Here is a 144179-nt window from a genome sequence, read left to right on the forward strand (position 1 = left end):
AGTTGTGCAAATAGTAAAATTACTGAGCAATGAAGCTTCCGATCTGTGTTCTGTGCCTACATATGCTAGTAGAGATTGGGACCCCATAATCCACTGTTCTCGGAAGTACGGCTGCAGAGTTCAGCAGACTTTGCTGGTGTAAAGTTGGGTGGTGTTTGGAAATTTCCGAAGACTCCAATTCGGAACAGCTTGGGAAGACCAGGGGCTGTTAGATGGGTGTTGTACTGGGCGAGCAGCATTCTCACTGATGCTTAAACACCTCTCACCTATTTAACTTGACCTGGATAGTAATGGGGGGGGGCCACATGAGTACCTCCTTTGCATTATGGTCTGCACTGTAAGCTAAGGCATGTATCAGTATGAATGGAGCTAAACTATGAGAACATTGAACTACAGCGGAGCTTTCAGAGGGCAACAGGTTATTTGCTGACTTTGTTAATCTTCTATCTGTTAGACATTTTAGAATGCGGAACCTTGGGTCTTGCTATGAGCATAGTTTTTGGGTTGGTAGAGCGGGAGACGCTTGCATATTTAGTCTGCAGTTTTTTATTTAATTTCCTTGCCCCCCTAGTCTGCTTGTGTCCCGCGCTATCTACATGGTCAGTCAGGACAGCACGGTGGTGCAGTGGGTTAGCCCTGTTGCCTCACGGCGCTGGGGTCCCAGGTTCGATTCCGGCTCTGGGTCACTGTCTGTGTGGAGTTTGCACATTCTCCCCGTGTTTGCGTGGGTTTCACCCCCACAACCCAAAGATGTACAGGATAGGTGGATTGGCCACGCTAAATTGCCCCTTAATTGGAAAAACTGAATTGGGTACTCTAAATTTAAAAAAAGAAGAAACAAAATGGTCAGCCAACTCCCACGCAAGCTCCAGTGCTGCCCCTGACCATAGTTCATGGCAGCTCTGGGGTAGAGCGAGCATTAAGTTGATCCCTAGTCTAGTTCATAATGTGGGTCGTTACTTTGGTGCAGTACTAAGGGAGTGCTGCATTTTCAGAGATGCAGCTGTTTAATGTGTGGCATTAAACAGCGGGCATGCCAGCCTATCCAGATAGATGTTTGTTGACCCCATGGTTCTAACTGAAGAGGAACGGGGAATTACCCCAGTGTTTTAGCCAATATTATTCTCTTGACTATTGCCACCAAAATCTGATTAACTGGCTATTCGTCTGACATTGTAAAGGATGTAACTGGTAGAGAATGGCGGCCATGTCACAGCATCTGAAAAGTTGTCTGAACTACCTCGAGTCGTGTTGGTGGTGATAAATATGCGAGTATCTCCTCTTTTTCTGCTTTACTTTGTGTACATTTTGCTAGTTTAGAGAATACTGCAATGGCTGTAAAATACTCGGGTGCGATATTCCTGTATAAATATTCCATCTCGTATAAAAGGATATAGAAGCACTGGACAAAGTGTAATAATAAAAAATAAAAAAATTCACAGCTGAGATTGTAACTCGGGAGAAACTGAACAGTCTGGGGCTCTTTCCTGTAAAAGCAGCAGCGAGGGTTCCCCATGATTCCTGTTGACATCTCCTTGATGCCACACTTGCTCCAATGCTGCTTTGATGTCGAGGGCAGTCGCTCCCAGCTTGGTGGTGGTGGGGGAATTGCCGACAGAACCCAAATTAAGCATCAGTGAATTGCTGAGTATGTGCTGCTGGATAGCGCTGTTGGTGACACTTTCCATCACTTCACTGATGATCAAGAATAGGCTGGCGGAGGTAATGATTGGTCCCATTGGATTTGTCTTGCTTTTTTCACCAGGACATAGGGCAACTTTCCACATTTCTGGGTAGATGCCAGTGTTGTAGCTGTACTGGGACAGCTTGGCTAGGAGCGTGGCTAGTTCTGGAGCACAAGTCTTCAGTACTACTGCTGAAATGTTGCCAGGGCCCAAAGCCTTTGCAGGATCCAGTGCCTCCAGCCATTTCTTGATATGAGTGAATCCAGCTCGCTGAAGACTCTAATCTGGAGGAAGGTGAGATGGATCATCCACTCGGCACCCGGCTGAAGATTGTAGCAAATGCTTCAGCCTTGACCATTGCACTGGTGCGCTGCCTCCCCATTGTTAAGGATAATATTTGTGCAGACTTCTCTAGTAAGTTTCAATTGTCCACCTATCAGCCGCAAACACAGGAGAGGAAAGGACTGTGATTGGAGGAGTTGCAGCGTCTTCCCCAACACTTGCACCAGGGGTGATAATAGAGAGTTTTATTTGGGCAGGATGCAGCCCCCAGGACATTGATTGGATGAGCCTGAACTAGATCCCTGCTGATCATCTACCTCAATGGCACTTTCCTGCGCTAACCCCAGATACTTTGGTGTTATTAGTGTATATATAAATATCATCAATATCTGCCTTGAATATAACTGACGTTCCAAAGTCCTCAGATAAAGAATGCCAAAGATTCACTCCCCTCTGAAGAAATTACTCCTCAACGCAACCTTAACGGGGTTTGCCCTTTATTCTGAGTTTGGCTTCCCTGGTTCTAGAACCGCCAACCTGAGCAAACATACTTTCTGCATCTGCCAGGTATATCCTTTAACAAATTTGTGTCAGTGAGAGCATTCTCATTCCTCTAAGCTCTCGAATACATCCCAGTCTCCTCAATCTCTCCTCATAGACTAGTAAGAAGTCTTACAACGCCAGATTAAAGTCCAACAGGTTTGTTTCAAATCACTAGCTTTCGGAGCACTGCTCCTTCCTCGGGTGAATGAGACCTCATAGACCACTCTGGCTATCCTCGGTGTTCGTCTGGTGAACTGCTGTGCATTCCCTCGATGGTAAGTATACACTTCCTTAGATAAGCGAACAAAAATTGCGCGCAACTCCAGGTGTGGTCTAACCATAGTTCTGTACAATTGAAACCAGGCATTTTTACCCTTCTGCTCAAATAATAATTGTTGTTCTTTATTAGTGTCACAAGTCGGCTAACATTAATATCGCAATGCAATTACTGTGAAAATTCCCTAGTCACCACACTCGGGCGCCTGTTTGTGTACACTGGGGGAGAATTCAGAATGTCCAATTCACCTAACAAGCACATCTTTAGGTAGCACAGTTGCTGCAGGGTCCCAGGTTCGATTCCTGCCTTGGGTCACTGCGGAGTCTGTACATTCTCCCCGTGTCTGTGTGGGTTTCCTCCGGGTGCTCTGGTTTCCTCCCACAGTCCAAAGATGTGCAGGTTAGGTGGATTGGCCATGCTAAATTGCCCTTAGCATCCAAAAAGGGTAGGTGGGGTTACGGAGATGGGGTGGGCTTAAATAGGGTGCTCTTTCCAACAGCCAGTGCAGATTCGATGGGCTGAATGACCTCCTTCTGCACTGTAAATTCTATGATCTTTCAGGACTTGTGGGAGGAAACCGGAGCACCCGGAAAAAAACCCAAATTTTGATTTGCGCGTCCAAAAGAAAGGGAGACATGTCTCCGGCTCATCCATTCCCATAGTCACAGCAGGAAAACAGGCCCTTCGGCCCAACTTGTCTCTGCCACCCAGTTTCTACCACTAAGCTAGGCCCAATTGCCCGCCTTTGGCCCATATCCCTCTATACCCACCCTGCCCATATAACTGTCAAAATGCTTTTTAAAATACAAAATTGTACCCATCTCTACTACTGTCTCTGGCAGCTTGTTCCAGACACTCCCCGCCCTCTGTGTGAAAAAATTGCCCCTCTGGACCCTTCAGTATCTCCCCTCTCACCTTAAACATATGCTCTCTAGTTTTGGACTCCCCTACCTTTGGGAAAAGATGATGACTATACCTTCTCTATGCACCTCATTATTTTATGGAACTCTTTGCCGCAGAAGGCTGTGGAGGCCAAATCACTGAGTGTCTTTAAGACAGAGATAGATAGGTTCTTGATTAAGAAGGGGATCAGGGGTTATGGGTCGAAGGCAGGAGAATGGGGATGAGAAACATATCCGCCATGATCGAATGGCGGAGCAGACTCAATGGGCCGAGTGGCCTAATACTACTCCTATGTCTTATGGTCTATCCAGCCTCTCCTTATAACTAGCATCCTGGTAAATCTTTTCCGCATTCTTTCTCGTTTAATAATATCCTTTCTATAATAGGGTGATCAAAACTGTACACAGTATCCCAAGTGTGGCCTTACTAATGTCTTGAACAACTTCAGCAAGACGTCCCAATTCCTGTATTCAATGTTCTGACCAATGAAACCAACCCTGCCGAGTGCCTTCTCTGGAGTTGGTGGGTGGTTGTTGCCAGGAGCAGGGAAAGGGTTGGAGAGCAGTGAAACTGGTTTTGAGCAACCGGATGAAATAGGAAATTGTGGATAAGCTTTCCATTTTTGACCCTGCCCATAGGTATGTATCACTGCGTAAGTGCTCGCTGAGGTGGGAAATAGTCCTGGATCCTGTTTGAGACTTTGCAGATCAGGTCTTGGGCAATCACTCGCGCAAGGTTGAGAAAGACCCTTAAATGAGTCTAAAGAACTAATCCAACTCCTGAAGGGAAGGAACTCATTGACTAGAGAATCTAACGAGCGCTGGCTAGATTATAACAACCTGGATGTTGAGAGAATCCTCAAATAATGTACCCCTCCATTGAGGAGTGTATGGGTTTGAGAGTTTGGATGCAGAAAGGTATATGAGGCGATATACTTTCTACTTTCTAAATTATATATGTCAAGAACAGAAACGTATAATTCAATTTGATAATTCAATCACAAAATTGTCAGTTCCAAGAAAAATATGTATAACCTTGTTTCGATTAGAGAACCTAGTTTTTTTTTTTTTTTTAATTTTGAGTACCCAATTCATTTTTTTCTAATTAAGGGGCAATTTAGTGTGGCCAATCTACCTACCCTGCACATCTTTGGGTTGTGCGGGTGAAACCTACGCAAACACGGGAAGAATGTGCAGACTCCACACGGACAGGGAGCCGGGATTAGGCAGAACACGGTCCTTGGCCAACCCACCAGTTGCCAGTTGGCCAATTGAACTGACTTCCTCCAAAACCGGGTCCTAAGATTCACTTGGCGCCAAAGAGCCTGGTCTCCTCCAAGCTGGGAACACAATGCCCTGACGAGCGGGTTGCTTCAGTTTGAGGGTTCTCCTTTAATGGCCCATTCTAATCATGGGTCCACAGAACAAAAATAATTAAGGAAAAGAAATGGGAACAAAGGAAATAAAACAGGAAGGACTCTTATAAACGCCTAATTCTTGTTGTTTCCGAACTGCCATGTGCTGGAGGATATGCCACCGAGTGCTGTTTTCCTTGAGCACACTATGTCGAGGCTTTCAACTTGCTTTGTCCAGCAGATGAACTGCTTTTAATTTTTAATCCCTACGTCATAGGAGAATCACTTTTTTGATATGAAGACTCACTTTTAGGTGGATTCCCTTATGATTTCATATTTATAGCTGTATTGATTCACAACGCTGCTCTCTGCAGATACCCTTCCCATGCATACACAACTGCCAATGGATACACCTTGCCACATTGGTACACCAGATTCCAGCCATTGAAGTCAATGGAAATGATAGCTGGGCAGTCCATTCACTGTTGCCTGCTCCACACTTTCACTGAAGATTTAATTGGTTCCAAACAACAGTTTAAAATCAAAGGGCCCAACCTCTACAGATTCTCTAACGCTAGGCCCTTGTGTGCATGGCTAGGGGAACACACTCCAGCTCGATAGCTGGATAAATTAGATTTGTTAGTAGGGGAGCATTTTGGAGATAGTGACCACAATTCTGTGACTTTCACTTTAGTAATGGAGAGGGATAGGTACGTGCAACAGGGCAAGGTTTACAATTAGGGGAAGGGTAAATACGATGTCAGACAAGAATTGAAGTGCATAAGTTGGGAACATAGGCTGTCAGGGAAGGACACATGTGGAACTTGTTCAAGGAACAGGTGCTACGTGTCCTTGATATGTATGTCCCTGTCAGGCAGGGAAGAGATGGTCGAGTGAGGGAACCATGGTTGACAAGAGAGGTTGAATGTCTTGTTAAGAGGAAAAAGGAGACTTATGTAAGGCTGAGGAAACAAGGTTCAGACAGGGCATTGGAGGGATACAAGATAGCCAGGAGGGAACTGAAGGAAGGGATTAGGAGAGCTAAGAGAGGGCATGAAAAATCTTTGGCGGGTAGGATCAAGGAAAGCCCCAAGGCCTTTTACACATATGTGAGAAATATGAGAATGACTAGAGCGAGGGTAGGTCCGATCAAGGACAGTCGCGGTAGATTGTGTATTGAGTCTGAAGAAATAGGAGAGGTCTTGAACGAGTACTTTTCTTCTGTATTTACAAATGAGAGGGGCGATATTGTTGGAGAGGACAGTGTGAAACAGATCGGTAAGCTCGAGGAAATACTTGTTAGGAAGGAAGATGTGTTGGGCATTTTGAAAAACTTGAGGATAGACAAGTCCCCCGGGCCTGACGGGATATATCCAAGGATTCTATGGGAAGCAAGAGATGAAATTGCAGAGCCGTTGGCAATGATCTTTTCGTCCTCGCTGTCAACAGGGGTGGTACCAGGGGATTGGAGAGTGGCGAATGTCGTGCCCCTGTTCAAAAAAGGGACTAGGGATAACCCTGGGAATTACAGGCCAGTTAGTCTTACTTCGGTGGTAGGCAAAGTAATGGAAAGGGTACTGAAGGATAGGATTCCTGAGCATCCGAAAGACACTGCTTGATTAGGGATAGTCAGCACGGATTTGTGAGGGGTACGTCTTGCCTTACAAGTCTTATTGAATTCTTTGAGGTGACCAAGCACGTGGATGAAGGTAAAGCAGTGGATGTAGTGTACATGGATTTTAGTAAGGCATTTGATAAGGTTCCCCATGGTAGGCTTATGCAGAAAGTAAGGAGGCATGGGATAGTGGGAAATTTGGCCAGTTGGATAACGAACTGGCTAACCGATAGAAGTCAGAGAGTGGTGGTGGATGGTAAATATTCAGCCTGGATCCCAGTTACCAGTGGCGCACCGCAGGGATCAGTTCTGGGTCCTCTGCTGTTTGTGATTTTCATTAATGACTTGGATGAGGGAGTTGAAGGGTGGGTCAGTAAATTTGCAGACGATACGAAGATTGGTGGAGTTGTGGATAGTGAGGAGGGCTGTTGTCGGCTGCAAAGAGACATAGATAGGATGGGCTGAGAAGTGGCAGATGGAGTTTAACTCTGAAAAGTGTGAGGTTGTTCATTTTGGAAGGACAAATATGAATGCGGAATACAGGGTTAACGGTAGAGTTCTTGGCAATGTGGAGGAGCAGAGAGATCTTGGGGTCTATGTTCATACATCTTTGAAAGTTGCCACTCAAGTGGATAGAGCTGTGAAGAAGGCCTATGGTGTGCTCGCGTTCATTAACAGGGATTGAATTTAAGAGCCGTGAGGTGATGATGCAGCTGTACAAAACTTTGGTAAGGCCACATTTGGAGTACTGTGTACAGTTCTGGTCGCCTCATTTTAGGAAGGATGTGGAAGCTTTGGAAAAGGTGCAAAGAAGATTTACCAGGATGTTGCCTGGAATGGAGAGTAGGTCTTACGAGGAAAGGTTGAGGGTGCTAGGCCTTTTCTCATTAGAACGGAGAAGGATGAGGGGCGACTTGATAGAGGTTTATAAGATGATAAGGGGAATAGATAGAGTAGACAGAGACTTTTTCCCCGGGTGGAACAAACCATTACAAGGGGACATAAATTTAAGGTGAAAGGTGGAAGATATAGGAGGGATAGCAGAGGTAGGTTCTTTACCCAGAGAGTAGTGGGGGCATGGAATGCACTGCCTGTGGAAGTAGTTGAGTCGGAAACATTAGGGACCTTCAAGCAGCTATTGGATAGGTACATGGATTACGGTAAAATGATATAGTGTAGATTTATTTGTTCTTAAGGGCAGCACGGTAGCATTGTGGATAGCGCACTGCTTCACAGTTCCAGGGTCCCAGGTTCGATTCCGGCTTGGGTCACTGTCTGTGCGGAGTCTGCACGTCCTCCCCGTGTCTGCGTGGGTTTCCTCCGGGTGCTCCGGTTTCCTCCCACAGTCCAAAGATGTGCAGGTTAGGTGAATTGGCCAATGATAAATTGCCCTTAATGTCCAAAATTGCCCTTGGTGTTGGGTGGAGGTGTTGAGTTTGGGTAGGGTGCTCTTTCCAGGAGCCGGTGCAGACTCAAAGGGCCGAATGGCCTCCTTCTGCACTGTAAATTCAATGATAATCTATGATTAATCTAGGACAAAGGTTCGGCACAACATCGTGGGCCGAGGGGCCTGTTCTGTGCTGTATTTTCTATGTTCTATAGATGATCTGGGGCTGGATGTGATGAGGATAGGGGGCATGGTAAACACTGGTGTTATGGACTTCACTCCGAAACAGTGGGGTAGGGTGGTGCAGTGGTTAGCACTGCTGCCTCACTGCACTGAAGACCCAGGTTCGATCCCGGCCCCAGGTCACTGTCTGTGTGGAGTTTCCACATTCTCCCCGTGTCTGCATGGGTCTCACCCCCACACACCAAAGATGTACAGCGTCGGTGGATTGGCGACACATTCCCCTTAATTAGGCAGCACGGTAGCTGGATTCACAGCGCCAGGGTCCCAGGTTCGATTCCCGGCTTGGGTCACTGTCCGTGCGGAGTCTGCACGTTCTCCCCGTGTCTGCGTGGGTTTCCTCCGGTTGCCTCCCACAAGTCCTGAAAGACGTGCTGTTAGATGAATTGGACATTCTGAATTCTCCCTCTGTGTACCCGAACAGGCGCCGGAATGTGGCGACTAGGGGATTTTCACAGTTACTTCATTGCAGTATTAATGTAAGCGAACTTGTGACACTAATAAAGATTATTATTATTAATTGGGGGGAAAAAATAATCGGGTACTCAAGTTTTTTTTTAAATGAAACACTGGGGTGGCTGGGTGAGGGAGGTGGATATTTCTGAATTGCCTCTTGGGTTCACTGAACCAATCGATATCTTTAGTATTCAAGCTTGGACTAGTCGGTGGTTCAGGGTTGAAATGTGTCAAAGTGGAGAAACAGTACTGCCCTCATGATGTAAGTGACACATGACCAGGAGTCAAGGAAGAGAAGGTTTATGACTTGGACTGATATCTCATCATGTACATGATGTGGAGATGCCGGCGTTGGACTGGGGTGAGCACAGTATGAAGTCTTACAACACCAGGTTAAAGTCCAACAGGTTTGTTTCGATGTCACTAGCTTTCGGAGCGCTGCTCCTTCCTCAGGTGAATGAAGAGGCCTGTTCCAGAAACACATATATAGACAAATTCAAAGATGCCAAACAATGCTAGGCATGTGACCATTAGCAGGTGATTAAATCTTTGCAGATCCAGAGATGGGGTAACCCCAGGTTAAAGAGGTGTGAATTGTCTCAAGCCAGGACAGTTGGTAGGATTTCGCAGGCCAGATGGTGGGGGATGAATGTAATGTGACATGAATCCCAGGTCCCGGTTGAGGCCGCACTCATGTGTGCGGAACTTGGCTATAAGTTTCTGCTTGGCGATTCTGCGTTGTCGCGGGTCCTGAAGGCCGCCTTGGAGAACGCTTACCCGGAGATCAGGGGCTGAATGCCCTTGACTGAATGTTCCCCGACTGGAAGGGAACATTCCTGCCTGGTGATTGTTGCGCGATGTCCGTTCATTCGTTGTCGCAGCGTCTGCATGGTCTCGCCAATGTACCACGCTTCGGGACATCCTTTCCTGCAGCGTATGAGGTAGACAACGTTGGCCGAGTTGCACGAGTATGTACCGCGTACCTGGTGGGTGGTGTTCTCACGTGTAATAGTGGTATCCATGTCGATGATCTGGCACGTCTTGCAGAGATTGCCATGACAGGGTTGTGTGGTGTCGTGGTCGCTGTTCTGAAGACTGGGTAGTTTGCTGCAAACAATGGTTCGTTTGAGGTTGCGCAGTTGTTTGAAGGCAAGTAGTGGGGGTGTGGGGATGACCTTGGCAAGATGTTCATCGTCATCAATGACGTGTTGAAGGCTGTGAAGAAGATGATGTAGTTTCTCCGCTCCGGGGAAGTACTGGACGACGAAGGGTATTCTGTCGGTTGTGTCCCATGTTTGTCTTCTGAGGAGGTCGGTCCGGTTTTTCGCTGTGGCGCGTTGGAACTGTCGATCGATGAGTCGAGTGCCATATCCCATTCGTATGAGGGCATCTTTCAACGTCTGTAGATGCAGAATCGCCGAGCAGAAACTTATAGCCAAGTTCTGCACACATGAGTGCGGCCTCAACCGAGACCTGGGATTCATGTCACATTACATTCATCCCCCACTATCTGGCCTGCAAAATCCTACCAACTGTCCTGGCTTGGTACAATTCACACCTCTTTAACCTGGGGTTACCCCATCTCTGGATCTGTAAAGATTTAATCACCTGCTAATGCTCGCATTCCTAGCATTGTTTGGCATCTTTGAATTTGTCTATATATGTGGTTCTGGAACAGACCTCTTCATTCACCTGAGGAAGGAGCAGCGCTCCGAAAGCTAGTGACATCGAAACAAACCTGTTGGACTTTAACCTGGTGTTGTAAGACTTCGTACTGTCATCATGTACAGATTTACACTTACATTTATGCAATAAACCATTTCTAGTTCAGATGTACCTATCTCAACAATTGTTTCTAGAGCCAGTCACAACCAACATTCAACACGGGAGCTCAGTGGTTAGCACTGCTGCCTCACAGCGCCACGGTCCCAGGTTCGATCCCGGCTCTGGGTCACTGTCCGTGTGGAGTTTGCACGTTCTCCCCATGTTTGCATAGGTTTCGCCCCCACAACCCAAAAGATGTGCTGGGTAGGCGGATTGGTCACGCTAAATTGCCCCTTAATTGGAAAAAATGAATTAGGTACTCTAAAAAAAATTTTTTTTTTTTTAAAGTTTGTTCTCCTTGGTGGCCAATAAAAGACACAGAGCAAAGTGTATATGAAGCATTTGCTTTTTCCAAAAAGAATTACAGTGAACCTCTGCTAACGGTGACTGGTGATAAAGGATTATTGGAATTACAGTTTGGAAAAGAGACTTAAACTTCGATCTCCGGGGAGGGAGGTACCCCAGAACATGCACTGTGGGACCTTCTAGAAATCCCCACGTACGAGAATTGCCTGGGAAATTCAAACATCCCTGGGAACCATCCGAAACTCCGATTTAAAACTTGGGATGGTTCCAATCTTACCAGAATAGTTACCGGGTGTGGTAAAATGGCAATGGTCTGAATTGTAGGCCCAAAATACAATTGGGCACTAAAAATTAAAACCACAGGCAGGCCTGATGGGAAGTCAAACAGCCAAGTTCGAATACACTGGACAGGGACAGACAGACGGGGCAAGTATGGGCCTGTCTTGTTAACAGGCCATCAGAGGGTAATCAGCCCCATTCAAATGGCTCAATTGTGGATTGCCCAGATTAAGCCAGACTCTGGCATCTTGTGTGGGATACGGTTAGGTGCAGACAATGCACCTAAAAATGGACTGGGTGGGGGGGGGGTTTCCACAGAGTTGCAATCAGCAACTCCATTGGGTGTTCTGGCCCCCACCCACCGACCTCATTGGCTGAGGTCCAGAGAAGCTTCTGGAAGGATGTAAAGAGGAGGCGGAGGCATCTGGAGACCCTCCCCAGCTAAGACTCAACGCAGAGAAGATGGCAGTTCAGAGGACAGAAGGAAGCAGCGAATGAGACCCACCGCGGTCAAAGGCCCTAAGACGAGCGCGACTGCGAGGATTGGACCCGCAGCTCGGTCCCGTTCATCGGCACGGGTAGCGATAGAATCTTGGGCACATTACAGCTGGGATAATTTGGGTGGGATAACTGTTTCATTGTGTTTGAAAATAAACCTTGGTTGAATTGTGAACCTGTGTCTGTCCTTTGGTCATCTCACAAATAAGGGTACCTGGGTAAAACGTTTGAATAATAAACTGGTTGAAGTATCTGAATTTTACAGACAATACTGGGAAATTCGAAGAATTACAATCCTGGGTAGCTATGATAATGGCTCCATCCTACTCAGCTCCCCCACTAATGACTACCGACCCGCATTGGCTTCACCTCCCCTGACACGGAAGGACTCCGGAGGCTGGGCAAGGACTGTAGCTCCCAGCGTAGGTATGTAAAAAACACTGTGGGAATCCAACTGTGATTGCTGCTTCTGGGAAATTCTAGGCTACAAGATCCGCCTGTAACTGTGTGTGGTACAATGTTGTGGACTATTCACAGGGATCGATTCCTCATCAATCTGTCCACCACAGAGAGGTGAGGAAAACCCCCTCTGTGATGGAGAGCTGAGGGAACCATCAGTGTCTCATAGGCTGCAATACCAGCTTCTTCCAACAGATGTCCTCATCTAGCATCACTGCCAAAATTCAAGCAAGGCAGAAACTTGAGGTCAAATCTTGTAAGATTGATCATGTGACCTCCTGCCTACGCTTGACCTTGGTGTCCTCAGTGCAGAGGGCAAAAGCCGAGCAGAGCCTAAAATCCACGTGTCCGACCTCCCAAGTGGAGACAAGGGGGCAGCCATGTTGACTAGGCCACTCTCCTGAGGACTTGGCAGTGATGTTTGGACCCCCCGCATCCTTCTAAATTCCAACGAGTACAGTCCCAGTCTACTCAACCTCTCCTCGTAATCCAACCCCTTCAGGTCTGGGATCAACCTAGTGAATCTCCTCTGCACACCCTCCAGTGCCAGTACGTCCTTTCTCAGGTAAGGAGACCAAAACTGAACACAATTCTCCAGGTGTGGCCTCACTGACACCTTATACAATTGCAGCAGAACCTCCCTAGTCTTAAACTCCATCCCTCTAGCAATGAAGGACAAAATTCCATTTGCCTTCCTAATCACCTGTTGCACTTGTAAACCAACTTTTTGCGACTCATGCACTAGCACACCCAGGTCTCTGCACAGCGGCAGGTTTTAATATTTTATCATTTAAATAATCCCTTTTGCTGTTGTTTACCAAAATGGATAACCTCACATTTGTCAACATTGCATTCCATCTGCCAGACCCTAGCCCATTCGCTTAACCTATCCAAATCCCTCTGCAGACTTCCGGTATCCTCCGCACTTTTTGCTTTACCCCTCATCTTAGTGTCGTCTGCAAACTTGGACACATTGCCCTTGGTCCCCAACTCCAAATCATCTATGTAAATTGTGAACAGTTGTGGGCCCAACACTGATCCCTGAGGGACAGCACAATTCGAAAACCAACAGCCCCCTCACTATCTGATTGGAGCTTCGATCTGTCAAACAGTCTCTGTTTCCCTAATCCCCCATATTTTAAAAAAATTAACTAAATGAAAAAGGTGCAAGAAAATAAAATGGATGTGATTTTTATTTATGCCCCTGTACCTTTTCTCCTGGTTTCTTGCAGCAGTGTTCTTGGAATTAATGTTCAGATCTTGGGCACTGCTTCCTGCTCGTTATCAGGGTTTTGGAGTTCAGCCAGTGCACCCCTGTCTATTCATCCCCGACAGGCCACACCAGCAAGCCCAATGCCCAGCTCTACTTGAAGCCGCTCTGCTCTTCTTGAAGGGGGTGTAGATTATGGCTGGAATAGGTGCTGATGTCACTGGCGCTGGCAGGGTGGAACAGAGGTGTGGAGGCCCATAGCTGTGCTCAGGAGGCAATGGGAAGAGGTGGCCAAGGAGACAAGATTATCACCTCCAAGGAGCTGCACACTATGAAACCAGAAGGTTCAAGATGTTGCTCTTTCCAAGAGCCGGTGCAGACTCGATGGGCCGAATGGCCTCCTTCTGCACTGTAAATTCTATGAAAAAAAAGATCTCCACAAAATGGGAGAGAGGTAGGGAGGGAATGCTAGAGCTTCAGGCCAGGGTATCTGAAAATCTTTCAGAGAGTCATTAGTGCAGGGAATTCGCTTCCGCAGGGAGTAACGGAGGTAGGGGTCGTTGAATATTTTAATGGCAGACTCCGCTAGATTTTTGACTGATAAGGGGGTGAGAGGGTATAAGGGGGTAGTCAGGAAAGATAGAGGCCACAATCAGCACTGGACGTCTGCCCCGCCGTGAATCACAGAATCCGATTCAGCGGCATGGTAGCACAGTGGTTAGTACTGCGGCCTCGCAGCGCCAGGGTTCCAGGTTCTATTTCCGGCTTGGGTCACTGTCTGTGCGGAATCTGCACATTCTCCCCGTGTCTGCGTGGGTTTCCTCCGGGTGCTCCGGTTTCCTCCCACAGTCCCAAAAGACGTGCCAGTAGGTGAATTGGACATTTTGAATTCTCCCTTTGTGTACACGAACAGGCGCCAGAGTGTGGTGACTAGGGGCTTTTCACAGTAACGTCATAGCAGTGTTAATGTAAGCGAACTTGTGACAATAAAGATTGTTATAATAATACAGCATAGAAGAGGCCCGTCAGCCCATCGAGTCTGCATCAATGCATGAAAACCACCTGACCTGCCGACCTAATCCCATTGGCCAACACTTGGCCCACAGCCTGGAATGTTGTGACGTGCCAAGTGCTCATCCAGGTGGCCTGGCCCGTGATCGGGGCCCACCAATCCATGGGCGGGCCTGTGCCATGGGGGCACTCTTTTCCTTCCGCCTTCGCCATGGTCTCCACCATGGCGGAGGCGGAAGAGACCCCCTCCACTGCGCATGCGCGGGGATACCGTGAGCGGCCGCTAACGCTCCTGCGTATGCGCCGCCCGGCAATGTCATTTCCGCGCCAGCTGGTGGGGCACCAAAAGCCTTTCCTGCCAGCTGACGGGGCGGAAATCAGTACGGCGCGGGCATAGCCCCTCAAGGTTAGGGCTCGGCCACTCAAGATGCGTAGGATTCCGCACCTTTGGGGCGGCGCGATGCCGGACTGATTTGCGCCGTTTTTGGCGCCGGTCGGCGGACATCGCGCCGATTACGGAGAATTTCGCCCAAGATTTCCCTATGAATTACTCTCTCCGAGGTTGATTTTTAAAAAAATTTAGAGTCCCCAGTTCATTTTTTCCAATTAAGGGTCAATTTAGCGTGGCCAATCCATCTACTCTACACATCTTCGGGTTGTGGGGGTGAAACCCACGCAAACACGGGGAGAATGTGCAAACTACACACGGACAGTGACCCAGAGCTGGGATCGAATACGGGTCCTCGGCGCCGTGAGGCAGCAGGGCTAACCCACTGTGCCACCGTGCTGCCCACCCGAGGTTGATTTTTGAATTGGATCCTAAATCTTGCTGACAACCGTTTCCAGTCCTGGCCCCTTTTTGGCTTCTCCCATTCTCCACGATGATTTAGATCGCTGTTACTATGTTGAATGTTGCTGCGAGCAGATTATGCACATCTGCTTCGCTGCCACCACGTTGTGTTATTTGCTCCTAACGGGAACATGGGAGCAGGAGCAGTCCATTTGGCCCATCGAGTCACTCAGTTTAGATCATCGTTGATCATCCACCTCAATGCCACTTTCCTGCTGTAGTCCTGTTTTCCTGGATGCTATTAGTATCCAGAAATCCATCGATTTAGAACATAGAACATACAATGCAGAAGGAGGCCATTCGGCCCATCAAGTCTGCACTGACCCACTTAAGCCCTCACTTCCACCCTATCCCCAAAACTCAATAACCCTTCCTTAACCGTTTTGGACACTAATGCACACTTTGATGGGCCGAATGGCCTTACTTCCGCTCCTATGCCTTATGGTCTTGTCAAATCCCAAATTTCTTTACCCGTCAGTCTGGCCTCAATAAAAGTCGAGATGGATTTGCAGGTACAGCATTAGTTATTTTATTTAGCTTGCAAGCTTTCCTCAGTTCTCAGGAACACAAAGCACATCCTGCTTCATACACTTCTGGAATCAAGTGAGGCTGTAGAACAAAGGAGTCTGTACTGATACATTCAAATGGCATCAAGTTTCACATACACGATTCCCATAGGTCATCCTATATCCCTCCTGACCTGTTGATATATTCTGATTGGCTCACTTCCAATCCCTTCCTCTGGCCCCTATTACCCAGCATCCTTTTCTCCTCCTTTGGTGGACACACCTCTTCCTTTGCTTTGCCATGCGGTCTGAAACCCTTTGTCTGTGAACTCACCAGAATGAGACTGGCCTACCTCTACATTACATTAACTAATATCTCTAAAGTAACTATTTCATATCACATTCGTCATTCCCTCCTTTTATCATTCCATGATAACCGAACTATCCAATCCATAGCTACGGTTCCTCATCTAAAAAGATCCGTCGCTGCATTTCCAATTCCTGGCTTAGCCCCCCTTCATCTGCTGCACCCTCATGGATTTTAACAGTTAAGATTTTAGGGGCGTTGATCTGTTCCAGTGTACCCCGCATTCTACCCATCACACATTTAAGGATGGCTGGGCCCACAAAGATGCAGCCGACAGCCACCACTAAATACATGACCATATTTATCAACCAGTCCTTCCAACCTCCAAATCCCCAGTTACCCCAAGCGCCAGGATCCTGCATTCCGTCCAGGTGATCCCGTATGTGATCCATAATTTTAGTGATGTTAGCGGTCAAGTCCTGAACTCCCATGATACACTTGCCCTGCACTATGGCGCATACCCCACCCTCACGGGCCAGAAGATAGTCAAGAGCATACCGGTTCTGCATTGCAAACAACCGTAGCTGAGACAATTCCTTGGTTATTGCCCCGAGGGCTCCCAAGGTTTCATTTCCCAAGATGGTAAGGCCCCAAATAAAATAATTCCTATTGCTGACAGCCAAGGAACCCCCCACACCTCCCAGTTTAGCTAGCTTCGAAACGCCCATTCGGGCCGCCCAGCAATGCGGAAAGCCCTTGTCCCAACAGTGATATGAGAGACATTCCCCCAGCCACAAAGGAGCTGGAGGCCGGTGTTCAATGGAACGCAAGTGGTGTTGTAACAAACGCATTGGCCAGACGCATGGGTGATATGGCACCTCCTGTCTGTACAGGTGGGGAACAGACATGTTATATTTGTTTCCACCTCTACCAGCAAACAGCTGTATCCTTCACTGCTGAAACAATTCTCGTACGACCGGGAATCCCTATTGGGAGTGAAGTGGCTAGGTATATGTGCCCTCCACCGTTGCAGCCTATCATACTGTGAGTGGGAATTATCCCGAGGAAGGGGAAGGCAAATAGCCGGTGGTGCTGAATCCGGATCGTAAGGAAGAGTGACTTGCTCGGGCAGTGGCTCGGAACGCTGACAATGAACCACCGTTTGGGGAGTGCCCCAAAGCGGTGAAACAGAAAATAACCTAGACACCGCTGCGGGGTTCGGATAGCAGACAACCCGTCCCTGGCCATACAAGCGGTGGTAAATCTGGTAGAAGTGATTCATACTACCCGGGTTTTCCTCAGTTTGGCCTTTAACTAAATTAAGTGTATCTCCCGATAGCCTACGTTCTAGCTGTACTTCCCTTCTCACACGCCCCGTCCTTTCTCTCGTCCCTCTCTCTCTCACAATCTCTTCCTACGCTCTCCTGACGGCCTGATGTTACCTTTATCGCACCAATCTTAACACATCCAAAATCAAATTTACATGTACTCCAAAAACAAGGCAATGTCCATGTAATGTTCCCTTCCCATCGCCGGGACCGGTGCAATTGCTTCATGAGTCCTGCATTCTCCTTAACTTTGACGACCTTCCATGAGTCGATACCATGTCCTCGTATATGGGGGCAGCGAAGAACATCACCTTTGCATAGGTGATGTATCCTTGTAGTTTGGTTGGGGTTACAAATATAAATAATATTCCCCTTTTCCATGTCCCCGTCGCCAATAACACTCCAAGCGAAGTGAGGCCAAATATCACACAGACGGTGTGTAGCCACCCCATCATGCTCCACACCTGTAAAATAGCACTGGGGAAGGGAGGCAGGTTAATCTGCCCAAGAAAATGAGGCCCGTTATCAGAACTCAACTGAGCTGGTCTACTGTACCGGGGAATGATTTCCCGCATCAGAACTTTAACCACAGTAGCAGTTTTATTATCGATAGTCAGATACGCCTCAACCCATCTGCTGAACACATCCACAATGACCAAAACATATTTATAACATTGACACCTTTCCGACTCAATGTAATCCATTTGGAGCGTCTCAAAGGGACCACTGGGCAACGGGGTTTGCCCCATCCCACAAGGGATACCTTTTCCGGTGTTATATTGCTGACAAATCAAACACCGATTACTGATACTCTGGGCCAACCCCTGCATTTTAGGGTGCCACCAAGTGTCCAGCAACAAATCACTAGTCCCTCGAGCCCCACAATGAGTTGCAAAGTGTACACATTCGATGACCCATAAAGCCAGTACACCAGACATACAAGTCTGATGTGCTGGCGTGGTCCATAAAGAGGAAACAGAATCATATGTACAACCTAACCGTTTCCACATTTGTTTATCATTCTCAGGAGCGTCCTCCTGTAACCTTATGACGTCTTGGATGGTTGGCATTGGCTTGTCAGAAGCAGACATATTTATAGTAGATCGTTTAGTCTGACTTAACATTTTAGGCACCATCACTTGCTGAATTTGCACAATCTGCTTGTTCATTACCAACGTCAACTGGGGTCTTACCATTTGTGTGGGCAGCGCATTTCATAACGGAAATCTGCCGCTACAATGCGGGTCCTATAGACCTATTTCCCTCCTAAATGTAGATGCCAAGATTCTGGCCAAGGTAATGGCAATGAGAATAGAGGAATGTGTCCCGGGGGTGGTCCACGAGGACCAAACTGGGTTTGTGAAGGGGAGACAGCTGAACACGAATATACGGAGGCTGTTAGGGGTAATGATGATGCCCCCACCAGAGGGGGAAACGGAGATAGTAGTGGCGATGGATGCCGAGAAAGCATTTGATAGAGTGGAGTGGGATTATTTGTGGGAGGTGTTGAGGAGATTTGGTTTTGGAGAGGGGTATGTTAGATGGGTGCAGCTGTTGTATAGGGCCCCGATGGCGAGCGTGGTCACGAATGGACGGGGATCTGCATATTTTTGGCTCCATAGAGGGACAAGGCAGGGATGCCCTCTGTCCCCATTATTGTTTGCACTGGCGATTGAGCCCCTGGCGATAGCGTTGAGGGGTTCCAAGAAGTGGAGGGGAGTACTTAGAGGAGGAGAAGAACACCGGGTATCTTTGTATGCGGACGATTTGTTACTATATGTAGCAGACCCGGCGGAGGGGATGCCAGAAATAATGTGGATACTTGGGGAGTTTGGGGATTTTTCAGGGTATAAATTGAACATGGGGAAAAGTGAGTTGTTTGTGGTGCATCCAGGGGAGCAGAGTAGAGAAATAGAGGACCTACCGTTGAGGAAGGTAACAAGGGACTTTCGTTACCTGGGGATCCAGATAGCCAAGAATTGGGGCACATTGCATAGGTAGAATTTAACGCGGTTGGTGGAACAAATGGAGGAGGATTTCAAGAGATGGGATATGGTATCCCTGTCACTGGCAGGGAGGGTGCAGGCGGTTAAGATGGTGGTCCTCCCGAGATTCCTCTTTGTGTTTCAGTGCCTCCCGGTGGTGATCACGAAGGCTTTTTTAAAAAGGATTGAAAAGAGCATCATGGGTTTTGTGTGGGCCGGGAAGACCCCGAGAGTGAGGAAGGGATTCTTACAGCGTAGCAGGGATAGGGGGGGGCTGGCACTACCGAGCCCAAGTGAGTATTATTGGGCCGCTAATATTTCAATGGTGAGTAAGTGGATGGGAGAGGAGGAGGGAGCGGCGTGGAAGAGATTAGAGAGGGCGTCCTGTAGGGGGACTAGCCTACAGTCAAAGAGATCTAGGAGTACAGGTCGACAGGTCATTGAAAGGGGCAACACAGGTGGAGGAGGTAGTCAAGAAGGCATACGGCATGCTTGCCTTCATTGGCCGGGGCATTGAGTATAAGAATTGGCAAGTCATGTTGCAGCTGTATAGAACCTTAGTTAGGCCACACTTGGAGTATAGTGTTCAATTCTGGTCGCCACACAACCAGAAGGATGTGGAGGCTTTAGAGAGGGTGCAGAAGAGATTTACCAGAATGTTGCCTGGTATGGAGGGCATTAGCTATGAGGAGCGATTGAATAAACTCGGTTTGTTCTCACTGGAACGAAGGAGGTTGAGGGGAGACCTGATAGAGGTATACAAAATTATGAGGGGCATAGACAGAGTGGATAGTCAGAGGCTTTTCCCCAGGGTAGAGGAGGAACCTGAAGGACTCTCAGGGTTGTTAATATATACTGTATAATATGTATCGGTTGTTGCGACAGATAATTATATATTGGACTGTTAAATTATATTTTTGGAGAGTGTTACTTGTGATAAGGCAGTTGCCAATTAGGGTTAGTTTTCATTTTTGTTATTTATTATTTATTCATTTTCTGCTTATAAAATAGGTCATTGTTATTTGTGTTGTTATAATATTGTGTAAAGGATGCACAATGTACTGTGTTGGTTGACCAAAAATTTTCAATAAAATATTTTATATAAAAAAAAAATAACGGAAATCTGCGCGGGCATAAGAAGGGCCTGCAGTAGGTCATTAACTAAACCCCGGTGGGATATTTGACCACACATAATCATGTCAGGTTGTTCTGACGAAATGTCACTCAAATCGTCCCTTATTGTGGTAGTTTCCTGAATCAAGGCTAAACAGTCGTGGCCAGGTGCGTCTTCATGGACAGGGGGACCACTAAGAAAACAGGCTGGATTGATAGTGGTACAGTGGTTAAATGTCAGACGTGGATTGTTCAAAAGGTATACCTCATACCTACTCTGACGAGCTGCGGTAAGATGCTGAGTCTGCAGTTGCCTCAGTAGTGCGATGACCGAGTGGGAGCTATACACCGTAATATCCTGTTGGAGGGTGAGAGCGTGTAACGGCTATGCGATGGCATTGATTGAACGTAAATCCTGTACTAATCGGTACTGGTCTGGCTTGGCTGGTTTAGGCACAGCAAGTATGGGGGTGTTACATTCTGATTGGCAAGGGACCAAAATACCCTGTTGCAACAGCTCTTGAATTAATTTGTCTATAGACGGAGCAGCTTGGGATTTCAGGGGGTATTGCCGAATGGAAGGTAGCTTTACATGATCCTTAATCATCACCTTAATAGGTGTAACATTTGTCTTTCCCACTTGTGATGGGTATTCCGCCCAGACCTGTGGATTGACATATTCCAACACATCATGTCCCCAGTGATGCTGCAGTCGAGTGTTAATTGTTTCAGGGACCTCAAAATATTTTATGGCAGTGCCGTCCGGCATGACTTGAAGTGTGTACTCTGTTGGATCCGAATGATCCACTGCCCTCCTTACCATTTACCCCAGATCCCTGGCATGGTACTGGTCGTGGACCTGACGTGTAATATGAGGGCTTACCGAAGCTGACTGTGGCCATAAATGTGGTGGTATTGTAACAAAATCGGCTGTAACTTCTTTTCCCGTGACTGTGGCTGTAACCTTGACTGGCCATTCGGTCCCAATTAATGGCCGGTATTTGGCCTCCAACTCCCTGTTTTGTCCGGTTCTGTCATAGGCCAGGGTAACGTGATGCAGTGAATGTTCAATGTCTAACGTCCACCACTGGGGGTGATAGAAATATAGCACTGTTGTCTCATCCTCCATTATTGAACCGTTACCCCTTCGTCTCCGCACTCTAGCTGTAGCTGGAAGATACACAGTAAATCTCGGGTCAACAAATTACAGTCCAATCCAGTAGCCACTACAAACTGATGATCTGCAGACTTATTCTCGTAAGTGACTGTCACAGGTTCAGAAATAGGATACTCACACACCTGTCCTTAGAACCCCGACAATTGCTGCGTGTGGTCGGATAATGGTAGTCGAAGTTCTGATTGCACAGAAGACATGGCTGCTCCAGTGTCGTTTACAAATGAGTGATGTTAATCTCCTATCTGCAGAGAGATAATAGGTTCCCTGTCCGATTGGAGAGTCCTTATGACTAAATTACTAAATTCGGATCCAACAGGTACGGCCGCATTTGGAGTATTGCGTACAGTTCTGGTCACCGCATTATAGGAAGGACGTGGAGGCTTTGGAGCGGGTGCAGAGGAGATTTACCAGGATGTTGCCTGGTATGGAGGGAAAATCTTATGAGGAAAGGCTGATGGACTTGAGGTTGTTTTCGTTGGAGAGAAGAAGTTTAAGAGGAGACTTAATAGAGGCATACAAAATGATCAGGGGGTTGGATAGGATGGACAGTGAGAGCCTTCTCCCGCGGATGGAAATGGCTGGCACGAGGGGACATAACTTTAAACTGAGGGGTAATAGATATAGGACAGAGGTCAGAGGTAGGTTCTTTACGCAAAGAGTAGTGAGGCCGTGGAATGCCCTACCTGCTACAGTAGTGAACTCGCCAACATTGAGGGCATTTAAAAGTTTATTGGATAAACATATGGATGATAATGGCATAGTGTAGGTTAGATGGCTTTTGTTTCGGTGCAACATCGTGGGCCGAAGGGCCTGTACTGCGCTGTATTGTTAAAAAAAAAAAGAAATTAGCTAGTCAATCCTGTGTTGGGAAAGGGTTTGCCTGGGAGAAGTCAGTGTATCTCGTCTGTCCTCCCCTTGGTGGGTACCCCCTCCTTTGGGTCGGATAATCTCCTTCTGCTGCCTGTCTTTTAAAGGGGCATTCCTGTTGCCAGTGATCTGCACGGCCGCAATTAAAACATGCATTGGTCCCTCTATATCTGCCCCGTCCTCTTCTCCCAGTAGACCAATGGCCCCTCAGAGGGGGCGGCGGTTGTAAAGCTGTTGATGCAATCGGTGGGCCATAAAAAGGAGCTGAGGGTCCCTTTGGGTGGGTTTGGTATCCTCCCCCTCGCTGATCCACCCACCCAAAGTCACAATATTGGGGCTCCTGCTGGTAAACTACCATTTCTGCCGCTTGTTGGGGTCGCAGATCATCCTTTTTCATTACATACTCAGTCTTAACCTTTGTAACTGAGCCTCCTTCCTGGCCTACACCCTCCTTCCAATAAAATCTGACTGCCCTTGCCATCTGGGAAGGGTCGTTCTCTGTCCAATTCATGCTATTACATTTCACAGCAGTAGCCACAGAAGGTGGTAGGCAATGCATTAACATAGCACAATATTGAGGGGAATTCTGACCATTTTGATATGGCAAGTCGCCTGACTGCCCACGGTAGATTTCATTAAAACGCTCCAGAAAATCCTCTGGCTCTTCAATCTTCTTAGGTTTTAGGTCTAAGATAACAGAAAGATTTATGGGCTTTTGAAATGTGCTATTCAACGCATTCAGGATCTGTGTCCTTCTATCGTCGTCTAACGCATAGGCTTGCTGAAGTGCGGCATGGCTAGCATAATTCAAGTGATTGGTATCTTCCTAATCGGCAACTGTCTCCAAGTCTCACCAGAGGGCACTCTAGCTATTTCCTCTGGTTTGTCCAAGATTTCGACGTCCCTCCCTGTCACTAGAGGGAGTTCTTTCTCTTCAAAATCATCTGTTGCAGCTCCCTTTGTTCTGAAATTTGCGGTTTCCCCTTGGTTTGGAGGGATTTAGGTGGTATGCTTAATTGTTTCTGGTTAGGATCAAGCCCTTCGGGAACTACAGGCCGGTGAGCCTTACTTCAGTGGTAGGGAAATTACTGGAGAGAATTCTTCGAGACAGGATCTACTCCCATTTGGAAGCAAATGGACGTATTAGTGAGAGGCAGCACGGTTTTGTGAAGGGGAGGTCGTGTCTCACTAACTTGATAGAGTTTTTCGAGGAGGTCACTAAGATGATTGATGCAGGTAGGGCAGTAGATGTTGTCTATATGGACTTCAGTAAGGCCTTTGACAAGGTCCCTCATGGTAGACTAGTACAAAAGGTGAAGTCACACGGGATCAGGGGTGAACTGGCAAGGTGGATACAGAACTGGCTAGGCCATAGAAGGCAGAGGGTAGCAATGGAGGGATGCTTTTCTAATTGGAGGGCTGTGACCAGTGGTGTTCCACAGGGATCAGTGCTGGGACCTTTGCTCTTTGTAGTATATATAAATGATTTGGAGGAAAATGTAACTGGTCTGATTAGTAAGTTTGCAGACGACACAAAGGTTGGTGGAATTGCGGATAGCGATGAGGACTGTCTGAGGATACAGCAGGATTTAGATTGTCTGGAGACTTGGGCGGAGAGATGGCAGATGGAGTTTAATCCGAACAAATGTGAGGTAATGCATTTTGGAAGGGCTAATGCAGGTAGGGAATATACAGTGAATGGTAGAACCCTCAAGAGTATTGAAAGTCAAAGAGATCTAGGAGTACAGGTCCACAGGTCATTGAAAGGGGCAACACAGGTGGAGAAGGTAGTCAAGAAGGCATACGGCATGCTTGCCTTCATTGGCCGGGGCATTGAGTATAAGAATTGGCAAGTCATGTTGCAGCTGTATAGAACCTTAGTTAGACCACACTTGGAGTATAGTGTTCAATTCTGGTCGCCACACTACCAGAAGGATGTGGAGGCTTTAGAGAGGGTGCAGAAGAGATTTACCAGAATGTTGCCTGGTATGGAGGGCATAAGCTATGAGGAGCGATTGAATAAACTCGGTTTGTTCTCACTGGAACGAAGGAGGTTGAGGGGCGACCTGATAGAGGTTTACAAAATTATGAGGGGCATAGACAGAGTGGATAGTCAGAGGCTTTTCCCCAGGGTAGAGGGGTCAATTACTAGGGGGCATAGGTTTAAGGTGAGAGGGGCAAGGTTTAGAGTAGATGTACAAGGCAAGTTTTTTACGCAGAGGGTAGTGGGTGCCTGGAATTCACTACCGGAGGAGGTAGTGGAAGCAGGGACGATAGGGACATTTAAGGGGCATCTTGACAAATATATGAATAGGATGGGAATAGAAGGATACGGACCCAGGAAGTGTAGAAGATTGTAGTTTAGTCGGGCAGTATGGTCGGCACGGGCTTGGAGGGCCGAAGGGCCTGTTCCTGTGCTGTACATTTCTTTGTTCTTTGTTGTTCTCTTGCTGTCCGAGATCTGGTCCTAGAGCTAACTGGGCTTGCGGAACAGAGTTCCTCTTTCTCTACTGATCGTGAAGATGGTAAATCAGGACCCACACTATCACCTAAAAGGGCTTGAGTTACTGGCATGATTGGAATCTGGGGAGCAGTGACTGGATATAAATTATTATACTCTGGTGGTTCTGGAATTAGTGCAGACAATGCTACAGGTGCAGTCGGAACTTTTAGTGACATTTCTAAATTATTGAATTTATCATTTTCTGTCAATTCAAGGCCAGCCATTGAACTACGTAGCTCATCTTTTGTTTGACCCGAGACTTTCCTGTCTCTACTTGCGCGTTTTTTTTTGTTTTTTTTCTTGGCAAAACGATTGAAAAGGTACTAACTGTGTTCTTTTAAAACTTAAAAATGTTTGAAAATTCAAATTGAATTAATGCAACTTGCAAGCTTAGCTCTGATCTCAACTCAGAACTAAATTTACGATTTGCTTAACACAACTTGTATAACATTTACAACTTAATTAATTCTTTATCTTAACAATTTTTCTTTTAACAAGTTTTTCTTACATTCACAAAAATGTTGGCAAAGTCAACTATCATCTCCAGATTTACACTTTTTAAAAATGGTGTCAGTGATCTTCTTTAAGGTTCTATTAATTCACAAATAAAATGAGATAAGCATTATTTCAAGTAAGTAAAACTTAAGATTCTGGCAATTTCAATCAATTGCTTTCGAAAATAATAACTTTTATCAAAGAGGTGGAGAAACCCACTGGTTTCCTTTAATTAATTCAAAACGTAACTTTGCTGGAGTTCACTGACTCAAAGGAAAGGTATCCGATTACACTACAGGCTGCTGCTGTTATCTCAAGGCCTGAGTGAGAAGCACTGTCTGTCGTCTTTAACTTTGGCTGCTGCTGTTAACCCTTTGAGAGACTTCTGCTTCAACCAATATGCAGCATCCAGCTTTCAAGACAGGATGTTCTTGTCTTGAAATTTATCCAAGCAATTCCCCACAATCTCAACTAGTCCTCAGAACTGCGTTTTTCGCCACTACAGTCCAAGGGTACAATTTTTTTTTAGCTTAATCAACTATAGATTTAAAACACTCACACATGGAATTGAATCATCTTCAGATTTAAAAACACTTATACTGGACTGAAACTTCACTACTGAAGTCCCATCAGCCATCAAAACACTTATACTGGACTGAACCTTCACTACTGAAGTCCCATCAGCCCTAAAAACACTTATACTTGGAATTGAATCATCATTTTAGATGTCCCATCAACCCAAATCCTAACCCAAGCCGAATGAACAATATGAAATCCCATCAATTAAATTTCTAATCCCCAGACTGACCTTTGATTTCGTCGAGATGATCTTTCCGTACCAACTGCGAGTGACCAGACTAATCAGACGATAAGAAGAGGGGAAAAATCAATGCGCGGTCATTTTCCAGCTGTACATTGTGGGCCCTTTTTCCCCATCCTCCTGTTCATAATCAGTCTAATTCTGATTTCGCAGTTGGTCAGAACCGTCTTGAGAAATCCCGGGTTTCGGCACCAATTGTCAAATCCCAAATTTCTTTACCCGTCAGTCTGGCCTCAATAAAAGTCGAGATGGATTTGCAGGTACAGCATTAGTTATTTTATTTAGCTTGCAAGCTTTCCTCAATTCTCAGGAGCACGAAGCACATCCTGCTTCATACACTTCTGGAATCAAGTGAGGCTGTAGAACAAAGGAGTCTGTACTGATACATTCAAATGGCATCAAGTTTCACATACACGATTCCCATAGGTCATCCTATATCCCTCCTGACCTGTTGATATATTCTGATTGGCTCACTTCCAATCCCTTCCTCTGGCCCCTATTACCCAGCATCCTTTTCTCCTCCTTTGGTGGACACACCTCCTCCTTGCTTTGCCATGCGGTCTGAAATCCAAGGTAGGGGAACTGGCAGCATGGGTTGGTACCTGGGACTTTGATGTTGTGGCCATTTCGGAGACATGGATAGAGCAGGGACAGGAATGGATGTTGCAGGTTCCGGGGTTTAGGTGTTTTAGTAAGCTCAGAGAAGGAGGCAAAAGAGGGGGAGGTGTGGCGCTGCTAGTCAAGAGCAGTATTACGGTGGCGGAGAGGATGCTAGATGGGGACTCTTCTTCCGAGGTAGTATGGGCTGAAGTTAGAAACAGGAAAGGAGAGGTCACCCTGTTGGGAGTTTTTTATAGGCCTCCTAATAGTTCTAGGGATGTAGAGGAAAGGATGGCGAAGATGATTCTGGATAAGAGCGAAAGTAACAGGGTAGTTATTATGGGAGACTTTAACTTTCCAAATATTGACTGGAAAAGATATAGTTCGAGTACAATAGATGGGTCGTTTTTTGTACAGTGTGTGCAGGAGGGTTTCCTGAAACAATATGTTGACAGGCAAACAAGAGGCGAGGCCACGTTGGATTTGGTTTTGGGTAATGAACCAGGCCAGGTGTTGGATTTGGAGGTAGGAGAGCACTTTGGGGACAGTGACCACAATTCGGTGACATTTACGTTAATGATGGAAAGGGATAAGTATACACCGCAGGGCAAGAGTTATAGCTGGGGGAAGGGCAATTATGATGCCATTAGACCTGACTTGGGGGGGATAAGGTGGAGAAGTAGGCTGCAAGTGTTGGGCACACTGGATAAGTGGGGTTTGTTCAAGGATCAGCTACTGCGTGTTCTTGATAAGTATGTACCGGTCAGACAGGGAGGAAGGCGTCGAGCGAGGGAACCGTGGTTTACCAAGGAAGTGGAATCTCTTGTTAAGAGGAAGAAGGAGGCCTATGTGAAGATGAGGCGTGAAGTTTCGGTTGGGGCGATGGATAGTTACAAGGTAGCGAGGAAGGATCTAAAGAGAGAGCTAAGACGAGCAAGGAGGGGACATGAGAAGTATTTGGCAGGAAGGATCAAGGAAAACCCAAAAGCTTTCTATAGGTATGTCAGGAATAAGCGAATGACTAGGGAAAGAGTAGGACCAGTCAAGGACAGGGATGGGAAATTGTGTGTGGAGTCTGAAGAGATAGGCGAGATACTAAATGAATATTTTTCGTTCAGTATTCACTCAGGAAAAAGATAATGTTGTGGAGGAGAATGCTGAGCCCCAGGCTAATAGAATAGATGGCATTGAGGTACGTAGGGAAGAGGTGTTGGCAATTCTGGACAGGCTGAAAATAGATAAGTCCCCGGGACCTGATGGGATTTATCCTAGGATTCTCTGGGAGGCCAGGGAAGAGATTGCTGGACCTTTGGCTTTGATTTTTATGTCATCATTGGCTACAGGAATAGTGCCAGAGGACTGGAGGACAGCAAATGTGGTCCCTTTGTTCAAAAAGGGGAGCAGAGACAACCCCGGCAACTATAGACTGGTGAGCCTCACGTCTGTAGTGGGTAAAGTCTTGGAGGGGATTATAAGAGACAAGATTTATAATCATCCAGATAGGAATAATATGATCAGGGATAGTCAGCATGGCTTTGTGAAGGGTAGGTCATGCCTCACAAACCTTATTGAGTTCTTTGAGAAGGTGACTGAACAGGTAGACGAGGGTAGAGCAGTTGATGTGGTGTATATGGATTTCAGCAAAGCGTTTGATAAGGTTCCCCACGGTAGGCTATTGCAAAAAATACGGAGGCTGGGGATTGAGAGTGATTTAGAGATGTGGATCATAAATTGGCTAGCTGAAAGAAGACAGAGGGTGGTGGTTGATGGGAAATGTTCAGAATGGAGTACAGTCACAAGTGGAGTACCACAAGGATCTGTTCTGGGGCCGTTGCTGTTTGTCATTTTTATCAATGACCTAGAGGAAGGCGCAGAAGGATGGGTGAGTAAATTTGCAGACGATACTAAAGTCGGTGGTGTTGTCGATCGTGTGGAAGGATGTAGCAGGTTACAGAGGGATATAGATAAGCTGCAGAGCTGGGCTGAGAGGTGGCAAATGGAGTTTAATGTAGAGAAGTGTGAGGTGATTCACTTTGGAAGGAATAACAGGAATGCGGAATATTTGGCTAATGGTAAAGTTCTTGAAAGTGTGGATGAGCAGAGGGATCTAGGTGTCCATGTACATAGATCCCTGAAAGTTGCCACCCAGGTTGATAGGGTTGTGAAGAAGGCCTATGGAGTGTTGGCCTTTATTGGTAGAGGGATTGAGTTCCGGAGTCATGAGGTCATGTTGCAGCTGTACAGAACTCTGGTACGGCCGCATTTGGAGTATTGCGTACAGTTCTGGTCACCGCATTATAGGAAGGACGTGGAGGCTTTGGAGCGGGTGCAGAGGAGATTTACCAGGATGTTGCCTGGTATGGAGGGAAAATCTTATGAGGAAAGGCTGATGGACTTGAGGTTGTTTTCGTTGGAGAGAAGAAGGTTAAGAGGAGACTTAATAGAGGCATACAAAATGATCAGGGGGTTGGATAGGGTGGACAGTGAGAGCCTTCTCCCACGGATGGAAATGGCTGGCACGAGGGGACATAACTTTAAACTGAGGGGTAATAGATATAGGACAGAGGTCAGAGGTAGGTTCTTTACGCAAAGAGTAGTGAGGCCGTGGAATGCCCTACCTGCTACAGTAGTGAACTCGCCAACATTGAGGGCATTTAAAAGTTTATTGGATAAACATATGGATGATAATAGCATAGTGTAGGTTAGGTGGCTTTTGTTTCGGTGCAACATCGTGGGCCGAAGGGCCTGTACTGCGCTGTATTGTTCTATGTTCTATGTTCGTGAACTCACCAGAATGAGACTGGCCTATCTCTACATTACAGTAACTAATATCTTTAAAGTAACTATTTTATATCACATTCGTCAGTCTTATTAAATTCTTGATTTTTCGAGGAATTAAGGGCTATGGAGAGAGAGCGGGTAAATGGAGTTGAAATCAGCCATGATGGAATGGCGGAGTGGACTCGATGGGCCGAATGGCCTTACTTCCGCTCCTATGTCTTATGGTCTTAAGGCCAATTTAGCATGGCCAATCCACCTAACCTGCACACCTCTGGACTGTGGGAGGAAAACCCGGAGGAAACCCACGCAGACACGGGGAGAACGTGCAGACTCCGCACAGTGACCCAGTGGGGAATCGAACCTGGGACCCTAGCGCTGTGAAGCCACAGTGCTAATCACTTGTGCTACCGTGCTGCCCTAAATTTCAAGATTTCTGTCTTGCAAATTTCCACAGCTCTCTGAGGTCGAGTATTCCCAAGTCCATCACCCTCTGAGTGAAGAAATTCCCCCTCATCCCAGTCCTAAATGACCTGCCCATTATTCTGAGATTGTGTTCTCTCGTTCCAGACTCACCAGCCAGGGGCAACATCCCTTCTACATCCATATGGTCATGCCCTGTAAGAATTTTATATGTTTCAATTAGACAGCTTTCATTCTTGCCAACTCCAGCGAATACAGGCCTTGTTTTCCCAACCTCTCCTTGGACGACAAAGCTGCCATTCTTCCCTCTTACTGACGCCAAACTAACAGGTCTGTAGCTCTCTGTTTTCTTTCCCTCTTCCTTCTTAGACAAGTGGGGTCACATTTGCTACTTTCCAGTCTGCAGGAACCTTTCCAGAATCTATAGGAATTTGAAAGATAGCCACCAAGGCAGCCACCATCTCTTTTCTTTAAAATAAGTTTAGAGTACCCAATTTTTTTTTTTCCAATTAAGGAGCAATTTAGCGTGACTCCACCCGGACAGTGATAATCCACTTCCGTTGATCCAATGCAATATTTAACGTCTTTCGTTAACCATGTTTGATTCATCTTTGCCACTGGGATTTTGTGCCTTCGAGGAACGTGAACATAGCAATCATTGTGGCACTGATTGATAAACTAAAAAAAGTTGTTTATTAAAGAATAGCAAGATTCGGGCAGTACGGAGGCGCAGGGGGTTAGCGCTGCTGCCTCAAGGTGCCGAGGTCCCAGGTTCGATCCCGGCTCTGGGTCACTGTCTGTGTTGAATTTGCCCAATCCCCCCGTGTCCCCGTGGGTTTCGCCCCCACAACCCAAAGATGTGCAGGGTAGGTGGATTGGCCACGCTAAATTGCCCTTTAATTGGAAAAAATGAATTGGGTGCTCTAAACTTAAAAAAAAAAGAATAGCAAGACTCATGAGGGCAGTGAAGGTAGGGCCATTGCATATTTTTAAGGTGGACTTAGGTAGCTTCTTGATTGACGAGGGTATTGGGGCTAGACTGGAGCAGAGAGTTGAGGCCACAATCATATCAGTCATGATCTTATCAAATGGCCTACTCCTGCTCCTAGTTCATATGTTTGAACGTGTGTATGTTTTTATGTTGTCAGATGCAACGAGTGGAGTGCTAGAAGGCTCAGTGCTGGTGCCTCAATTATTTATCACCTAGATTAATGATTTCTCAAACTGTTTTCCAACAAGACCTCACTTTAACACTTGAAAATTTATGTTCTCCCCGTGTGTGCGTGGGTTTCCTCCGGGTGCTCCGGTTTCCTCCCACAGTCCAAAGATGTGCAGGTTAAGTGGATTGGCCATGCTAAATTGCTGCTTGGTGTCCTAAAGGTTAGGTGGGGTTGTGGGGATAGAGTGGGGCGTGGGCCTAGCTCTGGTGCTCTTTCCGAGGGTCAGTGCAGACTCGATGGGCTGAATGGCCTCCTTTTGCACTGTAGGGGTTCAATGATTCTCGGGATAAGGGATCAGCCATTTAGGAACAAGATGAGGAGGAATTTCTTCATCCAGATGGATGTGAATGCTTGGAATTCTCTACCCCAGAGGGTTGTGGGTGCTCCATCATCGAATTCTAGGCTGCGATTGAATGATTTTTGATCTTTTAGGAGGGGGCAGCATGGTAGCACAGTGGGTAGCACTATTGCTTCACAGCTCCAGGGTCACAGGTTCAATTCCCGGCTTGGGTCACTGTCTGTGCGGAATCTGCACATTCTCTCCGTGTCTGTGTGGGTTTCCTCCGGGTGCTCCGGTTTCCTCCCACGAGTCCTGAAAGACGTGCTGTTCGGTAATTTGGACATTCTGAATTTTCCAGCCGTGTACCCGAACAGGCGCCGGAGTGTGCTGACTAGGGGATTTTCACAGTAACATTGCAGTGTTAATGAAAGACTACTTGTAACAATATTATTATTAAAAAGGGAGAGGGTGGGAAATTGGATATTAACCATGATCATATTTTTTAAAACTTTGAAGTACCCAATTTTTGTTTTCCCAATTAAGGGACAATTTAGCGCGGCCAAACCACCTGACCTGCATATCTTTGGGTTGTGGGGGTGAATCCCACGCAAACATGGGGAGAATGTGCAAACTCCACATGGACAGTGACCCAGAGCCGGGATCGAACCCGGGTCCTCAGCGCCGTGAGGCAGCAGTGCTAACCACTGCGCCACCTTGCTGCTCCTGATTTGCCATGATCATATTGAGCAGTGGAGTATGTTCGAGGGGCCAAATGGTCTACTGCTCCTATTTCTTGTGTTCTGAATATCTAGGAATATTAAGGCATTAATTTGCCTCTTTCTTGATGTTGAGTCTGGAGAAGGGTGTGTAGATAGCCTGGGTCACATTGAGATCCAAAAAGACGAGGTGTTGGGTGTCTTAAAAAATATCAAGGTAGATAAGTCCCCAGGGCCTGATGGGATCTACCCCAGAATACTGAAGGAGGCTGGAGAGGAAATTGCTGAGGCCTTGACAGAAATCTTTGGATCCTCACTGTCTTCAGGGGATGTCCCGGAGGACTGGAGAATAGCCAATGTTGTTCCTCTGTTTAAGAAGGGTAGCAAGGATAATCCAGGGAACTACAGGCCGGTGAGCCTTACTTCAGTGGTAGGGAAATTACTGGAGAGAATTCTTCGAGACAGGATCTACTCCCATTTGGAAGCAAATGGACGTATTAGTGAGAGGCAGCATGGTTTTGTGAAGGGGAGGTTGTGTCTCACTAACTTGATAGAGTTTTTCGAGGAGGTCACTAAGATAATTGATGCAGGTAGGGCAGTGGATGTTGTCTATATGGACTTCAGTAAGGCCTTTGACAAGGTCCCTCATGGTAGACTAGTACAAAAGGTGAAGTCACCCGGGATCAGGGGTGAGCTGGCAAGGTGGATACAGAACTGGCTAGGTCATAGAAGGCAGAGAGTAGCAATGGAAGGATGCTTTTCTAATTGGAGGGCTGTGACCAGTGGTGTTCCACCGGGATCAGTGCTGGGACCTTTGCTCTTTGTAGTATATATAAATGATTTGGAGGAAAATGTAACTGGTCTGATTAGTAAGTTTGCAGACGACACAAAGGTTGGTGGAATTGTGGATAGCGATGAGGACTGTCAGAGGATACAGCAGGATTTAGATTGTTTGGAGACTTGGGCGGAGAAATGGCAGATGGAGTTTAATCCGGACAAATGTGAGGTAATGCATTTTGGAAGGTCTAATGCAGGTAGGGAATATACAGTGAATGGTAGAACCCTCAAGAGTATTGAAAGTCAAAGAGATCTAGGTGTACAGGTCCACAGGTCACTGAAAGGGGCAACACAGGTAGAGAAGGTAGTCAAGAAGGCATACGGCATGCTTGCCTTCATTGGCCGGGGCATTGAGTATAAGAATTGGCAAGTCATGTTGCAGCTGTATAGAACCTTAGTTCAGCCACACTTGTAGTATAGTGTTCAATTCTGGTTGCCACACTACCAGAAGGATGTGGAGGCTTTAGAGAGGGTGCAGAAGAGATTTACCAGAATGTTGCCTGGTATGGAGGGCATTAGCTATGAGGAGCGGTTGAATAAACTCGGTTTGTTCTCACTGGAACGACGGAGGTTGAGGGGCGACCTGATAGAGGTCTACAAAATTATGAGGGGCATAGACAGAGTGGATAGTCAGAGGCTTTTCCCCGGGGTAGAGGGGTCAATTACTAGGGGGCATAGGTTTAAGATGAGAGGGGCAAGGTTTAGAGTAGATGTACGAGGCAAGTTTTTTACGCAGAGGGTAGTGGGTGCCTGGAACTCGCTACCGGAGGAGGTGGTGGAAGCAGGGACGATAGTGACATTTAAGGGGTATCTTGACAAATACATGAATAGGATGGGAATAGAGGGATACGGACCCAGGAAGTGTAGAAGATTGTAGTTTAGTCGGGCAGCATGGTCGGCACGGGCTTGGAGGGCCGAAGGGCCTGTTCCTGTGCTGTACATTTCTTTGAGCCAGGTTTCTGTCCTTGCTGCTATCTTATGTGGTGACTGCGCTAATTGTTCATCGATGATGTCAAGGTGGAGATGGTTGACAGCTTCAAATTCCTAGGTGTGGACATCACCAACAATCTGTCCACCCACGTTGATGCTCCGACCAAGAAAGCACAACAGCGCCTTTACTTCCTCAGGAAACGAAAGAAATTCGGCATAAAAGCAAATTACTGCGGATGCTGGAATCTGAAACCAAAGATAAAATGCTGGAAAATCTCAGCAGGTCCGGCAGCATCTGTAAGGAGAGAAAAGAGCCGACGTTTCGAGTCTGAGGACTCTTTGTCAAATCTCACAGGCAGAGAAAGTGGGGAATATTTATACTGTGGAGTGAGAAGGAAAGATGAGTCATAGCCACAGAAACCCAGGGAAAGAGTGCGAGGGGCTGGTTTAGCACAGTGGGCTAAACAGCTGGCTTGTAATGCAGAACAATGCCAGCAGCACGGGTTCAATTCCCGTACCGGCCTCCCCGAACAGGCGCCGGAATGTGGCGACTAGGGGCTTTTCACAACTTCATTGAAGCCGACTTGTGACAATAACCGATTATTAATTAATTATTAATGGCAGTCCCCAGAGAGAACTAAAGGTGTGAAAGGCCAAACTGCAGAGAAACTAACATCAGAGGGTAAACTGTGACGAGGGGGGGGAAGGTGGATAAGATGAGGGGGTAAATATATATAAAGAAAGAAATGGTAAAAGGCAGTTAAAATGAAATGGGATGAAAACAAAGGGGTCGAGGTGGGGTTGAGCTAATCATCTGAAGTTGTTGAGACTGGATGGCTGTAGCGTGACGAACTGGAAGATGAGATGTTGTTCCTCCCAGTTTGCGTTGAGCTTCACTGGAACATTGCAGCAGGCCGAGGACAGACATGTGGGCATGGGAGCAGGGTCTTGTGTTAAACTGGCAAGCAACGGGAAGGTCAGGGTCCTGAATGCACACAGACCGAAGGTGCTCAGCAAAGCGATCACCCAGTCTGCGTTTGGTCTCTCTGATATAGATAAGACACATTGGGAGCAGCGAATGCAATAGACCAAATTGGAAGAGGTGCAAGTGAAACGCTGCTTAACCTGGGATGAGTGTTTTGGGCCTGGGATGTGAAGCATGGAAGAGGTAAAGGGGCAGGTGTTACACCTTCTGCGATTGCATGGGAAGGTGCCATGGGTGATGGGAGAGGTACTGGGTATGGTGGAGGAGTGGACTAGATTGTCTCGGAGGGAACGGTCTCTGCGGAACGCTGACAGAGGGAGTGATGGGAAGACGTGTTTGGTGGCGCCATCACGCTGGAGTTGGCGAAAATGGCGGAGGATTATGCTTTGCATACGGAGGCTGGTGGGATGGAATGTGAGAACGAGGGGGGCTCTATCCTTGTTCTGGGAGGGAGTGGAGGGGGCGAGGGTAGTGGCGCGGGAGATGGACCCTACACTGTTGAGGGCCCTGTCCACAACTGCCGGTGGGAAATCACGGTTGAGGAAGAAGGAACACATTTTCGAAGCACCATTTTGGAAAGTGGCATCATCGGAACAAATGCGACGGAGGCGAAGGAGTTGAGAGAAAGGGATGGAGTCCTTACAGGGTGTAGGGTGCGAAGAACTGTAGGCCAGATAGCTGTGGGAGTCAGTGGGCTTGTAGTGGATCTTAGTAGGTAGTCTATTGCCAGAAATGGAGACAGAAAGATCAAGGAGGTGAAGGGAAGTGCCTGAGATGGACGAGGTGAAAGTGGAGGGGTGGAAACTCGAAGCGAAGTTGATGAATTTTTCCAGGTCCGGACGAGGGCATGAAGCATGTCCACGTTGACTTTAACTTTTACAGGTGCACCATAGAAAGCATCCTATTGGGCTGCATCACAGCCTGGTATGGCATCTGCTCGGCCCAGGACCGCAAGAAACTTCAGAGAGTCGTGAACACCGCCCAGTCCATCACGTGGATCTGCCTCCCATTCCGTTGGTTCCTGTCTATACCTCCCGCTGCCTTGGGAAAGCGGGCAGCATAATCAAAGACCCCTCCCACCGGGTTTTTCTCTCTTCCAACCTCTTTCATCAGGGAGGAGATACAAAAGTCTGAGAACATGCACTAACAGATTCAAAAACAGCTTCTTCCCCGCTGTTACCAGACTCCTGAATGACCCTCTTATGGACTGAACCGATCTATTCACACATCTTCCCTACTGAGTAGTTCTACACTCTGTATGCTTCACCCGATGTCTGTGTTTATGGATTTACATTGTGTATCGATCGTATGTCCAATGTTTTGTCATGTATGGAACGATCTGTCTGGACTGTACACAGAACAATACTTTTCACTGTACCTCGTTACACGTGACAATAAATACAATAAAATAAAATCAAAACTTAATTTACCATTTAACAACCACTTACATACATACACACCAAACTCATCTCCACTACTATGAAAAATGAAATATGAAAATTGCTTATTGTCACAAGTAGGCTTCAATGAAGTTACTGTGAAAAGCCCCTAGTCGCCACATTCCGGCACCTGTTCGGGGAGGCTGATATGGGAATTGAACCGTGCTGCTGGCCTGCCTTGGTCTGCTTTCAAAGCCAGCGATTTAGCCCTGTGCTAAACAGCCCCTATGCTTGCGTACCCTGTCTAATTCCACCGATTTCTGAATTATTCTTCAGATCAAAAGAGTCACAAACCTGAAACATTATCTCTGTTTCTCTCTCCATAGATGTTGCCAGACCTGCTGAGTATTTCCAGTATTTGCTGTTATTATTCCAGATTAATTTCCACATCTGCGGTTTTTCCTCTCAATAGTTTAATTCTGAGGACAGCACGGTGGCGCAGTGGTTAGCACTGCTGCCTCACGGTACCGAAGTCCCAGGTTCGATCCCGGCTCCGGGTCACCATCCGTGTGGAGTTTGCACATTCCCCCCCCCCCCCCCCGTGTTTGCGTGGGTTTCGCTCCCACAACCCAAAGATGTGCAAGGTAGGTGGATTGGCCGCGCTAAACTGCCCCTTAATTGGAAAAAATGAATTGGGTATTAAAATAAAGGGGCTGGTGTAGCACAGGGCTAAATTGCTGGCTTTGAAAGCAGACCGAGGCAGGCCAGCAGCACAGTTCGGTTCCCATAACAGCCTCCCCAAACAGGCGGCGGAATGTGGCGACTAGGGGCTTGTCACAGTAACTTCATTTGAAGCCTACTTGTGACAATAAGCGATTTTCATTTTCAATTTATTTTTTAAAAATAGTTTAATTCTGGTGATCAAATCCCGGACAAATTAGTCTTCAGCACCAGTGAATCTTTCTGTGAGGGTATTGGACCCCACCCGTCCACCTTGAACAGATCCTTTTTGCCCCAGAACAGGTTCCCTTAGCCCAGGAACCTGAATTCCTCCTTGCCACGCCAATTCACCACTCATGAGTGTGTTTCATCCTGCTTTTCTTATGCTCAATGTCACAAGGAACTTGGATTTTATTCCTTCATGGAATCTGGGCACGTCCAGCATTTGAGAACGTCCCCAATTGGCCTTACAAAGGCAGCGGGAAAGCTCCGAGAAATGGGACATAATTAATAGTCACTTGGATAAATGAGGGTTATTATGGAAAGCCAGCATGGATTTGTTAAGGGAATGTTTAACTAACTTGTTTGAGTGTTTTGAGAGGGTTGATGAGGGCAATGCTGTTGATGCAGTGTATGTGGACTTCCAAACGACGTTTAAGAAAGTGCCGCACAAGAGGCTTTTCAACCTCCTGGAATAAAATGAACAGTCTCAACAGGGATACAGAATTGGCTGAGTGAGACGGAGCAGAGAGCAGGGGTTAATTGCTTTTTTTTAGACTGGATAAATGGTGATAGATGAGTTCCCCAGGAGCCAGTGGTGGGACCCTTGCTTTTCCTGATACATATTTCCTGATAGTGGGCAACACGGTAGCATAGTGGTTAGCACAGTCGCTTCACAGCTCCAGGGTCCCAGGTTCGATTCCCGGCTGGGTCACTGTCTGTGCGGAATCTGCACGTTCTCCCCGTGTGCGCGTGGGTTTCCTCCGGGTGCTCCGGTTTCCTCCCACAGTCCAAAGATGTGCGGGTTAGGTGGATTGGCCATGCTAAATTGCCCTTAGTGTCCGAAAAATGTTAAGTGGGGGTTACTGGGTTCCGGGGATAGGGTAGATACATGGGCTTCAGTAGGGTGCTCTTTGTAAGAGCCGGTGCAGACTCGATGGGCCGAATGGCCTCCTTCTGCACTGTAAATTCTATGATTCTATGATATTAATGACCTAGACCTTGGTGCACGAGGCATCAAAATTTGTGGATGAAACAACTTGGAAGTGCTGTGAACTGAGAGGAAGATAGTGTAGAATTTGAAAAGTACATCACTTGGGGAGGGGCAGGGTTCACAGGAGACGATAGATGCTAAATGAAAGAAAAAGGGCAAGGCAATAAATCAGGATAACAATGTCAGGATGATAAACCGAACGTGGCAGGAAGGAACAGGGCAGGCAAACATGGGAGGTGCATCAGCAAGTAAAGCCAGGGTTTTCAAGAACGGTAAAGATACAGAATTAAAAGCTCTTACCTGGATATGTGCAGCATTCACAACAAAAAGGAAGAATTGAAAACACAAATGGAGACAAGCATGTATGGCTTGATCGCTATTTCAGGGATATGGTTGCAAAGTGACCAAGGCAGGGAAACAAGTATTCCAGGGTATTTGACATTTTGGAAGGAAAGGTAGCGAGGAAATGGAGACATTAATTAAGGATAACATTAGTACAATAGCAGGAGATTACCTGGGTTCAGAAGATCCAGATGTAGAATCAGTTTGGTTAAGGTAAGAAATAACGTTTATAAAAAAACATTTGTGGGAGTAGATTATAGCCCTCCTCACAGTAGCTACACTGTAGCGTGGAGTCAGGGAGAAATAATGGGGCTTAAATCAAAATATACTGTAATTATCATGGGTGATTTTAATTTTGTTATGATCCTGGACCAAGGGTGGCATGGTGGCGCAGTGGTTAGCGCTGCTGCCTCACGGCGCCAAGGTCCCAGTTTCGATCCCGGCCCCAGGTCACTGTCCGTGTGGAGTTAGCACATTCTCCCTGCAATAATGTTCTCAACCAAATAATATCTGATAATACAATGACCATTGATATGAATTGAAGGGTTGTTAGGCTTTGGAATATTCCCACCACAAACAGTGCCAGGAATAGAATCCACCCGAGCAGCACGGTGGCGCAGTGGTTAGCTCTGCTGCCTCGCAGCGCCGAGGTCCCAGGTTCGATCCCGGCTCTGGGTCACTGTCCGTGTGGAGTTTGCACATTCTCCCCGTGTTTGCGTGGGTTTCGCCCCCACAACCCAAAGATGTGCAGGGTAGGTGGATTGGCCATGCTAAATTGCCCCTTAATTGGAAAAAAATGAATTGGGTACTCTAAATTTATTTTTAAAAAGTAATACGTTTCCTATCAGAAATCTTCAAAATAGAAAAGTATGGGAAATAGGACGATGTGGAATGTTCTTTCTGAGAGCTGTGACGATGATAGATCAAATAGCTTCCATCCGTGCTGTGAAATTCTACGCTTCCCACGTGGGAATCGGATGTCACCTTCGGGCCACACCTACTGATTCAATCCATTACTTCCTCACGTGAAATTAAAAAAGAAAAGAAAATCGCTTATTGTCACAAGTAGGCTTCAAATGAAGTTACTGTGAAAGGCCCCTAGTCGCCACATTCCGGCGCCTGTTCGGGGAGGCTGTTACGGGAATCGAACCGTGCTGCTGGCCTGCCTTGGTCTGCTTTCAAAGCCAGCTATTTAGCCCTGTGCTAAACAGACCTAATGATGCATAAAGAAACAAAATCTGGCCAACAGCCTCAACCATCTTCTCCCTGCAGTACTATCTATTGAACAGGATAACACACTCTAATTTCTGACCAATTATCATCATCTCATGATATACACAGCAAAGTTTAGGTATTGTGACTATGCTTTAAATAGGATAAATGAAACGATTGATAAAACTTCTGGGGTCTAAATAAGCGTGTATAGTCTCAGTGAATTTGGCTTTACATGATCCAAGTCTTGATCCTTGTAAAATATTTATTCGGCTGGGAAGCCTGGAGAGGTCACAGCCCTGGTGGTGAGTGTCTGTAACAGAGGCCATCGTCTTTATTCGCTCCACCTTGCAATAACACAAAGGAAGAAACAACATTAATCGAAGAGGAGAATACATTGTTCTTGTTGAGGGACTGCAAGTCGAAAGTGGACTGAGGTGACTGAAGTGCTAGGGGGAGGGATTTATCTGCCAAATGTGTGATTCCCTCCTGGTAAACTGGTGTAATCCTGTCCGCCACATCCTACTGCGATGGTGACTGGCCTCTGAATAATTACAGTGGCATCACAAGGGCAGGGAGCACTTCCCCGGGTGGAGACTGAGGTCAGGATTGGCTCATTCCTGAAGTAACCCGGATAGAAATGGGGGGCGAGGGAGGGGGGGTGGTGAGGGAAGCAGAGGTGAGGGGTGGGGGGATGGGGGGTGAGGGGTGGGGAGGTGAGGGACGGGGGGGTGGGGGGTGAGGGATGAGGGATGAGGGGGTGAGGGATGGGGGGATGAGGGATGAGGGGGTGAGGGATGGGGGGGTGAGGGATGGGGGGTGAGGGATGGGGGGTGAGGGATGGGCGTGTGAGGGATGGGGGGTGAGGGATGGGGGGTGAGGGTTGGGGGGTGAGGGATGGGCGTGTGAGGGATGGGGGGGTGAGGGATGGGGGGGTGAGGGATGGGGGTGAGGGATAGGGGTGAGGGATGGGGGTGAGGGATGGGGGGTGAGGGATGGGGGTGAGGGATGGGGGTGAGGGATGGAGGGTGAGGGGTGAGGTGTGATGGAAGGGGGGGTGAGGGATGGGCGTGTGAGGGATGGGCGTGTGAGGGATGGGGGGGTGATGGATGGGCGTGTGAGGGATGGGGGGTGAGGGATGGGGGGTGAGGGATGGGGGGTGAGGGATGGGGGTGAGGGTTGGGGGGTGAGGGATGGGGGGTGAGGGATGGGGGGTGAGGGATGGGGGTGAGGGTTGGGGGGTGAGGGTTGGGGGGTGAGGGATGGGGGTGAGGAATGGGGGGTGAGGGATGGGGGGTGAGGGATGGGGGGTGAGGGATGGGGGTGAGGGATGGGGGTGAGGGATGGGGGGTGAGGGATGGGGGGTGAGGGATGGGGGTGAGGGATGGGGGGGTGAGGGATGGGGGGGTGAGGGATGGGGGTGAGTGATGGGGGGGTGAGGGATGGGGGGTGAGGGATGGGGGTGAGGGATGGGGGTGAGGGATGGGGGGTGAGGGATGGAAAGAGCACCCCACTCAAGCCCACACCTTCACCCTATCCCAATAACCACACCTCACCATTTTTGGACACTAAGGGCAATTTATCATGGCCAATCCACCTAACCTGCACATCTTTGGACTGTGGGAGGAAACCGGAGCCCCCGGAGGAAACCCACGCACACACGGGGAGAACGTGCAGACTCCGCACAGGCAGTGACCCAAACCGGGAATCGAACCTGGGACCCTGGCGCTGTGAAGCAACTGTGCTAACCACTGTGCTACCATGCTGCCTAATTTAGCAAACGTTCTGTGTACAGTCTCTAACAGCCTCCCTTAACAAATACATTTGGAATAGAGAAGGCTGAGGGGTGACCTGGACGTGGTGGACAGGATTATAAGGGTTTTGGACAGGGTGGACAGGATTATGTGGGTTTTAGACTTCCGGGTGCGGCGATGACCAGCTGAGTCGCACGTTTCGTGGGCACCGTGGGCAGCACGGTAGCCTTGTGGATAGCACAAATGCTTCACAGCTCCAGGGTCCCAGGTTCGATTCCGGTTTGGGTCACTGTCTGTGCGGAGTCTGCACATCCTCCCCGTGTGTGCGTGGGTTTCCTCCGGGTGCTCCGGTTTCCTCCCACAGTCCAAAGATGTGCGGGTTAGGTGGATTGGCCATGCTAAATTGCCCATAGTGTCCAAAATTGCCCTTAGTGTAAGGTGGGGTTACTGGGTTATGGGGATAGGGTGGAGGTGTGGACCTTGGGTAGGGTGCTCTTTCCAAGAGCCGGTGCAGACTCGATGGGCCGAATGGCCTCCTTCTGCACTGTAAATTCTATGAAAGCTATGAAAGTTTCGGCAGCTCCCGGTGAAACGGACTTTTGGGCTCTTGATAGGAGCCCCAACGGCAATTTTGACGGCTAAAAACACTGTGCGGTAAACCAGACGGGAATCCCCCCTGGATACGGATGAAAAAAGGAGAAAGTGGCCGGATTGCGGTGGATCCTTTAGAACAGTGGCAAGGAAGGCAAGCAAAAACCAAGATGGCGTCGGAAGGTGGCAGTTTAACATGGGGCCCTGAACAACAAGAGTTCTTGAAATGCTGTGTGGACGAGCTCAAAAAGGAAATGAAGAAAGAGCTGTTGGCCCCGATACTACAGGCGATCGAAGGGCTAAAGGAGGAACAAAAGACCCAGGAGCGGGAGCTTCGGGTCGTGAAGGCAAAGGCAGCCGAGAATGAGGACGACATACAGGGCCTGGTGGTGAAGACGGAGACGCAGGAGGCACATCAGAAACGATGTGTGGAAAGGTTGGAGGCACTGGAGAACAACGCAAGGAGGAACAACCTGAGGATTCTTGGTCTTCCTGAAGGTGCGGAGGGAGCGGACGTCGGGGCATATGTGAGCACGATGCTGCACTCGTTAATGGGAGCGGAGGCCCCGGCGGGTCCGTTGGAGGTGGAGGGAGCATACCGAGTGATGGCGCGAGGACCGAGAGCAGGAGAAATTCCCAGAGCCATAGTGGTGAGATTCCTCCGTTTTAAGGATAGAGAAATGGTCCTTAGATGGGCAAAGACAACTCGGAGCAGTAAATGGGAGAACGCGGTGATCCGCGTTTATCAAGACTGGAGTGCGGAGGTGGCGAGAAGGAGGGCGAGCTTTAATCGGGCCAAGGCGGTGCTTCATAAAAAGAAGATAAAATTTGGAATGCTGCAACCGGCAAGACTGTGGGTCACATATCGAGGGAGGCACCACTACTTTGAGACGGCGGATGAAGCGTGGACTTTTATTGTGGAAGAAAAACTGGAATGAGCGGGTTATTAAAAAGAACGTTTGAACAAAGTGGTTGGGCGAAGAGGGGGGTTAAAAAGGGGGGAAAGAGGAGTTTTATGTACTAATCCTGCGATGTGGTAACTTTTCTCTCTTCCACAGGTGGTGATGGGGGGAGGAGGGGAGGTGGAGGAGATGGGGCATTGGCCATTGGGGGCGGGGCCAAGGGAGAAGCGCGGGCTTGGTTTCCGCGCTATGATAATCATGGCGGGAATAGAGAAGCAGGAAGGAGGGGGCGTCGCACGGTGCGAGCCGAGGTCACGGGGGGAAGCCGAGGTCGGCCAGAGTTTGCTGACTTCTGGGAGCAACATGGGGGGAGTAATTAATCTAGTGGGGGGGGGGAATTACTGGGTTGCTGCTGCTGGGGAGAGGGGGGAGCTGGGATGGGAGGGGATGGGCGGGGGGGCACCGCCTGGGGGAGATACAGCTGCGTGGGAACCGGGTGAGGAGCTGGAAAAAGGGGATGGCTAATCGACAAGGGGGGGGGGGTGGGTAGGAAGCCCCCCCAACTCGGCTGATCACGTGGAACGTGAGAGGGCTGAACGGGCCGATAAAGAGGGCACGGGTACTCGCACACCTTAAGAAACTTAAGGCAGATGTGGTTATGTTACAGGAAACGCACCTGAAACTGATAGACCAGGTTAGGTTACGCAAATGATGGGTGGGGCAGGTGTTCCATTCGGGGCTAGATGCGAAAAACAGGGGGGTGACTATATTAGTGGGGAAGCGGGTAATGTTCGAGGCAAAGACTATAGTGGCGGATAACGGGGGCAGATACGTGATGGTGAGTGGCAAACTACAGGGGGAGACGGTGGTTTTGGTAAACGTATATGCCCCGAACTGGGATGATGCCAATTTTATGAGGCGTATGCTAGGACGCATCCCGGACCTAGAGGTGGGAAAGTTGGTAATGGGGGGAGATTTTAATACGGTGTTGGAACCAGGGCTGGATAGGTCGAAGTCCAGGACTGGAAGGAGGCCGGCAGCAGCCAAGGTACTTAAAGATTTTATGGAGCAGATGGGAGGTGTAGACCCGTGGAGATTTAGCAGACCTAGGAGTAAGGAGTTCTCGTTTTTCTCCTATGTCCATAAAGTCTACTCGCGAATGTGGTGTTGGGTGCTCTGGTGCACAGATGAGCCAACACAGTTGTATGTGGTACAACTCTATTTTATTTTAACTCTTATAATACAGTTCGTTCTGGATACTCTGCACGTGCTGTCTCCCTGAGTGTGTTTGGTGGCAGATGTGTCCTGGTCCTGCTCTGCAGCTAATACTGACCACCGGGGGTCGTGTCTGTGCTTTTATATCTTTCTGTCATTGGTTGTGGTGTTGTGTGTTCTGATTTGTCTGTTGGTGTGTCTATCATGATGTGTATGTTTGAATATCATGACAGCGAATAGACTTTTTTGTGCTGGGAAGGGCGTTGATCCCGAAGGTGAGGGGAACGGAGTATACGGCTATAGCCATTTCGGATCACGCTCCACACTGGGTAGACTTGGAGATAGGGGAGGAAACAGGAGGGCGCCCACCCTGGAGAATGGACATGGGACTAATGGCAGATGAGGGGGTGTGTCTAAGGGTGAGGGGGTGCTTTGAAAAGTACTTGGAACTCAATGATAATGGGGAGGTCCAGGTGGGAGTGGTCTGGGAGGCGTTGAAGGCAGTGGTTAGAGGGGAGCTGATATCAATAAGGGCACATAAAGGGAAGCAGGAGAGCAAGGAACGGGAGCGGTTGCTGCAAGAACTTTTGAGGGTGGACAGACAATATGCGGAAGCACCGGAGGAGGGACTGTACAAGGAAAGGCAAAGGCTACATGTATAATTTGACTTGCTGACTACGGGCACTGCAGAGGCACAATGGAGGAAGGCACAGGGTGTACAGTACGAATATGGGGAGAAGGCGAGCAGGTTGCTGGCACACCAATTGAGGAAAAGGGGAGCAGCGAGGGAAATAGGGGGAGTGAGGGATGAGGAAGGAGAGATGGAGCGGGGAGCGGAGAGAGTGAATGGAGTGTTCAAGACATTTTATAAAAAATTATATGAAGCTCAACCCCCGGATGGGAGGGAGAGAATGATGGGCTTCTTGGATCGGCTGGAATTTCCCAAGGTGGAAGAGCAGGAAAGGGTGGGACTGGGAGCACAGATCGAGGTAGAAGAAGTGATGAAAGGAATTAGGAGCATGCAGGCGGGAAAGGCCCCGGGACCGGATGGATTCCCAGTCGAATTCTATAGAAAATATGTGGACTTGCTCGCCCCGGTATTGACGAGGACCTTTAATGAGGCAAAGGAAAGGGGACAACTGCCCCCGACTATGTCTGAAGCAACGATATCGCTTCTCTTAAAGAAGGAAAAGGACCCGCTACAATGCGGGTCCTATAGACCTATTTCCCTCCTAAATGTAGATGCCAAGATCCTGGCCAAGGTAATGGCAATGAGAATAGAGGAATGTGTCCCGGGGGTGGTCCACGAGGACCAAACTGGGTTTGTGAAGGGGAGACAGCTGAACACGAATATACGGAGGCTGTTAGGGGTAATGATGATGGCCCCACCAGAGGGGGAAACGGAGATAGTAGTGGCGATGGATGCCGAGAAAGCATTTGATAGAGTGGAGTGGGATTATTTGTGGGAGGTGTTGAGGAGATTTGGTTTTGGAGAGGGGTATGTTAGATGGGTGCAGCTATTGTATAGGGCCCCGATGGCGAGCGTGGTCACGAATGGACGGGGATCTGCATATTTTCGGCTCCATAGAGGGACAAGGCAGGGATGCCCTCTGTCCCCATTATTGTTTGCACTGGCGATTGAGCCCCTGGCGATAGCGTTGAGGGGTTCCAAGAAGTGGAGGGGAGTACTTAGAGGAGGAGAAGAACACCGGGTATCTTTGTATGCGGACAATTTGCTACTATATGTGGCAGACCCGGCGGAGGGGATGCCAGAAATAATGCGGATACTTGGGGAGTTTGGGGATTTTTCAGGGTATAAATTGAACATGGGGGAAAGTGAGTTGTTTGTGGTGCATCCAGGGGAGCAGAGTAGAGAAATAGAGGACCTACCGTTGAGGAAGGTAACAAGGGACTTTCGTTACCTGGGGATCCAGATAGCCAAGAATTGGGGCACATTGCATAGGTTAAATTTAACGCGGTTGGTGGAACAAATGGAGGAGGATTTCAAGAGATGGGATATGGTATCCCTGTCACTGGCAGGGAGGGTGCAGGCGGTTAAGATGGTGGTCCTCCCCAGATTCCTCTTTGTGTTTCAGTGCCTCCCGGTGGTAATCACGAAGGCTTTTTTTAAAAGGATTAAAAAGAGCATCATGGGTTTTGTGTGGGCCGGGAAGACCCCGAGAGTGAGGAAGGGATTCTTACAGCGTAGCAGGGATAGGGGGGGGCTGGCACTACCGAGCCTATGTGAGTATTATTGGGCTGCTAATATTTCAATGGTGAGTAAGTGGATGGGAGAGGAGGAGGGAGCGGCGTGGAAGAGATTAGAGAGGGCGTCCTGTAGGGGGACTAGCCTACAGGCTATGGTGACAGCCCCATTGCCGTTCTCACCGAGGAACTACACCACAACCCTGGTGGTGGTGGCTACACTGAAGATTTGGGGACAGTGGAGACGGCATAGGGGAAAGACTGGAGCCTTGGGGGGGGTCCCCGATAAGAAACAACCATAGGTTTGCCCCGGGGGGAATGGATGGGGGATATGGAATGTGGCAAAGAGCAGGAATAACGCAACTGAAAGATCTGTTTGTGGATGGGAAGTTCGCGAGTCTGGGAGCGCTGACCGAGAAATATGGGTTGCCCCAAGGGAATGCATTCAGGTATATGCAACTGAGGGCTTTTGCGAGGCAACAGGTATTACACAGGGCGCATATGACTGGAGCACGGCTCTGCAAATTTTTTGGGGTGGAGGATAGGTGTGCAAGGTGCTCGAGAAGCCCAGCGAATCATACCCATATGTTTTGGTCATGCCCGGCACTACAGGGGTTTTGGATGGGGGTGACAAAGGTGCATTCAAAAGTAGTGGGGGTCCGGGTCGAACCAAGCTGGGGGTTGGTTATATTTGGGGTTGCACAAGAGCCGGGAGTGCAGGAGGCGAGAGAGGCCGATGTTTTGGCCTTTGCGTCCCTAGTAGCCCGGCGCAGGATATTGTTAATGTGGAAAGAAGCCAAGCCCCCCGGGGTGGAGACCTGGATAAATGACATGGCAGGGTTTATAAAGCTAGAGCGGATTAAGTTCGTTCTAAGGGGGTCGGCTCAAGGGTTCACCAGGCGGTGGCAACCGTTCGTCGAATACCTCGCAGAAAGATAGATGGAATGGAAAAAAGAAGGCAGCAGCAGCAGCCCAGGATCGGGGGTGGGGGGGGGGGTGGGGGTGGGGGGGGGGGGGCGGAGGAGGAGGAGGAACCAGAAGGACTCTCAGGGTTGTTAATATACACTGTATAGTATGTATAGGTCGTTGCGACAGATAATTATATATTGGACTGTTAAATTATATTTTTGGAGAGTGTTACTTGTGACAAGGCAGTTGCCAATTAGGGTTAGTTTTCATTTTTGTTATTTATTATTTATTCATTTTTTGTTTATAAAATAGGTCATTGTTATTTGTGTTGTTATAATATTGTGTAAAGGATGCACAATGTACTGTGTTGGTTGACCAAAAAGTTTCAATAAAATATTTATTAAAAAAAAGGATTATGTGGGTTTTGGACAGGGTGGACAGGATTATGAGGGTTTTGGACAGGGTGGACAGGATTATGAGGGTTTTGGACAGGGTGCACAGGATTATGTGGGTTTTGGACAGGGTGGACAGGATTATGAGGGTTTTGGACAGAGTGGACAGGATTATGAGGGTTTTGGACAGGGTGGACAGGATTATGAGGGTTTTGGACAGGGTGGACAGGATTATGAGGGTTTTGGACAGGGTGCACAGGATTATGTGGGTTTTGGACAGGGTGGACAGGATTATGAGGGTTTTGGACAGGGTGGACAGGAAGCAACTGTTCCTCTTTGTTGATGGATCAGTAACGAGGGGGCACATTTTAAGGTGAGAGGCAGGGGGTACAGAGGGGGTTTGAGGATTTTCACCCAGAGTGTGTCGGGAATCTGGAACACACTGCCTGGGACGGTCGTTCAGGCAGGAAACCTCACAACCTTTAATATGTATGTGGATGGGGACGGCACGGTGGTTAGCACTACTGCCTCACGCGCTGGGGACCCAGGTTCGACCCCGGGTCACTGTCCGTGTGGAGTTTGCACCCCCGTGTCTGCGTGGGTCTCACCCCCACAACCCAAAGATGTGCAGGGTGGGTGAATTGGCCACACTGAATTGCCACATTAATTGGGAAAAAATAATTGGGTACTGTAAATTTAAAAATAAAATGCCCGTGGATGTGTCAGAACACTCGGGCAGATGGGCAAGCACTGGAAAACGGGATTAGTGGCCATGTAGTATAGTTTTGTCGATGCACTCAATGGGCTGAAGGGCCTCCTCTGTACTGGATGACTCCACGGGACCAAATCCACCCACCGGATCCAAGATGTGGTCTCACCGATGCCCTGTATCACCGACTGCCGACGGGTGTTTATGATGAGGTGCCACATCAGGCATCGGCTGACTGACAAGCCGATCACAGAATCTCTATGGTGCAGGAGGCCACTCGGTCCATCGGGTCCGCTCCGACCCTCCCGAGAGAGCACTCACCTTGGGCCCAAACCCGCCCCACCTACAACCATAACCCTAATCACGGCCAGCACACCCGATGGGCGGCACACTGGTTAGCGCTGCTGCCTCACAGCTAATTCCGGCCTGGGGTGACTGTGTGGAGCTTGCACGTTCTCCCCTAGTCTGAGTGGGTTTCCTGTGGGTGCGCCTGTTACCTCCCACAGTCCAAAGATAATAATATAATAATCTTTATTGTTGTCACAAGTAGGCTTACATTAACACTGCAATGAAGTTACTGTGAAAGTCCCCTAGTCGCCACACTCCGGCGCCTGTTCGGGTACACAGAGGGAGAATTCAGGATGTCCAATTCACTCAACAAGCACATCTTTCAGGCCTTGTGGGAGGAAACCGGAGCACCCGGAGGAAACCCACACAGACACGGGGAGGATGTGCAGACTCCGCACAGACAGTGACCCAAGCCGGGCATCGAAACTGGGACCCTGGCGCTGTGAAGCAACAATGCTAACCACTGTGCTACCGTGCTACCTCACGGTGCAGGTTAGGCGGATTGGCTATGCTAAATTGCCCTTAGTGTCCAAAAGGTTAGGTGGGGTTACTGTGATAGGGTGGAAATCTGAGTTTAAGTAGAGTGCAGACTCGATGGGCCAAATGGCCTCCTTCTGCACTATAAATTCTTTGACTTTGTCTATATATATATGTTTCTGGAACCCACCTCTTCATTCACCTGAGGAAGGAGCAGTGCTCCGAGAGCTAGTGACATCGAAACAAACCTGTTGGAATTTAACCTGCTGTTGTAAGATGTCTTATTGTACCCACCCCAGTCCAATGCCGGCATCTCCACATTATAAATTCTATGGTCTGCATATTGAATCATAGAATTTACAGTGCAGAAGGAGGCCATTCGGCCCATTGAGTCTGCATCGGCTCTTGGAAAGAGCACCCTACCCAAGCCCAGAACTCCACCCTATCCCCGTAAACCAGTAACCCCAACCCACCTTTTCTGGACACTAAGGGCAATTTATCACGGCCAATCCCCCTAACCTGCACATCTTTGGACTGTGGGAGGAAACCGGAGCACCCGGAGGGAAACCCACCCAGACACGGGGAGAACGTGCAGACTCCGCACACAGACAGTGACCCAAGCCGGGAATCGAACCTGGGACCCTGGAGCTGTGAAGCAACAGTGCTAACCACTGTGCCACCATGCCCCCCCCCCCAATGGCCTGAGGACCCAGGTTCGATCCCGGCCCACCGTCCGTATGGAATTTGCACATTCTCCCCCTGTCTGCGTGGGTCTCACCCCCACAACACAAAGCCAGAGAAGGTGGATTGCCCCCTTAATTGGGGGGGGGGGGGGGAGATAAAATTGGGTACTCTAGATTTTAAGCAAGAAATAAAGCAGAGGGAGGGATAGGAGAACAGCAAAGACCTGCTGCTGCCTTGTAACCATCAGGGGTAGAGTGGAGGGAGGTGGAACTGGATGGCAATTGTCGGTAGCCCTCCCCCTACTGTAGGGGGAGCCGTGCCCACCTCCCCGGCCCAAAAATTACACTGGATACTTACAAATCCAGTGAAGTGAGTCATTGTCCCCGCCCAAGCGGCCAGCCCCCCTGGCGTCCCTCACCACTAACCCCCTTACCCTCACGGTGACCGCAGCCTGAGCAGGCACCCGCACACAACCATGTCACCGCAACCCAATTCCCTTCATGACCCGCCCGATTCCTCATCCCGACTCCAGGTTGACCGGCGTCTCTTCCTGGCGCCAGCAAGCCACGGCACCAGCTCATCTGCATTACAGGCGCCCACCGGCCAATCGCTGGCCGGCGTCGCGTGGCTGATTGGCCCGGCCGCCTGCCAGTCACAGCCGGACCTCGCCTTCTGGTTGGTGGGCGTCGCTGATGGAGGGGGGGGCGGGGCGCCGGAAGGGGGCGGGTCTTCCGCCCTCCCGCTCACTTGTTGGCCAGCCCCGACCTGCGTTCTTGTAGCGCCTGTCCCCTCCGCTGGACGTCCCAGAGGACTTTGCGCCCAACTGGGGTTTTTTTTTTCTGGTGTAAGCGGGGAATGGAGCAGCCAAGAGCTGCACCCGGTGAAGCCCCCACAAACAGGAGTGGGGAGGTTAACTTTGGGGGTGAATGTTGGCCCGGACACCCGGCGGGGGGGGGGGGGGGGGGGGCGCGATCAAACCTCCTGCTCTTGTTTGAGAGAGTTGTTTTCATAAGACATAGGAGCAGAATTAGGCCACTCGGCCCATTGAGTCTGCTCTGCCATTCTATCATGGCTGATATTCTCCCCATAACCCCCGATCCCCTTATTGATCAACAACCTATCTATCTCTGACTTAAAGACACTCAGTGACTTAGCCTCTGCGGCAAAGGTTGAGGAAAGGTTGGACAGTCCAGGGTCTTTCTTACCACAGTTTCTAAAAGAGCAAGGGGCATCTTCATTGTCACACTTACCCATGCCAATCTCTTCAGTACTTGTCTCGCCCGACCTTCCTGACTCAAGCTGGACAAGGTGAAGGCCCAGCTACCACCGAGGCCAGTGTCAAAGTCTAAAAGAATTAGCAAACGAGGAGATGCGTCGCCCTCTTTGTTATCTGATTTGCATATCGGCCACTGGCCAATTGCACGGCGATGGCTGTTCGGCCTAACGTCAAGCCACTGATTGGCTCAATGCATGGCAATCACAAGACAACTCCGCCTACCCGGTTGGTTGTCCCCAAAGCCACTAAATCCGCACTGCGGCCTTGAGATTGGTGAGGTTTGTTGGGGGGGGGGGGGAGGAGTGGGGTTGTCTGAAGCCAGGACAGTTGGTAGGATTTCGCAGGCCAGATGGTGGGGGGCTGAATGTAATGCGACATGAATCCAAGGTCCCGGTTGAGGCCGTTTAGCACAGGGCTAAATCGCTGGCTTTGAAAGCAGGCCAGCAGCACGGTTCGATTCCCGTAACAGCCTCCCCGAACAGGTGCCGGAATGTGGCGACTAGGGGCTTTTCACGGTAACTTCATTTGAAGCCTACTTGTGACAATAAGTGATTTTCATTTCATTCATTTCATCTCTGGATCTGTAAAGACTTAATTACCTGCAAATGCTCGCATTCAAAACATTGTCTGGCATCTTTGACTTTGTCTATATATGTGTTTCTGGAACATACCCCTTCATTCACCTGAGGGAGGAGCAGCGCTCTGAAAGCTAGTGACATCGAAACAAACCTGTTGGACTTTAACCTGGTGTTGTAAGACTTCTTACTGTGCTCACCCCAGTCCAGCGTTGGCATCTCTACATCATGGCAATCATACAAGACCGCACCTGGGGTACTGGGCACAGTTTTGGTCCCCTTATTTGAGGAAAGATGTAGTGGCATTGGAGGCAGTTCAGAGGAGGGTCACTGGATTGATCCCAGAGATGAGGGTTTGTCGTATGAGGAGAGATTGAACAATTTAGGTCGATACTCTCTAGAGTTTAGAAGAGTGAGGGGAGATCTAATTGAGGTATACAAGATGCTGAAAGGTCTGGATAAAGTAGACGGGGAGCTGATGTTTCCTCTTGTGGGGCATTCTAGAACGAGAGGTCATAATCTTAGAATAAGAGGCAGCAAATTTAAAACAGATTTGAGGAAAAACAACTTCTCCCAAAGGGCTGTGAAACTGGAATTCGCTCCCCCAAAGTGCGGTGGATGCTGGGACAGTGAGTAAATTTAAGGAGGAGTTAGACAGATTTTTAATTGGGAATGGGTTGAAGGGTTATGGAGACCGGGCAGGACGGTGGAGTTGAGGCCAGGATGGGATCAGCCAGGATCACATTGAGGGTGTTAGGAGCGGGAGGCTAAATTGCCTTTTCCCGCTTCTAGGTCACGTGTTCTAGGCAGGAGATGTCTGGCTGGTTTCGCAATCCAGCTCTTGGTCTGTAGCATTGTAGGTAGCAGATGAGGAACACATCAGCCATGATAGAATGGCGGAGCAGACTCGATGGGCCGAATGGCCTAATTCTGTTCCTATATCTGATGAACTTATGAAAGGCAGTAGCTCTGACGGTGCCAGCACTCTCTATTGAAAATGAAAAAATAAAAATCACTTATTGTCACAAGTAGACTTCAAATGAAGTTACGGTGAAAAGCCCCTAGTCGCCACATTCCGGCGCCTGTTCGGGGAGGCCGGTACGGGAATTGAACCCACGCTGCTGGCTTTGTTTTGCTTTACAAGCCAGCTGTCTAGCCCACGGTGCTAAACCAGCCCCTAAAATCCCAGCTCCAGGTGAGAATCGAACTCACAACCTCAGCATAGCTCGCTGATTACACTGCTGTATAAGTACTGCGCGTTAACCGTTTGCGCCACTGGAGCAGATAGTGCACTGGATGTCATCCAAGATGTTCATGCTCACGAACTGGGGGTGGGGTGGGGTGGGGTGGGGTGGGGGTTGGGGTGGGGGTGGGGGTGGGGGTGGGGGTGGGGGTGGGGGTGGGGGGGGGGTCCTGAAACCGCAAACACCTGACCCCTCCAGGATTGGCTTGGAGTCTTTGGGAATTGAGGATCCATCTCCAGGACACTGCTGCGGCCAGCTCTGGGAAAATATCCTTGGGATATTAAACTGCTTTGGGTGGTTTAAAATGCTTCAGATGGTGAGTGAGGGAGTTTGGTTAAGTGGGGGAGGAGGTGTTTCTTTTTATTTCTATAAAAGGGGCACGGTAGCACGGGGAGTGCTTAGCGCTGCTGCTACTCAGCGCCAGGGACTCGGGTCCGAACAGGTGCCGGAGTGTGGCGACTAGGGGCTTTTCACAGTAACCTCATTGCAGTGTTAATGTAAGCCTTCTTGTGACACCAATAAAGATTATTATTATAATATTTTTTTCAGCCTCTGGTAGTTGGTGCTTTGGTACAGAGGAAGAAGCTGATTGCTAAGTAACAGGTAAGTTACTCTACTTATCATAATTGTAATAAATAATTTTAAAGTTACAGTACGACTGCTGAACCGAGTGGAATGTACTCCCTGTTGTGCGTGGGAAGTCATGGACCCAGCATGTGTCCGAGACAAACGCCTATGCAGGAAGTGTCCCCAGAGTCGCTGCAGTGAATCCACGAGGCTGAGAACTACACGGACAGTATGTCTAGGGAGGTGGTCACACCTCAGGTTAGGAGTGTGCAGGCAGAGAGGGAATGGGTTACCGCCAGGCAGTCTGAAGAGATGCAAGCGAATGGTGCAGCGGTCCCCTGCATTAATCTTGCTTATGAATCGGTTTTTCACTTTGGATATATTTTGAGGGCAATGTTTCTTCGGCGGGAGTCCAGCCGGAGCCAAGTCCGTGGCACTGCCGATGGCCCAGCTGCACAGGGGGGGGGGAGAAAGGAAGAGGAATGGAAGAGCATTAGTGATAGGGGCCACTCGGCCCCTCGAGCCTGCTCCGCCATTCAATAAGATCCGATTGTAAGATCCGCTTGTAACCCCAACCCCACATTGATACCGACCCCAGATAGCCTTTCACCCCCCCCCCCTTTGTTTATCAAGAATCTACCTATCTCTGCCTTAAAGATATTCAAAGACTCTCTGCTTCCACTGCCTTTTGACGAGGAGAGTTCCAGAGACTCTCGAACCTCTGAGAGAAAAAATTCTCCTCATCTCTGTCTTAAATGAGTGACCCCTTATTTTTAAACGTTGACCCCCCCTTTTCCAAATTCTCTGATAAGGGGAAACATCCTCTCCACACCCATCCTGTCAACACCTCTGAGGATCTTAAAGGTTTCGATCAAGTGGCCTCTCACTCTTCTAAACTCCAGTGGACGCAAACCCAACCTCTCCAACCTTACCTAGCAGCACGGCAGCACAGTGGTTAGCACAATTGCTTCACAGCTCCAGGGTCCCAGGTTCGATTCCCGGCTTGGGGCACTGTCTGTGCGGAGTTTGCACGTTCCCCCCCGTGTCTGCGTGGGTTTCCTCCGGGTGCTCCGGTTTCCTCCCACAGTCCAAAGATGTGCAGGTTAGGTGGATTGGCCATGATAACTTGCCCTTAGTGTCCAAAAAAAAAGGTTAAGTGAGGCTGCTGGGTTAGCTTGGAGGCGTGGGCTCAGGTGGGGTGATCTTTCCAGGGCTGGTGCAGACTCGATGGGCTGAATGGCCTCCTTCTGCACTGTAAATTCTATGATCTTTCTTCATAAGACAACCCACCCATTCCTGGTATTAGTAACAGGCACCGGAATGTGGCGACTAGGGGCTTTTCACAGTAACGTCATTGAAGCCTACTTGTGACAATAAGTGATTATTATTATAGTCTGGTAAACCTTCAAGAACTGCTTCTAACACCTTTCCTTAAATAAGGAGACCAATATTGTACTCAATACTCCAGATATGGTCTCACCAATGCCCTGCACAACTGAAGCATAACCTCCCGACTTTTGTAATCAATCCCCCTCACAATGAACACACATGGTCGGCGCAGGCTTGGAGGGCCAAGGGCCTGTTCCTGTGCTGCATTGTTCTTTGCTCTGAGATAACATTCCATTAGCTTTCCCTAATTACTTCCTGTACCTGCATTCTAATCTTTTGTGATTCATGCACTAGGGCGCCCAGATCCCTCTGCGTCTCAGAGCTCTGCGATCTCCCACCATTTAGTTAGTGAGCTCCTGGTTCTGGGGCAGGTGGGACCTGTACAAGCCGGACAGGCATCAACACCGGGACTAATATTCTTGCAGGAGATTTGTTCGGGGAGAGAGGATTGAAACGAGCTTGTCAGAGGGGGACAAGCCTGAGGGTTGCTCAGATTGGAAGGAGGTCATCAGACAAGAGGACTACGTTGAGGGAGCTCAACCTGAATGTCCACAGCATTCACAACAAGGTAAATGATCTAAAGGCACAAACAGGTGATCTCATTGCCATTACAGACATTGGTCCCAGCTCTGTTGAGGCACTGACTGCCCACCTTTCTGCCCCAGAATATGTTCCATTAGCCCGGGTACCTGAATTCCTCCCTGCCACGCCAATTCACCACTCATTAATGTGTTTGATCCTGCCATTTCTATGCTCATGGAACTTGGAGTTTTGGTATTTCTTCGTGGGATCTGGGCTTCGCTGGCAAGTCCAAAATTTGCAAACATCCCTAATTCCTCCTATAGTAAGGCTCCACCATATTGCCCGGGGTCTGGCGCGGAGACGGGAACCCACGCGCATGCGGGAACTCGCGCGGGCCGCGGCGCGCATGCACGCACTCACACCGGCCGCAGCGCGCATGCGCGAACTCGCGCGGGCCGGCGCGCCAGCTGGAGCAGCGGAGACCACTCCGGTGCCGACCTAGCCCCCCGAGGAAGGGGAGCATACCTGACAATCGAGGACCGTCGACGCCAGAGTGGTTTGCGCCGCCTTTCACGCCGGCGTTAGAGCTTGGCCGCGGGATTGGAGAATCCCGGCCGGTGTATTTGGACTTCCAAAAGACATTTAATAAAGTGCCGCACAACAGGCTTTTCAATCTCTTGGAATAAAATGGACAGCCTCAACATGGACACAGAATTGGCTGAGTGGCAGGAAGCAGAGAGCAGGGGTACATGGTTTTGTTTTGGGCTGGAGGAATGTTTGTAGTGGAGTCCCCCGGGGGTCAGGACCCACAATCTTCCCGATAATCACCTCAACCCTGGTGTACAGGGCACAGTTTCAAATTATGGGGAGGTTACAGAACCTTGGAAGTGCTGGGAACTGTGAGGAGGACAGTGTAAAACTTCAAAAGAACATTGTTGGGGGGAGGGGCAGTGGCGGGGGTGGGCAGGGGGGGCAGGGGGATGGGGAGGGATCCCGTGAGAGGAGAGGTGGTAAATGAAAGAGAAAAAAATTAGGCAATCGAGCAGGGTAACAATAGGGGGTAATGATAACCAGAGTGCAGGGAAGGCCAGAGTTCTCAAGGACGGAAAGACAGAATTAAAGACTTTGGACGGGATTCCCCATCCCGTCAGCCCCGTTTTCTGGCACAGCGCTCCACTGCCAGCAGCGGGATCCTCCGTTCCGGCATCCAGCCATTGGGGTTTCCCCATGTGGCCACCGCATGCCGCTGAGAGGAGCCTGCCAACAGAGAATCACACAGTTTGTATCTGAACATGTGCAGTATTCATAACAAAACGGATGAATTAATAGCACAAATGGAAATAAATACGGGGCAACGCGGTAGCACAGTGGTTAGCACCGCTGCCTCACGGCTCCAGGGTCCCAGGTTCGATTCCGGCTTGGGTCACTGTCTGTGCGGAGTCTGCACCTTCTCCCCGTGTCTGCGTGGGTTTCCTCCGGGTGCTCCGGTTTCCTCCCGCAGTCCAAAGATGTGCAGGTTAGGTGAATTGGCCGTGCTAAATTGCCCCTTAATTGGAAAATTAAAAAAAAACAATCTGGAAGAAGGAACTGAGGGCATTGTTGCTAAGTTTGCAAATGATACAAAGATATGTAGAGTAACTGGTTGTATTGGGGAAGCAAAGGGGGCTGCAGAAGGACTTGGACAGGCGAGGAGAGTGGCCAATGAAATTGTAGATGGGACACAATGTGGAAGAGTGTGAGGATATGCTTTTTGTTTTTGTTTTGTTTTTATTTTGGTTTTTTTCCAATTAAGGGGCAATTTAGCGTGGCCAATCCACCTGCCCTGCTCATCTTTAGGTTGTGGGAGTGAGACCCACGCAGACACGGGGCGAATGTGCAAACTCCACATGGACAAGGTTATGTACTTTGGTACAAATAGATGCATATGCTATTTTCTAAATGGGGAGATGCTTAGGAAATCAGAAACACAAAGGGACTTGGGAGTCCTTGTTCACGATTCTCTGAAGGTTAACGGGCAGGTTCAGTCGGCAGTTAAGAAGGCAAATGCAATGTTAACATTCATGTCGAGAGAGCGAGAATACAAGACCAGGGATGTACTTCTGAGGCTGTATAAGGCTCTGGTCAGACCCCATTTTGAATATTGTGAGCAGTTTTGGGCCCCGTATCTAAGGAAGGATGTGCTGGCCTTGGAAAGGGTCCAGAGGAGGTTCACAAGAATGATCCCTGGAATGAAGAGCTCGTCGTGTGAGGAACGGTTGAGGACTCTGAGTCTGTACTCATTGGAGTTTAGAAGGATGAGGGGGGATCTTATTGAAACTTACAGGATACTGCGAGGCCTGGATAGAGTGGACATGGAGAGGATGTTTCCACTTGTAGGAAAAACTAGAAGCAGAGGACACCATCTCTGACTAAAGGGACGATCCTTTAAAACCGAGATGAGGAGGAATTTCTTCAGCCAGAGGGCGGTGAATCTGTGGAACTCTTTGCCGCAGAAGGCTGTGGAGGCCAAATCACTGAGTGTCTTTAAGACAGAGATAGATGGGTTCTTGATTAATAAGTGGATCAGGGGTTATGGGGAGAAGGCAGGAGAATGGGGATGACAAAATATCAGCCATGATCGAATGAAGCAGATAATAAGATATAGGAGAAGACTCGATAGTTTGAATGGCCTAAATCTGCTCCTATACCCTGGGGATGGTTTAGCACAGTGGGCTAAATAGCAGAATGATGCCAGCAGCGCGGGTTCAATTCCCATACCAGCCTCCCCGAACAGGTGCTGGAATGCCGCAACTAGGGGCTTTTCACAGTAACTTCATTGAAGCCTATTTGTGACAATAAGCGATTAATATTATTATATTTTATGATGTGGAGATGCCGGCATTGGACTGGGGTGAGCACAGTAAGAAGTCTTACAACACCAGGTTAAAGTCCAACAGGTTTGTTTCGAATCACTAGCTTTCGGAGCACTGCTCCTTCCTCAGGTTCCCCCTCCCCCCCCACTGCCCCCTCTCCTCCACACACCTGAGGAAGGAGCCGCGCTCCGAAAGCTAGTGATTCGAAACAAACCTGTTGGACTTTAACCTGGTGTTGTAAGACTTCTTACTGTGCCTATACTTTGTGGTCTTATGAAGTACAAATTTTGCAGGGGAAAGCGTGAGGCGTTGCGACTTAGCTAAGTTGCTCTTGCCTGAGAGCCAGGCTGAACAGAGTGGGCCGAATGGCCTCCTGTACTGTACCCATTCCAGGATTTAGTTAAATGAATCCATCGCTCTGACGTGAAAACCTTCCTCGTGGAGGTGGGTGGGCTGAATGGAATATGTATTCAAAAAGAAAAAGCTTTCAGATCTATCAGGAAAGAGCAGAGCAGTAAGACTGCACATTCTCCCCGTGTCTGCGTGGGTTTCCTCCCACAGTCCAAAGATGTGCAGGTTAGGTGGGGTTGCGAGGGTAGGGTGAGGGATGGACATGGGTAGGGTGGTCTTTCAGAGTGTCGGTGCAGACTCAATGGGCCAATTGGCCTCCTTCTGCACTGTAGGGATTGTATGGAATTCTTTGGATCTTTCCGTGGGGAAAATGGATCAATCCACAGAAAACCAAGGGTGAAACTGTCTAGCGATCCCTATTCTATAATATTTTAATAATTTTTTTAAAAGTATTTTTATTCTCCTTTTTCACATTTTCTCCCAAATTTACACCCAACAATAAACAATAATCAGTAACGAATGCAATGTCAATCCCCATCTCAATAACAATGATCCATCCTCCCACCAAACCCCCAAGCAGCAGCCCGCATGTTAACATAAACAAATAATAAAAAGGAATGAGGAATCACCCATAGTCACCATTAACACAGATAGAGGGCAGCACGGTGACGCAGTGGGTTAGACCTGTGGCCTCACGGCGCCAAGGTCCCAGGTTCGATCCCGGCTCTGGGTCACTGTCCGTGTGAAGTTTGCACATTCTCCCCGTGTTTGGTGGGTTTTGCCCCCACAACCCCAAGATGTGCAGGGTAGGTGGATTGGCCACGCTAAATTGCCCCTTAATTGGAAAAAATTGAATTGGGTAATCTAAATTCAAAAAATGTATTAATTAACACATACAGTCCCTCTCCCCCATAATATTTTATTTATATGTTGTATTAGAAAATGAAATGAAATGAAAATGGCTTATTGTCACAAGTAGGCTTCAAATGAGGTTACTGTGAAAAGCCCCTAGTCGCCACATTCTGGCACCTGTTCGGGGAGGCTGTTACGGGAATTGAACCGTGCTGCTGGCCTGCCTTGGTCTGCTTTCAAAGCCAGCGATTTAGCCCTGTGCTAAACAGCCCCTAGAGATCTTTGTCGCTGTCTTTAGGGAGTTAGTTGCATTAATTTGCTGAAACTGTTTTCCACTGGGTCACCTTCATTAGTCCCAAACCCTTGATAATAACGTTATTTCCCCGCTGGCTTCCTCCGTAGGCATCAGCGTGTTTGGATGAATCGCTGTGAGCACCCCGCCTCCAGACACAGCACGATGTGTCTCAGAGCTCCTGGATCGCTGACGGGGGAAATCACCCGGGGCATTACCCCGCGACTATTACACAATGGGGACCAGGCGAAAGCACAAAGAGGTCCACCTTGGGCATAAACCTGCAAATACTCGATGCCTTGGCTGACAGGGACACTTGGATGAGTTGCTGAAGTGAGTTTGACAAACAAATTCCTCCAATAAGTCAAAACCTTGGGCTTTAAATGTTTAACCACAGTAATTTCCCCCTCAATCATATTTCCCCTGCTTATGGGGAAAGAATCGTCAGACTAATTAGAGGACGTTTAGGGTGGCATGGTGGTTGGCACTGCTGCCTCACAGCGCCAGGGGCCCGGGTTCGATTCCGGCCTTGGGTCACTGTCCATGTGGAGACACTTTCTCCCCGTGTCTGCGTGGGTTTCCACTGGCTGCTCCCGTTGTGTACAGCACTTTGCTTTCTGAAGTCAATGACCAGTTCTATGGGTCTATTTGTAACATTTGTGTTCTGCCACTAGATGGTATTGGCATGCAATAAGCAGATTATGTCAAATGCATTCTTTTCCTTGCCAGCTTGATTCAATAGAATGATTCATAATTTTTAAAAACTTTATAAGCAGAGGTCACATGATTACGGCAAGCTACTTGGGACCTTTAATTATGGTTGCATTTCAACCCAATACTTTCGAGATGTTTATAATTATTTTTTTGGGGGGAGAAAAGTTCCAATCAAGTTAAGTCATGGCTATTCAGCCATGGGAGTATCACATTTGCGGCTGTCCTCCATAATGCTTGGCCTTGAGTAACTGACTTTCTCATCTCACGTACTGAAGCCAGATGTTGGTCTTCTTCCGAGCCAGATGTGCTGAGCCGAATGGATTCCTAGGCACAGCGTTATTCATCTTCCCTCGTTAGGTTTTGGATCGGGAGCAAGGTGCCAGAGGGTGACTATGGATCCAAATCCCGAAGCAGGTCGAGATCTTCAGGAGAGGAAAATGGGAGAAATGATTGTTGGTGGGACCGCTCCCCTTTCCAAACTTACGGCATTGAAACCTTCATTGGCTTTGGTTAATCATAGAATCCCTACAATGCAGGAGGATGCCATTTGGCCCATCGAGTCTGCACCAGCCCTCTGATACAGCACCCCACCCCAGCCTACTCCCCTACCCTTTTCCCACAACAGATTCATTAGCACTGTTGCCCCACAGTGCCAGGGTCCCAGGTTCGATTCCCGGCTTGGGTCACTGTCTGTGCGGAGTCTGCACGTTCTCCCCGTGTCTGCGTGGGTTTTCTCCGGGTGCTCCGGTTTCCTCCCACAGTCCAAAGATGTGCAGGTTAGGTGAATTGGACATTCTGAATTCTCCCTCAGTGTACCCGAACAGGTGCCGGAGTGTGGCGACTAGGGGCTTTTCACAGTCACTTCATACTTTTGACAATAAAAGATTATTATTATTAATGTAAGCCTACTTGTGACAATAATAAAGATTATTATCAACCTGACCTACACATCTTTGGTCACTAAGGGGCAATTTATCATGGCCAATCCACCTAACCTGCAGGTTTGGACATCACAGCCATGGGATACACCATCCCTCTCCATAGCTCCAGATTGCAACACGTATGGAGAGAGTACAGGTTACCACAGCAACCTGGGGTTGCAGCTTTCAATGAGAATTAGAGAGTGTGCTGGTGCGAATGGGACCATTTATATTTCTCCAACGTCCCTTCGCTTTCAAGACACAAGCTTGCTGTCTCGAAACTGTGACTTCCTTTCCCGCCTTGCTCTTGTGAAACTTGGTGTCCTGCGTTCCAGCCCTTCGCTCTTCGCGTTACGGCAAAGGCAACAGGAAGTGTCGCAGGAGATGTGGAAGCGTAGAGGAACAGCAGAAAGGGTTTTGCAGAGAAATTCCAGGAGCCATTATCTCTCAACTATGTTTATTCACAACCCAAATACAAGGAAAGAGCGCTGCCCTGAGGCGAGGCGATACGGCACACAGGAAAGACTCGACAAGCTTCATTGCCACCTGCTTCCTTTGAAAGAAACACAACGCACACAGCAACAGTTCTGCCTAAGGGTCTGCCGATAAGAACAAACAAAGAACAAAGAAATGTACAGCACAGGAACAGGCCCTTCGGCCCTCCAAGCCCGTGCCGACCATACTGCCCGACTAAACTACAATCTTCTACACTTCCTGGGTCCGTATCCTTCTATTCCCATCCTATTCATATATTTGTCAAGATGCCCCTTAAATGTCCCTATCGTCCCTGCCTCCACTACCTCCTCCGGTAGTGAGTTCCAGGCACCCACTACCCTCTGCGTAAAAAACTTGCCTCGTACATCTACTCTAAACTTTGCCCCTCTCACCTTAAACCTATGCCCCCTAGTAATTGACCCCTCTACCCTGGGGAAAAGCCTGTTACTGCGCAGTACTCCTCTTACAGAGGAATATTAACCAAACGATGTTCTGGTTAATATTAAAGCGGTTTCCAGGACCAACTTGTTGAACTAGGTTCTTTGACTGTCACATGGGGCTGGATTCTCCGTTTCAGAGGCTAAGTGGCGGCTCAAACGGAAAATTCCCGGGCGTTTTACGACCCAAAAATTGGCGTCGAACCCTCACCGATTCCGGGAACGGTGGGGCTAGCACCGGCACCGGCTCCCGCACCGAAAACGGCCGGGGAATGGCCGACTCCCTGGCCCGCGCAGGCACACGGCAATGACCACCAGTACCCCCAGCCCTCACGGAAGCCCCCCCCCCCCCCCCCGGCCAGCGGCACGGATCCCGGGCGAGTGTGGCAGGGCTGGACACAGTCCGTAGCCGCCACGCCGGGTTCCCGACCGCTGAGACCGCACGTCTCCCGTGCGGTCGGGAGCTCGGACCATCGGGGGCGGAGCTTCGCGGGAGGGCCCGCCGATTATGCGGCAACGGCGTTTCCACGGCACGCAGCGGCGACGCGATGACGCCATTTCGGAGGGGGCGGATCACGGCTGGCCGGTGTCAAACCGGCGCTGGCCTGATTTGGGGCCCATTCTCCGCCCGATCGCCGATTACAATATCGGTATCGGGCAACGGTGAATCCCGCCCAAGATCTTCCCATTGCAATGATCTTGTGACAAAAGGATTGAAGTTGATTTAGTTACAGTGATACAGTTTAAAAAGTTATTTCTGTGGACAGGCTTGTAATATTCCATCTCCAACAACCTCGAAGGTGGCGATGAACCATCAGGGAAGGAGCAGCTGATATATTTCCAAGTCAGGATGGTGAGTGGCTCGGAGGGAACTTCTGGACGGTGGCGTTCCCAGGCGTCCGCTCCCCTTGGTCCTGCTACGTGGCGGTGGTCGCAGGTTTGGAAGGTGATACCTCAGCAGCCTCGATGAGTTCTTTGCAAGGCATCTGGCGGATCCACTTGCCAGCGGGACAGGGATTGGTGTGCTCATGAGGAGTGCGAAATGTCAGCTGATGGCTATAGCTATCGAATCGTTATCTCGGAAAGGATGCTGCTCACTGTGAACCAACTTTGGCATCAGGCCCAGATGTTAGTGAGGGCCTGTGCATTACCACGATGGCACGGCAGGAGAGCCTGGCAGCCGACCCCAGTGCCTGATTTCCGGCAGCGTCAGGAAGGGACAGGCTCTGTAAGAGGAGTACTGCGCAGTAACGGCGGAAGTGCTGAATTTCTGAAACTTCCCTCGCCAAGTCAGGACATTCCAAAGCTTTTCAGTTTTGAGAAGTTAATGTTATCATACCGGAAACACAGCAGCGAATTTCTACACAGCAAGCTCGCATAAACCGCAATCAAACGATGACAGAATAATCTGTGTTAATAATGGTTCAGGGATGATTATTGGCCAGGAAATTCCAAACGTGAAGGTGTCGGATTTTAAATCCTCCATGTTTAATACCGGTCACGGTGCTGCAGTAACGTATCTCAAAAGATCTTTGCCGGGGGGCGGGGGGGACAATTATTGATCAGTGTGGTATCATCAGAATAAGGTTGGCGATTTCTTCGATCCGCCTTCCAAGTAATGGTGATTCCCCTGCTTAAGGATCAATGCGTAAGTAAATTTATAAATCATTTGGGCAGGTTCATTCATTTTTAGTGATGACGTGAAGGGAATCCGCCGATTGGATTTGGAGATGTTAACTGTTATCTATTTTGAGTTATCGAAGCCATGCACGTTCGAGTCGCTGGTTCGAGGGGGGATATCCAGGCTCCGAGTTCCAGTCGACCTTTGCACGTTGGACCACGTGAAAAAGGTTACACATCGCCCTCGTCAATTATGTTTTCGTAAGCGCCGTTCATTTGATCAAAGTCCATCTTGCTTTGGTCAATTTCGAAATGCTCGACGTAGGTGTTTGCATCCTCATCGTAGTGTCTCTGGAAGCCGGTGTGGCTTGACCTGAACTTGAAGACAACGATTAAAGCAGCGCCAATTAATAGGATCATGACCACAGCGATCCCTGTCCCGAGCGCATACTGCCCCTTCCTGCTCTCAGACTGGACGGGCTCCGTGTTGCCTGGAAGACCCAGGGTATGTGCCACTGTGCATTGATTATCGGAAGGCCTCGTGCATTTAGCAATCATGCTGCTCTGGGGAACGACACAGATTTTGTAAACGGCCCCAGTGTTGAGCTCACTCAGTTCCATCTCTTGGACGCCACCAATCACCCGCAAGCCTTGCCTCTCTGCGCCGGTGCTGTACCAAAGCTCGTATTCGTCGCCCAGATCTTCCAGAATGTTCCAGTTCAGCAGCAAGGAGCTGGTGGTGATTTCGCTCACAATGACCTCTGTGATCCTTTCAGAGAGACAGGGGTCGGGGTTCGTCGGGGTGGCATTTTCTGAAGTGGTTGCCCTCGGCGTCGCCAGTCTGCCCCGCGCGCTTGCTGGGGTGGCACGGGCGGTACTTTGAGGAGTTGAACTGTAGCTCTTGGAGGTTCGAGACGGTGTGGCAGGGGCGTTCAGTTTATCAGGCGGACAAGTCAGATATTGCAGCTGAGGAGAGAGCACAGTTATTAAAGGAGATACATACATTGAATTTAGACAAAGAAACAAATATTCTGCCTAACTGGCATGTGCTAGTGTGAAGCTTTACACAAGGCTCCTCAAATCCCACTCCATCAAAGAACAAAGAACGGTACAGCACAGGAACAGGCCCTTCGGCCCTCAAAGCCTGCGCTGACCATGCTGCCCGTCTAACCTAAAACCTTCCGCACTTCTGGGGTCCATATCCCTCTATTCCCATCCTATTCACATATTTCTCAAGTCGCCCCTTAAACGTCGCCATCGTCCCTGCTTCCACCACCTCCTCCGGCAGCGAGTTCCAGGCACCCACTACCCTCTGTGTAAAAAACTTGCCTTGTACATCTACTCTAAACCTTGCCCCTCGCACCTTAAACCTATGTCCCCTAGTAATTGACTCTTCCACCCTGGGAAAAAGCCTCTGACTATCCACTCTGTCTTTGCCCTTCATACTGTTATAGACTTCAATCAAGGTGCCCCTCAACCTCCGTCGTTCCAGTGAGAACAAACCAAGTTTATCCAACTTCTCCTTATAGTTAATGTCCTCCGTAACAGGCAACATCCTGGTAAATCTCTTCTGTACCCTCTCCAAAACCTCCACATCCTTCTGGTAGTGTGGCAACCAGAATTGAACACTATACTCCAAGTGTGGCCTAACTAAGGTTCTACACAGCTGCAACATGACTTGCCAATTCTTATACTCAATGCCCCGGCCAATGAAGGCAAGCATGCCGTATGCCTTTGTGACTACCTTCTCTACCTGTGTTGCCCCTTTCAGTGATCTTTGGACCTGTACATTCAGATCCCTCTGCCTGTCAATATCCTTAAGGGTTCTGCCATTTACTGTATATTTCCCATCTGTATTAGACCTTCCAAAGTGCATTACCTCACATTTGTCCAGTTTAAATTCCATCTGCCATCTCTCCGCCCAAGTCTCTAAGTCTCGAGAGTTACAAGTTAGCGAGGATGGACCTAAAGAAAGAGCTAAGAAGAGCCAGGAGGGGACATGAGAAGTCTTTGGCAGGTAGGATCAAGGATAACCCTAAAGCTTTCTATAGATATGTCAGGAATAAAAGAATGACTAGGGTAAGAGTAGGGCCAGTCAAGGACAGTAGTGGGAAGTTGTGCGTAGAGTCCGAGGAGATAGGAGAGGTGCTAAATGAATATTTTTCAAAAAAGACAATGTTGTCGAGGAGAATACTGAGATTCAGGCTACTAGACTAGAAGGGCTTGAGGTTCATCAGGAGGGGGTGTTAGCAATTCTGGAAAGTGTGAAAATAGATAAGTCCCCTGGGCCGGATGGGATTTATCCTAGGATTCTCTGGGAAGCTAGGGAGCAGATTGCTGAATTTGATCTTTAAGTCATCTTTGTCTACAGGAATAGTGCCAGAAGACTGGAGGATAGCAAATGTTGTCCCCTTGTTCAAGAAGGGGAGTAGAGACAACCCTGGTAACTATAGACCAGTGAGCCTTACTTCTGTTGTGGGCAAAATCTTGGAAAGGTTTATAAGGGATAGGATGTATAATCATCTGGAAAGGAATAATTTGATTAGAGATAGTCAACACGGTTTTGTGAAGGGTAGGTCGTGCCTCACAAACCTTATTGAGTTCTTTGAGAAGGTGACCAAACAGGTGGATGAGGGTAAAGCAGTTGATGTGGTGTGTATGGATTTCAGTAAAGCGTTTGATAAGGTTCCCCACAGTAGGCTACTGCAGAAAATACGGAGGCATGGGATTCAGGGAGATTTAGCAGTTTGGATCAGAAATTGGCTAGCTGGAAGAAGACAAAGGGTGGTGGTTGATGGGAAATGTTCAGACTGGAGTCCAGTTACTAGTGGTGTACCACAAGGATCTGTTTTGGGACCACTGCTGTTTGTCATTTTTATAAATGACCTAGAGGAGATCGTAGAAGGATGGGTGAGTAAATTTGCAGATGACACTAAAGTCGGTGGAGTTGTGGACAGTGCGGAAGGATGTTACAAGTTACAGAGCGACATAGATAAGCTGCAGCGCTGGGCTGAGAGGTGGCAAATGGAGTTTAATGCAGAAAAGTGTGAGGTGATTCATTTTAGAAGGAATAACAGGAAGACAGAGTACTGGGCTAATGGTAAGATTCTTGGCAGTGTGGATGAGCAGAGAGATCTCGGAGTCCATGTACATAGATCCCTGAAAGTTGCCACCCAGGTTGAGAGGGTTGTTAAGAAGGCGTACGGTGTGTTAGCTTTTATTGGTAGAGGGATTGAGTTTCGGAGCCATGAGGTCATGTTGCAGCTGTACAAAACTCTGGTGCGGCCGCATTTGGAGTATTGCGTGCAATTCTGGTCACCGCATTATAGGAAGGATGTGGAAGCATTGGAAAGGGTGCAGAGGAGATTTACCAGAATGTTGCCTGGTATGGAGGGAAGATCCTGGGCGCGATTCTCCACTCCTACGCCCGTTGGGAGAATCGCCTGGGCAGCCAAAATTTCCGGGTACGCCGGTCCAACGCCCTCCCGCAATTCTCCCAAGCGGCGGGAACGGCCCGGTCGGGTTTCGCGGGCCGCAGGCCGGAGAATCGCCGGAGACACCAAAAATGGCGATTCTCCGGCAACCCCGCTATCCTGAGGCCCGGATGGGCCGAGCGGCCAGGCCAAAACGGCGGGTTCCCCCCGGCGCCGTCCACACCTGGTTGCTGCAGTCGTGGGCGGTGCGTGAACGCTGGGGGGGGGGGGAGCCCACCGATCGTCGGACCGTCCTCTCTGAAGGAGGACCTCCTTCCTTCCGCGGCCCCGCAAGATCCGTCCCCCATCTTCTTGCGGGGCGGACTTAGAGAGGACGGCAACCACGCATGCGCGGATGACGCCCGTTATGCGGCGCCGGCCGTGTCATCTATGCGGCGCCGCTTTTACGCGGGCGACAAGGCCTGGCGCGGGTAGATGGCGGGGCCCTGATCCTGGCCTATTGTCAGGGCCTGAATCGGTCGGGATTGGGGCCGTTCCGCGCCGTCGTGAACCTTGACGGCGTTCACGACGACGCGGCCACTTTGGCGTGGGGGTGGAGAATCCCGCCCCTGATGAGGGAAGGCTGAGGGACTTTAGGCTGTTTTCGTTAGAGAGAAGAAGGTTAAGAGGTGACTTAATTGAGGCATACAAGATGATCAGAGGATTGGATAGGGTGGACAGTGAGAGCCTTTTTCCTCGGATGGTGATGTCCAGCACGAGGGGACATAGCTTTAAATTGAGGGGAGATAGATATAAGACAGATGTCAGAGGTAGGTTCTTTACTCAGAGAGTAGTAAGGGCGTGGAATGCCCTGCCTGCAACAGTGGTGGACTCGCCAACACTAAGGACATTCAAATAGTCATTGGATAGACATATGGACGATAAGGGAACAGTGTAGATGGGTTTTAGATTGGTTTCACAGGTCGGCGCCACATCGAGGGCCGAAGGGCCTGTACTGCGCTGTAATGTTCTATGTTCTATGTTCTAACCGATCTATATCCTGCTGTATCCTCTGACAGTCCTCATCGCTATCCTCAATTCCACCAACCTTTGTGTCGTCTGCAAACTTACTAATCAGACCAGTTACATTTTCCTCCAAATCATTTATATATACTACAAACAGCAAAGGCCCCAGCACTGATCTCTGTGGAATACCACTAATCACAGCCCTCCATTCAGAAACACACCCTTCCACTGCTACCCTCTGTCTTCTATGACCGAGCCAGTTCTGTATCCATCTTGCCAGCTCACCTCTGATCCCATGTGACTTCACCTTTTGAATCAGTCTGCCATGAGGGACCTTGTCAAAGGCCTTACTGAAGTCCATGTAGACAACATCCACCACCCTCCCCTCATCAATCATCTTAGTCGCTTCCTCAAAAACCCGATTAAGGTAGTGAGACATGACCTCCCTTTCACAAAACAATGCTGCCTCTTGCTAATACATCCAAATGGGATCAAATCCTGTCTCGAAGAATCCTTTGCAATAATTTCCCTACCACTGACGTAAGGGTCACCGGCCTGTAATTTCCTGGATTACCCTTGCTACCCTTTTTAAACAAAGGAACAACATTAGCTATTCTCCAGTCCTCTGGGACCTTACCTGGGCCAGTTTGAATACAAAGATTACTCTCATGGCCCCAGCAATTTCCTCCCTTGGCTCCCTCAGTATTCTGGGGTAGATCCCATCCAGCCCTGGGGACTTGTCTCCCTTAATGTTTTTCAAGACGCCCAGCGCCTCCTCCTTTTTGATCTCAATGTGACCCAGACCAGCTACACATCCTTCCCCCGACTCAACATCCACCAAGTCCTTCTCTTTGGTGAATACTGATGCAAAGTACTCATTTAGTACCTCGCCCATTTCCTCTGGCTCCGCGCATAGAATCCCATCCTGTCCTTGAGTGGGCCAACCCTTTCCCTCGCTACCCTCTTGCTCTTTATATTTGAATAAAAAGCCTTAGGATTTTCCTTAATCCTGTTTGCCAATGACTTTTTGTGATGCTTTTAGCCCTCCTGACTCCTTGCTTAAGTTCTTTCCTACTTTCAAAGAACAAAGGACAATACAGCACAGGAACAGGCCCTTCAGCCCTCCAAACCTGTACCGGTCATGATACAAACCTTTACCAAAACCCTCAGCACTTCCTTGTTCCGTATCCCTCTATCCCCATCCTATCCATGTGTTTGTCAAGATGTCTTTTGAACACCGTTAATGTATCCGCTTCCACAGCCTCCCCTGGCAACGTGTTCCAGGCACTCACCACCCTCTGCGTAAAAAACCTGCCTCGCACATCTCTTCTAAACTTTGCCCCACGGACCTTAAACCTATGCCCCCTGGTGACTGACCCCTCCACCCTGGGAAAGAGTGCCTGCCCATCCACTCCATGCATGCCCCTCATAATCTTGTCGACCTCGATCAGGTCACCCCTCTTTCTTTTGTTTTATAAATTTAGAGTACCCAATTCATTTTTCCAACTAGGGGCAATTTAGCGTGGCCAATCCACCTACTCTGCACATCTTTGGGTTGTGGGGGTGAAACCCACGCAGACACGGGGAGAATGTGCAAACTCCACACGGACAGTGACCCAGAGTCAGGATCGAACCTGGGTGCTGTGAGGCTGCAGTGCTAACCACTGCGCCACCGTGCTGTCCAAACTCCCGTCTTTCTAATGAAAACAGTCCAAGTCTATTTAGCCTCTCGACATAGCTAACCCACTCCAGACCTGGTAAACCTCCTCTGCATCCTCTCCAAAGCCTCCACATCCTTCTGGTAGTGTGGCGACCAGAATTGTGCGCAATATTCCAAGTGCGACCGTACCAAGGTTCTATACAACCGCAGCCTGACTTGCCAGTTTTTATACTCGATGCCCCGTCCAATGAAGGCGAGCATTCCGTCTGCTTTCTTGGCTACCTTGTCCACTTTCCTTATGGTCCTCACGGGCTTTGTCTGTTCCCAGCCTTCTAACCCTTACAAGTGCTATCATTTTCATTTGGATGAGTCTCACAATCTCCCTCGTTAACCAAGGTCCCCAAAGCTTGCTATACTTATTTTCTTCCTCACAGGGACATGCTGATCCTGAATTTAAAAAAATAAATAAATTTAGAGTACCCATTTTTTTTTCCAATTAAGGGACAATTTAGCGCGGCCAATCCACCTACTCTGCACATCTTTGGGTTGTGGGGGCGAAACCCACGCAGACACAGGGAGAATGTGCAAACTCCACACGGACAGTGATCCGGAGCCGGGATCGAACCTGGGACCTCGGCGCCGTGAGGCAGCAGGGCTAACCCACTGCGCCGCTGGGGCTGGTTTAGCACACTGGGCTAAATAGCTGGCTATTAAGGCAGGCCAGCAGCACGGTTCAATTCCCGTACCAGCCTCCCCGAACAGGCGCCGGAATGTGGCGACTAGGGGCTTTTCACAGTAACTTCATTGAAGCCTACTTGTGACGATAAGCGATTTCCATTTCATTTCCCCGTGTTGCCCTCGGTCCTGAATTCTTATCAACTGACATTTGAAAGCCTCCCACATGCCAGATGTTGATTTACCCTCAAATATCCACCCCCAATCTAGATTCTTCAGTTCCTGCCGAATATAATTAGGGCAGCACGGTGGCCCAGTGGTTAGCACTGCTGCCTCACGGCGCCGAGGTCCCGGGTTCGAACCCGGCTTTGGATCACTGTCCGTGTGGAGTTTGCACATTCTCCCCGTGTTTGCGTGGGTCTCACTCCCACAACCCAAAGATGTGCAGCCTCGGTGGATTGGCCACGCTAAATTGCCCCTTAATTGAGAAAAATAAATTGTTATAATTAGCCTTCTCTCAATTTAGCACCTTCACTCCGAGAACTACTCTTATCTTTATCGAACAGTACCTTAAAACATACTCAATTATGGTCACCGTTCCCCAAATGCTCCCCTACTAAAACTTCGACCACTAGGCCGGGCTCATTCCCCAATACCAGATCCAGTACAGTCCCTTCCTAGGTTGAACTATCTGCATATTGTTTCAAGAATTCTTCCTGGATGCTCCTTACAAACTCCGCCCCGTCTAAGCCCCTGGCACTAAGTGAGTCCCAGTCAATATTGGGGAAGTTAAAATCACCCACCACAACAACCCTGTTGCTTTTACACCTTTCCAAAACCTGTCTACCTATCTGCTCCTCTATCTCCCGCTGGCTGTTGGAGGCCTGTAGTAAATCCCCAACATTGTGACTGCACCCTTCCTGTTGCTGAGCTCCACCCATGTTGCCTCGCTGCATGGGCCCTCCGAGGTGTCCTCCCGCAGTACAGCTGTGATATTTTCCTTAGCTAGTAGAGCAACCCCCCCACCCCTTCTACATACCCCACGATCCTTTTTTTAAAATAAATTTAGAGTACCCAGTTCTTTTTTTTTTCCCAGTCAAGGGGAAAATTAGTGTGGCCAATTCACCTATCCTGTACATCTTTGGGTTGTGGGGGTAAGACCCCCGCAGACATGTAGGAAATGTGCAAACTCCACATGGACAGTGACCCGGGGCAGGGATCGAAACTGGGACCTCGGCGCCGTGAGGGAGTGCTGCACTGTCAGAGGGTCAGTACTGAGGGAGTGCCGCACTGTCAGAGGGTCAGTACTGAGGGAGTGCTGCACTGTCAGAGGGTCAGTACTGAGGGAGTGCTGCACTGTCAGAGGGTCAGTACTGAGGGAGTGCCGCACTGTCAGAGAGTCAGTACTGAGGGAGTGCTGCACTGTCAGAGGGTCAGTATTGAGGGAGTGCTGCACTGTCAGAGGGTCAGTACTGAGAGAGCGCTGCACTGTCAGAGGGTCAGTACTGAGGGAGTGCCGCACTGTTAGAGGATCAGTACTGAGGGAGTGCCGCACTGTCAGAGGCTCAGTACTGAGGGAGTGCTGCACTGTCGGAAGGTCAGTACTGAGGGAGTGCTGCACTGTCAGAGGGTCAGTACTGAGAGAGCGCTGCACTGTCAGAGGGTCAGTACTGAGGGAGTGCCGCACTGTTAGAGGATCAGTAGTGAGGGAGTGCCGCACTGTCAGAGGGTCAGTACTGAGGGAGTGCTGCACTGTCGGAAGGTCAGTACTGAGGGAGTGCTGCACTGTCAGAGGGTCAGTACTGAGGGAGCGCTGCACTGTCAGAGGGTCAGTACTGAGGGAGTGCTGCACCGCCAGAGGGTCAGTACTGAGGGAGTGCTGCACTGTCAGAGGATCAGTACTGGGAGAGTGCTGCACTGTCAGAGGGTCAGTACTGAGGGAGTGCCGCAGTGTCAGAGGGTCAGTAAGGAAGTGCTGTACTCTCAGAGGGTCAGTACTGAGGGAGTGCCGCACTGTCAGATGGTCAGTACTGAGGGAGTGCTGCACTGTCAGAGGATCAGTACTGAGAGAGTGCTGCACTGTGAGAGGGTCAGAACAGAGGGAGTGCATCACTCCCGGAGGATCCGCACTGAGGGAGTGCTGCACTATCACAAGGTCAGTACTGAGGGAGTGCTGCACAGTCAGAGGGTCAGTACTGAGGGAGCGCAGCACTATCAAAGGGTCAGTACTGAGGGAGTGCTGCACTGTCAGAGGGTCAGTAGGGAGGGAGTGCTGCACTGTCAGAGGGTCAGTACTGAGGTAGTGCTGCACTGTCAGAGGGTCAGTACTGAGGGAGCGCTGCACTGTCAGAGGGTCAGTACTGAGGTAGTGCTGCACTGTCAGAGGGTCAGTACTGAGGGAGCGCTGCACTGTCAGAGGGTCAGTACTGAGGGAGTGCTGCACTGTCAGATGGTCAGTACTGAGGGAGTGCTGCACTGTCAAAGGATCAGTACTGAGAGAGTGCTGCACTGTGAGAGGGTCAGAACAGAGGGAGTGCCTCACTCTCGGAGGGTCAGTACTGAGGGAGTGCTGCACTATCAGAGTGTTAGTACTGAGGGAGTGCTGCACTGTCAGAGGGTCAGTACTGAGGGAGCGCAGCATTATCAGAGGGTCAGTACTTGGGGGGTGCTGCACTGTCAGAGGGTCAATAGGGAGGGAGTGCTGCACTGTCAGAGGGTCAGTACTGAGGGAGTGCTGCACTGTCAGAGGGTGAGTACTGAGGGAGTGCTGCACTGTCAGAGGGTCAGTACTGAGGGAGCGCAGCACTATCAGAGGGTCAGTACTGAGGGAGTGCTGCACTGTCAGAGGGTCAGTACGGAGGGAGTGCTGCACTGTCAGTGGGTCAGTACTGAGGGAGTGCTGCACTGTCAGAGGGTCAGTGCTGAGGGAGTGCTGCACTGTCAGAGGGTCAGTACTGAGGGAGCGCTGCACTGTCAGAGGGTCAGTACTGAGGGAGTGCTGCACTGTCAGAGGGTCAGTTCTGAGGGAGCGCTGCTCTGTCAGAGGGTCAGTACTGAGGGAGAGCTGCACTGTCAGAGAGTCCGGGATGAGGGAATGCTGCCCTATCAGAGGGTCAGTACTGAGGGAGTGACGCACTGTCAGAGGGTCAGTACTGAGGGAGTGCTGCACTGTCAGTCAGTACTGAGGGAGTGCTGCACTGTCAGAGGGTCAGTACTGGGGGGTTGCTGCACGATCAGAGGGTCAGTAGTGTGGGAGTGCTGCACTGTCAGAGGGTCAGTGCTGAGGGAGTGCTGCACTGTCAGAGGGTCAGTACCGAGAGAGTGCTGCACTGTCAGTGGGTCAGTACTGAGGGAGTGCTGCACTGTCAGAGGGTCAGTACTGAGGGAGCGCTGCACTGTCAGAGGGTCAGTACTGAGGGAGCGCCGCTCTGTCAGAGGGTCAGTACTGAGGGAGTGCTGCACTGTCAGAGGGTAAGTACTGATGGAGTGCTGCACTGTCAGAGTGTCAGTACTGAGGGAGTGCTGCACTGTCAGAGGGTCAGTACCGAGAGAGCGCTGCACTGTCAGAGGGTCAGCACTGAGGGAGTGCTGCACTGTCAGAGGGTCAGTACTGAGGGAGCGCTGCACTGTCAGACGGTCAGTACTGAGGGAGTGCCGCACTGTCAGAGGGTCCGTACTGAGGGAATGCTGCACTATCAGAGGGTCAGTACTGAGGGAGTGATGCTCTGTCAGAGGGTCAGTTCTGAGGGAGTGCTGCACTGTCAGAGGGTCAGTACTGAGGGAGCGCTGCACTGTCAGAGGGTCAGTACTGAGGGAGCGCCGCTCTGTCAGAGGGTCAGTACTGAGGGAGTGCTGCACTGTCAGAGGGTCAGTACTGAGGGAGTGCTGCACTGTCAGAGGGTCAGTACTGAGGGAGTGCTGCACTGTCAGAGGGTCAGTACTGAGGGAGTGCCGCACTGTCAGAGGGTCCGTAATGAGGGAATGCTGCACTATCAGAGGGTCAGTACTGAGGGAGTGACGCTCTGTCAGAGGGTCAGTACTGAGGGAGAGCTGCACTGTCAGAGTCAGTACTGAGGGAGTGCTGCACTGTCAGAGGGTCAGTACTGGGGGATTGCTGCACGATCAGAGGGTCAGTAGTGAGGGAGTGCTGCACTGTCAGAGGGTCAGTACTGGGGGATTGCTGCACGATCAGAGGATCAGTACTGAGGGAGTGCTGCACTGTCAGAGGGTCAGTACTGAGGGAGTGCTGCACTGTTAAAAACAACTCTTTCTCAGTGCTTTTAAAAAAATATAAATTGAAAGTACCCAATTCATTTTTTTTCCTAATTAAGGGGCAATTTAGCGTGGCCAATCCACCTACCCTGCACATCTTTGGGTTGTGGGGACGAAACCCACGCAGACACGGGGAGAATGTGCAAACCCCACACGGGCAGTGACCCAGAGCCGGGATCGAACCTGGGACCTCGGTGCAGTGAGGCAGCAGTCCCATCGTGCTGCCCTTTCAGGGCCTGAAGGATCCCACTGCTCTATTTGGGAGAGAGCAGAGTTGTTCTCTCTGATGCCCGAGCCATTATTTATCCCTCAATTAATAGCGTTGAAAGCTGATCGGCGAATCGTAATCACATTACTGTGTGTGTGCCATGCCGGACAGGCTGTGCCGCTTCAAAGAGTACTTAATTGGCTGGAAAACCCTTTGGGACATCCCGGGGAAGAGATAGGTGCTACATGAATGGGAATTCTCTGGTTTTCTTTTACCTGCACTTTGACCAGTGTCTTCCCTGATTGGGCACCGGGAGAACTGCACCTGACCTCATCGTGATCCGTCCTATTCTGCTTCAGAAGCCATTCCCGGAGCCAGGCCAGGCCACAGTCACACCTCCAGGCGTTGCCGCTCAGTCCGAATTGCTTGACGGACTGGAAGGCGTTGCTGAAGCTAAGAGTTACCAGCCGGTTGCCCCTCATGCTCAGAACCTTCAACGCCCGAAGCCTGGAAAAGGCCCGTGAAGCAGCGTCCCCCAGCGACGTGTTGTCCAAATAAACCTCCTCCAGGTTCTTTAACCTTGGGCCGAAAGTGTCGGAACTCAGCCTGGGAATGACATTGTTGCTCAGCTTCAGGACTCTCAGTCTCTTCAAGGAGCGTATAGCTTCCGTGGGCACCGCTGTCAGCCGGTTTCCTTCGAGGTAAAGCTCCGTCAGCTCCCTGCTGCCTCGAAAGGCCTTCGGGGAGATGACTTTGATGCGGTTGTCACTGAGGAATAGGTAGCGCAGCGCTGAAAGACTCTTGCATGTCTGGTCGAGGAGCAAGGTGAGACGGTTGTTGCGGAGATCCAGAACATTCAACCTTTCCAAGAAGTAGAAAACACCTGGTGAGGGAGGGGAAGAGGGACGCCGAGTTATACAAAAATAAACTTGTTCATTGGTAAAAATCTCTTGAGCTGCGAAAGACAGAAAGAGGACTGCCCTGTTAAGGTAGTGTAGGGCTACTGAAAGTCATGGGTTTTAGTTAGATACCAAGTCTGAAAACTTGGTTAAGGTGGTATATGAGACGTGTCTGTCACTTGGTCACACAGAACTGGAATATTGCTATAAAAGGAGACATGTCACGGAAACGTTTTATCGTGCACTCATCAGGACAACTGCAAGAGTGTCAAATTTCCAACTAGCTATAGTATAGGAGACATGAGTGATGATTGGTTAGTGAGTGAACAGTGATTTATTGGTTCATTTACGCTTGCTCAAAGCGAAATTCAGACGAGGGACCCATTCTTTGCAAACAAAAGAACAAAGAACAATGTAGCACAGGAACAGGCCCTTCGGCCCTTCAAGCCTGTACCAATCATGATACCAATCTTTGCCAAATCCCTCAGCACTTCCTTGTGCCGTATCTCTCTATACCCGTCCTATCCATGTGTTTGTCAAGATGCCTTTTGAACGCCGTTAATGTATCCGCTTCCACAACCTCCCCTGGCAACGCGTTCCAGGCACTCACCACCCTCTGCGTAAAAAACCTGCCTCGCACATCTCTTCTAAACTTTGCCCCATGGACCTTAAACCTATGCCCCCTGGTGACTGACCCCTCCACCCTGGGAAAGAGTGCCTGCCCACCCACTCTATCCATGCCCTCATAATCTTGTAGACCTCTATCAGGTCACCCCTCAACCTCAGTCTTTCTAATGTGAGGTATACTTTCAAAGCTTCTGTCTTTTAAAAATTACCTGAGAGCTTGGGGAGGCTATAGTTCCCCGTTATTTTGTCCAACGGCAATGCTTTGGCCAATCAGAGTTAACTCACCAACCATTCAACAACCTTTCCTCCTGTAGTAAAGAACAAAGAAATGTACAGCACAGGAACAGGCCCTTCGGCCCTCCAAGCCCGTGCCGACCATGCTGCCCGTCTAAACTACAATCTTCCACACTTCCTGGGTCCGTATCCCTCTATTCCCATCCTATTCATGTATTTGTCAAGATGCCCCTTAAATGTCACTATCGTCCCTGTTTCCACCACCTCCTCCGGCAGCGAGTTCCAGGCACTCACTACCCTCTGTGTAAAAAATTGCCTCGTACATCTCCTCTAAACCTTGTCCCTCGCACCTTGAACCTATGCTCCCTAGAATATATTGTGATTGTTTGAACTTTGGAATTCTTGTGTTTGATCTGATGAGTGCAAGGTGAAAAGCTTTGACAACATGTCTCCGTTTACAGCAATATTCATGTTCTCTATGACCAAACACTTCCCATTTGGTACCCGTTTTTCTTACTGTGACTCTGCTTCTATTGTACATCTAAAAATAGCTTGAAAGCTTCTTCAGTGCAAACCTGCTGTCATGTGAGAGTACCTCTAAGAAATGGATGTTTAAGCAATGTACCTTTAAGAAATGGAGCTGATCATATTACTGAAGTGATGTCAGAGGGTGGGAGGGGGGGGGGGGGAGCTGAGCTCATTTCTGCTTTTTGGTTTCAGTTTTGAGAAGGCAGCTGGGAGTGTCTGTGTGTTTTGCTGTGAGCTGCAGGAAGATACACCGAGCTGGTCTGTTGATTTCTGCAATCCAAAGACTATAAATATATTGAATGTAACCTAATGTCTATTTTTGAAGGTTTGAAGTCTTTTGGACGTTTAAAGGAACAGTTTGAAGGATTATTTCGTGTTGTAGTCTTTTGGGGTTATCTTTGAAGTAATGGGTGTTAAGATATTCAATGTTTGTTTTTAAAAGGTTAACTTGAGTTCATAGAATAAACATTGTTTTGTTTTAAAAACCACTTGTCCATTTCTGCTGTATCACACCTGGAGAGTACGCCGTGTGCTTCCCACACCACAATCTATTAAAAGTTGTGGGTCGGTTGAACTCCATGAAACACTTTGGGGTTCTGTAAACCCGGACCCATAACACTGCCCCTTTTATCTGGAGGGGCCAGGGTCAATAGAGCACCTCTTTCACCCAGACCCAACCTTCCTTTTTTAAAATAAATTTAGAGTATCCAATTTCTTTTTCCAATTAAGGGGCAATTTGGTGTGGCCAATCCACCTACCCTGCACATCTTTGGTTTGTGGGGGTGAGACCCAGGCAGACACACAGATATTGTGCCAACTTCACACGGACTATGACCCGGAGCCGAGATTGAATCTGGGTCCTCAGTGCCGTGAGGCAGCAGTGCTAGCCACTGCACCATCATGCTGCCCCCCAGACTCAACCTTCCTGATTGATAATCCAACAATGTATGCGGAGCGGTTGAGGACTCTGGGTCTGTACTCGTTGGGAGTTTAGAAAGATTAGGGGGGATCTTATTGAAACTTACAGGATACTGCGAAGCCTGGATAGAGTGGACGTGGAGAGGATGTTTCCACTAGTAGGAGAAACTAGAAGCAGAGGACACCATCTCAGACTAAAGGGACGATCCTTTAAAACCGAGATGAGGAGGAATTTCTTCAGCCAGAGGGCGGTGAATCTGTGGAACACTTTGCCGCAGAAGGCTATGGAGGCCAAATAAATCTGAGTGTCTTTAAGACAAAGATAGATAGGTTTTTGATTAATAAGGGGATCAGGGGTTATGGGGAGACGGCAGGAGAATGGGGATGAGAAAAATATCAGCCATGATCGAATGGCGGAGCAGACTCGATGGGCCGAGTGGCCTAATTCTGCTCCTATGTCTTATGATCTTATGGTCTTAACAACTGGGAGACTGGGCTCGGTCTTTGTGCTGTGGATTCTGTGTCCATCGTGGTTCCTGTCCCCCAGAACCTGCTCCAACAGTCGCAGATATCTACCAGTGACAGAAGATACAATGCATTCACAGGTGGCTCCACTGTCTGGAGCCAGGGTGAAATGCATAAACTGAAGGAACCAGATGCTTAAAAAGGGGGTAAAGATACTGACAATCCAGTGAATCCACACTGACCATTAAAGCTCCTGGATTGAAACACTGCTTTGTGTCAAATTGGGTTATCCCAGAGATGGAGGCAGTGGATGTGAATCATGGGATAGTTACAGAATGTGTCGCAAAGGATGGATCTGGCCAAGGAGCTATGGAAAGCTCCAAGCAGTTGGACCTCGCTCTACCATCTGTCCTTCATAATAATCTTTATTATTATTGTCACAAGTAGGGCGTCATGGTGGCGCAGTGGTTAGCACTGCTGCTTCACGGCGCCGAGGTCCCAGGTTCGAACCCGGCCCCGGGTCACTTTCCCTGCGGAGTTTGCACGTTCTCCCTGTGTCTGCGTGGGTCTCGCCCCTGTAATGATATGTAGACTGACATGAGACTAAGGGGTTCATCAGAACACTCGGCTGTGGCACGACCACGAGAGGGCTCTACACAACTCATTATAAAACCAGACACACACTAGACCCTCCCTCTCACTCCTGGCAGGGACGGTAGGATTAGAACATAGAACAGTACAGCACAGAACAGGCCCTTCGGCCCTCCATGTTGTGCCAAACCTTGTCCGAAACCAAGATCAAGCTATCCCACTCCCTGTCATTCTGGTGTGCTCCATGTGCCTATCCAATAACCGCTTGAAAGTTCCTAAAGTGTCCGACTCCACTATCACAGCAGGCAGTCCATTCCACACCCTAACCGCTCTCTGAGTAAAGAACCTACCTCGGACATCCCTCCTATATCTCCCACCCTGAACCTTATAGTTATGCCCCCTTGTAACAGCTACGAGGGAGGGGAGAATTCCGCCCTCTGTCTTAGCACCAGAATAGTTTAGATCTCAGGCTGGGTCACCACATGTGGCCTAGATCCCAGTTGTACAGTTCGTCATTATCACTGAGTTACTAGAGTTAGATCAGCAGAGTGTCGAACTCATTTATCTAGTTGTTGTTACTGAATAAATCCTTTCAACTTACTTCAAGGACTGGAGTGTCTTTCAACGTCGTCTATGGTCAGTAGCAACTTATATTAATCAAACAGCAGAACATAACAGCCCCCACAACCCAGAGATGCGCAGTGTAGGTGGATTGGCCATGCTAAATTGCCCCTTAATTGGAAAAAATTAATTGGGTACTCTAAATTTATTTTTTTTAAATTAAAAAACAATTATTATCACAAGTAGGCTTACATTAACACCGCAATGAAGTTACTGCCTCATGAAAGCGTTTCTGCAGAAAAAAAACTTTCTCTTTAATTGAAAGTATCCAATTCTTTTTTTGTTCCCATTTAGCGCGGCCAATCCACCTACCCTGCACATCTTTGGGTTGTGGGGGCGAGACCCACGCAGACACGGGGAGAATGTGCAAACTCCACACGGACGGTGACCCGGGGCCGGGATCGAACCCGGGACCTCGGCGCCGTGAGGCAGCAGTGCTAACCACTGCGCCACCGTGCCGCCCTAGTAAAACACCTTTTGATTCGATCGATCAGGAAGTGGTCTGGACACAACGTCCTCTCGGCCGCTGCGGGAGGAGGAGACGGTGGATCCCGTCGGGTGGTTCCCTGAGCAGACTGTCCAGGTTATTTGGCAGAATGCCTCATCGCCTGAACAAGCACCGAGACGTGGCTTGGTTGGTGATGGGAAAGGCCCTCCCCGTCAGGTGTTTCCTACACGCCCCCGGTCACACTGAATTTGTCCTGATGAGTGCAACACTAAAAGCTTCAACAATGTGTCTCTCCTTCCAGCAACATTCAAGATCTGCCCGTGTTCCTGGAGGGTTACAAATATCTGCCAGGATTTGGAGCCTTGATCTCTGCCTAGTGGCTTCTGATGAAAAATGCGCAAGATGCGAAGAGAAATTGAGTGTGGTGCTCATCCTCCTGTACTTAAGCTCACTCACAAAGAACGCTCCTAGGAGGAAGCACCTTGGAGCCGGTGGAAATATTGGCTCATGTAAAGGCAGCTCATGGAAAGGGTTCAGAGAAGACATGGACAGTAAGAAAAGAGGATTCTCAGGCAGGGTAGCACCCCTGCAAACCCCAGCAAATGCACGAGGCTGGATTTTACTGAGGGCATCGGAAACCCAGAATGAAAATCAATTCCTGGGTGCCCTCCCTGCAACTGGACTGGCTCGCCAATTTTTGCCAGAGGCGGCCCACTGAGAGGGCCTCGGCAGCCTCACTGGGCGAGCTGGGTGCGGCTGAGGCAGGTGGGCGATCTCGAGAGCATCTCAAGATGGAGGCGCCTTCGTGGGCGTAGGCTGCAAATTAGAATGCAGGGCGGCTGAGTGGGGAGCGGAGGCCACCTCCGACCATCCCTCTGGGGAGAAGGCGAGGAGCTGCCTGTCCTGCACGCCGCCCCCTGTGGGGGGGAACATGGAACAGCAGCTTTGACGTCTCCCCCAAGGCTTCCCCCTTGAGGCTGGTCTGTACCATCGAGTTCTGCTGGGTTAGCTCACTGGGCTAAATAGCTGGCTTTTAAAGCAGACCAAGGCAGGCCAGCAGCACGGTTCAATTCCCGTACCAGCCTCCCCGAACAGGTGCCGGAATGTGTCGACTAGGGACTTTTCACAGTAACTTCATTGAAGCCTACTTGTGACAATAAGCGGTTTTCATTTTTATTTCATTTCATATTCAACTGTCCATCCTTCCTGCCCAAGTGGAGAAGTTTGCTTATTCCCACATTATGCCCCGTCTGCTAAATATTTGCTCTTTGCAGTCTCTCTACCTTGTTATTTTCTTACATAACTTTGTGTCATCGGCACATTTAGCCACATCCAAATCATTGATGTAGATTGCAAATTGTTTTTTTAAAAATTTAGAGTTCCCAATTGAGGGTCAAATTAACCAATCCACCTCCCCTGCATATCACTTTGGGTTGTGAGGGTGAGGCCCACTCAAACACGGGGAGAATGTGCAAACTCCACACGGACCCGGAGTCGGGACCGAACCTGGGACCTCGGAGCCGTGAGGCAGCAGTGCTAACCAGTGCGCCACCGTGCTGCCGTGGATTGTAAATAGTTACGGTCCTGTGGTAATTACCACTGTTGTATTATATTGTATATATGGGTATTACGGTAAGGCCCCTGTACTACAGGTACGGGGGTAGATCCCTGCCTGCTGGCTCCGCCCAGTAGGCGGAGTATAAATGTGTGTGCACACCGAGCTGCAGCCATTTCACCAGCTGCTGTAGGAGGCCACACATCTCTGTGTAATAAAGCCTCGATTACATTCTACTCTCGTCTCGCCGTAATTGATAGTGCATCAGGTCCCCGCACTGATCCCTGTGGCACATCCCAGTTACAGATTGCCAACCTGATAAAGACCAATCTATCTGTACTCTCTGCTTCCTGTTCGCTGACCAATTCTTTATCCGTGCCAATATCATAGATTATCATAGAATTTACAGTGCAGAAGGAGGCCATTCGGCCCATCGAGTCTGCACCGGCTCTTGGAAAGAGCACCCTACCCAAGGTCAACACCTCCACCCTATCCCCATAACCCAGTAACCCCACCCAACACTAAGGGCAATTTTGGACACTAAGGGCAATTTATCATGGCCAATCCACCTAACCTGCACATCTTTGGACTGTGGGAGGAAACCAGAGCACCCAGAGGAAACCCACGCAGACACGGGGAGGATGTGCAGACTCCGCACAGACAGTGACCCAAGCCGGAATCGAACCTGGGACCCTGGAGCTGTGAAGCATTTGTGCTATCCACACGCCCATACACCAGGGTTATATGTCACGCCCTACACCAGGTAACCCTTAGAATCAGATGAACGGTCTGCAATTTTTCAGATGATGCAGAGATCTGTTTGAGTGACAGGACTGTGGATTCCTGACAGCGACAGGAGGATTGGATGTGCTGGGGTGTTGGGTACCCGACTGGTAAATCATGTGGTTAAGTGCGGTGTTATTTTATTTCATACATTTAGAGTACCCAATTATTTTTGTTTCCAATTAAGGGGCAATTTAGCATGGCCAATCCACCTAGCCTGCACATCTTTGGGTTGTGGGAGTGAGACCCACGCAGACACGGGGAGAATGTGTAAAAAGTGCGGCGTTATCCACGTATGAATACTCAACATTCATACACCAAAATATCAAAGAAACTAGAGAAAGAAGAAGGTGTACTTCAGACTCAAGGGGCCGAATGGCCTCCTTCTGCACTGTAAATTCAATGATAATCTATGATTAATCTAGGACAAAGGTTCGGCACAACATCGTGGGCCGAAGGGCCTGTTCTGTGCTGTATTTTCTATGTTCTATGGTCTATGTGTAGATACCCTGGTGTATAGATCACTAAAGGTTGACGAGGTGATAGTTGGAGTGAATAGGGTATTGGAATGTATTTGGAGGATAATTAACTACAATTGTAATTAATTACAAGACTTTGTCCTTGACAAAGGCCTTGGTCAGGCCTCATTTGGAATTCTGTGTCCAGCTTTGGTCTCCTCATATGGTGGGCGAATTTGAGGTTTTGGAAATAGTGCAGCAGAGTGCCGTTAGATTTGTTCCCAGTTTCATAGAATTTCATAGAATTTACAGTGCAGAAGGAGGCCATTCGGCCCATCGAGTCTGCACCGGCTCCTGGAAAGAGCACCATACCCAAGGTCAACACCTCCACCCTATCCCCATAACCCAGTAACCCCACCCAACACTAAGGGCAATTTTGAACACTAAGGGCAATTTATCATGGCCAATCCACCTAACCTGCACATCTTTGGACTGTGGGAGGAAACCGGAGCACCCGGAGGAAACCCACGCACACACAGGGAGGACGTGCAGACTCCGCACAGACAGTGACCCGAGCCGGAATCGAACCTGGAACCCTGGAGCTGTGAAGCAATTGTGCTATCCACAAGGCTACCGTTCTGCCCTAATGCATATTTTTAGTTTAATGCATATAATTGAGATGGATTGGCTAAAAGAGCTGGGACTCTACACTTAAGCGTCCCTAAGAACACAAAAGATAGGATTTAGCCCATTGAGCCTGCTTCGCCATTCAATAAGATCAAGGCTACCTCATAACCCTTAACTCCCTTGTCTAACTGGGCCCTGAATATATTCAATGACCCAGCCTTCACTGCTCTCTGCGGAAGAGAATTCCTCGGATTAATAATCCTCTGAGAAAAGACACTTCTCCTCACCTGTCTGAAGATGGAGAGAGAACATAGAACATAGAACAGTACAGCACAGAACAGGCCCTTCGGCCCTCGAGGTTGTGCCGAGCTTTGTCCGAAACCAAGATCAAGCTATCCCATTCCCTGTCATTCTGGTGTGCTCCATGTGCCGATCCAATAACCGCTTGAAAGTTCCTAAAGTGTCCGACTCCACTATCACAGCAGGCAGTCCATTCCACACCCTAACCACTCTCTGAGTAAAGAACCTACCTCGGACATCCCTCCTATATCTCCCACCCTGAACCTTATAGTTATGCCACTGTCAACCCACGCCAGCCGGCGTGGATTGAACCACCTTTCGAATGGCGGGACAAGGCGGCGCAGGCGAGCTCCGGTGTCCTGGGGGGGGGGGGGGCGCGAGGCAATCTGGCCCCGGCGGGTGCCCCCACGGTGGCCTGGCCCGCGATCGGGGCCCACCGATCCGCGGGCGGGCCTGTGCCGTGGGGGCACTCTTTTCCTTCCGCCTTTGTCATGGTCTCCACTATGGCGGAGGCGGAAGAGACCCCCTCCACTGCACATGTGCGGGGATGCCGTGAGCGGCCGCTCACGCTCCCACGCATGCGCCGCCCGGCAAAGTCATTTCCGTGCCAGCTGGCGGAGCACCAAAGGCCTTTCCCGCCAGCTGGCGGGGCGGAAATCAGTCCGGTGAGGGCTCGGCCCCTCAAGATGCGGAGAATTCCGCACCTTTGGGTGGCGCGATGCCAGACTGATTCGCGCCGTTTTTGGCGCCGGTCGGCGGACATCGCGCTGATTGCAGAGAATCCCGCCCCAGGTCACCAACACTTGAAATAGTGCAACACTATTTTATTGAATCAGTAACTGTTTAACATACTCTGACTGTGGGTTAATACGGTACTAGCTTTTAACTAAAGACCTTTGCCTTGTCCTAACCAGTTGATGCACTCAGCACATGGTGAATGTCTGTGTTGCAGGCTGGGAGCTCTGTCCTCCTAGCTAGCTGCAACTCCAAATGAGCGGGAACTCTGATGCCCCCTGTCTTTGTAGTGCGTGTGCTCTCACTGGTGATTGGCTGCGGTGTTGTGTGTGTTGGTTGGTCCCACTGTGTGTCCATCAGTGTGTGTCTGCACCATGATATACTGGTGTATATTATGACAGTGTGTGTTGGAATACATGAGATACAATGATTCCGTGGGCGAGTCTGATAGAGCGGGCCCTCCCTGTCATTCTTCCTATGTTCAGAAGCAACGAGGCCCATCATACTCATTCATGCGCAAAGTCAACTGCCGAAATATGGCCCTGCACATCCACAGTGTTTATTCATTCTAGGGGCAACACGGTAGCACAGTGGTTAGCACAATTGCTTCACAGCTCCAGGATCCCAGGTTCGATTCCGGCCTGGGTCACTGTCTGTGCGGAGTCTGCACGTTCTCCCCGTGTGTGCGTGGGTTTCCTCCGGGTGCTCCGGTTTCCTCCCACAGTCCAAACATGTGCAGGTTGGGTGGATTGGCCGTGATAAATTGCCGTTAGTGTCCAAAATTGCCCTCAGTGTTGGGTGGGGTTACTGGGTTATGGGGATAGGGTGGAGGTGTTGACTTTGGGTAGGGTGCTCTTTCCAAGAGCCGGTGCAGACTTGATGGGCCGAATGGCCTCCTTCTGCACTGTAAATTCTATGATTCTATGAATGTGGGTGTCGTTGGCGGGGCCAGCATTTATTGCCCATCCCTAATTTCACTTGACAATCGCTACAGTGCGAAGGAAGCCATTTGGCCCATTGGTTCTGCACTGAACCTCTGACAGGGTACCCCACCTAGGGTCAGGCCCCCACCCTATCCCCTTAACCCAGTAACCCCACCTAACCTAACCTTTTGGACACTAAGGAGCGATTGATGATTGGCCAATCCACCTAACCTGCACATCGTTTGGACTGTCGGAGGAAACCCACGCAGACACGGGGAGAACGTGCAAACCCCACACAGTCACCCGAGGCCGGAATTTAACCCACTGTGCCACCGTGCTGCCCCACCAGACCTCCCACTGCAGTCCATGAGTGCTGTTGGGCAGGGAATTCCAGGAATTTGACCCAGCGACAGTGAAGGAGCGGCTGATATATTTCCAAGTCGGGATGGTGTGTGGCTTGGAGGAGATCTTGTGGTGCTCCCAGATATCTACTGCCGTTGTCCGTCCAGGTGGTAGAAGGTGCTGTCGAAGAAACCTGGCTGCAGTGCATCTTGTAGGTGGTACACACGGCTGCCACTGTGCGTCGGTGGTGGAGGGAGCGAATGTTAAAGGTGGTGGATGGGTTGCCATGTAAACCTTTGTCTGCCTGTTCCCCTGTGGAGGGTTCAGGCTGATCACGTGGAACGTGCAGAGGATTGAATGGGCCAGTCAGGAGGGCCCGTGTGTTCGCAGACTTAAGGAGACAGCTAAGGAGCTGCTGGGGTTCGTGGGGCACACTGGGGGGGGGGGGGGGGGGCGGTGGATCTGTGGAGATTTGGGAGGCCGAGGGCGAAATAATTTTCGTTTTACTCCCATGTGCATAAGGGATACTCCCGAATAGATTTCTTCGTGTTGGATAAGAGGATGTTGGCAGGGGTGGTGGATGTTGAATATTCGGCAATAGTGGTGTCAGACCAGGCCCCCCACCTGGTGGATTTACGAGTGAGCAAGGGGGGGGGCCCAGTGCCCACAACGGAGGCTGGATGTGGGACTGTTAGCGGAGGATGAGGTGTGCGAGAGGGTGAGGAAGGCCATCCGGGGTTATGTAGAGATTAATGATACGGGGGAGGTTTCGAAAGGTACGGTCTGGGAGGCACTGAAGGCAGTGGTCAGGGGGGAGTTTATTTTGATTCGGACACACAGGGAGAAGGCGGAGCGGGTGGAGGTAGAAAGGCTAGTGGACGAATCCGAATTTTATTAATTACTCCTGGGTGGCGAATATTGCGATGGTCAGGAAGTGGGTAGTGGGGGAGGGGTTGGTGTGGGAGCGGGCGGAGGCGGCATCATGTAGCGGCGTGAGTTTAGGGGCCGTTCTCGCCGGCTCGGTACTCCACAAGCCTGGGAGCAGTGGCAGCCCTGAGGGTGTGGGGACAGTGGAGGCAGCACATGAGGTTGGCAGGGGCATCGTTATGGGCACTGATATGTGATAATCACCGGTTCGCTCCAGGGGGGGCTGGATGGTGGGTCCCGGAGGTGGCAGCGGGCGGGGATCGAGAGGTTTGGAAATCTGTTTATTGATGAGGGTTGTCCGAGCTTGGAGGAGTTGGAGTTGCCAGGCGGCAATGGGTCCCGGTATTCCCAAGTGAGGGATTTTGTGCGGAGGCAGGTTTCGACCTTCCCACACCTGCCCCACCGGGGACTGCAGGATAAGGTGGGGTCGAGAACAGGAGTAGGAGAGGGGGGAGGTCGCCGAGATCTATAAGGAGCTGATGGAGTGGGAGGGAGCCCCGATAGGGGAGGTGAAGAGAAAGTGAAAGAAGAGCTGGGTGGGGAGTTGGAGGTCGGGTTATGGGAGGAGTCCCTGAGGAGAGTTGATGCATCCTCGGCGTGTGCCAGGCTCAGCCTGATACAGTTTAAGGTGGTCCACAGGGCACACGTGACGGTGGCCCGGAGGAGCAGGTTCTGTGAGGAGTTGGGAGGGTAGGGGTGGCCGCTGTGCGGGACGGTCCCGCGAACCACGTCCATGTGTTTGGGGCATGTCCGAAGCTGAGGCATTTCTGCCAGGGGATTGCTGATGCCCTGTCAGAGGTATTAAAGCTGAGGGCGGTGCCGAGTCCAGAGGTGCCGATCTTCGGTGTGTCGGAAGACCCGGGAACCCAGGAGGGCGAGAGAGGCCGACGGCCTGGCCTTTGCCTCCCTGGTGACCTGGAGACGGATCCTACGAGGATGGAGGGACCCGGAGCCCCCAAAGTCGGGGTTATGGGTCAGCGACATGTCGGGCTTTCTCGGACTCGAGGAAATTAAATTTGCCTTGAGGGGGTCAAATTAAGCTGTCAGCAGTGCGGGGTGGGGGTGGGGGGGGAGGCATGGGGGAGATGAGTAAGGGCAGGAGTACCAACGGAGGGTGGGCTGGGGAAGGTGGCACTGTTTGCGTAAGCCCTGTTGGCTGGGGTTTGTGCCCGGTGGGGTTTGTTGGTTATATTGTTTTGTGTCTGTTTTTGTTGAAATTTGATGTTTAAAATTGTTAAAATTATAAATGCCTCAATAACATATTTTCAAAAAGAAAAGGCGCTTTATAAATGCGTGGAGTTGTGCGCCCAGGCAGTTAGCTATTCCTTGCAACCTTGCTAAGCAAAGTCGAAATGCTTGATGGGTAATAGAGCCTTGACTACCTGGTATTAAGTTGGCGATGAGGTTGTTTTCCAAGTGTAGGTATGTCACAGTGGTTGCCCCCTTAAAAACCCCAGTCTCCAGCGCCTCAATGCTGTTGTTGTTGAGGTGGAGGTACTGCAGTTGGCTCAGGCCATTGAAGGCACCCGGCTTGACCTGCTGGATATTGTTGCCGCTCAGGTGCAGAGCGATCAGGTGGGACAGGTTGACGAAGGAATCCGCCGGGATGATTGGCAGGTGACTGGCGGTGAACTGCAGCTCCGTGGTGGCCTCGGGAAGCTCAGCGGGAAGGTCACCGAGGCTGATGTTGGCACAGTTGATGCGATGGTACAGTTGGCAGGCGCAGCCGTTTGGACATTGGATGTCCGCTGAATGGGAAACTGAGTTCACTGCCAGGGCACAGTGCTGCATCAGGGTCACCGAACACAGGAAGATCCTGAAGAATGGCATGTTCTGTGTAAACAAGATAAGAGATAGCTGAGCGCTGTTGATCGCACGTTAGGATATAGCAGTCATCTCACAAGCACCAAAGCCCCATCATTGTGGCAAGTGACCTTACGCAAACAAACAAACAACAAAGAACAAAGAAATGTACAGCACAGGAACAGGCCCTTCGGCCCTCCAAGCCCGTGCCGACCATGCTGCCCGACTAAACTACAATCTTCTACACTTTCTGGGTCCGTATCCCTCTATTCCCATCCTATTCATGTATTTGTCAAGATGCCCCTTAAATGTCACTATCGTCCCTGCTTCCACCACCTCCTCCGGTAGCGAGTTCCAGGCACCCACGACCCTCTGCATAAAAAACTTGCCTCGTACATCTACTCTAAACCTTGCCCCTTTCACCTTAAACCTATGCCCCCTAGTAATTGACCCCTCTACCCTGGGGAAAAGCCTCTGACTATCCACTCTGTCTATGCCCCTCATAATTTTGTATACCTCTATCAGGTCGCCCCTCAACCTCCTTCGTTCCAGTGAGAACAAATGAGTTTATTCAACCTCTCCTCATAGCTAATGCCCTCCATACCAGGCAACATCCTGGTAAATCTCTTCTGCACCCTCTCTAAAGCCTCCACATCCTTCTGGTAGTGTGGCGACCAGAATTGAACACTATACTCCAAGTGTGGCCTAAGGTTCTATACAGCCGCAACATGACTTGCCAATTCTTATACTCAATGCCCCGGCCAATGAAGGCAAGCATGCCGTATGCCTTCTTGACTACCTTCTCCACCTGTGTTGCCCCTTTCAGTGACCTGTGGACCTGTACTCCTAGACCTCTTTGACTTTCAATACTCTTGAGGGTTCTACCATTCACTGTATATTCCCTACCTGCATTAGACCTTCCAAAATGCATTACCTCACATTTGTCCAGATTTAACTCCATCTGCCATCTCTCCGCCCAAGTCTCCAAACAATCTAAATCCTGCTGTATCCTCTGACAGTCCTCATCGCTATCCGCAATTCCACCAACCTTTGTGTCGTCTGCAAACTTACTAATCAGACCAGTTACATTTTCCTCCAAATCATTTATATATACTACAAACAGCAACGGTCCCAGCACTGATCCCTGTGGAACACCACTGGTCACAGCCCTCCAATTAGAAAAGCATCCTTCCATTGCTACTCTCTGCCTTCTATGACCTAGCCAGTTCTGTATCCACCTTGCCAGCTCACCCCTGATCCCGTGTGACTTCACCTTTTGTACTAGTCTACCATGAGGGACCTTGTCAAAGGCCTTACTGAAGTCCATATAGACAACATCCACTGCCCTACCTGCATCAATCATCTTAGTGACCTCCTCGAAAAACTCTATCAAGTTAGTGAGACACAACCTCCCCTTCACAAAACCATGCTGCCTCTCACTAATACGTCCATTTGCTCCCAAATGGGAGTAGATCCTGTCTCGAAGAATTCTCTCCAGTAATTTCCCTACCACTGAAGTAAGGCTCACCGGCCTGTAGTTCCCTGGATTATCCTTGCTACCCTTCTTAAACAGAGGAACAACATTGGCTATTCTCCAGTCCTCCGGGACATCCCCTGAAGACAGTGAGGATCCAAAGATTTCTGTCAAGGCCTCAGCAATTTCCTCTCCAGCCTCCTTCAGTATTCTGGGGTAGATCCCATCAGGCCCTGGGGACTTATCTACCGTAATATTTTTTAAGACACCCAACACCTCGTCTTTTTGGATCTCAATGTGACCCAGGCTATCTACACACCCTTCTCCAGACTCAACATCTACCAATTTCTTCTCTTTGGTGAATACTGATGCAAAGTATTAATTTAGTACCTCGCCCATTTCCTCTGGCTCCACACATAGATTCCCTTGCCTATCCTTCAGTGGGCCAACCCTTTCCCTGGCTACCCTCTTGCTTTTTATGTATGTGTAAAAAGCCTTGGGATTTTCCTTAACCCTATTTGCCAATGACTTTTCGTGACCCCTTCTAGCCCTCCTGACTCCTTGCTTAAGTTCCTTCCTACTTTCCCTAGAGGTCCTGTCTTTTAACTTTCTGCCTAGCTCCCTGAACTCCTTCTGCAGGACCTCATGCCCCTTCCTGCCTATGTCGTTAGTACCAATATGTACAACGACCTCTGCCTGTTTGCCCTCCCCCTTCAGGATGCCCTCTACCCATTCGGAGACATCCTGGACCCTGGCACCAGGGAGGCAACATACCATCCTGGAGTCTCTTTCACGTCCACAGGAGCGCCTATCTGTGCCCCTGACTATAGAGTCCCCTATTACTATTGTTCTTCTGCGCTTTGACCCTCCCTTCTGAACATCAGAGCCAGCCGTGGTGCCACTGCTCTGGCTGCTGCTGTTTTCCCCTGATAGGCTATCCCCCCCCGACAGTATCCAAAGGGGGTATACCTGTTCAAGAGGGGGACAACCACAGGGGATTCCTGCACTGACTGCCTGCCCTTTCTGGTGGTCACCCATTTCTCTGCCTGCACCTTGGGTGTGACAACATTTATATAACTGCTATCTATGACGCTTTCTAAGTGCATCCAATTGCTGCTCCAACCGAACCATGCGGTCTGTGAGGAGCTCCAGTTGGGTGCACTTTCTGCAGATGAAGCCATCCGGGACGCTGGAAGCCTCCCGGACCTGCCACATCTCACAGTCAGAGCACTGCACCCCTCTAACTGACATTGCGTCAATTAATTAAAATTAAAAGTTTTTTTTAAAAAAAATTTATATATATATTTTTTAAAGTTACTGTTAACTATCTGTTTAGTGTAGATTCCCAACCAGCCACTCAGGTCACAGCTTTTCTGTGATGTCACTTCAGTTTCCCCCCGACACACACAATTTGAAAAAGGTATAAAAGTAAAAATGAGTAAAAATCACTTACTTACATTCTTACCTTCTGAGTGTCTTAGATGTTCTCAGGTTCTCTCCCTGACAGAGACTGCTCCTCCTCCTCCAAACGGCTCCCGAAACTAGGCCGCGGGAGGAGAGAGATCTTTTAAAATCTCCGCTCTGACTCGCAGCTCCCGCGCTTTGTAAATCTCCCGGCTCTCTCTCCTCTCGCGCTGTTTTCAATGTCCCAGCTCTCTTTCTTCCCGCGCTTTTTAAAATCTCCCGCGCTTTTTAAATCTCCCGGCTGTCTCTCCTCCCGCGCTGTTTTCACTGTCCTGGCTCTCTCTCCTCCCGCGCTGTTTTCACTCTCCCGGCTGTCTCTCCTCCCGCGCTGTTTTCACTCTCCCGGCTGTCTCTCCTCCCGCGCTGTTTTCACTGCGCACGTGGACATTTTCCCCATTTGCACCTGTAAAGGAAGTGATCAGGTTTCCATTGCACCCAGGGTGGTTAGCACTACTGCCTCACAACGCCAGGGACCCGGGTTCAATTCTGGCCTTGGGTCACTGTCTGTGTGGAGTCTGCACGTTCTCCCCCTGTTTGCGTGGGTTTCCTCCGGGTGCTCCGGTTTCCTCCCACAGTCCCAAGATGTGCAGGTTAGGGGGATTGGCCGTGCTAAATTGTCCCTTAGTGTCCAAAGGTTAGATGGGGTTACGGGGATAGGGCAGGGGTGTGGCGTTGGTAGGGTGCTCTTTCAGAGGGTTGTTCAGACTCGATGGGCCGAATGGCCTCCTTCTGCACTATAGGGATTCTATTCTATTCACCCCCGAACAGAAGGACTCTATTCCTCCATCTCTGCCTCCTGCTCCATTCTCCACCTCGTTCACTCGACTATCACCAGTTGTGTCCTCAGCTGCCTCAAACCTCATTTCCCCTGCTTTACGTTGTACCTAAGCCCCAGCCTCTGACCAAATGTCTGACGACCTGTCCTAAAGCCTCCTTATCTGACTTGGTGGCAGTTTGTGTTCGATTTTTTAAAAATAAATATTTTATTGAAAATATTTGGTCAACCAACACAGTACATTGTGCATCCTTTACACAATATTATAACAACACAAATAACAATGACCTATTTTATAAACAAAAAATGAATAAATAATAAATAACAAAAATGAAAACTAACCCTAATTGGCAACTGCCTTATCACAAGTAACACTCTCCAAAAATATAATTTAACAGTTCAATATATAATTATCTGTCGCAACGACCTATACATATTATACAGTATATATTAACAACCCTGAGAGTCCTTCTGGTTCCCCCCCCCCCCCCCCCCCCCCCCCCCCCCGATCCTGGGCTGCTGCTGCTGCCTTCTTTTTTCCCATTCCATCTATCTTTCTGCGAGGTATTCGACGAACGGTTGCCACCGCCTGGTGAACCCTTGAGCCGACCCCCTTAGAACAAACTTAATCCGCTCTAGCTTTATAAACCCCGCCATGTCATTTATCCAGGTCTCCACCCCCGGGGGCTTGGCTTCTTTCCACATTAACAATATCCTGCGCCGGGCTACTAGGGACGCAAAGGCCAAAACATCGGCCTCTCTCGCCTCCTGCACTCCCGGCTCTTGTGCAACCCCAAATATAGCCAACCCCCAGCTTGGTTCGACCCGGACCCCTACTACTTTTGAAAGCACCTTTGTCACCCCCATCCAAAACCCCTGTAGTGCCGGGCATGACCAAAACATATGGGTATGATTCGCTGGGCTTCTCGAGCACCTCGCACACCTATCCTCCACCCCAAAAAATTTACTACCCGCTTCCCCACTAATATAGCCACCCCCCTGTTTTTCGCATCCAGCCCCGAATGGAACACCTGCCCCACCCATCCTTTGCGTAGCCTAACCTGGTCTATCAGTTTCAGGTGCGTTTCCTGTAACATAACCACATCTGCCTTAAGTTTCTTAAGGTGTGCGAGTACCCGTGCCCTCTTTATCGGCCCGTTCAGCCCTCTCACGTTCCACGTGATCAGCCGGGTTGGGGGGCTTCCTACCCCCCCCCCCTTGTCGATTAGCCATCCCCTTTTTCCAGCTCCTCACCCGGTTCCCACGCAGCTGTATCTCCCCCAGGCGGTGCCCCCCCCCGCCCATCCCCTCCCATACCAGCTCCCCCCTCTCCCCAGCAGCAGCAACCCAGTAATTCCCCCCTCCCACCCCCCCCCCGCTAGATCCCCCGCTAGCGTAATTACTCCCCCCATGTTGCTCCCAGAAGTCAGCAAACTCTGGCCGATCTCGGCTTCCCCCCGTGACCTCGGCTCGCACCATGCGACGCCCCCTCCTTCCTGCTTCTCTATTCCCGCCATGATTATCATAGCGCGGGAACCAAGCCCGCGCTTCTCCCTTGGCCCCGCCCCCAATGGCCAACGCCCCATCTCCTCCACCTCCCCTCCTCCCCCCATCACCACCTGTGGAAGAGAGAAAAGTTACCACATCGCAGGATTAGTACATAAAACTCCTCTTTCCCCCCTTTTTTTTTAACCCCCCTCTTCGCCCCCCACATTCGCCCCACCACTTTGTTCAAACGTTCTTTTTAATAACCCGCTCATTCCAGTTTTTCTTCCACAATAAAAGTCCACGCTTCATCCGCCGTCTCAAAGTAGTGGTGCCTCCCTCGATATGTGACCCACAGTCTTGCCGGTTGCAGCATTCCAAATTTTATCTTCTTTTTATGAAGCACCGCCTTGGCCCGATTAAAGCTCGCCCTCCTTCTCGCCACCCTCCGCACTCCAGTCTTGATAAACGCGGATCACCGCGTCTCCCATTTACTGCTCTGAGTTTTCTTTGCCCATCTAAGGACCATTTCTCTATCCTTAAAACGGAGGAATCTCACCACTATGGCTCTGGGAATTTCTCCTGCTCTCGGTCCTCGCGCCATCACTCGGTATGCTCCCTCCACCTCCAACGGACCCGCCGGGGCCTCCGCTCCCATTAACGAGTGCAGCATCGTGCTCACATATGCCCCGACGTCCGCTCCCTCCGCACCTTCAGGAAGACCAAGAATCCTCAGGTTGTTCCTCCTTGCATTGTTCTCCAGTGCCTCCAACCTTTCCACACATCGTTTCTGATGTGCCTCATGCGTCTCCGTCTTCACCACCAGGCCCTGTATGTCGTCCTCATTCTCGGCTGCTTTTGCCTTCACGACCCGAAGCTCCCGCTCCTGGGTCTTTTGTTCCTCCTTTAGCCCTTCGATCGCCTGTAGTATCGGGGCCAACAGCTCTTTCTTCATTTCCTTTTTGAGCTCTTCCACACAGCATTTCAAGAACTCTTGTTGTTCAGGGCCCCATGTTAAACTGCCACCTTCCGACGCCATCTTGGTTTTTGCTTGCCTTCCTTGCCGCTGTTCTAAAGGATCCACTGTAATCCGGCCACTTTCTCCTCCTTTTTTCATCCGTATCCAGGGGGGCATTCCCTTCTGGTTTACCGCACAGTGTTTTTAGCTGTCAAAATTGCCGTTGGGGCTCCTATCAATAGCCCAAAAGTCCGTTTCACCGGGAGCTGCCGAAAAGTGCGACTCAGCTGGTCATCGCCGCACCCGGAAGTCCGCAGTTTGTGTTCGATGACACTGACCTGTAACTCCTTGGGAGGTTCCAGGCCGCTATACAAATAAAATTTATTGCTGTTACTTGAAATCTTTTAAACAGCTCTGTTCCCCGACCTATGTTGGCTCCCGGTCAAGCAATGTCTTAACTTCACAATTCCCATCCTTGTCTTCTAATCCCTTTATGGCCTCGCTCGTCCCTATCTCTGCGATCGGCACGGCAGCACAGTGGTTAGCGCCAGGGACCCGGGTTCGATTCCCCGCTGGGTCACTGCCTGTGCGGAGTCTGCATGTTCTCCCCCCGTGTCCTGCGTGGGTTTCCTCCGGGTGCTCCGGTTTCCTCTCACAGTCCAAAGATGTGCAGATTAGGGGGATTGGCCAAACATATGCATGTTAGGTGGGGCTATGGGGTTACCGAGATAGGGTGTCCTTTCAGTGGGTCGTTGCAGACTCGATGGGCTGAATGGCCTCCTTCACTGTAGGGATTCTATGATATTGTAGTTCTATGATTCCCTAGGCTGCTTTCTACGGTGCATGTGTAAGAATTGGTAAGAGTCAGTGTGGACATGCTAAATTTCCTTAATTTCCTGAGGAAGTATAGGCATAGTTGTGCTTTCTTGGTGGTAGCGTTGACGTGGGTGGACCAGGACAGAGCGTTGGTGATGTGCACACCTAGGAATTTGAAACTGCTAACCATCTCCACCTCGGCCCCGTTGATGCTGACAGGGGCGTGTACAGTACTTTGCTTCCTGAAGTCAATGACCAGCTCTTTAGTTTTGTTGACATTGAGGGAGAGGTTGTTGTCATTACACCGCTCCACTGGGTTCTCTATCTCCCTCCAGTACTCTGGCTTGTTGTTGTTTGAGATCCGACCCACAACTGCCGTGCCATCAGCCAACTTGTAGATGGAGTTGGAGCTGTATTTTTCACACAGTCGTGTGTGTACAGAGGTAGAGTAGGGGGCTAAGTACGCAGCCACGCGGGGCCCCGGTATTGAGGAATATCATGGAGGAGGTTGTTTAACCTTACAGATTGTGGTCTGTGGGCCAGGAAAACAAGCATCCATTTGCAGAGGGAGGAGCCAAGACCGAGGTTTTGGAGTCTAGATCTGGGGTTGGCTGGGATTATGGTGTTGAAGGCGGAGCTGTAGTCAATGAACAGGAGTCTGACGTAGGTGTCCCTGTTGTCGGGATGCTCCAGGGATGAGTGCAGGGCCAGGGAGGTAGCATCTGCTGTGGACATGTTGTGGCGGTAGGTGAATTGCAATGGATCAAGGCATTCTGGAAGGTTGACATTAGTCACAGGGAAGTCTCGTCATGATTGTCCCGGTGGGGGGGGGGGGGGGGGGGGGGGGGCAGGTGGCAGTGATGTAAAGGGGATTCCCGCTGAACTTTTAAAAAAAAAATCTAGATTGGTGGCTGAGTCCACCCTACCAGCTGGGCGTCATGGGACCCACCTCTTGTATATTTTTTTCAGAGTTTCTCATGATACGGGGGAGGAAGCCGCTATTGGGGCCGACAGCTTCACCGCTACTTTTCCCGCCACTTTCCTTATGAACAGAAGAAATTAGCGTACTTTATGGTGTGTCTGGACAAAGGAGTTGCTTCCAGGGCCCTAGCCTGAGCAGAAGCTTTTCAGCTTGTTCCAAAAAAAAAAAAATCCCCTCTCCAAGGATTCTGCACCAATATAAGCAAGTAAAACCTGGTTGTTAACTTTATACAGAAGTGGTATTTGAAATACATGGGTTTACTTAATTGGAATGTAGAGGCAGATTTCAGGAAGCAAGTTAAGATGTCGTACCTGTTAACTATGAAGCTATTTCTTGGTTGCTAATGTGTTTAATTCTGTGTTCAAATGAAAGTTTGTTTTAATATAAAAGCTATCTGGTCAGTGTTTTTTAAAACTTTGTTTTAAATTTAGAGTTTTCCAATTAAGGGGCAATTTCGCGTGGCCAATCCACCTACCCTGCACATCTTTGGGGGCAAAACCCACACAAACACGGGGAGAATGTGCAAACTCCACACGGACAGTGACCCAGAGCCGGGATCGAACCTGGGACCTCGGTGCCGTGAGGCAGCAGGGCTAACCCACTGTGCCACCGCTACCTAGTCAGTGTTATCACTCCTGTGTTGCAGTAACGTTCCCTCACAGTTCTGTCAGGTGCAAATAGTTGGGTTCTCATCCGGAACCTTAACCAAAGTTGGGGTTGTGGTCTGGACCCATAACATCGCCTACTGTGACACCTAAAAACAATAACTTCCGCTCTCGATTGCAAAGAGCAGTGTGCCAACTTAAATGTCTGGCTTGCAAAGGAGCACATTGACGTATTGAACTCAAAAGCGTAAGGAAATTGATGATGGAAGTGATTTGAGAGGAGCTGACATCTGCACAATTCCAGGCAGGATTCCCTTATCAGACGCACAGTGTGTGCCTCATGTTTTCCTGCTGTTTTCTTTCCACACTTTAACACTGACCTCTGGCGAGAGGCGCTGATGAATTGAACAGGAAGTCAAGCATCTTAGAACCTTGTGAGGTATTAAACAATTGATGCCATGAACAAGCATTGAACGGGAACACACAGCTGCTGAAACCTCCTTTGGTCCCAGTGAATCATCTCAACCCTTCAGGGTATTACACCCATTACGCAGACAGAAATAAAGACTTGCATTGATGTAGCGCCTTTCATGGTCACCGGGTATCTTCAAAGCGTTTTGCCACCAATGACGTGCTTTAGGAAGTTTAGCCACAGGTGTAATGTAGGAAAAGCAGCAGCCAATTTGCGCACAGCAAGATTCCAAAAGCAGCATAAGAACTAGGAGCAGGAGTAGGCCATCTGGCCCCTCGAGCCTGCTCCACCATTCAATGAGATCATGGCTGATCTTTTGTGGACTCAGCTCCACTTTCCGGCCCGAATACCATAACCCTTAATCCCTTTATTCTTCAAAAAACTATCTTTATCTTAAAAACATTTAATGAAGGAGCCTCTACTGCTTCACTGGGCAAGGAATTCCATAAATTCACACAGAAATTGGGTGAAGAAGTTCCTCCTAAACTCAGTCCTAAGTCTATTTAGTATGGGGTATGGTGTCTGTGGGGTTTGGGGAGAGTTGTGGACGGGGTATGGTATCTGTGGGGTTTGGGGAGAGTTGTGGACGGGGTATGGTGTCTGTGGGGTTTGGGGAGAGTTGTGGACGGGGTATGGTGTCTGTGGGGTTTGGGGAGAGTTGTACACGGGGTATGGTGACTGTGGGGTTTGGGGAGTGTTGTGGACGGGGTATGGTGTCTGTGGGGTTTGGGGAGAGTTGTGGACGGGGTATGGTGTCTGTGGGGTTTGGGGAGTGTTGTGGATGGGGTATGGTGTCTGTGGGGTTTGGGGCGAGTTGTGGACGGGGTACGGTGTCTGTGGTGTTTGGGGAGAGTTGTGGACGGGGTATGGTGTCTGTGGGGTTTGGGGAGTGTTGTGGACGGGGTATGGTGTCTGTGGGGTTTGGGGAGAGTTGTGGATGGGGTATGGTGTCTGTGGGGTTTGGGGAGAGTTGTGGACGGGGTATGGTATCTGTGGGGTTTGGGGAGAGTTGTGGACGGGGTATGGTGACTGTGGGGTTTGGGGAGAGTTGTTGACGGGGTATGGTGTCTGTGGGGTTTGGGGAGTGTTGTGGACGGGGTACGGTGTCTGTGGGGTTTGGGGAGAGTTGTGGACGGGGTATGGTGTCTGTGGGGTTTGGGGAGAGTTGTGGACGGGGTATGGTGTCTGTGGGGTTTGGGGAGTGTTGTGGACGGGGTATGGTGTCTGTGGGGTTTGGGGAGTGTTGTGGATGGGGTATGGTGTCTGTGGGGTTTGGGGAGAGTTGTGGACGGGGTATGGTGACTGTGGGGTTTGGGGAGTGTTGTGGACGGGGTATGGTGTCTGTGGGGTTTGGGGAGTGTTGTGGATGGGGTATGGTGTCTGTGGGGTTTGGGGAGAGTTGTGGTTGGGGTATGGTGTCTGTGGGGTTTGGGGAGAGTTGTGGACGGGGTATGGTGTCTGTGGAGTGTGGGGAGTGTTGTGGACGGAGTATGGTGTCTGTGGGATTTGGGGAGTGTTGTGGACGGGGTCTGGTGTCTGTGGGGTTTGGGGAGTGTTGTGGACGGGGTATGGTGTCTGTGGGGTTTGGGGAGAGTTGTGGACGGGGTATGGTGTCTGTGGAGTGTGGGGAGTGTTGTGGACGGGGTATGGTGTCTGTGGGGTTTGGGGAGAGTTGTGGACGGGGTATGGTGTCTGTGGGGTTTGGGGAGTGTTGTGGATGGGGTATGGTGTCTGTGGGGTTTGGGGCGAGTTGTGGACGGGGTACGGTGTCTGTGGTGTTTGGGGAGAGTTGTGGACGGGGTATGGTGTCTGTGGGGTTTGGGGAGTGTTGTGGACGGGGTATGGTGTCTGTGGGGTTTGGGGAGAGTTGTGGATGGGGTATGGTGTCTGTGGGGTTTGGGGAGAGTTGTGGACGGGGTATGGTATCTGTGGGGTTTGGGGAGAGTTGTGGACGGGGTATGGTGACTGTGGGGTTTGGGGAGAGTTGTTGACGGGGTATGGTGTCTGTGGGGTTTGGGGAGTGTTGTGGACGGGGTACGGTGTCTGTGGGGTTTGGGGAGAGTTGTGGACGGGGTATGGTGTCTGTGGGGTTTGGGGAGAGTTGTGGACGGGGTATGGTGTCTGTGGGGTTTGGGGAGTGTTGTGGACGGGGTATGGTGTCTGTGGGGTTTGGGGAGTGTTGTGGATGGGGTATGGTGTCTGTGGGGTTTGGGGAGAGTTGTGGACGGGGTATGGTGACTGTGGGGTTTGGGGAGTGTTGTGGACGGGGTATGGTGTCTGTGGGGTTTGGGGAGTGTTGTGGATGGGGTATGGTGTCTGTGGGGTTTGGGGAGAGTTGTGGTTGGGGTATGGTGTCTGTGGGGTTTGGGGAGAGTTGTGGACGGGGTATGGTGTCTGTGGAGTGTGGGGAGTGTTGTGGACGGAGTATGGTGTCTGTGGGATTTGGGGTGTGTTGTGGACGGGGTCTGGTGTCTGTGGGGTTTGGGGAGTGTTGTGGACGGGGTATGGTGTCTGTGGAGTGTGGGGAGTGTTGTGGACGGGGTATGGTGTCTGTGGGGTTTGGGGAGAGTTGTGGATGGGGTATGGTGTCTGTGGAGTGTGGGGAGTGTTGTGGACGGGGTATGGTGTCTGTGGGATTTGGGGTGTGTTGTGGACGGGGTCTGGTGTCTGTGGGGTTTGGGGAGAGTTGTGGACGGGGTATGGTGTCTGTGGAGTGTGGGGAGTGTTGTGGACGGGGTATGGTGTCTGTGGGGTTTGGGGAGAGTTGTGGATGGGGTATGGTGTCTGTGGGGTTTGGGGAGTGGTGTGGACGGGGTATGGTGTCCTGTGGGGTTTGGGGAGAGTTGAGGATGGGGTATGGTGTCTGTGGGGTTTGGGGCGAGTTGTGGACGGGGTACGGTGTCTGTGGGGTTTGGGGAGAGTTGAGGACGGGGTACGGTGTCTGTGGGGTTTGGGGAGAGTTGTGGACGGGGTACGGTGTCTGTGGGGTTTGGGGAGAGTTGAGGACGGGGTATGGTGTCTGTGGGGTTTGGGGAGAGTTGTGGACGGGGTATGGTGTCTGTGGGGTTTGGGGAGAGTTGTGGACGGGGTATGGTGTCTGTGGGGTTTGGGGAGTGTTGTGGATGGGGTATGGTGTCTGTGGGGTTTGGGGCGAGTTGTGGACGGGGTACGGTGTCTGTGGTGTTTGGGGAGAGTTGTGGACGGGGTATGGTGTCTGTGGGGTTTGGGGAGTGTTGTGGACGGGGTATGGTGTCTGTGGGGTTTGGGGAGAGTTGTGGATGGGGTATGGTGTCTGTGGGGTTTGGGGAGAGTTGTGGACGGGGTATGGTATCTGTGGGGTTTGGGGAGAGTTGTGGACGGGGTATGGTGACTGTGGGGTTTGGGGAGAGTTGTTGACGGGGTATGGTGTCTGTGGGGTTTGGGGAGTGTTGTGGACGGGGTACGGTGTCTGTGGGGTTTGGGGAGAGTTGTGGACGGGGTATGGTGTCTGTGGGGTTTGGGGAGAGTTGTGGACGGGGTATGGTGTCTGTGGGGTTTGGGGAGTGTTGTGGACGGGGTATGGTGTCTGTGGGGTTTGGGGAGTGTTGTGGATGGGGTATGGTGTCTGTGGGGTTTGGGGAGAGTTGTGGACGGGGTATGGTGACTGTGGGGTTTGGGGAGTGTTGTGGACGGGGTATGGTGTCTGTGGGGTTTGGGGAGTGTTGTGGATGGGGTATGGTGTCTGTGGGGTTTGGGGAGAGTTGTGGTTGGGGTATGGTGTCTGTGGGGTTTGGGGAGAGTTGTGGACGGGGTATGGTGTCTGTGGAGTGTGGGGAGTGTTGTGGACGGAGTATGGTGTCTGTGGGATTTGGGGAGTGTTGTGGACGGGGTCTGGTGTCTGTGGGGTTTGGGGAGTGTTGTGGACGGGGTATGGTGTCTGTGGGGTTTGGGGAGAGTTGTGGACGGGGTATGGTGTCTGTGGAGTGTGGGGAGTGTTGTGGACGGGGTATGGTGTCTGTGGGGTTTGGGGAGAGTTGTGGACGGGGTATGGTGTCTGTGGGGTTTGGGGAGTGTTGTGGATGGGGTATGGTGTCTGTGGGGTTTGGGGCGAGTTGTGGACGGGGTACGGTGTCTGTGGTGTTTGGGGAGAGTTGTGGACGGGGTATGGTGTCTGTGGGGTTTGGGGAGTGTTGTGGACGGGGTATGGTGTCTGTGGGGTTTGGGGAGAGTTGTGGATGGGGTATGGTGTCTGTGGGGTATGGGGAGAGTTGTGGACGGGGTATGGTATCTGTGGGGTTTGGGGAGAGTTGTGGACGGGGTATGGTGACTGTGGGGTTTGGGGAGAGTTGTTGACGGGGTATGGTGTCTGTGGGGTTTGGGGAGTGTTGTGGACGGGGTACGGTGTCTGTGGGGTTTGGGGAGAGTTGTGGACGGGGTATGGTGTCTGTGGGGTTTGGGGAGAGTTGTGGACGGGGTATGGTGTCTGTGGGGTTTGGGGAGTGTTGTGGACGGGGTATGGTGTCTGTGGGGTTTGGGGAGTGTTGTGGATGGGGTATGGTGTCTGTGGGGTTTGGGGAGAGTTGTGGACGGGGTATGGTGACTGTGGGGTTTGGGGAGTGTTGTGGACGGGGTATGGTGTCTGTGGGGTTTGGGGAGTGTTGTGGATGGGGTATGGTGTCTGTGGGGTTTGGGGAGAGTTGTGGTTGGGGTATGGTGTCTGTGGGGTTTGGGGAGAGTTGTGGACGGGGTATGGTGTCTGTGGAGTGTGGGGAGTGTTGTGGACGGAGTATGGTGTCTGTGGGATTTGGGGTGTGTTGTGGACGGGGTCTGGTGTCTGTGGGGTTTGGGGAGTGTTGTGGACGGGGTATGGTGTCTGTGGAGTGTGGGGAGTGTTGTGGACGGGGTATGGTGTCTGTGGGGTTTGGGGAGAGTTGTGGATGGGGTATGGTGTCTGTGGAGTGTGGGGAGTGTTGTGGACGGGGTATGGTGTCTGTGGGATTTGGGGTGTGTTGTGGACGGGGTCTGGTGTCTGTGGGGTTTGGGGAGAGTTGTGGACGGGGTATGGTGTCTGTGGAGTGTGGGGAGTGTTGTGGACGGGGTATGGTGTCTGTGGGGTTTGGGGAGAGTTGTGGATGGGGTATGGTGTCTGTGGGGTTTGGGGAGTGGTGTGGACGGGGTATGGTGTCCTGTGGGGTTTGGGGAGAGTTGAGGATGGGGTATGGTGTCTGTGGGGTTTGGGGCGAGTTGTGGACGGGGTACGGTGTCTGTGGGGTTTGGGGAGAGTTGAGGACGGGGTACGGTGTCTGTGGGGTTTGGGGAGAGTTGTGGACGGGGTACGGTGTCTGTGGGGTTTGGGGAGAGTTGAGGACGGGGTATGGTGTCTGTGGGGTTTGGGGAGAGTTGAGGACGGGGTACGGTGTCTGTGGGGTTTGGGGAGAGTTGTGGACAGGGTATGGTGTCTGTGGGGTTTGGGGAGTGTTGTGGACGGGGTATGGTGTCTGTGGGGTTTGGGGAGAGTTGTGGACAGGGTATGGTGTCTGTGGGGTTTGGGGAGAGTTGTGGAGGGGGTATGGTGTCTGTGGGGTTTGGGGAGTGTTGTGGACGGGGTATGGTGTCTGTGGGGTTTGGGGAGAGTTGTGGACGGGGTATGGTGTCTGTGGGGTTTGGGGAGAGTTGTGGACGGGGTATGGTGTCTGTGGGGTTTGGGGAGTGTTGTGGACGGGGTACGGTGTCTGTGGGGCTTGGGGAGAGTTGTGGACGGGGTATGGTGTCTGTGGGGTTTGGGGAGAGTTGTGGACGGGGTATGGTGCCTGTGGGGTTTGGGGAGTGTTGGTGACAGGGTATGGTGTCTGTGGGGTTTGGGGAGAGTTGTGGACGGGATATGGTGTCTGTGGGGTTTGGGGAGAGTTGTGGACGGGGTATGGTGTCTGTGGGGTTTGGGGAGAGTTGTGGACGGGGTATGGTGTCTGTGGGGTTTGGGGAGTGTTGTGGACGGGGTACGGTGTCTGTGGGGCTTGGGGAGAGTTGTGGACGGGGTATGGTGTCTGTGGGGTTTGGGGAATGTTGTGGATGGGGTACGGTGTCTGTGGGGTTTGGGGAGAGTTGTGGACGGGGTATGGTGTCTGTGGGGTTTGGGGAGAGTTGTGGACGGGGTATGGTGTCTGTGGGGTTTGGGGAGTGTTGTGGACGGGGTACGGTGTCTGTGGGGCTTGGGGAGAGTTGTGGACGGGGTATGGTGTCTGTGGGGTTTGGGGAGAGTTGTGGACGGGGTATGGTGCCTGTGGGGTTTGGGGAGTGTTGGTGACAGGGTATGGTGTCTGTGGGGTTTGGGGAGAGTTGTGGACGGGATATGGTGTCTGTGGGGTTTGGGGAGAGTTGTGGACGGGGTATGGTGTCTGTGGGGTTTGGGGAGAGTTGTGGACGGGGTATGGTGTCTGTGGGGTTTGGGGAGTGTTGTGGACGGGGTACGGTGTCTGTGGGGCTTGGGGAGAGTTGTGGACGGGGTATGGTGTCTGTGGGGTTTGGGGAATGTTGTGGATGGGGTACGGTGTCTGTGGGGTTTGGGGAGTGTTGTGGACGGGGTATGGTGTCTGGGGTTTGGGGAGAGTTGTGGACGGGGTATGGTGTCTGTGGGGTTTGGGGAGAGTTGTGGACGGGGTATGGTGTCTGTGGGGTTTGGGGAATGTTGTGGATGGGGTACGGTGTCTGTGGGGTTTGGGGAGTGTTGTGGACGGGGTATGGTGTCTGGGGTTTGGGGAGAGTTGTGGACGGGGTATGGTGTCTGTGGGGTTTGGGGAGAGTTGTGGACGGGGTATGGTGTCTGTGGGGTTTGGGGAATGTTGTGGATGGGGTACGGTGTCTGTGGGGTTTGGGGAGTGTTGTGGACGGGGTATGGTGTCTGGGGTTTGGGGAGAGTTGTGGACGGGGTATGGTGTCTGTGGGGTTTGGGGAGTGTCGAGGACGGGGTATGGTGTCTGTGGGGTTTGGGGAGTGTTGTGGACGGGGTATGGTGTCCTGTGGGGTTTGGGGAGAGTTGAGGACGGGGTATGGTGTCTGTGGGGTTTGGGGAGTGTTGTGGACGGGGTATGGTGTCCTGTGGGGTTTGGGGAGGGTTGAGGATGGGCTATGGTGTCTGTGGGGTTTGGGGAGTGTTGTGGACGGGGTATGGTGTCTGTGGGGTTTGGGGAGTGTTGTGGACGGGGTATGGCGTCCTGTGGGGTTTGGGGAGAGTTGTGGACGGGGTATGGTGTCTGTGGGGTTTGGGGAGTGTTGTGGACGGGTATGGTGTCTGTGGGGTTTGGGGAGAGTTGTGGACGGGGTCTGGTGACTGTGGTGTTTGGGGAGTGTTGTGGACGGGGTATGGTGTCTGTGGGGTTTGGGGAGAGTTGTGGACGGGGTATGGTGACTGTGGGGTTTGGGGAGTGTTGTGGACGGGGTATGGTGACTGTGGGGTTTGGGGAGTGTTGTGGACGGGGTATGGTGTCTGTGGGGTTTGGGGAGAGTTGTGGACGGGGTATGGTGTCTGTGGGGTTTGGGGAGTGTTGTGGACGGGGTACGGTGTCTGTGGAGTTTGGGGAGTGCTGTGGACGCGGTATGGTGACTGTGGAGTGTGGGGAGTGTTGTGGACGGGGTATGGTGACTGTGTGGTTAGGGGAGAGTTGAGGACCGGGTATGGTGTCTGTGGGGTTTGGGGAGTGTTGTGGACGGGGGTATGGTGACTGTGGGGTTTGGGGAGTGTTGTGGACGGGGTATGGTGACTGTGGGGTTTGGGGAGTGTTGTGGACGGGGTCTGGTGTCTGTGGGGTTTGGGGAGTGTTGTGGACGGGGTATGGTGTCTGTGGGGTTTGGGGAGAGTTGTGGACGGGGTATGGTGTCTGTGGGGTTTGGGGAGAGTTGAGGACGGGGTATGGTGTCTGTGGGGTTTGGGGAGAGTTGTGGACGGGGTATGGTGACTGTGGGGTTTGGGGAGAGTTGTGGACGGGGTATGGTGACTGTGGGGTTTGGGGAGAGTTGTGGACGGGGTATGGTGACTGTGGGGTTTGGGGAGTGTTGTGGACGGGGTATGGTGACTGTGGGGTTTGGGGAGTGTTGTGGACGGGGTATGGTGTCTGTGGGGTTTGGGGAGAGTTGTGGACGGGGTATGGTGACTGTGGGGTTTGGGGAGTGCTGTGGACGGGGTATGGTGACTGTGGGGTTTGGGGAGTGTTGTGGACGGGGTATGGTGACTGTGGGGTTTGGGGAGTGCTGTGGACGGGGTATGGTGTCTGTCGGGTTTGGGGAGTGTTGTGGACGGGGTATGGTGTCTGTGGGGTTTGGGGAGTGTTGTGGACGGGGTTTGGTGTCTGTGGGGTTTGGGGAGAGTTGTGGACGGGGTATGGTGTCTGTGGGGTTTGGGGAGTGTTGTGGACGGGGTCTGGTGTCTGTGGGGTTTGGGGAGTATTGTGGACGGGGTATGGTGTCTGTGGGGTTTGGGGAGTGTTGTGGGTGGGGTATGGTGACTGTGGGGTTTGGGGAGTGTTGTGGACGGGGTATGGTGTCTGTGGGGTTTGGGGAGTGTTGTGGACGGGGTATGGTGTCTGTGGGGTTTGGGGAGTGTTGTGGACGGGGTATGGTGTCTGTGGGGTTTGGGGAGTGTTGTGGACGGGGTATGGTGTCTGTGGGGTTTGGGGAGAGTTGTGGACGGGGTATGGTGTCTGTGGGGTTTGGGGAGAGTTGTGGATGGGATATGGTGTCTGTGGGGTTTGGGGAATGTTGTGGACGGGGTATGGTGTCTGTGGGGTTTGGGGAGAGTTGTGGACGGGGTACGGTGTCTGTGGTGTTTGGGGAGAGTTGTGGACGTGGTATGGTGTCTGTGGGGTTTGGGGAGAGTTGTGGACGGGGAATGGTGTCTGTGGGGTTTGGGGAGAGTTGTGGACGGGGTATGGTGTCTGTGGGGTTTGGGGAGAGTTGTGGATGGGGTATGGTGTCTGTGGGGTTTGGGGAATGTTGTGGACGGGGTATGGTGTCTGTGGGGTTTGGGGAGAGTTGTGGACGGGGTATGGTGACTGTGGGGTTTGGGGAGAGTTGTGGACGGGGTACGGTGTCTGTGGTGTTTGGGGAGAGTTGTGGACGGGGTATGGTGACTGTGGGGTTTGGGGAGTGTTGTGGACGGGGTATGGTGTCTGTGGGGTTTGGGGAGAGTTGTGGACGGGGTATGGTGACTGTGGGGTTTGGGGAGAGTTGTGGACGGGGTATGGTGTCTGTGGGGTTTGGGGAGAGTTGTGGACGGGGTATGGTGACTGTGGGGTTTGGGGAGTGTTGTGGACGGGGTATGGTGTCTGTGGGGTTTGGGGAGTGTTGTGGACGGGGTATGGTGTCTGTGGGGTTTGGGGAGTGTTGTGGACGGGGTATGGTGTCTGTGGGGTTTGGGGAGTGTTGTGGACGGGGTATGGTTACTGTGGGGTTTGGGGAGTGTTGTGGACGGGGTATGGTGTCTGTGGGGTTTGGGGAGTGTTGTGGACGGGGTATGGTGTCTGTGGGGTTTGGGGAGTGTTGTGGACGGGGTATGGTGTCTGTGGGGTTTGGGGAGTGTTGTGGACGTGGTATGGTGTCTGTGGGGTTTGGGGAGAGTTGTGGACGGGTATGGTGTCTGTGGGGTTTGGGGAGAGTTTTGGACGGGGTATGGTGTCTCTGGGGTTTGGGGAGAGTTGTGGACGGGGTATGGTGTCTGTGGGGTTTGGGGAATGTTGTGGACGGGGTATGGTGACTGTGGGGTTTGGGGAGTGTTGTGGACGGGGTATGGTGTCTGTGGGGTTTGGGGAGAGTTGTGGACGGGGTATGGTGACTGTGGGGTTTGGGGAGAGTTGTGGACGGGGTATGGTGTCTGTGGGGTTTGGGGAGAGTTGTGGACGGGGTATGGTGTCTGTGGGGTTTGGGGAGTGTTGTGGACGGGGTATGGTGTCTGTGGGGTTTGGGGAGTGTTGTGGACGGGGTATGGTGACTGTGGGGTTTGGGGAGTGTTGTGGACGGGGTATGGTGTCTGTGGGGTTTGGGGAGTGTTGTGGACGGGGTATGGTGTCTGTGGGGTTTGGGGAGTGTTGTGGACGGGGTATGGTGACTGTGGGGTTTGGGGAGAGTTGTGGACGAGGAATGGTGTCTGTGGGGTTTGGGGAGAGTTGTGGACGGGGAATGGTGTCTGTGGGGTTTGGGGAGAGTTGTGGACGGGGTATGGTGTCTATGGGGTTTGGGGAGTGTTGTGGACGGGGCACGGTGTCTGTGGGGTTTGGGGAGAGTTGTGGACGGGGTACGGTGTCTGTGGGGTTTGGGGAGTGTTGTGGACGGGGTATGGTGTCTGTGGGGTTTGGGGAGTGTTGTGGATGGGGTATGGTGACTGTGGGGTTTGGGGAGTGTTGTGGACGGGGTATGGTGACTGTGGGGTTTGGGGAGTGTTGTGGATGGGGTATGGTGACTGTGGGGTTTGGGGAGTGTTGTGGACGGGGTATGGTGACTGTGGGGTTTGGGGAGTGTTGTGGACGGGGTATGGTGGCTGTGGGGTTTGGGGAGTGTTGTGGACGGGGTATGGTGTCTGTGGGGTTTGGGGAGTGTTGTGGACGGGGTATGGTGACTGTGGGGTTTGGGGAGTGTTGTGGACGGGGTATGGTGGCTGTGGGGTTTGGGGAGTGTTGTGGACGGGGTATGGTGACTGTGGGGTTTGGGGAGTGTTGTGGACGGGGTATGGTGTCTGTGGGGTTTGGGGAGTGTTGTGGACGGGGTATGGTGACTGTGGGGTTTGGGGAGAGTTGTGGACGGGGTATGGTGTCTGTGGGGTTTGGGGCGAGTTGTGGACGGGGTATGGTGTCTGTGGGGTTTGGGGAGAGTTGTGGACGGGGTATGGTGACTGTGGGGTTTGGGGAGTGTTGTGGACGGGGTATGGTGACTGTGGGGTTTGGGGAGTGCTGTGGACGGGGTCTGGTGTCTGTCGGGTTTGGGGAGTGTTGTGGACGGGGTATGGTGTCTGTGGGGTTTGGGGAGTGTTGTGGACGGGGTATGGTGTCTGTGGGGTTTGGGGAGTGTTGTGGACGGGGTACGGTGTCTGTGGGGTTTGGGGCGAGTTGTGGACGGGGTATGGTGTCTGTGGGGTTTGGGGAGTGTTGTGGACGGGGTATGGTGTCTGTGGGGTTTGGGGAGTGTTGTGGACGGGGTATGGTGTCTGTGGAGTGTGGGGAGTGTTGTGGACGGGGTATGGTGTCTGTGGGGTTTGGGGAGAGTTGTGGACGGGGTCTGGTGTCTGTGGGGTTTGGGGAGAGTTGTGGACGGGGTATGGTGTCTGTGGGGTTTGGGGAGTGTTGTGGACGGGGTATGGTGTCTGTGGGGTTTGGGGAGAGTTGTGGACGGGGTGTGGTGTCTGTGGGGTTTGGGGAGAGTTGTGGACGGGGTATGGTGTCTGTGGAGTTTGGGGAGGGTTGTGGACGGGGTATGGTGTCTGTGGGATTTGAACAAACAAAGAACAAAGAAATGTACAGCACAGGAACAGGCCCTTCGGCCCTCCAAGCCCGTGCCGACCATACTGCCCGACTAAACTACAATCTTCTACACTTCCTGGGTCCGTATCCTTCTATTCCCATCCTATTCATATATTTGTCAAGATGCCCCTTAAATGTCCCTATCGTCCCTGCTTCTACTACCTCCTCCGGTAGCGAGTTCCAGGTACCCACTACCCTCTGCGTAAAAAACTTGCCTCGTACATCTACTCTAAACCTTGCCCCTCTCACCTTAAACCTATGCCCCCTAGTAATTGACCCCTCTACCCTGGGGAAAAGCCTCTGACTATCCACTCTGTCCATGCCCCTCATAATTTTGTATACCTCTATCAGGTCGCCCCTCAACCTCCTTCGTTCCAGTGAGAACAAACCGAGTTTATTCAACCGCTCCTCATAGCTTTTGCCCTCCATACCAGGCAACATTCTGGTAAATCTCTTCTGCACCCTCTCTAAAGCCTCCACATCCTTCTGGTAGTGTGGCGACCAGAATTGAACACTATACTCCAAGTGTGGCCTAACTAAGGTTCTATACAGCTGCAACATGACTTGCCAATTCTTATACTCAATGCCCCGGCCAATGAAGGGCAGCATGCCGTATGCCTTCTTGACTACCTTCTCCACCTGTGTTGCCCCTTTCAATGACCTGTGGACCTGTACTCCTAGATCTCTTTGACTTTCAATACTCTTGAGGGTTCTACCATTCACTGTATATTCCCTACCTGCATTAGACCTTCCAAAATGCATTACCTCACATTTGTCCGGATTAAACTCCATCTGCCATCTCTCCGCCCAAGTCTCCAGACAATCTAAATCCTGCTGTATCCTCAGACAGTCCTCATCGCTATCCGCAATTCCACCAACCTTTGTGTCGTCTGCAAACTTACTAATCAGACCAGTTACATTTTCCCCCAAATCATTTATATATACTACAAAGAGCAAAGGTCCCAGCACTGATCCCTGTGGAACACCACTGGTCACAGCCCTCCAATTAGAAAAGCATCCCTCCATTGCTACCCTCTGCCTTCTATGGCCTAGCCAGTTCTGTATCCACCTTGCCAGTTCACCCCTGATCCCGTGTGACTTCATCTTTTGTACTAGTCTACCTTGTCAAAGGCCTTACTGAAGTCCATATAGACAACATCTACTGCCCTACCTGCATCAATAATCTTAGTGACCTCCTCGAAAAACTCTATCAAGTTAGTGAGACACGACCTCCCCTTCACAAAACCGTGCTGCCTCTCACTGATACGTCCATTTGCTTCCAAATGGGAGTAGATCCTGTCTCTAAGAATTCTCTCCAGTAATTTCCCTACCACTGACGTAAGGCTCACCGGCCTGTAGTTCCCGGGATTATCCTTGCTACCCTTCTTAAACAGAGGAACAACATTGGCTATTCTCCAGTCCTCCGGGACATCCCCTGAAGACAGCGAGGATCCAAAGATTTCTGTCAAGGCCTCAGCAATTTCCTCTCCAGCCTCCTTCAGTATTCTGGGGTAGATCCCATCAGGCCCTGGGGACTTATCTACCTTAATATTTTTTAAGACACCCAACACCTCGTCTTTTTATATCACAATGTGACCCAGGCTATCTACACCCCCTTCTCCAGACTCAACATCTACCAATTCCTTCTCTTTGGTGAATACTGATGCAAAGTATTCATTTAGTACCTCGCCCATTTCCTCTGGCTCCACACATAGATTCCCTTGCCTATCCTTCAGTGGGCCAACCCTTTCCCTGGCTACCCTCTTGCTTTTTATGTACGTGTAAAAAGCCTTGGGATTTTCCTTAACCCTATTTGCTAATGACTTTTCGTGACCCCTTCTAGCCCTCCTGACTCCTTGCTTAAGTTCCTTCCTACTTTCCTTATATGCCACACAGGCTTCGGCTGTTCCCAGCCTTTTAGCCCTGACAAATGCCTCCTTTTTCTTTTTGACGAGGCCTACAATATCACTCGTCATCCAAGGTTCCCGAAAATTGCCGTATTTATCTTTCTTTGGGGAGAGTTGTGGACGGGGTACGGTGTCTGTGGAGTTTGGGGAGTGTTGTGGACGGGGTATGGTGACTGTGGGGTTTGGGGAGTGTTGTGGACTAGAATGATTGGGAGTAGGTTGATTTGATCTCATTATAGTAAATGAGGTACCCTCAATAACAAAACTTAGAGATTAAACTGTAAAGAAGGCTGTATTAGACTAAGAACTATGCTCGAGCTGAGACAAGTGCTGACTGCTACACAGCCCATGAGGCAGCCCTTTATGTATGGCTCACAGATGGGTGGAGCCAGAGGCGGAGTCCCCAGGGTTCCCAGCCCGGTCTTAAAGGGACATCACCTTACATGATGATAAGGCAGTAACCGTTCATCACAGGAAGGATGTTGTAGCATTGGAAAGGGTGCAAAGGAGATTTACCAGGATGCTGCCTGGATTGGAGGGTAGGTCTTATGAGGAAAGGTTGAGGGAGCTAGGGCTTTTCTCTTTGGAGTGAAGGAGGATGAGAGGCGACTTAATAGAGGTTTATAAGATAATGAGGGGGATAGATAGAGTGGACGTTCAGAGACTATTTCCTCGGGTGGATGTAGCTGTTACAAGGGGGCATAACTGTAAGGTGTAGCGCACAAAGACTCCATGAGACGAATATAGTGAAGTCGATGAGGCTTTATTAAGCGTGTCTGTTCCCCAGCAGCCCGATAGTAAACTGGCCTGCGGGGGAAGGCACCGGCTTCTTATACTTCGCCTTCAGGGCGGAGCATGAGGTCAACGGCCAACCAGGACCCGGGATCTGTCAGCCAATGACATTAGGGCTTCCAGTCCCACATGACCCCAATACATACTACCACATAAGGTTCATGGTGGAAGATAAAGGAGGGATGTCAGAGGTAGGTTCTTTACTCAGAGAGTGGGTGGGGCGTGGAACTCACTCCCAGCTACGGTAGTGGAGTCGGACACTTTAGGAAGTGGTTATTGGATAGGCATATGAAAATCGCTTATTGTCACAAGTCGGCTTCAAATGAAGTTACTGTGAAAAGTCCCTAGTCGCCACATTCCGGCGCCTGTTCGGAGAGGCTGTTACGGGAATTGAACCGTGCTGCTGGCCTGCTTTGGTCTACTTTCAAAGCCAGCGATTTAGCCGCTGGTGACTGGGCTTCAGGATGAAAATTTACCATTTACCACCACTATGTAACATTGCAATTCAGCCGGTGTCAACTCGGTAAATGTTCAGGTGGGTGTGAATAAGACGTTGGCCCATTAATGTCCGTTTTCACGCATGGGAACGAAACAACTCTGAGGAACTTGACCATTTCTCAGAGGCTCGAGATCTTTTGGGCAGGCCGTAAGCAATGCTGGGCCTGAGATATACCCCAGCCTCAAGAGCAAAAATACAGTGCTCTAACTCACTGTCACGTGCACAATCCATCTGCTGTTAGATGTGATGTGATGGGCAGCACGGTGGCACAGTGGGTTAGCCCTGCTGCCTCACGGCGCCGAGGTCCCAGGTTCGATCCCGGCTCTGGGCCACTGTCCGTGTGGAGTTTGCACATTCTCCCCGTGTCTGCGTGGGTTTCGCCCCCACAACCCAAAGATGTGCAGGGTAGGTGGATTGGCCACGCTAAATTGCCCCTTGATTGGAAAAAATGAATTGGGTACTCTAAATGTTTTTTTAAAAGATGTGATTTTGCGATTGGGCAGCACTTACTGACCAAACCTGAGTGCGCTGATAGCTACAGCAACAACCAGTTTAGGATATTTAGTTGAGTTCATAACGTGCCTCATTTACACTTGGTCGAAATGACGGACATTCAAACGCAGGAACCCAATCTCTGCAAACAGAGACACTGACAATCCAGTGAGTCCGCACTGACCATTAAATGTCCTGGATTGAAACCCTATCCGCATGTGGCCCTCGGGGTGTCTGTGGTGGGGCAGAGACCGTTATCCATCTCCTTGTGGAATGTGTCTTTGCAAAGAAGGTCTGTAGAGAGATGAGGTGGTATTTGTCGATGTTCATCCCGAGCTGCTCCGTGACGCAGGACTCTGTGCTCGACGGGCTGTTCCCAGGGACACACACCGAGACAAACATCAACTGCTGCTGGAGGATCAGCAACTCGGAGAAAGACTCTCTTTGGTCTGCCCGAAACTTGTTGGTTTTCCAAGGAGTTGTCCTTGACAGAGTGTTGCAGGCTGGCACAATCCAAAGGCCAGGACTACGTGCTGTGGGCCGCACTACAGCTTGGGGCAGCCGCCACAGAGGGTGGCACAGTGGTTAGCACCGCTGCCTCACAGCTCCAGGGAACTGGGTTCCATGCCGTCCTTGGGTGACCGTGTGGTTTGCACGTTCTCCCCGTGTCTGCGTGGGTTTCCTCCTGGGTGTTCCGGTGTCCTCCCACAGGGGGTTAGATGGGCTAACAGGGAATGGGTGGGGTGCTCTTTCAGAAGGCTGATGTAGACTCGATGGGCCAAATGGTCTCTTTCTGCGCCCTGGGGATTCTATTCACCGATGATTCATTGTCTGGAGGCCGTGCTATTAGGTCCCCTGAGGTTGTTCAACGTCAATGAAAGCCTTTCCTTTCCCCACCATGCCGCTCGTCGGGGTACATCTCTGTGGTCAGCAATTGACCTCTGACCTCCTTGTCCAGTGCTCAACCACGAAGGACACAGCTGAGCCCAGCCCTGTCCCTCGGTCACCAGGCCACCCGGCGGTCATCCCCACCCCCTCCTCTCCCCAAGGGCCTAATTGAAGCATCTGCTCCCGGGCTGAATTGCCTCCTCCGTGCTGTAACAATTCGATCATTTTTCCCCCCAAAAAGCACACTTTATTCAGACCATTTGGAAAGGTACATTACAAAATATTCCATCTTGAAAAATAGAGAAATGCAATAAATTTTATGTGGAGGCTTTAGAGAGGGTGCAGAAGAGATTTACCAGAATGTTGCCTGGTATGGAGGGTATTAGCTATGAGGAGCGGTTGAATAAACTCGGTTTGTTCTCACTGGAACGAAGGAGGTTGAGGGGCGACCTGATAGAGGTCTACAAAACTTTGAGGGGCATAGACAGAGTGGATAGTCAGAGGCTTTTCCCCAGGGTAGAGGGGTCAATTACTAGGGGGCATAGGTTTAAGGTGCGAGGGGCAAGGTTTAGAGTAGATGTACGAGGCAAGTTTTTTACGCAGAGGGTAGTGGGTGCCTGGAACTCGCTACCGGAGGAGGTGGTGGAAGCAGGGACGATAGTGACATTTAAGGGGCATCTTGACAAATACATGAATAGGATGGGAATAGAAGGATACGGACCCAGGAAGTGTAGAAGATTGTAGTTTAGTCGGGCAGCATGGTCGGCACGGGCTTGGAGGGCCGAAGGGCCTGTTCCTGTGCTGTACGTTTCTTTGTTCTTTGTTTGTTTGTCTCCATACAGTCTGTCCCTCCCTGAGGTGCCTCGATACAATTTCAATACTCCTGATGTTCACAATGGCCAAGCCATGTCTGGCATACAGCTCGAGGGGCTTCTGTACAATTCCCAGATCCTCAGTGCTCTCTGGCTGAAAGGTCTTAGACGGCGACCTTCCCCCATTGCGCCTCTACATAGAATCTACATAGAACATACAGTGCAGAACGAGGCCATTTGGCCCATCCCTAAGAGCACCCTACTTTTAAAAAAAATTTAGAGTACCCAATTATATTTTCCAATTAAGGGGCAATTTAGCGTGGCCAATCCACCTACCCCGCACATTTTTGGGTTGGGGGGGCGAAACCCACGCAGACACGGGGAGAATGTGCAAACTCCACACGCACAGTGACCCAGAGCCGGGATCGAACCTGGGACCTCAGCGCCGTGAGGCAGCTGCGCTAACCCACTGCGCCACCGTGCTGCCCGAAGAGCGCCCTACTTAAGCCCACTCCTCCACCCTACCCCCGTTACCGCACCTAACCTTTTGGACACTCAGGGGCAATTTAGCATGGCCAATCCACCTAACCTGCACATCTTTGGAGTGTGGGAGGAAACCGGAGCACCCGGAGGAAACCCACGCAGACACGGGGAGAACGTGCAGACTCCGCACAGACAATGACCCGAGGCCGGAATCGAACTGCTAACCACTGTGCCACCGCGCCCTCCATGAAGTCCTTTTGAAGCGTGGCCTCTGTTCTAATGTAGAAACCAGGGCCAGAAATTTGAATACAGCAACAAATTCAGCAAAAAAAAAAAGTGCTTTTGGTGTTTGGCCAATGTCGTCGTGAAATGGCCAAGACATCGTCTTGTCCACAATAACATCGCTGGCAATGCCTCGTCCGATAGAAGACACCAGCAGCAGCGCGGCGCTTCGTTACTGCTGCACCAGAGAATCATCCTTGGCTTTGTTCTCAACTGGCCAGGTGGGGATTTGATCCCCCCCCCCCCCACACACACCCAACCTCCCCCCAAACCATCCCACCATGAGTGCTGCCCACAGCTGAGAGAGATGGACAAGATTCGAGAGGAATGAATCACGACCGCCACTTCCAGCTCGGCGTCCAAAAATCAGGTTGAGTCCCTTCTGCTGTACAACCTTTGGTCACCGCCAGAGAATAAATGTTTTGTACTCACCACGGAGGAGGGAGAGCGAGTCAGAGAGTCCACCGCAGGGTCCATGCCGTCGGGCAGTCGAGCAGCACAGTGTCACTGTCACTGAGGAGGTCACCCACCCTGGCTGTTGGTTGTCAGGGGAGAGGAGACTGCAGGCGGTGGACGGTCCATCGAGCTGTGGGACAAGGCTCTGTGCTGCTCTGCTAGTGCGTGGACAGGAAACTGAGGCTGGAAGCGAACATTTCCTGTCATTGTCTGAGAGCCTGGGAGAGAAGCGAGGAAAAATAATAATAGGTTCTGTTCCTGTGAACTGCAGCGGGGTGGTGACAGCAGAGAAACACAGCAAAAGGGCAGCGGGGCGGAGCAAGGGGCATGCCCCCGTTCTGGAAGACGAGCCTTTCTCTCTCTCCCATTTCCTTCCCTCGCCTCCTAGTCATGCTGCACCTCCCTGTCACCTCTCCGATTGGTGGGGTTTGAACCTGGGCCTGGGCCTCTGGACTGCGAATCCAGCGACATCACCGCCATCATCTCCCTTGCGATACGTCACGAGGTATGCAATCTTCCAGACCACCTCACAGCGCCAGGGTCCCAGGTTCGATTCCCGGCCTCGGGTCACTGTCTGTGCGGAGTCTGCACGTTCTCCCCGTGTCTGCGTGGGTTTCCTCCGGGTGCTCCGGTTTCCTCCCACAGTCCAAAGATGTGCAAGTTAGGTGGATTGGCCGTGATAAATTGCCCTTAGTGTCCAAAAGATTAGATGGAGTATTGGGTTAGGGGGACATGTGGCTAGGTAGGGTGCTCTTTCAGAGGGTCAGTATAGATTATGTAATGACCTCCAATTGGCATTATTGGTTGGCCAATTGGAGTATGAGCTACCTCAATGATCGCTCATTGAGGGGGCCCATATCAGCACCTGCGTAGGCTTTGTGAACCAGTCTTAAGTTGACTGGAATGCCAGCAGCACTGTCGGGAGCTGCTCTTAGATATAGTTATTGCAAATAAATACTGGTGTAGTGACGGTACCCCTGCCTCCTGTGGATTATTACAGACTAGATGGGCCGAATGGCCTCCATCAGCACTGCAGGGATTCTATGGACGACTAAGGGACCTTCAACCAAACTCAGCACAGACAATTGACTGAACAGGCACCACATTGATTATCCTGCCTCAGACAAACAGGGCGCAGGACTGAGACACAACAAGATGGCTGCCGTACAGCCTCCTGTCCCACGGAACCAGTCAGCCAGAGGTTGCCAACTGCGATTAAATATATTCCTGGGGGTTTCGCCACATGACTTGCCCCCGCCATTAGTCGGGCAACACACCAGGGGCGAGATTCTCCGACCCCCCACCTGGTTGGAGAATCGCCGGGGTCTGGCGTGAATCCCGCCCCCGCCGGTTGCCGAAGTCTCCGGCACCGGATATTCGGCGGGGGCGGGAATTGCGCCGCACCGGTTGGCGGGCCCCCCCCCCCGCGATTCTCCGGCCCGGATGGGCCGAAGTCCCGCCGCTAAAACGCCTGTCCCGCCGGCGTAAATTAAACCACCTACCTTACCGGCAGGACAAGGCGGCACGGGCGGGCTCAGGGGTCCTGGGGGGGGGGCGCGGGGCGATCTGGCCCCGGGGGGTGCCCCCACGGTGGCCTGGCCCGCGATCGGGGCCCACCGATCCGCGGGCGGGCCTGTGACATGGGGGCACTCTTTTCCTTCCGCCTCCGCCACGGTCTCCACCATGGTAGAGGCGGAAGAGACTCCCTCCACTGCGCATGCGTGGGAATGCCATCAGTGGCCGCTGACGCTCCCGCGCATGCGCCTCCCGGAGATGTAATTTCTGCGCCAGCAGGCGGGGCGGAAATTCCTCTGGCGCCGACCAGCCCATTAAGGTTGGGGCTCGGCCCCCAAAGGTGCGGAATGCTCCGCACCTTTGGGGCGGCGCGATGCCCGTCTGATTTGCGCCGTTTTGGGCGCCAGTCGGCGGACATTGCGCCGTTTCCGGAGAATTTCGCCCCAGGTCCTTGTTGATGTGCTGAAGAGCACCGTACCTAGGCCCACTTCCCCACCCTATCTCTGTAACCTCACCTAACCTTTACTGAACATTACGGGGCAATTTAGCACGGCCAATCCACCTAACCTGCACGTCTTTGGACTGTGGGAGCAAACCGGAGCACCCGGAGGAAACCCACGCAGACACGGGGAGAACGTGCAGACTCTGCACAGACAGTGACCCAAGCCGGGAATCGAACCTGGAACCCTGGCGCTGTGAGGCAGCAGTGCTAACCACTGTGTCACCGTGCCGCCCCTTATTTACATAAAATGGAAGAATGATAAGTTTATTGAAAGGAGAAAGCATTTTGTTTTTATCGGAGGGGAAGAAGACAGATCGATGTTTGTTAAACCACAAACAGTTAGGCCCAATTCAGTCTGTTCAACAACAGCCCTCCTCCAGGTTGTTACGCACATTACTGTCCTCTCGGTACACACATTACTGTCCCCTCGGTACACACATTACTGTCCCCATCGGTACACACATTACTGTCCCCTCGGTACACACGTTACTGTCCCCTCGGTACACACGTTACTGTCCCCTCGGTACACACGCCACTGTCCCCTCGGTACACACACCACTGTCCCCTCGGTACACACATTACTGTCCCCTCGGTACACACGCCACTGTCCCCTCGGTACACACGCCACTGTCCCCTCGGTACACACGTTACTGTCCCCTCGGTACACACACCACTGTCCCCTCGGTACACACGCCACTGTCCCCTCGGTACACACGCCACTGTCCCCTCGGTACACACGCCACTGTCCCCTCGGTACACACGTTACTGTCCCCTCGGTACACACACCACTGTCCCCTCGGTACACACACCACTGTCCCCTCGGTACACACATTACTGTCCCCTCGGTACACACGTTACTGTCCCCTCGGTACACACGCCACTGTCCCCTCGGTACACACGTTACTGTCCCCTCGGTACACACGCCACTGTCCTCTCGGTGCACACATTACTGTCCCCTCGGTACACACATTACTGTCCCCTCGGTACACACGCCACTGTCCCCTCGGTACACACACCACTGTCCCCTCGGTACACACGCCACTGTCCCCTCGGTACACACGCCACTGTCCCCTCGGTACACACGCCACTGTCCCCTCGGTACACACGTTACTGTCCCCTCGGTACACACGCCACTGTCCCCTCGGTACACACATTACTGTCCCCTCGGTACACACGCCACTGTCCCCTCGGTACACACGTTACTGTCCCCTCGGTACACACGCCACTGTCCCCTCGGTACACACGCCACTGTCCCCTCGGTACACACATTACTGTCCCCTCGGTACACACATTACTGTCCCCTCGGTACACACGCCACTGTCCCCTCGGTACACACATTACTGTCCCCTCGGTACACACATTACTGTCCCCTCGGTACACACGCCACTGTCCTCTCGGTACACACATTACTGTCCCCTCGGTACACACATTACTGTCCCCTCGGTACACACATTACTGTCCCCTCGGTACACACGCCACTGTCCTCTCGGTACACACATTACTGTCCCCTCGGTACACACATTACTGTCCCCTCGGTACACACGCCACTGTCCCCTCGGTACACACGCCACTGTCCCCTCGGTACACACGCCACTGTCCCCTCGGTACACACGTTACTGTCCTCTCAGTACACACGCCACTGTCCCCTCGGTACACACACCACTGTCCCCTCGGTACACACACCACTGTCCCCTCGGTACACACATTACTGTCCCCTCGGTACACACGTTACTGTCCCCTCGGTACACACACCACTGTCCCCTCGGTACACACACCACTGTCCCCTCGGTACACACACCACTGTCCCCTCGGTACACACATTACTGTCCCCTCGGTACACACGTTACTGTCCCCTCGGTACACACGCCACTGTCCCCTCGGTACACACACCACTGTCCCCTCGGTACACACGTTACTGTCCCCTCGGTACACACGTTACTGTCCCCTCGGTACACACGCCACTGTCCCCTCGGTACACACACCACTGTCCCCTCGGTACACACGTTACTGTCCCCTCGGTACACACATTACTGTCCCCTCGGTACACACACCACTGTCCCCTCGGTACACACGCCACTGTCCCCTCGGTACACACGTTACTGTCCCCTCGGTACACACGCCACTGTCCCCTCGGTACACACACCACTGTCCCCTCGGTACACACGTTACTGTCCCCTCGGTACACACATTACTGTCCCCTCGGTACACACACCACTGTCCCCTCGGTACACACACCACTGTCCCCTCGGTACACACGTTACTGTCCCCTCGGTACACACGCCACTGTCCCCTCGGTACACACATTACTGTCCCCTCGGTACACACGTTACTGTCCCCTCGGTACACACACCACTGTCCCCTCGGTACACACGCCACTGTCCCCTCGGTACACACGTTACTGTCCCCTCGGTACACACGTTACTGTCCCCTCGGTACACACACCACTGTCCCCTCGGTACACAGGCCACTGTCCCCTCGGTACACACGTTACTGTCCCCTCGGTACACACGTTACTGTCCCCTCGGTACACACACCACTGTCCCCTCGGTACACACGTTACTGTCCCCTCGGTACACACGTTACTGTCCCCTCGGTACACACGCCATTGTCCCCTCGGTACACACATTACTGTCCCCTCGGTACACACGTTACTGTCCCCTCGGTACACACGTTACTGTCCCCTCGGTACACACACCACTGTCCCCTCGGTACACACGCCACTGTCCCCTCGGTACACACGTTACTGTCCCCTCGGTACACACGTTACTGTCCCCTCGGTACACACACCACTGTCCCCTCGGTACACACGTTACTGTCCCCTCGGTACACACATTACTGTCCCCTCGGTACACACGCCATTGTCCCCTCGGTACACACATTACTGTCCCCTCGGTACACACGTTACTGTCCCCTCGGTACACACACCACTGTCCCCTCGGTACACACACCACTGTCCCCTCGGTACACACACCACTGTCCCCTCGGTACACACACCACTGTCCCCTCGGTACACACATTACTGTCCCCTCGGTACACACATTACTGTCCCCTCGGTACACACGCCACTGTCCCCTCGGTACACACATTACTGTCCCCTCGGTACACACACCACTGTCCCCTCGGTACACACATTACTGTCCCCTCGGTACACACATTACTGTCCCCTCGGTACACACACCACTGTCCCCTCGGTACACACGCCACTGTCCCCTCGGTACACACACCACTGTCCCCTCGGTACACATGCCACTGTCCCCTCGGTACACACACCACTGTCCCCTCGGTACACACACCACTGTCCCCTCGGTACACACACCACTGTCCCCTCGGTACACACGCCACTGTCCCCTCGGTACACACGCCACTGTCCCCTCGGTACACACGCCACTGTCCCCTCGGTACACACGCCACTGTCCCCTCGGTACACACGTTACTGTCCCCTCGGTACACACGCCACTGTCCCCTCGGTACACACGTTACTGTCCCCTCGGTACACACACCACTGTCCCCTCGGTACACACACCACTGTCCCCTCGGTACACACGTTACTGTCCCCTCGGTACACACGCCACTGTCCCCTCGGTACACACGTTACTGTCCCCTCGGTACACACACCACTGTCCCCTCGGTACACACACCACTGTCCCCTCGGTACACACGTTACTGTCCCCTCGGTACACACGTTACTGTCCCCTCGGTACACACGCCATTGTCCCCTCGGTACACACATTACTGTCCCCTCGGTACACACGTTACTGTCCCCTCGGTACACACACCACTGTCCCCTCGGTACACACATTACTGTCCCCTCGGTACACACGCCACTGTCCCCTCGGTACACACACCACTGTCCCCTCGGTACACACACCACTGTCCCCTCGGTACACACACCACTGTCCCCTCGGTACACACATTACTGTCCCCTCGGTACACACACCACTGTCCCCTCGGTACACACGCCACTGTCCCCTCGGTACACACGTTACTGTCCCCTCGGTACACACGCCACTGTCCCCTCGGTACACACGTTACTGTCCCCTCGGTACACACGTTACTGTCCCCTCGGTACACACACCACTGTCCCCAAGGTACACACACCACTGTCCCCTCGGTACACACGTTACTGTCCCCTCGGTACACACGTTACTGTCCCCTCGGTACACACGTTACTGTCCCCTCGGTACACACGCCACTGTCCCCTCGGTACACACACCACTGTCCCCTCGGTACACACGCCACTGTCCTCTCGGTACACACATTACTGTCCCCTCGGTACACACATTACTGTCCCCTCGGTACACACGTTACTGTCCCCTCGGTACACACGCCACTGTCCCCTCGGTACACACACCACTGTCCCCTCGGTACACACATTACTGTCCCCTCGGTACACACATTACTGTCCCCTCGGTACACACATTACTGTCCCCTCGGTACACACGTTACTGTCCCCTCGGTACACACGCCACTGTCCCCTCGGTACACACATTACTGTCCCCTCGGTACACACATTACTGTCCCCTCGGTACACACACCACTGTCCCCTCGGTACACACATTACTGTCCCCTCGGTACACACATTACTGTCCCCTCGGTACACACATTACTGTCCCCTCGGTACACACGTTACTGTCCCCTCGGTACACACACCACTGTCCCCTCGGTACACACACCACTGTCCCCTCGGTACACACGCCACTGTCCCCTCGGTACACACGCCACTGTCCCCTCGGTACACACATTACTGTCCCCTCGGTACACACATTACTGTCCCCTCGGTACACACGCCACTGTCCCCTCGGTACACACATTACTGTCCCCTCGGTACACACATTACTGTCCCCTCGGTACACACGCCACTGTCCTCTCGGTACACACATTACTGTCCCCTCGGTACACACATTACTGTCCCCTCGGTACACACATTACTGTCCCCTCGGTACACACGCCACTGTCCTCTCGGTACACACATTACTGTCCCCTCGGTACACACATTACTGTCCCCTCGGTACACACGCCACTGTCCCCTCGGTACACACGCCACTGTCCCCTCGGTACACACGCCACTGTCCCCTCGGTACACACGCCACTGTCCCCTCGGTACACACGTTACTGTCCTCTCAGTACACACGCCACTGTCCCCTCGGTACACACACCACTGTCCCCTCGGTACACACACCACTGTCCCCTCGGTACACACATTACTGTCCCCTCGGTACACACGTTACTGTCCCCTCGGTACACACACCACTGTCCCCTCGGTACACACACCACTGTCCCCTCGGTACACACACCACTGTCCCCTCGGTACACACATTACTGTCCCCTCGGTACACACGTTACTGTCCCCTCGGTACACACGCCACTGTCCCCTCGGTACACACACCACTGTCCCCTCGGTACACACGTTACTGTCCCCTCGGTACACACGTTACTGTCCCCTCGGTACACACGCCACTGTCCCCTCGGTACACACACCACTGTCCCCTCGGTACACACGTTACTGTCCCCTCGGTACACACATTACTGTCCCCTCGGTACACACACCACTGTCCCCTCGGTACACACGCCACTGTCCCCTCGGTACACACGTTACTGTCCCCTCGGTACACACGCCACTGTCCCCTCGGTACACACACCACTGTCCCCTCGGTACACACGTTACTGTCCCCTCGGTACACACATTACTGTCCCCTCGGTACACACACCACTGTCCCCTCGGTACACACACCACTGTCCCCTCGGTACACACGTTACTGTCCCCTCGGTACACACGCCACTGTCCCCTCGGTACACACATTACTGTCCCCTCGGTACACACGTTACTGTCCCCTCGGTACACACACCACTGTCCCCTCGGTACACACGCCACTGTCCCCTCGGTACACACGTTACTGTCCCCTCGGTACACACGTTACTGTCCCCTCGGTACACACACCACTGTCCCCTCGGTACACAGGCCACTGTCCCCTCGGTACACACGTTACTGTCCCCTCGGTACACACGTTACTGTCCCCTCGGTACACACACCACTGTCCCCTCGGTACACACGTTACTGTCCCCTCGGTACACACGTTACTGTCCCCTCGGTACACACGCCATTGTCCCCTCGGTACACACATTACTGTCCCCTCGGTACACACGTTACTGTCCCCTCGGTACACACGTTACTGTCCCCTCGGTACACACACCACTGTCCCCTCGGTACACACGCCACTGTCCCCTCGGTACACACGTTACTGTCCCCTCGGTACACACGTTACTGTCCCCTCGGTACACACACCACTGTCCCCTCGGTACACACGTTACTGTCCCCTCGGTACACACATTACTGTCCCCTCGGTACACACGCCATTGTCCCCTCGGTACACACATTACTGTCCCCTCGGTACACACGTTACTGTCCCCTCGGTACACACACCACTGTCCCCTCGGTACACACACCACTGTCCCCTCGGTACACACACCACTGTCCCCTCGGTACACACACCACTGTCCCCTCGGTACACACATTACTGTCCCCTCGGTACACACATTACTGTCCCCTCGGTACACACGCCACTGTCCCCTCGGTACACACATTACTGTCCCCTCGGTACACACACCACTGTCCCCTCGGTACACACATTACTGTCCCCTCGGTACACACATTACTGTCCCCTCGGTACACACACCACTGTCCCCTCGGTACACACGCCACTGTCCCCTCGGTACACACACCACTGTCCCCTCGGTACACATGCCACTGTCCCCTCGGTACACACACCACTGTCCCCTCGGTACACACACCACTGTCCCCTCGGTACACACACCACTGTCCCCTCGGTACACACGCCACTGTCCCCTCGGTACACACGCCACTGTCCCCTCGGTACACACGCCACTGTCCCCTCGGTACACACGCCACTGTCCCCTCGGTACACACGTTACTGTCCCCTCGGTACACACGCCACTGTCCCCTCGGTACACACGTTACTGTCCCCTCGGTACACACACCACTGTCCCCTCGGTACACACACCACTGTCCCCTCGGTACACACGTTACTGTCCCCTCGGTACACACGCCACTGTCCCCTCGGTACACACGTTACTGTCCCCTCGGTACACACACCACTGTCCCCTCGGTACACACACCACTGTCCCCTCGGTACACACGTTACTGTCCCCTCGGTACACACGTTACTGTCCCCTCGGTACACACGCCATTGTCCCCTCGGTACACACATTACTGTCCCCTCGGTACACACGTTACTGTCCCCTCGGTACACACACCACTGTCCCCTCGGTACACACATTACTGTCCCCTCGGTACACACGCCACTGTCCCCTCGGTACACACACCACTGTCCCCTCGGTACACACACCACTGTCCCCTCGGTACACACACCACTGTCCCCTCGGTACACACATTACTGTCCCCTCGGTACACACACCACTGTCCCCTCGGTACACACGCCACTGTCCCCTCGGTACACACGTTACTGTCCCCTCGGTACACACGCCACTGTCCCCTCGGTACACACGTTACTGTCCCCTCGGTACACACGTTACTGTCCCCTCGGTACACACACCACTGTCCCCTCGGTACACACACCACTGTCCCCTCGGTACACACGTTACTGTCCCCTCGGTACACACGTTACTGTCCCCTCGGTACACACGTTACTGTCCCCTCGGTACACACGCCACTGTCCCCTCGGTACACACACCACTGTCCCCTCGGTACACACGCCACTGTCCTCTCGGTACACACATTACTGTCCCCTCGGTACACACATTACTGTCCCCTCGGTACACACGTTACTGTCCCCTCGGTACACACGCCACTGTCCCCTCGGTACACACACCACTGTCCCCTCGGTACACACATTACTGTCCCCTCGGTACACACATTACTGTCCCCTCGGTACACACATTACTGTCCCCTCGGTACACACGTTACTGTCCCCTCGGTACACACGCCACTGTCCCCTCGGTACACACATTACTGTCCCCTCGGTACACACATTACTGTCCCCTCGGTACACACACCACTGTCCCCTCGGTACACACATTACTGTCCCCTCGGTACACACATTACTGTCCCCTCGGTACACACATTACTGTCCCCTCGGTACACACGTTACTGTCCCCTCGGTACACACACCACTGTCCCCTCGGTACACACACCACTGTCCCCTCGGTACACACGCCATTGTCCCCTCGGTACACACATTACTGTCCCCTCGGTACACACGTTACTGTCCCCTCGGTACACACGCCACTGTCCCCTCGGTACACACACCACTGTCCCCTCGGTACACACACCACTGTCCCCTCGGTACACACACCACTGTCCCCTCGGTACACACACCACTGTCCCCTCGGTACACACATTACTGTCCCCTCGGTACACACACCACTGTCCCCTCGGTACACACACCACTGTCCCCTCGGTACACACACCACTGTCCCCTCGGTACACACATTACTGTCCCCTCGGTACACACATTACTGTCCCCTCGGTACACACATTACTGTCCCCTCGGTACACACGCCACTGTCCCCTCGGTACACACACCACTGTCCCCTCGGTACACACATTACTGTCCCCTCGGTACACACATTACTGTCCCCTCGGTACACACATTACTGTCCCCTCGGTACACACGCCACTGTCCCCTCGGTACACACACCACTGTCCCCTCGGTACACACATTACTGTCCCCTCAGTACACACACCACTGTCCCCTCGGTACACACACCACTGTCCCCTCGGTACACACACCACTGTCCCCTCGGTACACACGCCACTGTCCCCTCGGTACACACACCACTGTCCCCTCGGTACACACATTACTGTCCCCTCGGTACACACGCCATTGTCCCCTCGGTACACACATTACTGTCCCCTCGGTACACACGTTACTGTCCCCTCGGTACACACACCACTGTCCCCTCGGTACACACATTACTGTCCCCTCGGTACACACGCCACTGTCCCCTCGGTACACACACCACTGTCCCCTCGGTACACACACCACTGTCCCCTCGGTACACACACCACTGTCCCCTCGGTACACACACCACTGTCCCCTCGGTACACACGCCACTGTCCCCTCGGTACACACACCACTGTCCCCTCGGTACACACGCCACTGTCCCCTCGGTACACACGTTACTGTCCTCTCAGTACACACGCCACTGTCCCCTCAGTACACACATTACTGTCCCCTCGGTACACACGCCACTGTCCCCTCGGTACACACGTTACTGTCCCCTCGGTACACACGTTACTGTCTCCTCGGTACACACGTTACTGTCCCCTCGGTACACACTGTAGCACCGTCAATATGACGCGAGGCAGGTTGAGGTAATGTCAATTGAAGGCTTTATTAAGCAGAACTTTATCCCCAGCAGCGTGGTTACAGAATACAACTGCTGAGGGAAATGGAGGGAAAAACTGGGTTCTTATACCGGCATTTCTGGGTGGAGTCCAGTAGGTGGCAGATCCTATCAGGACCTGGCATCCCTCCACCAATAGCCTGTCGACACGTGTTGTACCGTATTACCCCTAATACATACCACCACATTCACCCCTTGTTGAAAATAAACCCGGCGGGATGGTGGTTCGCATGGTGGTAGTGGTTTACAGAGTCGGTACTGTGCCGTAACTTTGAACAAGACACAAAATTATCGCTTCAACTGAGCCAACGGGCCAAACAGGGTCGGCATGATGCCATAACTATAACAAGACACAATAACTGAAAACGTTGAGAGTTAAACTGATTCGATGAGCCTGATGGGCGCCCTGGTCGTCCTTTCCGATCGTCTCGGGCGTGGTGGTGATGCCGCTGGCTCGAGTCCTGTCGACTCTGGGAGCGTAGCGCTGTCCCCTGTGTCCTTACTCCTGGGCGGGTCTGGGAGGAGAACCGAACCCCCCGGGAAGGGGGTGGCTGCGGGATGAACCGGCGGGAGTGAGGAGGTGGTGATTGGCGGGGGGGGGGGGTAGCTCCGGCGGGCGCCAGATCTCGCAGGGAGACCGTGTCCTGTCGCCCATTGGGGTACTCCACATAGGCGTATTGCGGGTTGGCGAGATGGAGATGCACCCGTTCCACCAACGGATCTGACTTGTGCGCCCGCACATGTTTCCGGAGCAGAATGGGTCCCGGAGCTGCTAGCCAGGTCGGAAGTGGCGTTCCAGAGGAGGACTTCCTAGGAAAGAGGAGGAGGTGCTCTTGAGGCATTTGATTCGTGGTGGTGCACAGCAGGGACCGGATAGAGTGAAGGGCATCCGGGAGGACTTCCTGCCAGCGGGAAATTGGGAGGCTCCTAGACCGGAGGGCCAGCAGGACGGCCTTCCAGACCGTTCCATTCTCCCTTTCTACCTGCCCGTTCCCCCGGGGGTTGTAGCTGGTCGTCCTGCTCGAGGCTATGCCCCTGCTGAGCAGGAATTGACGCAGTTCGTCGCTCATAAAGGAGGACCCCCTGTCGCTATGGATATAGTCGGGGAAACCGAACAGTGTAAAAATGGTACCGAGGGCTTTAATGACTGTGGAGGCGGTCATGTCGGGGCAGGGGGTGGCGAAAGGGAAACGGGAGTATTCGTCAACGACGTTCAGGAAGTACGCGTTGCGATCGGTGGAGGGGAGGGGGCCTTTGAAATCCAGACTGAGGCGTTCAAAGGGTCGAGAGGCCTTAACCAGGTGCGCTCTAGCTGGCCTGAAAAAGTACGGTTTGCACTCAGCGCAGATCTGGCAGTTTCTGGTGACTGTTCGGACCTCCTCGACGGAGTAAGGGAGGTTGCAGGCCTTAAGGAAGTGGTAGAAACGAGTGACCCCCCGGTGGCAGACGTCCTCGTGGAGGGCTTGGAGACGGTCCACTTGTACATTGGCACATGTGCCGCGAGATAGGGCATTGGACGGCTCGTTCAGCTTTCCGGGACGGTACAAGATCTCATAATTGAAGGTGGCGAGTTCGATCCTCCACCGCAAGATCTTGTCGTTCTTGATCTTGCCCCGCTGTGCATTATCGAACATGAAGGCAACCGACCGTTGGTCAGTGAGGAGAGTGAATCTCCTACCGGCCAGGTAATGCCTCCAGTGTCGCACAGCTTCCACTATTGCTTGTGCCTCCTTTTCCACTGAGGAGTGGCGGATTTCTGAAGCGTGGAGGGTTCGGGAGAAGGCGGCCACGGGTCTGCCTGCTTGGTTGAGGGTGGCCGCCAGAGCTACATCCGATGCGTCGCTCTCGACCTGGAAGGGGAGGGACTCGTCGATGGCGCGCATCGTGGCCTTTGCGATATCCGTTTTGATGCGGCTAAAGGCCTGGCATGCCTCTGTCGTCAGGGGAAAAGTAGTGGACTGGATTAGTGCACGGGCCTTGTCTGCGTACTGGGGGACCCACTGGGCGTAATAAGAAAAGAAGCCCAGTCAACGTTTCAGGGCTTTGGCACAGTGGGGGAGAGGGAACTCCATGAGGGGGTGCATGCGTTCAGGGTCGGGGCCTATCACTCCATTACGCACTACGTAGCCCAGGGTGGCTAGACGATCACTGCGGAACACGCATTTTTCTTTGTTGTAAGTGAGGTTCAGGGCGTGAGCGGTCTGGAGGAATTTTTGGAGGTTGGCGTCGTGGTCCTGCTGGTCGTGGCCGCAGATGATGACGTTGTCGAGATATGGGAACATGGCCCGTAAACCGTGCTGGTCAACCATTCGGTCCATCTCTCGTTGGAAGACCGAGACTCCGTTCGTGACGCCGAATGGAACCCTTAAAAAGTGGTATAACCACCCGTCTGCTACGAAGGCAGTATAGTTGCGGTCACCGGGACGGATGGGGAGCTGGTGGTAGGCGGACTTGAGGTCCACGGTGGAAAAGACCTTGTCCTGTGCAATCCGATTGACCATGTCGGATATGCGGGGGAGAGGGTACGCATCTAGCTGAGTGTACCTGTTGATGGTCTGACTATAGTCGATGACCATCCTCTGTTTCTCCCCGGTCTTAACAACTACCACCTGGGCTCTCCAGGGACTGTTGCTAGCCTGGATGATGCCTTCCTTCAGCAGCCTCTGGACTTCGGCCCGGATAAATGGGCACTGTACCGTCTGCTCCTTGTGGCGACGGGTTTGCAATCCGGTGTGAGGTTCGCAAACAAGGAAGGCGGTTCAACCTTGAGGGTCGCGAGGCCGCAGACAGTCAGTGGGGGTATAGGGCCGCCAAATTTAAATGTTAAACTCTGGAGGTTACATTGGAAGTCCAACCCTAGGAGTGTGGGCGCACAGAGATGGGGAGGACATACAGCCGGTAATTTCGGAACTCCCTCCCCTGCACCGTTAGGTTAGCGATGCAGAACCCCGTGATCTGAACGGAGTGGGATCCCGCCGCCAGGAAAATTTTCTGGGTGCTTGGCCGAATTACGAGGGAACAGCGCCTTACCGTGTCCGGATGAATGAAGCTCTCCGTGCTCTCACGGCGTCTCATAGCCATTCACTAGGACAGTAGTGGTTGCAGTCTGGAGCATCCGGGGTCGCGACTGGTCGAGGGTCGTCGAAGCCAGACGTGGTTGTTGAAGTTGAGCATCGTAATCAGGCAGTATGTGGCCGTCTGTGTCGGGGTCCTTCAGCCAAGATGGCGGCGTCCACGGATCGAGCGCGGTCGGGGACGGACAAAATGGTGGCGCCCATCTCTCCCTCGTGGCGTCCGGGGTCCAAAATGGCGGTGTCCGTTGGTCACACGTGGATCGCTGGGGGGGCTGGGTCTGTGGTCCCGTTTCTTCCCCGGAGATAGCGGCGACCCCGCGGGACTTGCACACCGTCGCGTAGTGGCCTTTCTTCCCGCAGCTTTTGCAGGTAGCCGCGCGGGCCGGGCATCGCTGCCGAGGGTGTTTCGGCTGGCCGCAATAATAGCAGCGGGGCCCCCCCCCGGTTGGTCTGGTGTTTTGGCCGCGCAGGTTTGCGGGGGTGGGGGGGGGGTGTCGGAGAGTCGACCGCAGCGGGGGTCCACGGAGCCCAAGGGGCTGTAGTGCGGTCGGGGGGCGTAGGCGCGGGCGTTACGCGAGGCCACATCGAGGGATGCCGCCAGGGCCCGAGCTTCTGTAAGTCCCAGAGATTCTTTCTCCAGAAGCCTCTGGCGGATCTGGGAAGAGGCCAAACCCGCCACATACGCATCGCAGACCAGGAGCTCTGTGTGTTCACTCGCTGTGACCGCCGGGCAGTTGCAGTTTCGACCCAGGATCTGCAGGGCGTTATAAAACTCGTCCAGCGATTCCCCCGGAAATTGCCGTTGAGTGGCGAGCTGGTAGCGAGCAAAAACCTGGTTGGCGGGCCGGATGTAGATATCCTTCAGCGCGGCGATGGCACCGGTGAAACCGTCCTTGTCCTCGATAAGGGAGTAGACGCCAGGACTCACTCTGGAATAGAGGACCTGCATCTTTTGTTCGTCAGTCGGTGTGCCGGGGGCCGTTCGGAGGTAGCCCTCAAAGCATGCCAGCCAGTGTTTGAAGATAGAGGTCGAGTTAGCTGCTTGGGGTGCGATGCGCATGCACTCCGGGGTGATTCGGAGCTCCATGTTCCCACGTCGTTTTCTTCAATTTAAATTCTGCTTAATAAATTGTAGCACTGTCAATAAGACACGAGGCAGGTTGAGGTAATGTCAATTGAAGGCTTTATTAAGCAGAACTTTATCCCCAGCAGCGTGGTTACAGAATGCAACTGCTGAGGGAAATGGAGGGGAAAACTGGGTTCTTATACTGGCATTTCTGGGTGGAGTCCAGTAGGTGGCAGATCCTATCAGGACCTGGCATCCCTCCACCAGTAGCCTGTCGACACGTGGTGTACCGTATTACCCCTAATACATACCACCACACAGTGCCAGGGACCTGGGTTAGCACTGCTGTCTCACAGTGCCAGGGACCAGGCTTAGCACTGCTGTCTCACTGTGCCAGGGACCAGGCTTAGCACTGCTGTCTCACTGTGCCAGGGACCCGGGTTAACGCTGCTGTCTCACCGTGCCAGGGACGCGGGTTAACACTGTTGTCTCACAGTGCCAGGGACCCGAGTTAGCACTGCTGTCTCACAGCGCCAGGGACCCGGGTTAACACTGCTGTCACACAGAGCCAGGGACCCGGGTTAGCACTGCTGTCTCACAGTGCCAGGGACCCGGGTTAACACTGCTGTCTCACAGAGCCAGGGACCCGGGTTAGCACTGCTGTCTCACAGTGCCCGGGACCCGGGTTAACACTGCTGTCTCACAGTGCCAGGGACCCGGGTTAACACTGCTGTCTCACAGTGCCAGGGACCCGGGTTAACACTGCTGTCTCACAGCGCCAGGGACCCGGGTTAACACTGCTGTCTCACAGTGCCAGGGACCCGGGTTAACACTGCTGTCTCACAGCGCCAGGGACCCGGGTTAGCACTGCTGTCTCACAGTGCCCGGGTGCCGGGTTAACACTGCTGTCTCACAGTGCCAGGGACCCGGGTTAACACTGCTGTCTCACAGTGCCAGGGACCCGGGTTAACACTGCTGTCTCACAGAGCCAGGGACCCGGGTTAGCACTGCTGTCTCACAGTGCCAGGGACCCGGGTTAACACTGCTGTCTCACAGAGCCAGGGACCCGGGTTAGCACTGCTGTCTCACAGTGCCAGGGACCCGGGTTAACACTGCTGTCTCACAGAGCCAGGGACCCGGGTTAGCACTGCTGTCTCACAGAGCCAGGGACCCGGGTTAGCACTGCTGTCTCACAGTGCCAGGGACCCGGGTTAACACTGCTGTCTCACAGAGCCAGGGACCCGGGTTAGCACTGCTGTCTCACAGTGCCAGGGACCCGGGTTAACACTGCTGTCTCACAGAGCCAGGGACCCGGGTTAGCACTGCTGTCTCACAGAGCCAGGGACCCGGGTTAGCACTGCTGTCTCACAGTGCCAGGGACCCGGGTTAACACTGCTGTCTCACAGAGCCAGGGACCCGGGTTAGCACTGCTGTCTCACAGAGCCAGGGACCCGGGTTAGCACTGCTGTCTCACAGTGCCAGGGACCCAGGTTAACACTGCTGTCTCACAGTGCCAGGGACCCGGGTTAACACTGCTGTCTCACAGTGCCAATTACCTGGGTTAGCACTGCTGTCTCACAGTGCCAGGGACACGGGTTAGCACTGCTGCCTCACAGAGCCAGGGACCCGGGTTAGCACTGCTGCCTCACAGAGCCAGGGACCCGGGTTAGCACTGCTGTCTCAGTGCCAGGGTCCCGGGTTAGCACTGCTGTCTCACAGTGCCAGGGACCCGGGTTAACACTGCTGTCTCACAGTGCCAGGGACCCAGGTTACCACTGCTGTCTCACAGAGCCAGGGACCCGGGTTAACACTGCTGTCTCACAGCGCCAGGGACCCGGGTTAACACTGCTGTCTCACAGAGCCAGGGACCCGGGTTAACACTGCTGTCTCACAGCGCCAGGGATCCGGGTTAACACTGCTGCTCACAGTGCCAGGGACCCGGGTTAACACTGCTGTCTCACAGAGCCAGGGACCCGGGTTAGCACTGCTGTCTCACAGTGCCAGGGACCCGGGTTAGCACTGCTGTCTCACAGAGCCAGGGACCCGGGTTAGCACTGCTGTCTCACAGTGCCAGGGACCCGGGTTAACACTGCTGTCTCACAGTGCCAGGGACCCGGGTTAGCACTGCTGTCCCACAGTGCCAGGGACCCGGGTTAGCACTGCTGTCTCACAGTGCCAGGGACCCGGGTTAACACTGCTGTCTCACAGCGCCAGGGACCCGGGTTAGCACTGCTGTCTCACAGTGCCAGGGACCCGGGTTAGCACTGCTGTCTCACAGTGCCAGGGACCCGGGTTAACACTGCTGTCTCACAGTGCCAGGGACCCGGGTTAGCACTGCTGTCTCACAGTGCCAGGGACCCGGGTTAGCACTGCTGTCTCACAGTGCCAGGGACCCGGGTTAACACTGCTGTCTCACAGTGCCAGAGACCCGGGTTAGCACTGCTGTCTCACAGTGCCAGGGACCCGGGTTAGCACTGCTGTCTCACAGTGCCAGGGACCCGGGTTAGCACTGCTGTCTCACAGTGCCAGTTACCCGGGTTAACACTGCTGTCTCACAGTGCCAGGGACCCGGGTTAGCACTGCTGCCTCACAGTGCCAGGGACCCGGGTTAACACTGCTGTCTCACAGAGCCAGGGACCCGGGTTAGCACTGCTGTCTCACAGAGCCAGGGACCCGGGTTAACACTGCTGTCTCACAGTGCCAGGGACCCGGGTTAACATTGCTGTCTCACAGCGCCAGGGACCCGGGTTAGCACTGCTGTCTCACAGTGCCAGGGACCCGGGTTAGCACTGCTGTCTCACAGTGCCAGGGACCCGGGTTAACACTGCTGTCTCACAGCGCCAGGGACCCGGGTTAGCACTGCTGTCTCACAGTGCCAGGGACCCGGGTTAGCACTGCTGTCTCACAGTGCCAGGGACCCGGGTTAGCACTGCTGTCTCACAGTGCCAGGGACCTGGGTTAGCACTGCTGCCTCACAGAGCCAGGGACCCGGGTTAGCACTGCTGTCTCACAGAGCCAGGGACCCGGGTTAGCACTGCTGTCTCACAGTGCCAGGGACCCGGGTTAACACTGCTGTCTCACAGAGCCAGGGACCCGGGTTAGCACTGCTGTCTCACAGAGCCAGGGACCCGGGTTAGCACTGCTGTCTCACAGTGCCAGGGACCCAGGTTAACACTGCTGTCTCACAGTGCCAGGGACCCGGGTTAACACTGCTGTCTCACAGTGCCAGGGACCTGGGTTAGCACTGCTGTCTCACAGTGCCAGGGACACGGGTTAGCACTGCTGCCTCACAGAGCCAGGGACCCGGGTTAGCACTGCTGCCTCACAGAGCCAGGGACCCGGGTTAGCACTGCTGTCTCAGTGCCAGGGTCCCGGGTTAGCACTGCTGTCTCACAGTGCCAGGGACCCGGGTTAACACTGCTGTCTCACAGTGCCAGGGACCCAGGTTACCACTGCTGTCTCACAGAGCCAGGGACCCGGGTTAACACTGCTGTCTCACAGCGCCAGGGACCCGGGTTAACACTGCTGTCTCACAGAGCCAGGGACCCGGGTTAACACTGCTGTCTCACAGCGCCAGGGATCCGGGTTAACACTGCTGCTCACAGTGCCAGGGACCCGGGTTAACACTGCTGTCTCACAGAGCCAGGGACCCGGGTTAGCACTGCTGTCTCACAGTGCCAGGGACCCGGGTTAGCACTGCTGTCTCACAGAGCCAGGGACCCGGGTTAGCACTGCTGTCTCACAGTGCCAGGGACCCGGGTTAACACTGCTGTCTCACAGTGCCAGGGACCCGGGTTAGCACTGCTGTCCCACAGTGCCAGGGACCCGGGTTAGCACTGCTGTCTCACAGTGCCAGGGACCCGGGTTAACACTGCTGTCTCACAGCGCCAGGGACCCGGGTTAGCACTGCTGTCTCACAGTGCCAGGGACCCGGGTTAGCACTGCTGTCTCACAGTGCCAGGGACCCGGGTTAACACTGCTGTCTCACAGTGCCAGGGACCCGGGTTAGCACTGCTGTCTCACAGTGCCAGGGACCCGGGTTAGCACTGCTGTCTCACAGTGCCAGGGACCCGGGTTAACACTGCTGTCTCACAGTGCCAGAGACCCGGGTTAGCACTGCTGTCTCACAGTGCCAGGGACCCGGGTTAGCACTGCTGTCTCACAGTGCCAGGGACCCGGGTTAACACTGCTGTCTCACAGCGCCAGGGACCCGGGTTAACACTGCTGTCTCACAGAGCCAGGGACCCGGGTTAACACTGCTGTCTCACAGCGCCAGGGATCCGGGTTAACACTGCTGCTCACAGTGCCAGGGACCCGGGTTAACACTGCTGTCTCACAGAGCCAGGGACCCGGGTTAGCACTGCTGTCTCACAGTGCCAGGGACCCGGGTTAGCACTGCTGTCTCACAGAGCCAGGGACCCGGGTTAGCACTGCTGTCTCACAGTGCCAGGGACCCGGGTTAACACTGCTGTCTCACAGTGCCAGGGACCCGGGTTAGCACTGCTGTCCCACAGTGCCAGGGACCCGGGTTAGCACTGCTGTCTCACAGTGCCAGGGACCCGGGTTAACACTGCTGTCTCACAGCGCCAGGGACCCGGGTTAGCACTGCTGTCTCACAGTGCCAGGGACCCGGGTTAGCACTGCTGTCTCACAGTGCCAGGGACCCGGGTTAACACTGCTGTCTCACAGTGCCAGGGACCCGGGTTAGCACTGCTGTCTCACAGTGCCAGGGACCCGGGTTAGCACTGCTGTCTCACAGTGCCAGGGACCCGGGTTAACACTGCTGTCTCACAGTGCCAGAGACCCGGGTTAGCACTGCTGTCTCACAGTGCCAGGGACCCGGGTTAGCACTGCTGTCTCACAGTGCCAGGGACCCGGGTTAGCACTGCTGTCTCACAGTGCCAGTTACCCGGGTTAACACTGCTGTCTCACAGTGCCAGGGACCCGGGTTAGCACTGCTGCCTCACAGTGCCAGGGACCCGGGTTAACACTGCTGTCTCACAGAGCCAGGGACCCGGGTTAGCACTGCTGTCTCACAGAGCCAGGGACCCGGGTTAACACTGCTGTCTCACAGTGCCAGGGACCCGGGTTAACATTGCTGTCTCACAGCGCCAGGGACCCGGGTTAGCACTGCTGTCTCACAGTGCCAGGGACCCGGGTTAGCACTGCTGTCTCACAGTGCCAGGGACCCGGGTTAACACTGCTGTCTCACAGCGCCAGGGACCCGGGTTAGCACTGCTGTCTCACAGTGCCAGGGACCCGGGTTAGCACTGCTGTCTCACAGTGCCAGGGACCCGGGTTAGCACTGCTGTCTCACAGTGCCAGGGACCTGGGTTAGCACTGCTGCCTCACAGAGCCAGGGACCCGGGTTAGCACTGCTGTCTCACAGAGCCAGGGACCCGGGTTAGCACTGCTGTCTCACAGTGCCAGGGACCCGGGTTAACACTGCTGTCTCACAGAGCCAGGGACCCGGGTTAGCACTGCTGTCTCACAGAGCCAGGGACCCGGGTTAGCACTGCTGTCTCACAGTGCCAGGGACCCAGGTTAACACTGCTGTCTCACAGTGCCAGGGACCCGGGTTAACACTGCTGTCTCACAGTGCCAGGGACCTGGGTTAGCACTGCTGTCTCACAGTGCCAGGGACACGGGTTAGCACTGCTGCCTCACAGAGCCAGGGACCCGGGTTAGCACTGCTGCCTCACAGAGCCAGGGACCCGGGTTAGCACTGCTGTCTCAGTGCCAGGGTCCCGGGTTAGCACTGCTGTCTCACAGTGCCAGGGACCCGGGTTAACACTGCTGTCTCACAGTGCCAGGGACCCAGGTTACCACTGCTGTCTCACAGAGCCAGGGACCCGGGTTAACACTGCTGTCTCACAGCGCCAGGGACCCGGGTTAACACTGCTGTCTCACAGAGCCAGGGACCCGGGTTAACACTGCTGTCTCACAGCGCCAGGGATCCGGGTTAACACTGCTGCTCACAGTGCCAGGGACCCGGGTTAACACTGCTGTCTCACAGAGCCAGGGACCCGGGTTAGCACTGCTGTCTCACAGTGCCAGGGACCCGGGTTAGCACTGCTGTCTCACAGAGCCAGGGACCCGGGTTAGCACTGCTGTCTCACAGTGCCAGGGACCCGGGTTAACACTGCTGTCTCACAGTGCCAGGGACCCGGGTTAGCACTGCTGTCCCACAGTGCCAGGGACCCGGGTTAGCACTGCTGTCTCACAGTGCCAGGGACCCGGGTTAACACTGCTGTCTCACAGCGCCAGGGACCCGGGTTAGCACTGCTGTCTCACAGTGCCAGGGACCCGGGTTAGCACTGCTGTCTCACAGTGCCAGGGACCCGGGTTAACACTGCTGTCTCACAGTGCCAGGGACCCGGGTTAGCACTGCTGTCTCACAGTGCCAGGGACCCGGGTTAGCACTGCTGTCTCACAGTGCCAGGGACCCGGGTTAACACTGCTGTCTCACAGTGCCAGAGACCCGGGTTAGCACTGCTGTCTCACAGTGCCAGGGACCCGGGTTAGCACTGCTGTCTCACAGTGCCAGGGACCCGGGTTAGCACTGCTGTCTCACAGTGCCAGTTACCCGGGTTAACACTGCTGTCTCACAGTGCCAGGGACCCGGGTTAGCACTGCTGCCTCACAGTGCCAGGGACCCGGGTTAACACTGCTGTCTCACAGAGCCAGGGACCCGGGTTAGCACTGCTGTCTCACAGAGCCAGGGACCCGGGTTAACACTGCTGTCTCACAGTGCCAGGGACCCGGGTTAACATTGCTGTCTCACAGCGCCAGGGACCCGGGTTAGCACTGCTGTCTCACAGTGCCAGGGACCCGGGTTAGCACTGCTGTCTCCACAGTGCCAGGGACCCGGGTTAACACTGCTGTCTCACAGCGCCAGGGACCCGGGTTAGCACTGCTGTCTCACAGTGCCAGGGACCCGGGTTAGCACTGCTGTCTCACAGTGCCAGGGACCCGGGTTAGCACTGCTGTCTCACAGTGCCAGGGACCTGGGTTAGCACTGCTGCCTCACAGTGCCAGGGACCCAGGTTAGCACTGCTGTCTCACAGTGCCAGTGACCCGGGTTAACACTGCTGTCTCACAGAGCCAGGGACCCGGGTTAGCACTGCTGTCTCACAGTGCCAGGGACCTGGGTTAGCACTGCTGTCTCACAGAGCCAGGGACCCGGGTTAGCACTGCTGTCTCACAGTGCCATGGACCTGGGTTAGCACTGCTGTCTCACAGTGCCAGGGACCCGGGTTAACACTGCTGTCTCACAGTGCCAGGGACCCGGGTTAACATTGCTGTCTCACAGCGCCAGGGACCCGGGTTAGCACTGCTGTCTCACAGTGCCAGGGACCCGGGTTAGCACTGCTGTCTCACAGTGCCAGGGACCCGGGTTAACACTGCTGTCTCACAGTGCCAGGGACCCGGGTTAGTACTGCTGTCTCACAGTGCCAGGGACCCGGGTTAGCACTGCTGTCTCACAGTGCCAGGGACCCGGGTTAACACTGCTGTCTCACAGTGGCAGAGACCCGGGTTAGCACTGCTGTCTCACAGTGCCAGGGACCCGGGTTAGCACTGCTGTCTCACAGTGCCAGGGACCCGGGTTAGCACTGCTGTCTCACAGTGCCAGGGACCTGGGTTAGCACTGCTGCCTCACAGTGCCAGGGACCCAGGTTAGCACTGCTGTCTCACAGTGCCAGTGACCCGGGTTAACACTGCTGTCTCACAGAGCCAGGGACCCGGGTTAGCACTGCTGTCTCACAGTGCCAGGGACCTGGGTTAGCACTGCTGTCTCACAGAGCCAGGGACCCGGGTTAGCACTGCTGTCTCACAGTGCCATGGACCTGGGTTAGCACTGCTGTCTCACAGTGCCAGGGACCCGGGTTAACACTGCTGTCTCACAGCGCCAGGGACCCGGGTTAACACTGCTGTCTCACAGTGCCAGGGACCCGGGTAAACACTGCTGTCTCACAGTGCCAGGGACCCGGGTTAACACTGCTGTCTCACAGTGCCAGGGACCCGGGTTAACACTGCTGTCTCACAGTGCCAGGGACCCGGGTTAACACTGCTGTCTCACAGTGCCAGGGACCCGGGTTAACACTGCTGTCTCACAGTGCCAGGGACCCGGGTTAGCACTGCTGTCTCACAGTGCCAGGGACCCGGGTTAGCACTGCTGTCTCACAGTGCCAGGGACCCGGGTTAACACTGCTGTCTCACAGTGCCAGGGACCCGGGTTAACACTGCTGTCTCACAGTGCCAGGGACACGGGTTAACTTTGTGCCTTAAGTGACTCTGCAGCTTGCATTTTTTTTTTGAAAATCTTTTTATTGGCTTTTCCCATATTTATAAACAGTTGTTATTTATCACATTTTACTTCCCGCGCTGATTTGCTTTATTTTACAGAGAGGTTTGTTTTGTTCATCAGTTGACTAACTGTACGTACATTTTGCTGCCCTCTGGATCGGTCTATGATATGCCCCCTTCCTCCTCCCCCTCCCATTGGTTTCAGCACCCTTCCTCTTCTCTTGCGGATCCCCCCCCCCACACTAGCAGGATTCTCCGGCGTGCGATTAGGGAAGCGAAAGCAAGGGCGTTGGCCCCCTTCCCCATGTGTAGCTCTGGCTGCTCCGATACCCCGAAGAGTGCCACTATTGGGCATGGCTTCACCCTCACCCCCACAACCTTGGACATTGCCTCGGAGAAGGCTGCCCAGAACCCAGCAAGCTTGGGGCAAGCCCAGACCACGTGGGTGTGGTTGGCCGGGCCTCCTTGGCACCGCTCACATTTGTCCCCCACCTCCGGGAAGAACCTGCTCATTCGGGTTCTGGTCAGGTGCGCTCTGTGTACCACTTGGAGCTACATTAGGCTTAGCCTTGCGCAGGAGGAGGTGGAGTTCGCCCAGCTCAGTGCTTCGCTCCAGAGTCCCCATCCTACCTCTGTCCCCAGTTCGTCCTCCTATTTTTGTCTGGTCCCGTCCACTGGTGTTCGGCCTCTGTCCAGTTACTGTCCGTATATTTTCCCACATAGTCCCCCCCTTCTCGCTGCTTGTGCCTATCAGTACAGCTTACATTTTAATACCGCCTTTGAGGGCCACGGGACATCTCAAAGTACCCACGGTGAACCAAATGCCTTTTTGTTTGGAGTGCTGCAATGTAGGAAGCAGAAAGTCAAACTGCGCACAGCAAGATCACACCAACAGTGATGTGGGACTGACCAGGTCATCTGTGGCGTTGCTTGAGGAAGAAATATTGACCCAGGAGCCAGGACGCCAGGGAGATTGCCCCTGGGAACCTTTCACATCGATCTCAAACTGGAGCTCATTGTCTCGTTGAGAAAAGCATGCAGCCTGGACAAGGCCCGAGCCTCTCCAATGCTTGTCGCGGCACTCAGGGTAATTAGATTGTTTGTACTGCAGAGGAACAGGCCATTCGGGCCCCCTAGTCCAGGCTGGTGACCATGCTCCACACAACCATCCTTCCACCCTCCCTCCCTTATCTCACCCTGTCCGCATTGCCCTCAAATTCTTTCTACTTTGTGCTCACCATAATATAAGTTGGCTGTATAGTACTGTGGCCTATGGCCAGGGAATGGTAATATGATCTCCTTCCATGTATTGTACTGGAATCCCGGGGGGCTCCCCCCCCCTCCCCGGGGCGGTATATAGACTTGCTCCCTGTGGGCGGTGCTCATTGTTACAGTAGACACAGGCAGGCAAGTTCTTGGATAATAGAGTCCATGTTCACTCATTCTCATCGTCTTGTAGTGAATTGATGGGACATCATGCGTTAACCAGACTGAGCTTTGCTCTTTGACGTTATCAGGGGCGACCTGATAGAGGTATACAAAATTATGAGGGGCATAGACAGAGTGGATAGTCAGAGGCTTTTCCCCAGGGTAGAGGGGTCAATTACTAGGGGGCATAGGTTTAAGGTGAGAGGGGCAAAGTTTAGAGTAGATGTACGAGGCAAGTTTTTTACGCAGAGGGTAGTGGGTGCCTGGAACTCACTACCGGAGGAGGTAGTGGAAGCAGGGACGATAGGGACATTTAAGGGGCATCTTGACAAATATATGAATAGGATGGGAATAGAAGGATACGGACCCAGGAAGTGTAGAAGATTGTAGTTTAGTCGGGCAGTATGGTCGGCACGGGCTTGGAGGGCCGAAGGGCCTGTTCCTGTGCTGTACATTTCTTTGTTCTTTGTTCTTTGTTTGTTGTTTGTCCAATATATACTGGTAGAAAATGAAATGAAAATCACCATAGACCCTGAGGACCGTACGCTGCTGTACCGTAAGGGGGCTGGGTCAACCAGATATTGGCTGCTCTGTCCTGGAGTTCTGCACTCACAGAGGCAGTCCACTCAGATTCACCTTAAAACGTTATTTTACAAGGATTTCGGAACTCTGTATTTAAGGCCATTTGAGTGCAGATGCTGCAATGCTCAAACATCTCCAAAGACCCGTCAGGAGCAAAAGCACAAAGGGACTTAGGAGTCCTAGTTCAAAATTCTCTTAAGATCAACGGGCAGGTTCAGTCGGCAGTTAGGAAGGCAAATGCAATGTTAACATTCATGTCGAGAGGCTAGAATACAAGACCAGGGATTTACTTCTGAGGCTGTATAAGACTCTGGTTAGACCCAAATTGAAAATTAAATGAAAATCGCTTATTGTCACAAGTAGGCTTCAAATGAAGTTACTGTGAAAAGCCCCTAGTCGCCACATGTTCAGGGAGGCTGATACAGGAATTGAACCGTGCTGCTGGCCTGCCTTGGTCTGCTTTCAAAGCCAGCGATTTAGCCCTGTGCTAAGCAGCCCCATTGGAGTATTGTGACCAGTTTTGGACCCCGTTTCTAAGGAAGGATGTGCTGGCCTTGGAAAGGGTCCAGAGGAGGTTCACAAGAGTGATCCCTGGAATGAAGAGCTTGACCTATGAGGTTAAGGACTCTGGGTCTGTACTCGTTGGAGTTTAGAAGGATGAGGGGGATCTTATTGAAACTTACAGGATACTGCGAGGCCTGGATAGAGTGGACATGGAGAGGATGTTTCCATTTGCAGGAAACACGAGGACCAGAGGACACAATCCCAGACTGAAGGGACGATCTTTTAAAACCGAGACGAGGAGGAATTTCTTCAGCCAGAGGGCGGTGAATCTGTGGAACTCTTTGCCGCAGAAGGCTGTGGAGGCCAAATCACTGAGTGTCTTTGAGACAGAGATAGATAGGTTCTTGATTAATAAGGGGATCAGGGGTTATGGGGAGAAGGCAGGAGAATGGGGATGAGAAACATATCAGCCATGATTGAATGGCGGAGCAGACACGATGGGCCGAGTGGCCTAATTCTGCTCCTATGTCTTGTGACATGGGAACTTGATGTTACAAACCTGTGGATTTTTGTTATTCACTCACGGAACATGAGTGTCGCTGGCTAGATCCGTATTTATTGCCCATCCCTAATTGCCCTTCAGAGGGTGGTGGTGAGCTGCTTTCTTGAACCTGCTGCAGTCCCTGAGGTGTAGGTACACCCACAGTGCTGTTAGGGAGGGAGTTCCAGGATTTAAAAAAATAATAATAATTTAGAGTACCCAATTATTTTTTTCCAATTACGGGGCAATTTAGCGTGGCCAATCCACCTATCCAGCACATAAGAACATAAGAACATAACATTAGGGGCTGTTTAGCACAGGGCTAAATCGCTGGCTTTGAAGGCAGGCCAGCAGCATGGTTCAATTCCCGTAACAGCCTCCCTGAACAGGCGCCGGAATGTGGCGACTAGGGGCTTGTCACAGTAACTTCATTTGAAGACTACTTGTGACAATAAGCGATTTTCATTTTTCATTTTCAAGGACCAGGAGTAGGCCATCTGGCCCCTCGAGCCTGCTCCACCATTCAGTGAGATCATGGCTGTGGGTCGTGGGGGTGAAACCCACGCAAACACGGGGAGGATGTGCAAACTCCACACGGACAGTGACCCTGGGCCGGGATCGAAGCTGGGACCTCGGCGCCGTGAGGCTGTAGTGCTAACCACTGCGCTGCCCTGAGCCCCAGGACTTTGACCCGCCGACAGTGAAGGAACGGCCGATATCTTTCCAGATCGGGATGGTGAGTGACTTGGAGGGGAGCCTCCAGGAGGTGGGGGTCCCCTTGTGGGTGCCCACCCCCTTCCCACATCGATTGTAAAATAAATACACTCCTCATTCCCTGATTGGATGAACTAAGACTTGAAAACATTCAAAGAAGGTGAAAAATGTTTTTGATGAAGATTTCGCTCCTGG

General features: G+C 51.8%; 2 protein-coding genes, 1 long non-coding RNA gene and 1 other non-coding gene across 5 annotated transcripts in view; 2 read left to right on the plus strand and 2 right to left on the minus strand.

Annotated features, from left to right (window-relative positions):
- rangap1a (RAN GTPase activating protein 1a) overlaps positions 1 to 39 on the plus strand; it is a 108548-nt gene extending 108509 nt beyond the window's left edge. For both annotated transcript variants that reach the window (XM_072492003.1, XM_072492002.1), the window contains exon 16: positions 1 to 39. This exon is cut by the window's left edge and continues 1645 nt beyond it. The gene's annotated coding sequence lies outside the window, so the exon portion shown is untranslated.
- Positions 40 to 53139: 53100 nt separating this feature from the next.
- On the minus strand, positions 53140 to 53234 carry trnai-uau (transfer RNA isoleucine (anticodon UAU)). Its single transcript has 2 exons — positions 53197 to 53234; positions 53140 to 53175 (listed from the first exon to the last, which is right to left on the minus strand). It is a non-coding gene; the product is annotated as a tRNA-Ile (tRNA).
- Positions 53235 to 53372: 138 nt separating this feature from the next.
- Positions 53373 to 55671, plus strand: LOC140403733 (uncharacterized). The gene is made up of 3 exons (XR_011938405.1): positions 53373 to 53512; positions 53746 to 53799; positions 55578 to 55671. It is a non-coding gene; the product is annotated as an uncharacterized lncRNA (long non-coding RNA).
- A 6424-nt stretch (positions 55672 to 62095) lies between these two features.
- LOC140403832 (uncharacterized) lies at positions 62096 to 116564 on the minus strand. Its single transcript, XM_072492005.1, has 4 exons — positions 116344 to 116564; positions 88825 to 89275; positions 75737 to 76344; positions 62096 to 65173 (listed from the first exon to the last, which is right to left on the minus strand). The coding sequence occupies exons 1-4, from the start codon at positions 116386 to 116388 to the stop codon at positions 64439 to 64441; spliced, it is 1839 nt and encodes a 612-aa protein (XP_072348106.1). The 5' UTR covers positions 116389 to 116564; the 3' UTR covers positions 62096 to 64438.
- Between the last annotated feature and the right edge of the window lie 27615 nt (positions 116565 to 144179).

This window comes from Scyliorhinus torazame, chromosome 29 (genome assembly GCF_047496885.1).
Source record: "Scyliorhinus torazame isolate Kashiwa2021f chromosome 29, sScyTor2.1, whole genome shotgun sequence".
NCBI lineage: Eukaryota > Metazoa > Chordata > Chondrichthyes > Carcharhiniformes > Scyliorhinidae > Scyliorhinus > Scyliorhinus torazame.

Coding starts and splice junctions, on each gene's coding strand:
- LOC140403832 (XM_072492005.1), bottom strand. CDS start 116,388: ATGGACCCTGCGGTGGACTCTCTGACTCGCTCTCCCTCCTCCGTG. Junction 76,345..88,824: donor CATCGCCAACTTAATACCAG/GTAGTCAAGGCT, acceptor CTCCCTCACCAG/GTGTTTTCTACTTCTTGGAA. Junction 65,174..75,736: donor AGACACTGGTCAAAGTGCAG/GTAAAAGAAAAC, acceptor CTCTCTCCTCAG/CTGCAATATCTGACTTGTCC.